Source organism: Carcharhinus amblyrhynchos, chromosome 9 (genome assembly GCF_965287045.1).
Source record: "Carcharhinus amblyrhynchos chromosome 9, sCarAmb.v2.hapA, whole genome shotgun sequence".
Lineage (NCBI taxonomy): Eukaryota > Metazoa > Chordata > Chondrichthyes > Carcharhiniformes > Carcharhinidae > Carcharhinus > Carcharhinus amblyrhynchos.
The window spans coordinates 19,257,773-19,401,951 of NC_137332.1; the positions used below are offsets into that span (position 1 = coordinate 19,257,773).

At 41.7% G+C, this 144,179-nt stretch overlaps 1 protein-coding gene across 6 annotated transcripts; it reads left to right on the top strand.

Annotated features, from left to right (window-relative positions):
• The first annotated feature begins 43,065 nt into the window (after positions 1–43,065).
• On the top strand, positions 43,066–106,920 carry LOC145347631 (polypyrimidine tract-binding protein 2). 6 transcript variants are annotated; one of them, XM_080195277.1, is made up of 16 exons: positions 43,075–43,165; positions 44,027–44,057; positions 55,172–55,225; positions 55,997–56,069; positions 61,164–61,336; positions 72,399–72,542; positions 74,196–74,360; positions 74,440–74,550; positions 85,196–85,391; positions 95,085–95,165; positions 96,318–96,457; positions 102,533–102,566; positions 102,978–103,070; positions 103,179–103,395; positions 103,510–103,587; positions 105,457–106,917. In XM_080195277.1, the coding sequence occupies exons 4-16, from the start codon at positions 56,048–56,050 to the stop codon at positions 105,587–105,589; spliced, it is 1,587 nt and encodes a 528-aa protein (XP_080051403.1). In that variant the 5' UTR covers positions 43,075–43,165; positions 44,027–44,057; positions 55,172–55,225; positions 55,997–56,047; the 3' UTR covers positions 105,590–106,917. The 6 variants fall into 6 exon arrangements, with proteins under 6 accessions (XP_080051399.1, XP_080051400.1, XP_080051401.1 ...); XM_080195273.1 differs by lacking the exon at positions 55,172–55,225 and having other exon boundaries at positions 43,066–43,165; XM_080195274.1 differs by lacking the exon at positions 55,172–55,225 and having other exon boundaries at positions 43,066–43,165; positions 105,460–106,914.
• Positions 106,921–144,179: the final 37,259 nt, after the last annotated feature.

The window sequence follows — 144,179 nt, forward strand, 5'->3', positions numbered from 1 at the left end:
GTCAATTACTAGGGGCATAGGTTTAAGGTGTGAGGGGAAAGGTTTAAAGGAGATGTAAGAGGCAGGTTTTTTACACAGAGGATAGTGGGTGCTTGGAACTCGCTGCCTGGGGAGGTAGTGGAAACAGATAAGATGGGGACTTGTAAGGGGCCTCTTGACAAATACATGAATAGGATGGGAATAGAGTGATGTGGTCCCCGGAATGATAGGGGGTTTTAGTTCAGTCGGGCAGCATGGTCAGTGCAGGCATGGTGGGCCAAAGGGCCTGTTCCTGTGCCATAACTTTCTTTGTTCTTTGTTGCTGGAGTTTTGCTGTCTGCTTTATTTTGATTTTTCAAGTCAGAAAGTGACTCAATCTGAGATATCTATTGCTGGCACAAAAGCAATTCAAGAAACAGAACTTGGTCCAGTTGCTGATCCTCATATGTAGGTCCAGCAGGTCCAAGAGACTGAATGGCTTACTCTTGTTCCTCACTTTCCTGTGACTTTCGAAGGAGCACCTCAGGTTAATCAAGCTGTGCTCTTAAAAATATTTACAAAATTAATATATACAAGATACAGATAAAATCAAGTGATAACGATGAACCTTGAAATTTCATCTGAATATTGTGTGCTGTATTGGAGTCTTTTTATTCACTGGGGGACACGGGCATCACTAGCTGGCCAGAGTTTATTGCCCTTGTTGCCGTTGTTCAGAGGGCAGTTGAGACAACCACATTGCTGTGGCTCTGGAGTCACATGTAAGCCAGACCAGTTAAGGATGGCAGATTTCCTTCCATAAAGGACATTAGGGAACCAGATGGGCTTTTCCAACAATTAACAATGGTTTCACGGTCATTGGTAGTTTCTTAATTCCAGATTTTTTTTATTGAATTCAAATTCCAGCGCCTGCTATGGTGAGATTCAAACCCTGGTCACAGAGGTTTGAATCTATAACCCTGGTTATAGAGGCTTTTGAGATGATACCATACGGATTCACAAAGACGTTGTTCGGTACAGAGAAAGGATTGAAAAGATTAGATTTTTTTCATTACAATTAAGAGAAACAGAATGTTCCCAATTGTTGAGGGTTCCAAGTGAACAGCTGTAGACACAAAACTGAAGTAAGAGGTTATAGAGCAGTACTTTAGTATCTTGCTTAATAACTTTCAAAATATTTATCTATGCTAATCCCTCAATAGTGCTAAAACAGTAATTTCTCTGCTGCAACCTTCCTTTGAACTTGCGTGCACGGTGACACAGTGATTAGCATTGTTGCCTCTCAGCGCCAGGGATCCGGGTTTAATTCGCAGCTTGGGTCACTGTCGGTGTCTGTACGTTCTCTCCATGTCTGCACAGATTTCCTCTGGGTGCTCCAGTTTCCTCCCACAGTCTGAAGGATGTGCAGGTTAAGTGCATTGGCCATGCTAAATTTTCCCCCAGGGTACCCGAATAGGCACCGGAGTTTGGCAACGAGGGGGTTTTCACAGTAGCTTCATTGCTGCATTAATGAGCCTACTTGTGACACTAATAACCAAATTTTAAACTTGAATTGAAAATTGCTGCAATAAATTGGAACTGTGATATTTAGGATTAAATTGTTAAGTGCTCCTTCCCGGAGCCTTAAGGAAGCCTTTGGCCTCCTTTCTGTTATTTACAGTCTCTCTCTCTCTCACCCCTCGTGATTGTCAACCCTCAGCAACACTGCCAACTCTGACCCGCTGACTGCCATCCTTCCCCCCAAACCTCAACCTCCAACCTATCATCTTCCGACTCCGGGGGCCCATCTCTGCTTGTGATTATCTCGCTCTGGCTTTTTTGGCTGCAGTCAGTATGGCTAGCTAATGAGTGGAAATTACAAATAATAGGGGTCATGCTGTTAGATTCAGCAGGATTTCTAACTTCTCCAGTTGCTTTGTACGTCTCCTGCTACCTCCTTGTATGATAAACGGTGTACACGATCAGCAAGGTGATATGACAATTCATTATGACTCTGTAAAAATCCTGATCTTCATTTCTCTGCAAAGTTGCAAAGCTCAGCCAGTTTCCGCCACTAAGCATTGCTCATATACATTATAATTCTAAGCACAGTAAGCTGTTCAAATGACTTTTAAGCCAGGGGTGCACGGAATGATGCATCATATTTCTAATTTGTACTGCCAGCGACTTGGTGTTATGCATTTTTGTTGCTTTTTGAGGGATATTGGGAGATTCCCGCAATAGGTGACTCTTGGGATTGGGTGAGTTTAGGTAAATTAAGGAGAGGGATGGTGTGGGGGAAGGAGTGGGCTTAAAGGAGGGTGCAGTAGGAAATATAGGTGGGGGGAATCCAACCTAAAAAGGAATGCCCCGTGATCAGCAAAGGAGAGCTCCCAAAGGCAAAGCCTCCTTACCCTACCTTCAACATTCAGCTAGTAAAATCAGCCTTCCAGCTTGTGACCAGCTGAACGGATTATGGTCTGGACAGCATATAATCAGGATTAATTGGCTTGCTAATAAACCCTTAATTATTTATTTAAATAAGATGGTGGGTTTCCAATTTCGGTGCTTGGTCATCCCCAACCAGTATTATGGGGATGAGCTCAGGGATGGTGGGAACTTAGTGGGGTGGATGACTATCTGGTTTATTCTTTTTGTCCTGACCATATCAAACACACCAGTTGAGGGTACATAAAATTTAGCTTTATGTTTTCAATGTCTTTGTCTATGCCTATTCACAGTTAAAAGTCTCACAATGCCAGGTTAAAGTCCAGCAAGTTTGTTTGGAACCACAAGCTTTCGGAGCACTGCTCCTTCATCAAATGATGTAGCAGCAGCACCCAGAAAGCTTGTGATTGCAAATAGACTTGTTGCACTTTAACCTGGAGTTTTGCAACTTCTTTCTGTGCTCACCCCAGTCCAATGCTGGCATCTCCACATTATGCCTCTGTAGTAGCCAGCAAACCTAGTGCTGAACTTCCACTTCTGCATTCCCATGTGACCTTCATGTGCCTTCTGGAGAAGTGCATCACTTTTGGCTATAATAATTCTGGATCCAGCCAGCAAAGCATTGTCTTTGAGTAAGGTAACCTCTGGCAGACCAATATTGCCATATTGTTGGCTGTGTTTGCTGTATCTTCAGTAAGAAGTCCCACAAGACCAGGTTAACTTCCAAGATGTTTATTTGGTAGCACAAGCTTTCAGAGTGCTGCTCCTTCATCAGGTGAGTGGGAGTTCTGCTCACAAACAGGGCATAAAAGGACACAAACTCAATTTACAAAATAATGGTTGGAATGAGAGTTTTTACAGGTAACTCATAGCCAAGTTCCGCATACATGAAGACGGCCTCAACCGGGATCTTGGATTCATAACACACCATCTGTAATGCCCTTGACTTGCCTGGGCTTGTAAAAGATACTAACTGTTCTGGCTGGAGACAATACACATCTCTTTAACCTGAGCTTAACCCTCTCTCCACTCACATTGTCTGTACCTTTAAGACTTGATTACCTGTAAGGACTCGCATTCCAACCATTATTTTGTAAACTGAGTTTGTGTCTTTATATGCCCTGTTTGTGAACAGAACTCCCACTCACCCGATGAAGGGGCAGCGCTCCGAAAGCTTGTGGCTTGTGCTACTAAATAAACCTGTTGGACTTTAACCTGGTGTTGTGAGTCTTCTTACTGTGTTTATCCCAGTCCAACACTGGCATCTCTACATTTTTGCTGTATCTTGTCAGGCCATCCCTGGGTTACTTACTAAAATAGCATCTCTATTTCCTCATCCTTTCTGGATTCCTCTTTAATTTCACTCAGTTTCAATGGTGTTACACTCATTTGCTGATGGATCTTTATACCTAGATCATCTATCTTGTGTTTTTCCTGCGGCAACAACCAAAATATTTGCTAGCACCATTCCTCTTCCTGACTTGTCTTTTAGCGTGAAATTGTAATTGACAACTATAAGCCTCGAGAGTAATCTTTGTAGTCTTGCTGCTGCTTTACACAGATTATTTTGTAGATATATGGAACTTTTCATGTCCATACCTGTCTGTCAAAACCTCACCTTCTATTAAAGTTTAAAGTTTATTTATTAGTGTCACAATTGTTTACATTAAAATTGCAATGAAGTTACTGCAAAAATCCCAAATTCTATGTTGGCACGTCTGATTCAGCTGAGGTTAGGGCTTTGGATGCAAAGACTATCGGCTTTCTGTTTTGTACCAGGGCAGCTCCGAGTCTACTTGCTGTCATAGCATAATATGGGGATTGTGGCGTAGTGGTATTTTCACTGGACTAGTAGTCCAGAGACCCAAGATAATACTCTGGGGACCCAGATTCAGTAAAAATCTAGCAAGGACAATTCAATGATGATCCATTAATGCTGTAAAAACCCAGCTGGTGTGCTACTGTCATTTATGGAAAGAAGTTTGCCACCCTTACCTGGTCTGGCCTACATGTAACTCCAGACACAGAAAATTCTTATATGGCCTAGCATGCATTTAGTTCAAGAGCAATTTTGGATGCACAATAAATGTGGCCCAACAGGCGACATGCATAAATAAAACAAACTTGTCTCCTGGCATATCACCATTCTGAGTTTGGGATAAAAACCTTATAAATGGCAGCCATGTTTATTCAAGATCAACCGTGGCTGTGGTTCACTGTTTGTGTTGCAACGTGGAATACACGCAGATCTAACCATCTTCCCTCATCACCTTTTTCTATTCATTCGTAGGATATAGGTGTTGCTGCCTGGCCAGCATTTATTGCCCATCCCTAGTTGCCCTTGGAGGGTAGTTGCTTTGAGTCTGAAGTCACCAGACCAACTGAGGATGGCAGATTTCCTTCCCTAAAGGGCATTAGTGAACCAGATGGGTTTTTCCCGACAATCAACAATGGTTTCATAGTCATCAGCAGATTCTTAATTCCAGATTTTATTTATTGAATTCAAATTCCACCATCTGCCATGGCAGGATTCGAACCCAGATCCCCAGAATATTAAACCAGAATTTATTAAACTAGGCCATTGCCTCCCTCAGATTTACTGTGTGCTCTGGCATATGTGGGTATGAAAGAACTTATATATTGGATTAAAGCAAACACCTCTTGCGGCTTCCAACTCAGAAATACCTATGATTCTTTCAGAGGTTGGCTTGATCCCATCATGTGCGTACACCATTCTGAAAGAACTGGCATTCTGTCACTTTCACAATGCATTTGCCTGCATTTAACTTAATTTTAATACCTTCCATGTTTGTACAAGAGAAAGACCAGTTTGAACTGATTCTGATACACATGACTCTCTTGTGCAGCATGAAAAGTGGTCCCTTGGAAAACTTACACATAATTAGTTCCTAGCTCTTTATAGATATTAACAGATAATATTCTGGTCACCACACTATCAGAAGGACATGGAGATAGTACGAAAGGGTTTACCGGATGTTGATTGGTATGGAAGGTATTAGCTATGAGGAGAGATTGAGTAAACTAGGATTGTTCTCCCTGGAAACACAGAGGCTGAGGTGCGACCTGATAGACGTTTATACGATTATGAGGGGTATGGATAGGGTGAGCAGTTGGAAGCTTTATCCTAGGGCAGTAAATGACAATTACAAGGGGGCACAAATTCAAGATAAGGAGGAAAAGTTTAGTGAAGTTGTGTGGAGCAAGTTTACACAGAGGGTGGTGGGGACCTGGAATGCATTGCCAACTGAGGTGGTTGAGGCAGATACATTAGCGACAGTTAACACTTATCTGGGTAGACACATGAACAGACAGGGAAGAGATTGATATAAGTGGTTGGTCTAGATAGGACAATGTGATCGGTGCAGGCTTGGAGGTCCTGTTCCTGCGCTGTATTGTTCTTTGTTCTTTTTTCTTTGTTTTCATGTAACAATATATAACATCTAATATATAGCTCAAACTTCCAACGCAGAGGTCGAAAACCTCCAACCACATTTGCGGCTGGGATTCTCTGGTGCTGCTAAAAGTGAATGGAATTTTGGCTGGAATGCAGTGGGGGTGCCACGGATACAATCGGAGAATCCCGTCCAAAGTAAATGACAAAGTTAGTATCTATCTAATCGGCCAAATTACGTAAAAGTGTTTCCTTGCTCACTTGTTCATCTGACTCAAAAGCCTGGTGCTGCTCCCAGATGTTTTGTTGCCACAACTCAGCCTGAGCTAAAATTTGTTTGAAAATGGATAAAATTTGTCACCTGTGCGACTGAAGAATTCAATTATCAGTTGGCGCCAGAATTCCGATTTGCAATCATGTAAGTGTGACATTAGAAATCTTATCCACCACACCACCCTGCATCAAACCCTTTAAATCAGATAGCGTTTTATCTCAGCTCCTCACAAAAGCACAATTTGAGGCTTTCAGGATCCCAAAGCACATTCCTCACACCATTCAGGCAAAAGTATAGTAATTGGTTGTCCTGAGTGCCTGTCTAAAAATTATTTACACACAGCCCTGAAACTCCCCTATCATTCCTTTAATTATTTATGTCATAATTTGATACATTGATGCCTTCAGAACAAATCCAAACTGTCTCGTAGTCATTTTAAAACACAACGGTGCTTCAGCAAGTTATTTGGAGACAGATTTCACAAGGATGGGGAAACAAAAGGCCAATCTGTCCTCCTCCAGATGCAATGAGTATTAAAGGTTACATATCTATTCCCACACCCCTCACCTTATAACCATATTTTAATTAATTTAAAAATGACAGGCTGCACATTCACATCATTCTGCCTCCTTGGCAGCTTCACCAGTTCAAAATCAACTAATCACACATCTTGCTTTCCTTGTAATTTTACACCAGATCATTTTTAAATGCCTTTCCTGTCACTGTATCTTTGCAGGACTGATTGCGTTTTCTGCTCCTTTTTTTTGCTGCTGGGATTTTCTGTCAATGTTTCTCTACATATGCCTCCTTTGTAAACATTGAAACTTTTAAGCTGTTTAAGATGAAAATAAGCCCTTGTCTTTGGCATAATCATGAGCTCCAAATTCAGTGGGGATTGTGAAATAAAAAGGTACATTTGACTGACCAGGGGCAATTTTTCACTCACTGCTTGGGGCAAATCTTGATTTTCTTCAATTTGTGACCGCAAGTCAGCAGCCCATTTTACTTCAATTTTGCAACAGGTTCAATTCCAGCCTTGGGTTACTGTCTGTGTGGAGTCTGCACATTCTCCCCGTGTCTGCATGGGTTTCCTCTGGGCGTTCTGGTTTCCTCCCACAGTCCTAAAATGCGCGTTTTAGGCTGATTGGCCATGCTAAATTGCCCCTTAGTGTTAGAGAGATTAGCAGGATAAATACATGACAATACTGGGCTAGGCCCTGGGTGGGATTGTTGTCAGCGCAGAGGCTGAATGGCCTCCTTCTGCTCCGTAGGGATTCTACGATTCTATGGATGATCTGATACTCCCTTTCCCAATTTGAATTAGTTGGAAATAAAAATTTGGAGAGATATAAAACACGATACTGACCCACTATCAATCACATGTTCGACTCCCTTGCACGGTAAACTATAGAGCAGATTTCATCCCATGAAAGGACCTGCCCAATCTTAATTTCCATTGGAAATTATAATGGTGTGCTCGAATAAATCATTGTGACAGCTTACTGGCTAATCAGTGAAAAGTTAAAATCGCACCCTTCAGTCGTCCTGACTTGATTTGATTTGATTTATTACTGCCACATATATTCACACACAGTGAAAAATAATGTTTTTTGCGCACTATATGGACAAAGCATACAGTTCATAGAGAAGGAAATGAGAGGGTGCAGAATATAGTGTTACAGTCATAGCTAGGGTGCAGAGAAAAATCAACTTAATGCAAGGTAAGTCCATTCAAAAGTCTGATAGTAGCAGAGAAGAAGCTGTTCTTGAGTCAGTTGGTATGTGACCTCAGACTTTTGCATCTTCTTTCCGACGAAAGATGGTGGAAGAGAGGATGTCCGGGGTGCATGGGATCCTTAATTATGTAGGCTGCTTTGCCGGGACAGCGGAAAGTGTAGTCAAGGGATGGGAAGCTGGTTTACATGATGAATGGGCTACATTCACGACCTTTTGTAGTTGCTTGCCGTCTTGGGCAGAGCAGAAGCTATATCGAGCTATGATACAACCAGAAAGAACGCTTTCTACGGTGCAGCTGTAAAAATTGGTGAGAGTCGTCACTGACATGCCAAATTTCCTTCGTCTTCTGACAAAGTAGAGGTGTTGGTGGGCTTTCTTAACTATAGTGTCGGCATGGGGGGTCCAGGACAGTTTGTTGGTGGTCTGGACACCTAAAAACTTGAAGCTCTCGACCCTTTCTATTTCATCCCCTTTGACGTAGGCAGGGCCATGTTCTCCTTTATTCTTCCTGAAGCTGATGATAATCCTATTCGTTTTTGTTGACATTGAGGGAGAAATTATTGTTACCACACCAGTTCTCCAGATTTTCTAACTCATTCCTGTAGTCATCATTGTTTGTGATTCAACCCATTATGGTGGTGTCGTCAGCAAACTTGAAAATCAAGTTGGAGGAGAATTTGGCCACATAGTCACAGCTGTATAAGGAGTATAGTAAGGGGCTGAGGACACGGCCTTGTGGGGCACAATGCAACAGGTCAAAAATAAAGATTAAAAAGAAAAGAGAAAAGGTTATTAGGAAAATACAGTTTGGAACATGAGATAGGTTCCTTCTCTGCTGTATATTTGCTATAAATGGAAATGTAGGCATTAGTTAAATTTCTGCTAATCCCAGATGCCTATCCAAGGAAGATCATGTCTTTTAGAACCATAGGATCCCCACAGTGCAAAAGGAGGCCATTCAGCCCATCGAGTCTGCACCGACTGTCCGAAAGAACATTTTTACTCTGGCGCACACATTCCCCACCCCCCTCCCTGCCCTATCCACGTAACCCCGCACACTTTTCATGCTTAATCCACCTACCCTACACATCTTTGGGCACTAGGGGGCAATTTGACCATGGATAATCCACCTAACCTGCACATCTTCAGACTGTGGGAGGAAACTGGAGCACCTGGAGGAAACCCACATGGAAACGGGGAAATCGTACAAACTCAACACAGACAGTCACTCGGTGGTTGGAATTGAACCTGTGTCCTTCGCGCTGTGAGGCAGCAGTGTTAATCACTGTGCCACCGTGCCACCGAGCCACCGATTTGTTGGTTACTTGCAATGACATTTTAAACAGAAGTGAAAATACATTTATGATTACATTAATTTACCCAATTGAGTAATCTGTTAATCCAAGTATTCACTGTAATTAAGATATTTCTGTAAATGTAAATTGTAAATAAGATGAAATTAAATCTGTAAAACACAATAAAGAAGTATTTGTTCTTAGAAATATGCTATTGTACTTATATTTTAATCCCTTACGTGTGCCTTGAGAATTAAGTGACATTGTCAATTCACAATTTATTATAACATAAATCATGCATTACTGCATTACATGGAGGAAATGTTATTTGTGAGAAATCTATAACGATGAATAATGTATATGTATTTGTGGATTTTTACGACTGTACCAAATAGTACATAAATAGATTAAATCAAGGCCCTCAGGATAGTGATAATACAAATGGGGGCAAACCTTCCTAATCAACTGTGAGTCCCAAATTTGAGTTCAAATTCAACTTTTGGATGGGAAGAATAAAGAATTTGGGTCAGCTGAAAAACTCAAAGAATTATCAACGCAGAACTTATATTGCAAACAACACTGTCTGTAACCTTCCTTGTGTGTGATGAAGAAAAAGTAAGACATACAATGCTTTATCACACATCGGTGCATATTCCAAGACGCAACACAAACTGTGAAGTGCAACAACTGTTGATCTATGGATAAACATGGCAGCCATTTTATAAGGTTTTTTTCCCCCCAAATGTCATAAAATAAACAACCAGTTAATTTATCCTTGATCCTGTGCTATAATTTTTTTTTGCTCTTTGTTCTTTCTTTGTTCTTTGGCAATAGTTTAGGGGTGGTTGTTGATAGACAGTCTTTTACATCACTTGATTAGCTTAAAATTCACTTCAGGATGAATATCTCTTCCTCTTTATTGGCTATATTGCATTTCCATTATTTCAATATATTTTAGTTTGAATTTCTAACAATCTTTTCAGGATTCTTTTTCTTTGCTTGAAAATTGATTAAGGCTGCTTATTTTTTTCGTTCATGGGATGTGGGCCTCGCTGGCTGGTCCAGTATTTACTGCTTATCCTTTTTTTATTCATTTATGGAACATGGGCGTGATTGGCTGGCCAGCATTTACTGTCCATCCCTTGTTGTCCGAGGGCAATGGAGAGTTAACCACATTGATGTGGCTCTCCTGTAGGACAGAAGGACAGCAGATTTCTTTCTCTAAAGCAACATCAACTGAGTTTCTGGATTAATAGTCCAGCGAAAATACCGCTAGGCCATCACCCCCCTAAATGCAATTAAGAGTCAACCACATTGCTGTGGTCACATATAGGCCAGACCAGGTAAGAATGGCAGATTTTCTTCGCTCAGGGACACTAGTGAATGAGTTAGATTTTTATGACAATCGACAATTGTTTCGTAGTCATCAGTAGACATCTAATTCCAGATTTTCATTGAATTCAAATTTCACCATCTGCTGTGGCCAAATTCAAACCTTGGTCCCCAGAGTATTGCCCTGGGTTTCTGGACTATTAGTCCAGTGACAATACCACAATGCCACTGCCTCCCTTATGGCCCCTGAACAGAAGGTGACCAATCCACCATAGACTGCACCTCTATGAAAAGACTCTCTGGATTAAATTAAGACGATTTCATCCCCTTACCCACATCATGCTCCTTTCTCTTCTGTCAGATTTGGAGGGCATAATGTGAATTGGAGAATCAATAGCCAAGACCTGAAAATACGTATTGAAAACTTTGTTCAGTGTGAGGCATTGTGTGAAGAATAAATTGCCAGCAGGATAGCACGCATCTTTTTTTAAATGAGGGTATTATTTGCTGGGATATATTCCTGAGTTAATATTGGTCTCTGTAATGGTGTCCTACATTTCATACAAGACTGAAGGAAGTGTTGTATTGAACACAAATATTCATGTAAGACACACTTATTTGGTCTTCTATTAGAGCAATATGATTTTGTCACTTATGTGGCACTTTTATAACCAATTTACTTGTTTTTCTGGATATACAACTGTGCACCCTTGTGACTTTCATTCTTTGTATTTCATTTAAAAGTATTCATTTTAATTAGGTAAGCAAGGAGATGTGTGAAGATATTTTTTAACAAGCCAGAGCATGAGACAGCTTGATTATTTAATTGTATAAACATATTTTTTAACAAATGACTCAGCAATCTCTTAGATTTTTTCTGACAAAAAAAAGTAAGAAAGATACATAAGAACACAAGAAATAGGAGCAGGAGTAGGCCATCTAGCCCTTCGAGCCTGCCCTGCCATTCAATAAGATCATGGCTGATCTGTCGTGGCTCAGTTCCACATTCCCGCCCTCTCCCCATAACCCTTAATCCCCTCACTTATCAAAAACCGATGAACCCACGTCTTAAAAATATTTAGCGAGGCAGCCTCCACCACCTCAACGGGCAGAGAATTCCAGAGATTCACCACCCTTTGAGTGAAGAAGTCCCTCCTCAACTCCGTTCTAAACTGCCCCCCCCCTTTATCTTGAGGCTGTGCCCCCTAGTCCAACTATCCTTTCTGAGCAGGAAGAGTCTCTCCACCTCTATCCTATCCATCCCATTCATCATCTTATATGTCTCAATGAGATCTCCCCTCATTCTTCTAAACTCTAATGAGTACAAGCCTAGTTTATTCAGCCTCTCCTCATAGCTCAACCCCCTCAACTCCGGTATCAGCCTAGTAAACCTCCTCTGCACTCCCTCCAAGGCCAAAATATCCTTGCGTAAGTACGGCGACCAAAACTGCACACAGTACTCCAACTGCGGCCTCACCAATGCCCTATACAGCCGCAGCAAGACCTCCCTACTTTTATATTCAATCTCCCTCGCTATGAAAAGATATGGGAAGATACCTTTGCCAGTGAGCTAATACTCAAAGAATTCACTGCTGGCAAGAAAGAAACCAAAATATATATAACTCACACAAGAAATAGCTGCAGAATTAGACCAAATGGCCTATCGAATCTGTTGTCACCCAATATAGTCATGGCTGATTCTGGACTTCAACTTCACTTTCCCACAATTCTTCCCATATCTTTTAATTCCCTGAGACCAAAAACCTGTCTATTCTAGCCTTAAGTGTATTCAAAGATGGAACATCCACAAATCCCTGGGGTAACAAATTCCAAAGATTCACAACCCTTTGTGTGAAGTAGTTTCTTCTCAGTTCAGTCCTAAATAATTGGCCCCTTATCCTGAGACTCTGTCCCCTGTGTGTTAGATTCCCCGACAAATAGAAATTACCTCTCAGCATCTACAAATCAAGTCTCCTGTGTAAGTTTCACTGAGACCGCCTCTTGTTCTTCTAAACTCCAGAACGTTTAAACCCAATTTACTCAGCCTCTCATTAAAGGCAAAACCCCTCATCCCTGTTTCTTCAGAAAGAAGCCTTCAAAATTCCACATATGAAAATACAACAACTTATAAATCAAAGAAAACATTTCATAAAGGAGCATCATTGCTCCAAACTTGAGGGCCACTCCAAGCTTGCCACAATTCTACACAGGTCCCTATTTATAGTGAATCAGCTGGTCAGCTGACTATTACATCACTCCGTAATTGGTTCCATAGTTTATTCAGTCAGCTGACCCTTATATTGTGTTCCCATTGGTCACATTACATCCAATACAAAGTTGTCACTGGTTACATACTAACAATCCCTGGGGCCAATTTAGTTAACATTCATTGTACTGCTTCCAATGCAAGTATATCCTTTCTTAAATATGGAGACCAAAACTGTACACAGTATTCCAGATGTGGTCTCACCTGTAAAACTGTAAAGATTTATTTACTCTTGTACTTGCTACAAAATAAATAAAAGAAAAATTTTAAAAATGCTGGAAAGGCTCAGCAGGTCTGACAGCATCTGTGTAGGAAGGAGCAGAGTTAACATTTTATGTCCAATATGACCCCTTTAGAACACCTCTTGCAATAAAGACCTACATTCCATTTTCCTTTTTACTTGCTTGCAGCAGCTGCATGCTCACATCCTGCTTTCCTTGCATAAGCACAGCCAAGTCTCTTTGAACATCATCACTTACAAGTTTCACACCTTTTAAATATTATTCAGCTTTTCTATTCTTATGACTAAAGTGAATAGCTTCACACTTCACCACATCTCTCTGCCATCTTGTTGCCCACTTATTTAACCTGGCTGTGTATATATATCATTGCAGCCCTTGTGTCCTCCCCATGGTTTATCTTTCAACCTAGCTTGGTAACATCAGCAAAATTTGGTACTGTCTCTTCACCTAATTCATTAATATAAATTGCAGAGGCTCCAGCCCTGATCCTTGCAGCACTCCACCATTCACTCCCTGCCAACTTGTAAAAAGCCCTGGTTATTCCCACTGTCCGCTTTCTATCCATTAACCAATTCTCTGTCCGTGCTAAAATGTTATCCCAATTCCACGAGCCCTTATCGTACCTGTTACCCTTTTGTGTGGCACCTTCTGGAATTTCCTTTGGAAAACTAGATGTAATGCATCGACTAATTTTCCTTTATCTACTCCATCAGTTGCATCCTCATAAACCTCTTAAGAAATTTGTCAAAAGGATTTCCCTTTAGTAGCACCTTTCCTTTTCTTTTTCTTAGACTTTTTCTAATCATTTTATACTTTTCTAAGTGGACTGTTAAGACTTCCTTAATAATAGAATTCAACATTTTCCCAACCACTAGTGTTAGGCTAAGAGATATATGTCTGGATTGATGCTAGGCATACCAGAGCCATTGATTCCATATATGGTAAAGCTATGTAATTCACATGCAGCTTGGTGTAAATATTTGGGAGTTGTTTATGAGTAACTCCATTAGCCATAATCGAACATTGTGATCAGTATCATTGGCTGAATACCAGAAGAATGAGCAATGTTTAGGATAAACAAAGTACTTCCACTCTTTTTTCTTAGCGAAAACTCAAGCCTCACATTCGTAACATGTGCCTTGAAGAACAAAGGAACCACAAGGAAGATTCATACCCAAAGCAAACCTGGCCAGTTCGCTCAAGTGGGTAGTATTTGTTTCAGTCAAAACTTAAAGTTTAAAGAGTTACGGTTAGAGTTAAAGTTAAATGGGTTAAAAAGGCTGAAGTTAAATGTATTAAAGTGAGTGAGTTGAAGCAACTGTTGCAATTAATGTGAGTTTATGTTGAGTATTGGTACCCAACATATTAAATAGAGAGAAAGGTTATGCTTAAGTAAAATCTGAGGCGACTCTCCGTTCTTTGGTTGGTCACACAAGGGGAAAATATTTAGGGAAAAAGTTTAAGTTTCCAGTTGGATAATAAATATTTTATTTTCACAATACTATCTGCGTGAACCACTTGAGTCTTTGTTTTTCAGTGGAATGTATTTTTGTTGAATATTTTGGATTGTTTCTTTCAATGTTTCCCATTGTTCATTTACCTCCATATCTTTTAGACAGCTTACCCAATTAAATGTAGCCAGTTCTCCCCTCATACTGATGTAATTGGCTTTCTTTAAGCTTAAGATCCTTGTTTGTTATTGGAGATGTCACTTTCAAATTTAACATTGAATTCAGTGGTATTCTGATCACTACGTCCAGTGGATCTTTTACTATGACATTAGTAATTAACCCTGCTTCATTACACTATCTTAGATCTGAGATAGCTTTATTCGCAGTCAATTCTACAATGGATTGTTCCAAGAAACTGTCACAAAGCTTTCTTCAAACTCATCTTCTAGACCATTGTTACCAAAGTGATTGTCCCAGTCTTTATGAAGATTAAGATCCCTCACAATTATGACATTTCCTTTGCTACAAGTGCCATTAATTTCTTATTGAATGTTCTGCCCAACATACAACTCCATTTTGGAAACCTATAAACTGCCACATTCTTTGTTATTCCTAACTTCCAGCCATGCTGATTTTACTTCATGATCTTCTGAGGAAAGATCCTTTCTCACTAATGTCCTAATGTTTTCCTTAATTAGGTCTACCCCTCCACCTTTGCCATTCTGACCATCTATCTGAAATATTGTGTGCACTGGCATATTTATTTCCGAACCCTGATTGCCTTGTAATCCCCTTCCTCTCTGCTGCCATCAGACTTTTGAATGGACCTACCTCACATTAAGTTGATCTTTCTCTACATCGTAGTTATGACTATAACACTGCATTCTGCGCTCTCTCCTTTCCTTATCTATGAACAGTATGCTTTGCCTGTATAGTGTGCAAGAAACAATACTTTTCATTTATATCAATACATGTGACAATAATAAATCAAAAATTAAATCAAATCAAATCCAAAGTGATTTCGTTCAGCCGGCAGGCATCACATGGTAGCTTGTCACTCGGAGTTACGCAAGGCCTGGTATTGGGGTAACTCTTCCTTCCTGTGTGTGAAATGTTTGCCTTCCAGTGATCTGATGAGATTGGAGAATCATGTGGCTTTTATAAATGACCTCTGCTTTATTCTATACAAACTCAAACCCCTAGTGTACTGTGCTACCGTGCTGCTCCTGCACTAGTTACAATTTCAGAACCAGAACTCATTCTGTTATCATGGATGTGTGTGAAAGATAGAACAATCGAGATACAGTTATCATGGGGAAAACTACAGGTTTCATTCAATTATATCACATATTTAAATGGACGTTGAGTGGAATATCTAATTAATTTTGTGATTAACTAAATTTTTGGGGAGCAGTTCAGTTAATTTTAAAGCTTATTCATTAGTGTCACAAGTAGGCTTACATTAACATGAAGTTGCTATGAAAATCCCCTAGTCGGCACACTCCGGCGCCAGTTCGGTTACACTGAGGGAGAATTTAGCATGGCCAATGCACCTAACCAGCACATCTTTGGACTGTGGGAGAAAACCGGAGCAGACAAGGGGAGAATGTGCAGACTCTGCACAGACAGTGACCCAAGCCATTGAATCCCTACAGTGCAGAAGGAGGCTATTCAGCCCATTGAGTCTGCACCAATCACAGTCTCATCCAGGCCTTATCCCCATAATGCCATGCATTTAACCTAGCTAGTCCGCCTGACACTAAGGGGCAATTTAGAGTGGCCAATCCAACTAACCTGCCCACCTTTGGAGAATGGGAGGAAACCGGAGCACCTGGAGGAAACCCACACAAACATGGGGAGAACGTGCAAACTCCGCACAGACAGTGATCCAAACAGGGCATCAAACCTGGGTCCCTGGCACTGTGAAGGAGCAGTGTTAACCATTGTGCCACAGTACCAATACTTTTTCTGCAGTAGAAACAGCCAGAAGTACGTCCACGGTTATAACTCCAAAAAATTGGTCTCATAAGAGATCTAACATAAAACATTTTCTGCATTAATAAAACTGGGTTATTCTTCCTTCAGTTATTCTGAGAGAAGGAAAAGCAGGCAATGTTCTTGAATGTCAGCTGAACAGCTGATCACCAGTTCAGGAGCCTCACACGCTTGGAGTGATTCACATTTTTTTTGAGTAAGTTGTTGAAGAGGCGGCACAGTGGCACAGTGGTTAGCACTGCTGCCTCACAGCGGCAGGAACCTGGATTCGATTCCCGGCTTGGGTCACTGCCTGTGTGGAGTTTGCATGTTCTCCCATGTCTGCGTAGGTTTCCTGCGGGTGCTCTGGTTTCCTCCCACAGTCCAAAGATGTACAGGTTAGATTGATTGGCTATGCTAAATTGATCCTAGTGTCAGGTAATTAGCAAGGTGAATATATGGGGTTCCAGGAATAGGGCCTGGGTGGGATTGTGATCAGTGCAGACTTGATGGGCTGAATGGCTTCCTTCTGCACTGTAGTGAATCATCTCAGTAGAACTGTTGGTGCTGGCGGGAAACACACCGGTTTCCTTGCTGGTGGCAGCACTTGGCATTGATCTGGGAGAATTGTGGCCAATGTGAATATCTTAACTAGTTCATCCTCATTGGGTAGTTTATAGTGTGATTGTTGAAAACACTGCTTTACTGATATCAGAAGTTTGCATAAACTGAATTGTCTTAATCAATGACACTTTAATTGTGAGTTGATGTTGATGAATTTGCAGTAAATGGAAGCAGCTGCTTGGACTGTAGGAATGTTGCCAGTTGACTAGACAAAAGGCTGTTTTGTACTAAGAATACCAGACTGTCAGAAACTTAGAAACATAAAATCCCCACAGTGCAGGAAGAGGCCATCCAGCCCATTGACTCTGTACCAACTCTCCAAGAGAGCACCCCGCCCCAGGCAAGGCCCGTTCATTTAGCATGGGTAATCCACCTAACCTGCACATCTTTGGTGGACTGTGGGAGAGCACCCGGAGGAAACCCAGACAGACGCAAGGAGAACATGCCAACTCCATGCAGACAGTCACCCAAGGCCAGAATCAAGTCTGGGTCTACGGCACTGTGAGGCAGCAGTGCAAACCATTGTGTCATTGTGCTGCCGAAATTTATTGTATATGATTTAAACAAACACTTCATCAGTGCTCCAAATTATTTAGATTGCTATTTTGGAAAAAGTAGGGAAATGATTTGCAACTTGTCAAAACTGAACTTTAAGACAAAGTTCTTTTATGTAATGGAAAATCTGCGCAGCAGTGAAGGTATTTTGCATCCATGCTCACTATAATTTTGCAGTGGCTGAAGTATGTAACATTTATTTGAGCAAAATATTTTGTTTATAGAATATCACATTGCCGTTGCCAACAACTGATACACACTATGTGACACAGTTCAGTGTTGCACGTACTCATGCCTTGGTTAAGATTTAACCATCTGGCCTCGCCATTTGTTAAACGAAATCAATAAACTGGCTCCAAGGAACACTCAGAATACAGGAATCATAGAGTCATAATGGTGCAGGTGAAGGTCATTTGGCCCACTGAGTCCACTCCTGCCCTTTTCAGAATAATCCAGTCAGTCTCATTCCCTCCCATTCTATCCTGTGACTCTGCAAGTTAATTTCCTACAAGTACCCATCCAATTTTCTTTTGAAATTAATGGTCACCTCTCCTTCCACTATCCTGACAGTAGTGTGATCCAGGTCTTCAGCACTTGCTGCATAAAGAAAGTTCTCCCATGTTCTCCCTGCATCCAAAACATTAAACCTGTGCCTCTGAGACCGTCAATTAAGGAAAACATCTTACTGTTCTACCTTAGCTAAATTGTCATACTCTTGCATACGTCAAACCTCTGCTTAATATAATTTGCTCTAGGGAGAAGAATCCAGCTTCTCCATCCCTGGAACTCTTCTGGTAAGTCTCTCCTGCACCCTCTCAAGGGTTCTAATACCCTATGGCAATCAATCTGAGCTTCACATAGGCTCAACGTAATGCCCCTACCTTTGTATTCAATACCTCAATCTATGAAGTCCAAGATTCCATTTACTTTGTTAATTACTCTCTTAATATGTCCTACCACCCTCAGACATCTGTGCACATGCACTCCCAGGTCCTTCTGTTCCTGCACATGTTTTGGATAAGTGCCATTGAGTGTCTATTGCCTCTCTCTATCTCTGCTGTCAAAAGGAATCACCACATACACCCCTGTATTAAATTGTATTCACCACTTAACTGCCTATTCTGATAGCGTATCTTTTGACCTATTGAAATCAATTAGTGTAATCTTCACTGTTTGCCACACCTTCAAATTTGATATAATCAGCAAATTTTGAAATCATTGCAGTAAATGTTCTGACCTAGCAGGTGGTAAGTGCAAGCCAAGTCTCAAGAAGGGAACCTTGACAAGCCATCACAACTGTTTTCTATTTGTATAGTGCCATGAGAAAATATGTATACTGAAATCAGGAGCCACAAATTCCAATAAATGTTTGGATATTTTGAACACTGAAATCCATGTATTTATTATGAAATAAAGATGAAAAGCTAAGCACACAAGATTACATTTCCACAGTTAAAATTAGTCCTGTAGAATATTCCCCCAAAACATTCTTACTGGTTCACTTCACAAATAAACACCCTTTAGGTAACAGTCCTTATAGATACTTAATTTATTAAATTCCTGTAATATTACCACAAGGTACAATCACTGTTGCTGTAGGGGAAATATTTCCCTGGACTTTAATCTGTCTCCCACTTAACTGTTGAAATTCAGGGCATTAAACTAAAACCTTGCTTTCTGGAACAATCAGACACATATCTCGGGTGGCTAAAGGCAGCTCACTTCACTTCTTCATGGTTCAATCTCAGCACAGAGTGCACTCTTCAGGATATCTTACTTAGCTATGCCTTAGCACAGCTTCCAATCTCTCTTTAAATATGTTGTTTCTCTTTTATCTTTTCCCATTGTCCTTACCCTTCTTTCCCAGGATATTGAATGTTTCATGTTCACTTTATGGCCATTACCTTTAGGTAAAATCAAATTTAATAGCTTTGCCTTATTTATTTATGATTGCCTCTACGTTGTAAATCTCTTCTTGCCTTGCTTTGAAATTCAACAGTTAAAAGCCTCAGTGCTTGCATATCTCCTTATGCAAATTTCTATCCATGTTGTGTTTACTTGAAGAACGTCAAACTTCGCTCTTTCACATTTAAAATTCCTGCCTTTCACATATAGTTCCTTTGATGCTCTCATATTTGTGGATACTCAACCCCCAGTTTAATTAGTCACACACATACGTACACACACACACGTACACCTAACAATCCTGCTTCACAGAATAACACTGTAGACCCCAGAAATATAAAAACGTAACTATTTCTTCACACAAGTAAGGATCCAATATTTAGCTTATCCATTAAAGAGGGAAAGTGTGGTTGACCAGTAAAAATCACGGAAAGAAAATTAATGAAGTGCTTTGAGGTTGTCAGTTAGAAATGAATGCATACCTAAAAATATCTGTGTAAAACCTTTAAATATGTTATGCATCTATAGTGAGACATTTCGAGGGCATTGTTGGAGTTTGAGCTTTTCGCCAACTTTTCTCATGTTCATCATTACACCATGGCTTTCATAATTAAACCATATTTCTTTTAAATCAAAAGATGCATCTTTGCACTCTGTGCGTAGGTTAGTGTATGCCAGTTCTGACAACAATGATAAATTGCAGTAAGTTACTTCATGGGGAAATTATATGAGATTTCCCACCACATTATTCCATTAACTCAATAGTTCAAAAAAAAAATCTAGGTTACAGAATACAAACCAAAATTGCTTGTTTGGATTTATTTATAAAATAATGTATAAGATCAAGCTACTAGCATAAGAAGTTTAGTGATTTGAAAGTAAAGATAGTGGAGATGATTCTCCCATCCTGCTGTGCTGATATTTTAATGCAGCAGGCCGGGATACTTAAGCAGGGCCAGATTAGTGTAATTCCCACTGGGTGTAGAGCCCCACACACATCTCCCAGCACAGGATTTCCAGTGCCATCAGCTCCACACTGGATGTAGGTGCAGAGCTGCACTATCTATGCAGGGCTTCATTGAAAAATATTTTAAATATAATCCACGAGCCCAGGACTTTAATCTCTGGGCTGACTAGCCTCTCCACTAACACCTCCACCACCTCCCCCCACCCCCCACCCCCCCCCCCCCCCCCACCAACACACACACACACACACACACACACACACACCAGGAGTATGTCACTCCAGTGAGTTTTACAGTAGCTCCCCATTAATGGGGAGCTAGCTGCCCAACCCCACTGAGGTGAGTTGGAGGCGATCACGGCCCCCTATAAAGAGTCGGGTGCCAGGGAAATGCCTCTGGGCATTGCCACCCTGGCAATTCAAGCCTGGGCCCCCTGGCACTGCTCAAAGGGCAAAGTGCCAATGCCCAGGTGATACCTTGGGGGCATAGGGCTGTGCCAAGTGGCAGGGCCTAATGGGGGCAGGGCCTGATGGGGTGAGACCATTTATTTTTATTCATTCATGGGTCATGGGCATCGCTGGCTGGCCAGCATTTATTGCCCATCCTTAATTGCCCTTAGAGAGCAGTTGAGAGTCAACCACATTGCTGTGGATCTGGAGTCACACATAGGCCAGACCAGGTAAGTGCGGCAGATTTTCTTCCCTAAAGGACGTTACTAAACCAGATGGGCTTTCCAACAAATGACAGTGGTTTCATGATCATCAGTAGATTCTTAACACCAGGTTCTTTTTATTGAATTTAAATTCCACCATCTGGTGATGTGGGATTCAAATTCGGGTCACCAGAACATTAGCTGAGTTTCTGGACTAATGATCTAATAAGAATACCAGTAGGCCTTTGCCACCACTATCCCTAAGGGCCTGAAGGGATGGGGACTTATTGGATGGGATGGGGGTGAGGTCCTGTTGCCATTCTGCAATCGGGATCGGTGGGGGACAGAGGGAGGCCAGTGATTGGGGCTGGCCATTGGGGTAACCTGTTGAGGGGGATGTGGGGGGAAGGGGTCAGCATTGCAGTGGGGTGTTGGAACCACTGGGGGAGGGAATTGGGGAGGGTGAGAGATCGGGGTTGTGGGGACAGAGGGGTCGAGGCTGGGCCTGGGCGTGCTTAGGGGGCCAGCGATCAGGCCGTGGGTGTGCCAGAGGGCTGGCATTGTGGAGTCACAGAGCTGGCCAGCAATCGGGAGGTTGGCAGACAGGGGCTACTGCGCTTGCACCAATCTCGGCGCTGACAGATTGGTGCATACGCAGTGCATACTCAGCGCTATGTTGCCATCCTCTCCAGAGGGAAAAGGCCTGGACCCTGATTTCTAGAGTGACTTACACTAATGCACTCAGCAGTGCACAGTGTGTGGGAAATGCTTTTCTGAATTCCCACTGAAAAAAACTAGCATGAATTACTCCAATTTTCACACAAATTTGACACTTAGAATTCTTTTGGGAGAATCGCCCCCACTATCTGTAATTCTAACAGCACTTCCTTACCTTCTGAGAAACATAAAAATGGATCATAACTATCACAAGGGCAACTGACCAGCAGAGAGGGCAGGAGGGCAAGACCCCAATAATGCCAATGACACCTTGAACATGCAGTTCACCACCACTGATGATCAGCTGGCAGCTAGTCCGGTTTGTGTAAGGAGTGGAACAATCACTCAGTGGGTGACAGTGAGCCACATTATTCTTGAGGACCAAGAAGAACAAGGGGTGTCAGCACTGCGGGGGGGAGGAGGTTGGGTGGGTGGGGCGGGATTGTGGGGGGGAAGAGAGGGACAAAACAAAATCATTTTAGACTTATATTCTCGGTGGACATGAGGAAGAGACTCCAACCTTCATTGAACAAATTATCTGCAGCACACACACTGCCCAGAAATCTCCCAAAGCTGTACATGAGAGGTCTTCAACTTTGCATAGCTTGCTGAGGCTGAAAAAACAAGGAAGTTGATTATTTTGATCAGGCGGCACCGTGGTGCAGTGCTTAGGATTAAAATGGAGATGAGAGTAAATTATTTTAACCAGAGAATTATAGGATCCCTACAGTGCAGATGGAGGCCATTTGGCCCATTGAGTTTGCATTCCATTTCCACTCTGTCAAGGCCCCCTTATTATTTTATGTCCCTCAATTAAATCTTCCCTCAGCCTCCTCTATCTCAAAGTTAAAAACCCCAGTGTATCGAATCTTGAAACTTGGCAGCATTTTTAAAAAATAGAGTAAGAGAATAAAGCAGTAATATGAAGCTTACAGGTTCCATGAGAATCTTTGCAGGCAAGAAGAAAAGCCAGTGGTAAAACAAGTGGTTTTAGAAAGCATTTCTACTTTCTAGGAAGGGTTAGAAACTTGGGGGAAAAAAAATCAGTGTCAGGAAGTGGGGCCAGACAGAACCGGTGTGGCAAAAGGAGGAGGCAGTTAACAGAGCATGAACTGATTGTAACAATGAGCTCTTTGATCTCGGAGCTGTCAGTAAAAAAAAAGTTTCTAGTACCTAATGGACAATTCATTCCTTATGTATACAAGCCTCAGCTAATCCCCTCTTTGATTTGCTCTATCCAAGCAGTACTAAAATGTGTCAGAGCTGCTGGGGCTCATTTAAGCCAGAAAGGGGGATCTCCCCAATGAAATTGAATACTCCTGTCAATCAAAAAAATTCAAAGATGTTTCAGAACAGCTGGGGATTATGAGAGAAATCAAATGGATCTCCTTAATGAAATTGACCGTTCCTGTCACTCAAGTATTTCAAAAAGTTTTCAGAACAGCTGGGATTTGTGAGAGTAAGTAAGGGGAGCTCCCTTTTGAAAGTGAATGATCCTGTAAATGAAAATACTTCAAAGAGGTCTGGTAACATCTGAGGATTCTGAAATCAACCAAGGGCAATCCCTACTGTAGAATAGAATGCTGCTGTGATGTTGAAGGCTTCCAGGTATTCAAGAGGCATTAATATATATGAGACTAGGCCACTTCAAAGGTTTTACAGAACACAGACAATCATAAAGAATTTTACCAGAATGGCGCCTGAAATCACCATCCTATGAGTGATTTCCATGTTTTTCAGGACAACAACATACATGCATGCGTGTATACATGCATGCGCGCGCACACACACACACACACACACACACACACACACACACACACACACACACACATACACTCAACACGACTATCTTGGTTCCCTGTCCTGCCAATCGTCACTCCTCCACATATCCATGGACTAGCAACAACACACAAAATGATAGAAAAAGCTTGCAATGGCCCCCACCTGTCATTTCATGCAAAGTGCGGCTCCCATCAAGAAGAACGATCTGAAAAAATCCTCCCACACAGGACTTCAATACAAATTCTATCTGGAGAAATGAATGGGAATCATTGGACATGACAAACAGTGATCAGGTCTTCAACCCAAACCAACAACTGCCTGCTTTCAATCTTCCAGGAAAAGAGTGGTCCACGCTCAACAGGTTTAGGACCTGCTTGACCAACCTCCACAGATAGAGCATGAATGCCAGCTCCTTACGTGCCCATGAGAGAGAGGGCAAACTATGCACCATATCATAGAAGAATGTCCAATCCACAGACACAGCAGCGGCCAAACAGCACTCAACACAGCAGACCAGAAAATAATGCTTGGCTTAGGGACTTTGCATTCACTAAATAAGTAAATAGATCAAAGACTCTAAGAGCATCTTTAGGTTATACATGTAGTTTTGCTTTCGTGGTTCAGGCAATCTTTTTGCAGTGTGGTAGTCTTAGGTTTGATTGACTGCTTCACACATTTCCTCTAACACAGTGGGCTTCAGAACTGATTCTGATTCTGTGGAGTTAGGTTCACGATCGTCTTCTAATTCCATTGCTTCAGCAATCAAAATAAATTAATCCTGCTTGCGTTCTTGTAGAAGTGGCATTTATCACTTTCCACTGACTGATTATTTTCTGCGTTCCATTTTGAAACATAATGAAAACAGAAAAGCCTCCATTTTGACTTGTTACGTAACATTATTTAAAGAGAAATGTTGATGTTGATCGCCTACATCACACCTCAAAATGTACCCAAAAAAAACAGGTGTAGGAAGTTCATGATTGATTGAAGTAGCTCATTAACTGAATGTAATCAAAAAAAACAACACCTATTCACTTGGCATGTAGGAAAGACTAACATTAATGAGCTTAAATCAAAAAACTAACCAATCAAATCTTTTTTTAAACTCAGCAATCTACACCAGCAACCATCATAAAAAGTATCAAAAGAAACACTCAAACTATTTTTTCAAATGGTTATTGAGTATTGTTTTCTAATTCAATTTACTAAATACAACTAGAAGTGAATGCCTACATGCAGAAAATGTACAAAAAAATGACTGCTTACTGAAATGAAAATTATTGAGCTTTACTCTGTGGCACAGTGGTTAGCATTGTGGCCTCACAGCACCAAGGTCTCGGGCTCAATTCCCAGCTTGGGTCCCTAGAATCCCTACAGTGCAGAAGGAGGCCATTCAGCCCATCGAGCCTGCACCAACAACAATTCTAACCAGGCCCCAGCCCTGCATTTACCCTTGCATTTACCCTGCTAATCCAACTGACAATAAGGGGAAATTTATCATGGCCAATCAACCTAATACGCACACCTTTGAATTGTGGGAGGAAGCCAGAGCACCCAGAGGAAACCCACACAGATACAGGGAAATGTGCAGACTCCACACAGACAGTCACCTGAGGCTGGAATCGAAATCGGGTCCCTGGAGCTGGAAGGCAGCAATGCTAATCAATGTGCCACCATGCTGCCTACACCTACCTACACGGAGTCTGCATGCTGTCCTTGTGCCTGCATGGGTTTCCTGCTCAGTTTCCCACAATCCTAAAGACTTGCTGGTTAGATGCATTGGCCATACTCTCTCAGTGTACACAAATAGGTGCTGGAGTGTGGTGATGGGGGGACTTTCACAGTAACTTCACTGCAGTATTAATGCAAGCCTACTTGTGACACTACTAAATAAATAAATTACAATACAGTTAGAAACCTTTTGCTCTCAAAGGCCTGCTCCTTCATCCAGTTCTTGGGGTTGAGTTTTGCTTCTGGCCTGCAGCATACACTTTTCCCTGGCTTTTGATGTTGGGTTGTCTAACAGCAATTTCTGTCACCGCAAAAGAGAAATGTCACGTAAGATTTGCAGCTCTTACACTGTTCCCACACAACTACAAACCCCACTCTGTAGCTTTATTGATTGCTGCCCCACTATACTTCAACATGCTAAAGGTTGTAAACACTTTCGTTGCAAGATGTCATTCAGTGTCTTTTCCCAAACTAATTGCCTTACTTGGCTAGCTATTTCAGCAATGTTCTTTGTGTAAGGGTTGGTGTGGCACAAAAGTTCTGTGGTGCCACCAGTTGATCTGGATAATGTGTTGAGTCGATATCTCAGTTGGTTACGTTTTCCTGTAAAATCAGCCCTCTGATGAACCAATTGCAGGGCAGCAATTCAAGACACAAAATGAAGATAATTTCTAAAACTCACTGCCAAAACAAATTCTGTCAACTACCAAGTTAAGGACATTGGTGCCTCCAGGACACAAGCATTTTAATCTTGTGACACAATTCAGCCTTATTTTACTCCTCATGTCACTGAAGCTTCTGCAAAGTTCTGATGAAGTTGAAGCATACTTGAAATAATTTAGGGGCGGCATGGTGGCACTGCTGCCTCACAGCACCAGGGACCCAGGTTTAATTCCAGCTTGGGTCACTGTCTGTGTGGAGTTTGCATATTCTCCCCGTATCTGCGTGGATTTCCTCCGGGTGCTCCGGTTTTTTCCCAGGCTCCAAAGATGTGCAGATCAGGTGCATTGGCAATGTTGAATTGCCCTTTAGTGTCAGGGGGACCAGCTAGGGTAAATGCATGGGGCAATGCAGTTAGGGCCTGGGTGAGATTGTGGTTGGTGCAGACTCGATAGACCAAATGGCCTGCTTCTGCACTGTATGATTCTATGGCATCTATGAACTGGATTCAGCAAGGCAATGTAACAAGTAACGGAGGAGATTTTACAAGTAATTTGCACAGTAGGAGCAAATGATAAACCTCTGTTTGCTGCTATGATACAGTTTTAGCAGCTGTACATGGACAGAAAGCTTAATATTCAGGATCAAACATAACCAACGCCTATCAGACAAAAGGAGCTAGGATTGCCTCAAAGGCGGACGGGTCTGAAATTCTCCTGTTTTCAGCATTTGAACATTTTTTGAACTACGATCCCCCCGTTAAGCTTTGAGAGCAGGATCACAAAGAATGGTCTGAGGATATTTGGAATACTTTCAAACCCGAAAGTTACGGATATGAATATTTACAAGAAAGTTAGCAAAATCTTCCAGACTGAAACAACTATTCATCTGACTGGATAACACATTCAGCATCAAATTCAAAAGTACACTATTTTAAAAACAAAATCATTTTCATTTTAAGCAGACTAACAATTTTGTTATAATAGCAGTTATAAGACACTAATTTTAATCCCCTTTTGTCAAGTGAGAAGGAGAGGTGATGGCCCAGTAGTTTTATCACTAGACTATTATTTCAGAAACTCAGCTAATTGTTCTGGGGACCCGTGTTCGAATTCCATCTTGGCAGATGACAGAATTTGAATTCAATAAAAAAATCTGGAATTAAGAAAGCCATTGTCAATTGTCAGGAAATCCCATCTGATTCACTGATGTCCTTTAGGGAAGCAAATCTGCCATCCTTACCTGGTCTGGTCTACATGTGACTCCAGAGCCACTTTCAACTTCCCTCGGGCAACTTGGGATGGGCAATAAATGTGGCCAGCCAGTGACGCCCATGTCCCGCGAATGAATAAAGAAAATTAGATCTCCCACAGGGCCTTCAAACAGTCGGAGGAAATGGCCGAGAATGATGATGGTTACTTTTCAGAGGCAGTCATTCACTCTGGGGGTGCATTTGTACAGGATCATTTGACCATGTACCAGCTCAAACTTCATTGGGACTGATAAGGAAGATAGTTTGGTTTTCACCTGATAATTTGCACATCATAAGTAAGCAAGGGCAGTTGGATGAGACAGGGACAGCAATGCACGATCGGTATGGGCTTCAAAATACAGATAATGTCACCCAAAAGCAGTCACAGCAGGGATCTCAGCAGCTTGCCTCTACCTCTGCTGAAACAACAGGGGTTGCATTCTGCTGAAGTATTAGGACAAGAAACAGTAAAAATTTGTAGTTGCGCAAGATGTTTTAATTTCATCTACTAGTGTCACAGGTACGCTTATGTTAACATTGCGATTAAATTACTGTGAGAATCCTCTAACTGCCACACTCTAACGCCTGTTCGGGTACACTGAGAGAGAATTTAGCATGGCCAATGCACCTAACCAGCAAGTCTTTTTGACTGTGAGAGGAAACCGGAGCACCCACAAGAAACCCACGCAGACACAGGGAGAATGTGCAGACTCCACACGGACAGTGACCTAAGATGTGAATTGAACCTGGCGCGGTGAGGCAACAGTGCTAACCATTGTGCTGCTGTATTGCATGTTGAACAATGTCAGATTGTTAAGTTTCTGTTTCATTTTAAAGCCACACCAGTAATTGTTTACACCGCTTTTCCTTCTTGTCCATTTTTGGCTGCTCCCTGACAAGTGGCCTTTATACTGGTGGTGACGGGTAAGACATGATTTAAAGCCAAGCAGTGCGTCACTGTGAAAGAGGTCCTTGTGTTAGGGGAAAGCTGGATTCAGCATGTTGCTGCCAGATGGATGCACTTAGGCAGGACTCTGCAACCTGTGGCTCTGGAGCTGCACACAGCTCTTTAACACCTTGTGGCCCCACAGTTGGATTGCAATATCATGAAGACAGACCAAGAAAATCAAGACAAGAGCCGTGTTTTTATTAAGGGAATAAAAGGCCTATTATTGCGCTGCGGGTTTACAGTTCCAAATGATTATTTAAGCAATAAAACATAATTATGTTCAAAATCAACCTGTTTGAGTGGCTGAGCTACACCATAGTAATAAATAATACCTTTGGTTCCAGAAACAGATATTATGGTTGCTACCATTATTATTTCTAATATAGCTGAGATAATAAATTATTTGGAATTTGCTACTGGAAGCATTTTTTTTAATCAAGAAAATCAATAGCCACAAAGATTTTCCTGATTCTATGCATTTTAAGTTAAAGTTTGTTTTAAAGGTGGCTCTGCTGGCAATATTATAGAAAAAGATGTCAAAAAATGATAATTCAGAGTTGGATCCATTTAGAAACATAGAAAATAGGAGCAGGAGTCGGCCATTCAGCCCTTCGAGACGCTTCGTCATTCATCTTCATGACTGATCATCGAAACCAATAACTTGATTCCTCTCCCTTTCCCCTATATCCCTTGATCCTTTTATGCCCCAAGAGCTACATCTAATTTCTTCCTTGAATCAGACAATGTTTTGGCCTCAACTACTTTCTGTGGTAGAGATTTGGGCGGCATGGGGACACAGTGATTAGCACAGCTGCGTTAGGGGCCGGGGTTCAATTTCAGCCTCGGGTCACTGTCTGTGTGGAATTTGCAAATTCTCCCCATGTTTGTGTGGCTTTCCTCCCACAATCCAACAATGTGCAGGTCAAATTGATTGATCTTAGTGTCAGGGGATTAGCAGGGTTAATATGTGGAGTTATGGGAACAGGGCCTAGGAGGGATTGTGGTTGGGGCAGATTCAATGGGCCGAATAACTCCCTTCTGCACTGTAGGAATCCTATGATTCTCTGAATTCCACAGATTCATCATTTCACCTCACTTCAGTCCTCAAACTATGACCCCCCCCACCCCCCACCTCAGTTCTGGACTCTCCCACCATTGGGAACATTCTTTCTCAATCTACCTTGTCTAACCCTGTTAGAATTTTATAAGTTTCTGTGAAATCCCGTCTCACTCTTCTAAACTGCAATGAATGCCATGCCAGGGCTTAGCCTGGTTAATCTTCACTGTACCCTCTCAGTGAGTACATGTATTTAATTTATCATGTGTGCAATTTCTGCATCCAGATAAAATTGGCAAGTTGCCACACACTTGGTTTAGAAATACCAAATTTTCATCTTGTAGTTTTATCTCAGGCGTCGCCTTTAAAAGGTTTATCAGTTTTAAAAAAAGGTCGCCTCTGCTTTGGTGAAGGCTAACTGAACCTTGCTATTTTATGAAGGCATCCAAGGCCTGGTTACTTCCGTAGAATATCTGTTGATAGATATTGATAGGTTAAGTAAGTCGGCAAGAAGTTGGCAAATGAAGTATAATGTGGAAAGTTGTTCATTTTAGAAAGGAGGACAGAGAATGGAGAACTGGAGAAAAACTGTAGAAAGTTGCAATACAAAGGTATTTGAGAGTACTTGCGCACGGAACACAGAAAGTGAGCACAGAGGTGTGGCAGGTAATCAGGAAGGTTAACGGAATGCTGGCCCTTATTTCAAGGGGGTTGGAATATAAGAGGAAGGAAATCTTGCTGCAACTATACAAGATACTCATGAGACCACAACTGGAGTACTGTGAACAGTTTTGGTCCATTTATTTAAGGAAAGATATTAGGGGCGATTTTCCTAAAAAAAATCCCAAAAAAATTTCCCAGAAAATTTTTTCCACCGTGAGCTTCAAAATGAATCTCCCACACTCTGTGCACTGTGTAAATTTCACAAAAATTCAGGGAGCAGGGTCTAGGGAGCGTAGATTATTTCCTAAATGGGGAACAGCTTTGGAAATCTGATGCACAAAGGGATTTGGGAGTCCTGGTTCAGGACTAACTTAAGGTTAACATGCAAGTTCAGTTGGTAGTTAGGAAGGCAAATTCAATGTTAGTGTTCATTTCTAAAAGGCTAGGATGTAACAGCTGAGGCTGAATAAGACTCTGGTCAGACCCCATTTGGAACATTGCGAGCAGTTTTAGGCCCCATAACTAAGGAAGGATGTGCTGGCCTTGGAGGTGGTCCAGAGGAGGTTCACAAGAATGATCCCAGGAACGATGGGTTTGACATATGAGGAGCAGTTGAGGAGTCTGAACTGACACTCAATGGAACTTAGAAGGGTGAAAAGGAGGATCTAAGTGAAACGTACAGAATACTGAGAGGCCTAGATAGAGTGGATGTGGAAAGGATGTTTCCACTAGTGGGAGAGACTAGAACTCGAGGGCACAATCTCACAGTGAAGTACGCTCCTTTAAAACTGAGATGACGAAGAATTTCTTCAGCCAGAGGGTGGTGAATCTATGGAATTCATTGCCACAGAAGGTTGTGGAGGCCAGGTAACTGAGTGTCTTTAAGACAGATAGATAGCTTCTTGATCAATAAGGGGATCAAGGGTTATGGGGAGAAGGCATGAAAATGGGGATAAGAATCATATCAGCCATGATTGAAGGCAGGGCAGACTCAATGGGCCAAATGGCCTAATTCAGCTCCTTTAGCTTATGATCTTCTCATCTATGATCTTATGATCTATTCTTGCTGGAGAGGCCGACAGCAGAGCACTGTCAATGCCGAGATCAGTGTATGAGCACTTGCCCAGCACTGTTGGCCTCCTTGGGGGCCCTGCACCCCCCCCTCATCACTGGCCCTCTGTCTCTCCATGACCCAATTACTGACTCCCCATACATGCCTGGGCAAGCCTCAACCCCCTCCCCCCACCCCTCCACCCCCCTCAGCACCCTCAAGACTGCCTTCACCCTCCCCCCACCTCTGCAGCCCCAATCTCCTGATCCCCCCTCCACTCCCCACCCCTCACCAGGAGCCCCGACTTCCCCGCTTCACTCAGCCTCAACCCCCTGACAGGCTGAGCAACACCCCCACACCCCGCCCAACCCAATGCCCAGCCCCGATTGCTGGCCTCCTTTCCTCTGCCCTCTGCTCATGATCCCAATGCAGAGTAGCAGTGGAATCTCTCACTCCCACCCATCTCCCCCCAGAGGACGCCCCTCCCCCATCAGACTCCGACCCATTAGGAAGCTTCCTATTGACATTGCCCCATAGGCAATGCCAAGGTGTCCCCTGAGCATTGGTACTTTGCCCCTTGGGCAGTGCCAGGGGACCAGGCTGGCAATGCCCAGGGGACACCTCCCTCGACCCCCTGGTGTCTCGATGGTCTCCCTTCACTGCAGTACAGTTGGGCCGCCAGCTCGCCCTAACCGGGGAGCTGCTGTAAACCCTGCTGCAGTGAAACACTCCTGGCTGGGGGGTGTACTAGTGGACCCAGAGACTTCAGTCCCTGGCCCGCTAATTCAAGGTAAATAGCATTTAAATTAGGATTTGAATAACTTATTCCTCTCTGTGCCAATTTCTGGTGTGGAACTGACGGTGCTGGAAATCCGTCTGTCAGAGACTCGTGGAGGCCATGGCACCCAGCGGAGAGCCCGGTAAATGGCCTCTGCTTGATTCTCCCAACCTTCTGCACCACAAAAGCAGTGCAGCAGGCTGGGAAAATCACCCCTATTATTTATCTGGAAGCAGTTTATAGAATGTTCATTGGGATGATCCTGGTATGGACAGATTGTTATGATGAAAAGTTAAGCAGGTTGGGATTCTCCTCATTGGAATTTAGAAGGATGAGAGGTGATTTCATTGAAACATTAAAGGTTCTTAAGGGGCTTGACATGGTAAATGCAGAGAGGTTGTTTCCTCCTCGTGGGAGAGTCTCGGACCAGACGGCACAATCTCAGAATAAGGGGACACCAATTTAAGGATGAGATGAGGAAAAATTTCGTTTCTCAGAGGGGTGTGAGTCTTTGGAATGCCTTACCACAGCGAACTGTGGGGGCAAAGCCATTGTGCAAATTTAAGGCTGAGATAGATGGATTTTTGATCAGTAAGGGAAACTAGGGTTACAGGGAAAGGCAGGAAAGCGGATGTGAGGAATATTGAATCAGCCATGATCCTGTTGAACGACCTACTCCTGTTGCTATTTCTTCTGGTCTTACAATCTAACTCATGTTGTGCATCCTTGCACGAGTATAATCCCAATTGAGACTATTATAGGATTGGCTTCCAAAGACCTTTTGCCCAGGGCTCCACTGAAGATTTCTGTGGGATTTCTCAAGCAGCTTCCCACAAATGCATTTGAGAGGCTGCAGACATTCTGTTTAGCAAGGTGCACAATTACAGCCAGTCCTCTCCAAACATGTAGCAGCCAGGCTGCCAGAGCAGTGGAATTTGCAGCAATCTCTAGATCCCCACAGGTGCAGGATATCAGTGCCTGCACTCATGTGTCCTTAAGAGCTCCCTGGGAATAGCTAGTACAATTTGACAACATGAAGAGTTTCTACTCTCCCAATTTGCAGCTGGAAGGCAAGCACTTGATTCACATAATGCAGGGATAAATGCAAAATACTGCAGATGCTAGAATAATGCAGGTATGCGCAACATACTCTGGAAGCTCTGACCCATACATCTTGAGCCGCTTGCAAGTGCCACACGTCTTCAAAGGCCAGGGTTGGCTTATGGTGATAAAGACTATCCACCAGGTGAGGCTCGTAGACTGACTTCTGCCATAACAGGGGTAAAGGATGTCCTGACGTGGCCTCACAGCATCCAAAGATGCCCCTAGTGCATTGTTGCTGAACCAGGGGTAATAGGTTTCTTTCCATCCTGGGCCATACCTCACCACGACCAGTCTCAGGCTGCAGAGAGTGAATGATGTGCGCAGGTGCGGTTTATATATAGCACCCAGAAAGATGATCCAATAAGGTCGCGGTGGGGCAGATAAGTCCCAGCCTACCCCTCTGCAAGAATTGAGATCCCTAATGTTCATGCATATATAATGAGCTGAAAAGCAGACAATCTGGTCCAGAAACACATCACACCAGCCTGCTGCCACTGCACTTAGTCTCCAGAATGGAAACAAAAATCTTCCCCAAGATTCTATAAAGCAGTCTGATGAAACAGAGGCAGTGGAGAGTTTGAGAGAGGTTCTAAAGTAAGGTTTTTTTTGCTGGTCACAAGTAAGGCTTACATTAACACTGCAATGAAACTGTTGTCAAATTCTCCTAGATGCCACAGTCCGGCACCTGTTCTGGTCAATGCACCTAACCAGCACACCTTTCAGAATGTGACAGGAAACCAGAGCACCCGGAGGAAACCCACGCAGACACAGGGAGAATGTGCAAACTCCACACAGACAGTGACACAAGCCGGGAATCAAACCTGGGTCCCTGGCACTGTGAGGCAGCAGCACTAACCACTGAGCCACCGTGCTGCTCCCATGAAGTAGAGGAGGGTTTCATCACTGCACATATCGAACTTAATATCACATATTTGGAATACGTTTTCCAGGAACATTTTTTGCTTCAAACAAATAACCTACTTTCCTGTGGCAACTTTTAAACAACATAGTCTTTGAAGCATGAAGAGGTCTCCTTTCTTGAAAGTGAGTAGGTGCTGATTGTTCTGTTCAGCTTGTTTGGTTTCAGTTTGAGCGAGTGCCGCCAGTACAGAATGCAGAGCTTTAGGATTAGTGAAGTCCTCAGCTCCTTCTGAATAATGAATAGTCACAGCATTTCGATCAGCGTGCCATGCTGTAGGTGTCGGGATTATTAGATCAAAGAGATAGATATCAATCATGCCTCAAAACCCGCGTGCTAGATTTTGGAAGTTCAGTCTGTAGTTTGGCAAATATGGAGATCAGAACTTCTGAGCTGTAAACACTGTTGTAAACTACATGTTCATAAAGGAGTTGTTGAACAGCCCACATAATGTTGTGAATGCGGCATTCACAATCTGCATAGAAATGTCTTTCGGCTTATCTATATTGTTGAATCCTTCAGAGAATTCATGATAGAAAGCACCCACCGATGTTGATATATTGATGCTTTGTCATGCTGAAGATATCCAGTGATTGAGCTTTGTGTAGAATGTGTTGACAACCAGGCAGTAAACCAGGTCACCGTATTCAGCAGGCCAGAAGAGGAAAAAGTTGATCAGATGACAGTCACATGGGTCTGTGCTGCCACTGGATCTGTGCTAATCCAAGTATTACAGCAGAAACCCAGAGGGGTGATTTTAAATTTGCTCGCTCAGCAGATATAAGGGCGGACAGTTAAAATGTCTGGAAGACATAATTGCCTGTACTTCCTTCCCATAATTTTCAATCTTTACCTGCTCTCATACAAAGAGGATTAATGGGAAGCCAGAGGATTGGGAAGCCTTAAAGAGTGGACAGAGGTTAACTAAAGAAGCAATAAAAGGGGAGAAGATGAAATATGAGTGTAAGCTAGCTAGTAATATAAAAGAAGATAGGAAGAGTTTTGTTTTAATATATAAAAGATAAGAGAGACGCAAAAATAGCCATTAGACCACTGGAAGATGAGGCTGGAGAAGTAATAATAGGAAACAAAGCAATGGCAGAGGAACTGAATAGTTACTTTGCATCAGTCTTCATGTTGGAAGACACCAGTGGGATGCCAGAGCTCCAGGAGAATCAGGGGGCACAGATGAGTGCCATCACTAAGGAGAAGGTTCTGGGGAAACTGAAAGGTCTGAAGATGGATAAGTCACCTGGACCAGATGGAATACACTCTGAAAGTGATAGCTGAGGAAATTGTGGCAGTATTAGTGGTGTTCTTTCAGCAATCACTGGAGGCAGGGAAGGTCCCAGAAGACTGGAAAGTAGCTAATGTAACACTGCTGTTGAAGAAGGGAGGGAGGCAGCAGACGGGAAATTATAGGCTGGTTAGCCTAACTTCAGTCATTGGCAAGATTTTAGAGTCCATTAATAAAGATGAGATCGTGGAGTATTTGGAAGTGCATGATAAAGTAGGATGGAATCGGCATGGCTTTGTCAAGGGAAGGTCATGTTTGACAAATCTATTAGAGTTCTTTGAGGAGGTAACAAGGAAGTTAGATAAAGGAGAACAAGTGGATGTGATTTATTTAGGTTTCCAAAAGGTCTTCGACAAGGTGCCGCATAGGAGACTGTTAAATAGGTTAAGAGGGGGCAGGAGGAGGAGGACTTCCTTGTGAACTTACTCCTGGCACTGGCAAAGCTTGCTACAAACAGGTCCAGGCAGTGGGCGATGAGGGGGTGATCCAACCTGACTGTCTGCCCCTCTACCATGGTTAAATATGATCCTGGAGAGGGAGCATGCAGTGTCTGGGGGCACCGTTAATGCCTCCATGACTGCTGGGTATCTGCAGGGACTTGGGTGCATTATTTTTTATCTTTTAGGACAAACCAAATAAACCAACTCAAATAAACTCAGGGACAAAGTAAAAGGGCAGCTCACCAAAAGGAGGGGGAACAGCCCCAACAGAAACAAAATGTAAAAGAAACTTAAAACATCAAATCAAAATGTGATTATCAGGGTCGATAATGCACCCCAGCCCCTGCGGTGCCCAACAGGCAGAGAAGGCATCAGCTGTGCATGTGGACACAGCATGTTCACTCTGGGGTGCATTATTGACCCCTTTAGTCACATTTTAATTTGATGTTTTAAGTTTCCTTTCTATTTTGTCTTCTGTTTCAGGCGGTTCCCCTCCTTTTGTGGAGCTACCCCTTTTTCTTTGTCCTAATGTGATCTGAGTTTGTTTACTTGGTTTGACCCGAAAGACTGACCTGAAAGACGCCCCCACACCCCCCCCCCCCTCCTTTTGAGAGCTGCCCCTTTTAATGTGTCCCTCAGTTAATTTGATTTAGTTTATTTGGTTGACCAAAAAGATTGGTTACAATTGCCTGCCCAATCAGGGAGCCTCACCTGTATATAAATATGGGAGCGTCAGGTTTAATGGTACACCTGATTCTGTACTTGTACTTGAGAGGAGTGGAATTGAGCTTCCCAAATAAAGGGACTTTGCTGAAGTGACACTGGCCTCTGAGGAGTTATTTCAGAAGCCACTCTGGCTTGCCCTCCTGATGAAGCTAGCCCTAAGAAGAGTTGGGGCCAAAGTAGGCCCAAAGATCTTGATTTTTGAGACTCTCCTGAAATTCACTTGCCACAAGTTCCCTGGTGGCAAGGAACAATTTTATTTGCTCTTGCTTCCCTGTAGATTCAGCCAGTCAAATGGCCAGGGAGGCTATGCTGATGAGGCCTGGGGGTTAAAATCTTCAAGATTTGATGCTCACCTTGGTCCCATCCATTCAACTCTCATGCCAATTTAAAATTAGATTTTAAATATTGTTGGACCAAAGACACTGGCAATAATAAGACTTCTACAACTAACTAAGATAAACAACACAATTTGTTGTCACAAATTGTGGATATTTTAGGAGGAAGAATGAAGAACTTCACTACGTTATGCAGGCTTTGCTATTGGTTTCAGTCTGTTTCACGTATTTATCCATCTAACTAATGCGATACTGCTGAGTAATGGGGACTCAAGATGGTTCCTCAAAGATCAACTAGGTAATTTAAATCTAACCTAGCTGGTGGAAATTGGGCAGGTTTGGGTTGACCACCCATTTTACATCCTGCTTGATTTTATACTCCGCTGAAAAGAATGAAAAGTAAAACTGGACAGTGTGTAAAATAGCTGTCCAATTGATATAACCACCTCCTACCAGGTTATGTTAGATTTAGCCCCAAGGCTCTTCAACCTAATACCATGATAACAGCCAAGAATATTAATACAGCTTAGACTGTGAGGCACTTACAGTAAAGGCAATTACTCAACTTATACTAAAGACATTTTGAAGAAATCCTTCAAATGCTTGGCTAAATGATGGGACAGACTACAGAAGAGCCTGATCAGCTTTTCTAAGATAATCATTGTCCATTGTTCAAGTTTGCTATCTAAAAAGTTGAACCACAAAATAGGCTCAGAAGGAAAAGGGCCAGGTACACAGCAGGATTCAGACAATGATCCAGAAGATATCTGAACTGAAACACCTAGTCAGCAAAGGCATGCATTGCCATTCATAGGTAAGAACTTTATTTAAGTTTCAGAGCTGACTAATGAAATAAGTCTAGGGACCAATTACATTATGCAGCAGCCTAAGGCAGCTGTCCTGACATTTAATTGTATACTAACTCACAATGGATGATCATGATCAGATCTAATGTTCCTTAACACTGCATCATTAGAAATAAATTTCCTGGACACCACTAAAAGAAATTGTAGCCAAATTTAATACCTCAGAAGTAATGAGCACATGTATTGCGTTTAATCCCATACTTAACCTGATGTCTCTTTAAGTGGGAAGCGTAAGTAAACTGAATGCTGAGTCACAGAGGTCTTTGCATTGAGGTGTGAGAGTTCCAATGACTAATGGCCCTCAGATCAAAAATATCCTCATCGGTCTTAAATGGTCTTATTTTTAAACAGTTTCCTCTCGTTTTAGTCTCTCCCATGAAGGGAAACACCCTTTCAGTATCCACCTAATCAAGTCCCATCAGGATCCTATATGTCTCAATAAGATCACCTGACATTCTTCTAAATTCCTGTATACAGACCCAGGATAGCTCTCCACAACTGAGCTGTCAGTCCAACGAACCTTCCCTGAATGACTTCAAAAGTCTTTATATTCTTTTTTAAATAAGGAGGTCAAAGCTGTGCAGAGTGCTCTGGTGTGGTCTCACCACAGCCCTGTACTATTCTGACAAAATATGGCAACATCTTGGGAAATGGCAGTCTCAATCATTGCCACTAGATTTTACTTCAGTAATGTGCATAGGAAGCAGAGCTTTTGAAACCCTACAAAATAGCTCTCTACATGCAAAACCCCTTGATGGTTGAAGTCCCAGACCCCTTCAGCAGTAATATCAGCATTCATAAGAGGTACTGCTAGAATGCAAAGCATCGTTAGAGTTTAGAAGAATGAGGGGAGATCTCATTGAGACGTATAAGATGATGAATGGGATGGATAGGATAGAGGTGGAAAGACTCTTCCCGCTCAAAAAAGACAGTAGGACTAGGGGGCACAGCCTCAAGATAAAGGGGGGGCAGTTCAGAACGGAGTTGAGGAGGAACTTCTTCACTCAAAGGGTGGTGAATCTCTGGAATTCTCTGCCCGTTGAAGTGGTGGAGGCTGCCTCGCTAAATATTTTTAAGAAGCGGGTTGATGGGTTTTTGATAAGAGAGGGGATTAAGGGTTATGGGGAGAGGGCGGGAAAGTGGAACTGAGCCACGACAGATCAGCCATGATCTTATTGAATGGCGGGGCAGGCTCGAAGGGCCAGATGGCCTACTCCTGCTCCTATTTCTTATGTTCTTATGTTCTTATCAGTGTATCTTTGGAAGATACACAATTTGCCATGCATTCCACCAGTTCAATTAAATGTTCCAAGATGACTGCACATATGTGGAGCCAATGTGGTACTTTGCACAACCTCAAGTAGAAACATAGAACCTTTATGCACAGATGTCTTTTTAAATGAAGGTCCTATGAGGTGCAAATCACAACATTCTACAGCTGAGAAAAGAACACCAAGTAGAAAAAAGCAGAATGAGGTTAACTTATCAAGAATATAAAAAGAGATTCTAAGACCCTTTATAGGTACATAAAGAAAGTAGTTAAAGTAAAGATTGATTTCTTTAGAAGCAGAGACAAGAGATATTATAAGAACATAAGGACATAAGAAATAGGAGCAGGAGTAGGCCATCTAGCCCTTCGAGCCTGCCCCGCCATTCAATAAGATCATGGCTGATCTGAAGTGGCTCAGTTCCACTTTCCCGCTTTCTCCCCTTAACCCTTAATTCCCTTGCCTACCAAAAACCTATCTACCCGTGTATCACCAGAAATAGGGAAATGATAGAAACATTGTCCAGATATTTTGTACAGTTCTTCACAGAAGACACAAGTTACATACCAGAAATAGAGGGCAAACTTGGGCAGCACAATATATCAGCAGCTGAAAAAGTACTGGAGAAACTTAAGGAATTAAATTCTGACAAATTCCTCCGATCTGGTGGGTTATATCTTAGGACTCCAAAAGGGTTAGCTGCAGAGATAGTTAGTGCACTGGTTATGATTGTTTCAAAATTCTCTAGATTGTGGAACAGACCTAGCAGATTGGAAGGTAGCAAATGTGAAACTACTATTGAAGAAAGGAGAGAGAAAGCAAACATGAGACTTCAGGCCTGTTGGCCACACATCAGTCATTGGGAAAGTGCTGGAATCTATTACTAAGGAAGTCTTAACAATGCATTTATAAAATCATTGCATGATCGAAGTCTGATCATACACTAATACGGGAGGAGTGTTTCCTCTTGTGACAGAGACCAGAACTAGGGGACACTGTTTAAAAATAAGATCATTTAAGACCGAGATTATGATATTTTTGTTCTCTGAGAGTCAGAGAGGTGACACAGTGGCACAGTAGTTAGCACTGCTGTCTCATAGCTCCAGGGACCCAGGTTCAATTTTGGCTTTGGGTGACTGTCTATGTGGAGTTTGTATATTCTCCCCATGTTTGTGTGGGTTTCCTTGAGGTGCTCTGATTTCCTCTGTCCAAAGAAGTATAAATTAGATGGATTAGTCATGTTAAATTGCCCCTTGGTGGTTAGGGGGATTGGTGTGTTAACTACATGGGATTACAGGCCTGATTGGAATGCCCAAGGGTCATGGCATTCTGAAGATACTTAACAGATTATGGGGTAGCCACAGGATCTCAATTACAATGAAAAATTGGCTTCTGCAAGTCTTTATGTGGTTAGTGACAATGTATGGCTTTCAAAGCTGGATCATCAAGAGTGACGAGGCTCAATAGGCACATTTGAAATGAAAGGACTCAAATGGATATTAATGCTACTTGTGAGACATCCTCTCACCAGTGTGCAGTGAAGGATAATAAATAAAGATGCTGCTCGGTCAGACCTTGGGGTGATTACTGACTTTGTCCTTCCACTTTTCTTCTATATTCTTAGGCCCCAGGTTACGAGGCTTCTTCAATAACATTTTGAGCGTTCAGAGTTCGAGGATCACCAGTAGTACGACTGCCTTGTTCTACAAGCAAAGAATCAATGATGAAATGCAGAAATCTGAAAATCATATCACATAAATGCCCACTCCACATCTTAGCAAATGTGTGCGAGTAAATGAATATACACAGCTAAGTATTTTTGGAAACTTGCTTTATCAATTCATCTTGACAATAGTTCCAGCTTTCAGTTAAAAGATTGTCCTGCTGGAATATTGGCAGGCACATGAAATTCAGAGAGTTTGTAAAGTTCAGAATTTAATACGGAGTTTCAATCAGTGTAATAAGTTGTGGAGTGTTTCTTTGTAGGGTGTCCACATACCTTGGATGGATAGGCTGGCACATTTTTGAAAGCTGGCAAACTTCATCCCCTTCTATTGGGGCTTTTCAGGTACTTGGACATTAGATAAGCTTGTGCCTTCATTGCCTGACATTATCGTAGAAGACTTTGCATTTGACCACTGCCAAATAAGTGTACAAGGAGTGCATGTACATTTGGTGGTATAAGGGCAGGTGTGGACCTCTGGTCGTGATCTAAAACTAGATAAGGAAGCTCGTGGAGAAAAACACTGAAGGAGACTTGATGGATAACCATTTGAAAAGGATGATGAGAATTTTGAAATTGTTCCACTGTGGAAAGGAAGACAAAAGCAAAGCTAAGTTGATAGGAGTTCAAGAGAGTTTCAAATAAGCTGGAAAAACAAAGTTGAAGAGAAGAGTTTTGTAGAAATTTTTGGAAGACAACTGTTTCTGTAGTCAGAAGATACAGGTAGACAAAAATGTGCAGAAAAAGGAAGTTGTATAATTTTGCTGCAAAGACAGGGAAACTACTCAAACGTAGCTCTCCATTGACTCCTACAATGAAGAAAGCTGACAGATCCCTCACTCTGCTGACTGAGTGATGTTTTGCCTGTGTTAAAGGCACCATATGCAAAAACAGTGAACACTGAAAGGTTATGGCACCCAATTTGGGCATCAGAGTTATGGAGCCAGACAAATCTTTCCTGTATAAAAGCAAAATACTGCGGATGCTGGAATCTGAAACAAAAACAAAAAATGCTGGAAAATCTCAGCAGGTCTGACAGCATCTACGGAGAGAGAATAGAGCCAACGTTTTGAGTGTAGATGACCCTTCAGAGCTGACAATGGATCATCCAGATCGAAGAGTTGGCTCTATTCTCTCCCCACAAATGCTATCAGACCTGTTGAGATTTTCCAGCATTTTCTGCAAATCTTTCTTGTGCTGTACTTCCTCCCACTTAATGGGTGCTTTAATACCTGTTGACAGAAATAACATATTGTATTTTTATGATGCCTTCTTTCACCTCAGGATGTCCCAAAACACTTTACAGCCAATTAAATATGATTGGCAGTGCAAAATTGCAGACATTGGAAATTTGAAATAAATACGCAGCATGTTTGATGTCAGCGATAGCTAAAGAAACAGAGTTAAAGTTTCACATCCATGACCCTCCCCCAGAATTGTTCGGAGTGGCTTGGAGCTGAAAGGTTAAGTACTTTTTGAGAAGCTTGACCACCATTGCATTTAAGGAACATAGCAGCCAATTTGCCCTCAACAAATTCCTACACAAGCAGTAAAGAAAATAAAATAGAAACAGAAAATGCTGGATAAATTCAGCAGGTCTGGCAGCATCCGTGGAGAGAAACAGAGTTAACACTTCAGATCTAAATAAACTTTCTGCAGAATATTGGCAAAGTGGTTAGCACTGCTGCCTCACAGCGCCAGGGACTCGGGGCTGATTCCCGGCATGGATCACTGTTTGTGTGGAATCTGCACGTTCTCCCTGTGTCTGTGTGGGTTTCCTCCAGGTGCTCTCGTTTCCTCCCACTGTCTGAAAGATGTGTTGGTTAGGCGGATTGGCCAAGCTAAATTTTCCCTCAGTTGTACCTGGAGTGTGGCCACCAGGGGATTTTTGCAGTAACTTCACTGCAGTGTTAATGTAAGCCTACTTGTGATGATAATAAATAAACTTAGAATAACATCTTTGTTTTATTTGTTGGTTTGGGGATGAATATTGGTTAAGACAAAGAGTGGGGAAGGGTTTTCTCCATCCTTCTTCAGAAGAAATAGCAGCATGAACTGGGGTGGCACAGTAGCACAGTGGATAGCACTGCTGCTTCACAGCTCCAGGGACCTGGGTTCGATTCCTGGCTTGGCTCATTGTCTGTGTGGAGTTTGTGCGTTCTCCTTGTGTCTGTGTGGGTTTTCTCTGGCTGTTCCAGTTTACTCGCATAGTCCAAAAATGTGTGGGTTAGGTTGATTGGCTACACTCAAAAAAAATTGCCGCTTAAGAGTCCTGAGATGCGTGGGTTACAGGGGTTAGTGGGTAAAATAGGGGGGGTTGGGATTGTGGTCAGTACAGACGCGTTGGGCCAAATGGCCTTTTTCTGTACTGTAGGGATTCTATAGTTTCTGTAAGATCTTCCAATGGCACAAACTTCACCTGCTCTCCGCCCTGTGGAAGATTGGCAACTGGCGCTTCGGCCGCACTCGGCCATTTCCGGAGGTCGCTGGAAGTGGAGCCGATGGTGGCGCTCGGCTGTTTCCGGATACCGATGGAAGCACTCGGGTGTTTCCGGACACCGATGGTGGCGCTCGGTTGTTCCCTGACACCGATGGTAGCGCTCGGCTGTTTCCGGACACCGATGGCGGCGCTCGGCTGTTTCCGGAGCCGAGGTGGGGGGAGGGAAGGAAAGCAAACGACACGAGGCGCCATTTTGTGTGTTCAGTGTCGACGGCAGTTGGCTCCTAAACCTCTGGTAATCCGGCAATGGACGGGTAAGTATCGTTAAGCATTGGAGGAGAAGGAGAGAGAGGGGGAGAAAAAAAATGCACGTGTATTCAGGAGAAAAACTCGGATAGGTGATGCAGTAGAGTTAATTCGCTGCTCGGGGCGATCTGTTGAGAGGGATGGCTGTAAATAGCGAGCACGATGTTTTTAACGTTGATGTGAACGTCTGGCCTGAGCTTGAATGGCGGGAATTGTTTACCGGGAAAGGCTTTGTTCTTCCCCACTCCTCAGGGAAGGAGGGAAAGCAGTAAAAGGCCGGGGAGGAAGTCAAGCGGCAGTGACTGTCCGGCTCGTTTTCTCCCCGGACAGGGCAGGGCCAGGCACCCTCGGACACTGACCATCGCCTCCCTCCCTTTCCTCGCTCGGCTCAGACACTGAGTCAGGGCCAAGGCCAGACGCTGGGGGAGATCCGGCGATGGATGGTTCCCTCTGTGTGTGTGTGTGTGCGCGCGCGCTGTTTGTTCAGTAAACAAACATTAAATTACCTTCCATCAATTAAAAGGACCCACAGCTTGCATATAAACTGGCACCCCAGTCCCCTTACCTCGTTTTTAATAACAAAATACAGTCAGCACAGACCATGGGATGAAGAGTTAATGGGGGAGTGGAGTGGAGTGATATTGAGAGGGCGCCAGCAGGCATATGGAGACGGCTCTTTTCAGCAGTGGCAGAGCGCCAGGTTGTGCAGTCAGCAAATTCTGCCTTTTTAAAAAAAATATATAAAAGCCGCCGTCCACGCTTAACTTGACGTGGCATCATTTTGTGTTAAACTAAAGAGATGGACGAATCAAGCCGTGCGGGGCCAAATTCTGACTCTGCAATAACATCTCTTTTTCTTGCTCTTGCAGCATTCTCACTGATGTTACAGTTGGCATAAAGGTACGTATCAAAAAATATTTGTTTAGTTATATTTATAATTTCCTCCTTCCCCCCCCCCCCCCCGTCAATATGCTGGACACATGCACCTCCAAGGGAGCCAAAATCAAGGGGAAAAAATTGAAGTGGACTTGCGAATTGAGACCTCTCTGGTGCTGAGTACCCCTGTGATGCACATACATCTCTTACCTTTGCCCATTAAACCAGGTCACTGATTATTGCCCCTGAATTTCATTGGCAGTTCATAAGATCCTGGGGAATTTTGCATCTGTTGAACGGAAGGGCTTGGGTTATTTGCTGTCATCAGCGATTGGGATACAGTCCTTTGTAAAATCAGCATTTGGGAGTCAAGCTGAGAGAATACCCATAGACTCAGTTAAATTTGTTTGGTGATTAAGCTGAATTTGGATAACTGGTATTAAAACAGTTGAGGAGAAACTGCTTCTTCCAGAGGGTTGTGAATCTGTGTAATTCTGTACCTCAATGCGTTCAAGTGTTATGGGGAGAAGAGAGTTGAATGGGAATAAGGTACATATCATAAAATCCTTGCAGTGCAGAAGGATGCCATTTGGCCCATCAAGTCTATACTGACCACAATCCCACTCAGGCCCTACTGTCATAACCCCACACATTTACCCAGCTAATACCCCTGACACTAGGGTCAATTTACCATGGCCAATCAATCTAACCTGTGCATCTTTGGACTGTGGGAGGAAACTGGAGCACCCAGAGGAAATCCATGCAGACATGGAGAATGTGCAAACTCTACACAGACAGTGATTTGAACCGGAATTAATATCGAGCCGTGAGCGAATGATGGAACAGACTCTGGGATGAATGGCCTAATCCTGCTCCTGTATCTTATGAACATGATGTGAGAGTTTCATCCAGCTTGGCACTTTGGCGATCTTATTCTGGTTCCAGCACATGTTCTGGTTCTAATGGTTAGAATTAAAAGTACATAATAATAAAACAGCACATTTAGTCCATTGCACTCAGATGGGGAATGGGCTGGGGTGGGCTTGCTGTCAGTGTGGACTGGATGGGCCAAATGGCCTCTTCCTGCACTGTAGGGATTCTGATTGTGTTTGAAAGATTTCTGATTAATCCCACTCACTCCCCATCTTTTTGTCCCAAGTTCTAAATCTTTTCCCTTCAAACATTTATTCAGTTGTCTTTTGAATGTTACTATTCAATCTGATTTCATCACTCTTGGCAGCCAGTGTCTCCTAGATCACTACAACTTGATTGTTTTCCAAAAAAAAAGAGTTTTGCTACGTTGGTTCTGATTACCTTATCAAACCTGCACTCTCAGGTTCCTGATCCTTTTGCCACTGCAACATTTTTCCTTATTTAGTCAAAGTAATTCAATTTTGACCAGCTTAATGTTCTCCACTCTCAAAGCAACCCCAGCTTCTCCAAACCCTCTACATAGCTGAAATCCCTTACTCCTTGTACTGTCCTAGCAAGTTGCCTCTGTAACCTCTCTCAAGACCTGGACATCCTTCCTCAGTGTAATAGTACAACTGAGTCCTAACTGGTATTAATAGTACAACTGAGTCCTAACTGGTAATTTGGGTTTAACATAGCTTCTACGTTTCTGCACTCGATTCCTCCATTAATAAAGCCAAAGGCCCCAAGTGCTTTTTTAAGTCTTCTCACTTGTCCTACTATCTTAAAGAATTTGTGTATTAGCATCCCTGGTGTTTCTGTCCTTCATACTTGATAAAATTGTAACAATTTTATTCACATTATTAAATTCAAGTTGAAATGAAAGCAAAATACTGAGAATGCTGGAATTGGAAGCAAAAACCGAGAAAGCTGGAAAAAACTCAGCAGGTCCTGCAGCATCTGTGGAGAGAAAGCAGAGTTAATGTTTTGATTCTGCATGACCCTTCTCCAGAACTGAAGTTAATCCAAAACATTCTTCCCTCTCTGTAGTTCTGAAGAAGGGTTTGCAGATTCAAAATCTGTTGAGTTTTCCAGCTTTCTCTGTTTTTATATTAAATTCAAGATGGCCTGAACAGATACTTCTGATAATGTGCAGTAAGCATACACAGCTGCAAAATCATGGTTTTATCTGATTCCAATACTGTTAGCCTGGTGAAGCCAATACTAATAAAGTGCATGTTTTATTCTATTTTGCACTCCCTTTTTTTCAAATTACAAATATTGTTCCTTTGAGATATGATATTGGGGATCAAAGAGTAACTTCCCATGGACTGAGGCAAAAGCAGTAGAAGGCTGGTGCTTAAGTCATTGTGTATAAGGCCAGAATCATAATGAATGATATGGAGAACTGTGAGTCACCACACTCTTATTTTGTGTGATATATTCAACAGTTTAATAATTGGTGTAGGGATAAATTATTCTAGATGGGAATAATTTGGGTTTATTAAATGGGCTATTGTGCAGAATTACATGACACCTTGCTAGTTATGTGTTTACATAAATCTTGCATAACAAAGGAAATAAACTACTGTGTATATTCATTTAGTGTTTTACAGATTTTTTTTGTTCATTTTGCGGTGGTCTTTTGGGCTGAATGACCTGTTTTCCTGATGTAAACACTATGTAAAGTAATACGAAAATGAAAACAAAATAATTGCTAGAAAATTTCTGGCATTTTAAATTATTTTGAGCTTTCATTTGCAGTGAAGGCATCAAGCTCTCGTTGAAAGTTGGAATTCCAAGAAAGTAATTCATGCCTGATGTAATTCCTTATTTATCTCCTGCCGTTGCTTCATATCGTGGTGCTTTGGCGATTAAAGACCAATTGCCACCTTGCAAAACACACTTGCATAAACCACCTGTCTTATGTGCAACCTCTAGAGCTGATAGGCACCTCATTTGCCGGATGGTGTTGTTGCTGTAGTTGTAATTGCAATTGACAACAGTATCCTACTAAAATGTTTCGTAATAATCATCTCTTCCTTCAATAACTTTATAGAACTGGAAGAACAAACCTAGATTCATAAGAAGAGACTACAGTTAAATAATGTTAGTTTGTACACATTAGTAGCCTGAACAGCTGCTTTTGGAAAGATGTATTTAGTATTTTTTTCCGTCTGTTCCTGTACGAGCAAAAATAAGAGAAAAACATGTTTTGCTAGTTAGTGGGTTGACAAGTGGACAAGCCCCACAATTACAGGGGTAACTTCTGTGATTCAGCAAACAAATGAAAACATCCCATGATAAGGATGTTATCCTATTTATTTGACTGACCAATCTTAGCATTGCTTTTGAGAGCTTTGATGTTTATATTTAGTAGACCTAAAACATGAGTATTCCATATTCCTTTACATCAACCTTTCACATGAAATAAATTCTTATAGATTCTTAGTACTTCCTATTTCTTATGTTATGTATGGTGTAACCTTTGTGACTTTGTTTGGACTATTATACACTTGCCTTTTAACCAAATAGTTCACATCACTACTGAGAATTGCATTCAATGTAGCCTACCATGTTGGCACAATACTGAAAGAATGCAGCAGTGTTGGAGCTGTCTTTTGGATGAGTCATGAAAAGTGTCCAAATCTATCTCAATTGGATGTGAAAGATCCTATGGCTTCATTTGAGGAAAACAAAGAGAGCTCTGTAGTGTCCTGGCTAATACTTATTGTATTTTGTGCAAATTAGCCATGGCATTTTACTACAGCAGAAGTGATTATACGTCAAAAGTACTTTGGCGGGGAAATTTTTTGATATATTTCGGTGTCATGAAAGGCACTATATAAACATAAGTTTTTTTTTAAGTGGGAGTTTCATTGTTTCCTATGCTAAATCAAGCGCCAGTTTTAGTTGGAATTTGCTGTTCGCTGCGCTGATTTCCTTATTTATGTATAATGTGTTGCGTAATCTAATACTGAGAATTCTCGGAAGACTAGTTGTTTTCCATTGGTGCTGTTGTTTGTTGAATTATGTAAGTTTTAAATTGGTGTCAAACCAGTATTTTCTCAGGATTTTTTAATATGGTAATTGGAAGTTTTGCCTTAAAATTCTCTTCATTTGGACAGCTACACTTGATTTTTAAAATATCTAATCTTAATTGTATTGACGTTCTCATAACTTGATCAAGCTGTTTGTCACATTGACTAGGTATATACTTGATCTCCTATTTCTATTAGAATTGATTAAAACAGTAATTTTGCCTAGGTTGTAGGCTGTTCCCTTGCTGCAGAATGCTTACATTTTGGCAGAGTTTTTTTTAGATTCCCTGGTCTCATGTACCATTATGGGGATGGGCACTTCTCCATGCACAGTATGAATAGTATTTAAATTGTTTACGCGAGGGAATTAAATTGCAGAAACATCACAGCTGCATTTGAATTTAGAAGTATGACCTGATCAGCATTTTTCGTCACTTTATACACTTAAAATGATATTAAGATCATTATGATGTTGCAGTCCCTGAAAGATTTTGTTATTTGATTTTACTATTTATTTAATCAGTCAAATCTTTGAAATAATTAAAAAGAGCTGGTATGATCTGATAGGCATAAAAGAACACTCCAAGGTGGCTTAATGCTTAAATATATTGTTGTAAAGGGATGTTCCCTGAACTTCGGTGTGATGATTTTGGTGCTGCCGTTATTCCCCTTGATCTAATGACAAGATCTGGCAGAACTCTTGCCTAATCCTAATCAACGCCCATTACATCTACTGGCAGGCAGGTCTACATACAAGTCCTTTAGACAGAAGGATTGACTCAGTTTCAATGCTTTCTATGGCCAAATAGCACACAAACTCACTATCTAATCTTGTACCCTTGAGCAAGGTAATGTAGGGCTGCCAGCACACATTGAAGATACAAAAGCAAAGAAGAAAATGTCTTTAAAATAAAGATATTTGAGGAATAAAAGTAAAAATTGTGATATCACAAAAACACAATGCTGCTTTCATGTTTTATTAAATCAGCAAAGTAATAGAAATATTGAATGCCCGAAGCTAATAGTCTAACCCTAATGATTACAGAAGTTACTGCTTAAAATCAAAACTAAAAGATGAAGATTGACACAGACTTAAAGCCTTACTAAGTTTATAGAAATAATTCATTTACAAGTAAAGCAGTGCACCAATTTTTATTGTAGCCTTGAGCTTTGCTAGTACTGTTAAATTGTGTGAGAATCCTGTAACAACTTCAAACACTGTAGAAAATTGCCAGAATAGGAAATGAACAACCTAAAAGTGCACAAGAAAGATAAAACAATATCTGCTCTTAGTTTGTGAAAGCTTTGTCATGAATAGAAATTAATTAATTTTTGGTACTGTGATATTAATATCAGTGACACAACTTAGCCATATGAACCAAATTATTTAGCATGTATTTAAGGGTTGGAATCTTGCTGAAGTTTTACTGCATGGCGTCCTGAATCTTGTATTTTTTTAAACATACATCTCCAGTCCTGGTTCTTATGCTTTTGGATAACTGAATTGGTGAGGTAGAGTGGTAATTTTAATCTTCCATTTGCAGGCTACAGTACTAAGAAGCCTAATTAAGCTATGTTGCACTAGCTTCACAATTCATCATTTAATGCAATTCTCTAATAAAGCTTTACTTTATTAATTCCCCTCAGTTTTTTCTTCTGATACTTTTGGCAATAAAATAACTAAAATTATAAATTAGTGCAAATAAGGGAGAGGCTGTAAGTTTAAAGCTGAACAACTGCAATATTGTTTCAGATGACAGCTTAAGATACTGCTTCAGGGGAGTAATATTCACCATGTCGTCTTTGAAATTAATGCATTTTTAATTGCTTTGTTCGTTTTGGATGCTTCTAGATATTTGTACTATGCGCTGTCACCCAAAACAGTTCGTAGGCCCATTGATTTGATGCTCAAGTAGGAAAGGCTGATTTGCCTATTTTTTCTTCTCTGCCAAGTTTAGATTAGAAAGTAATTTTTTCAGTGTTGTGACTAGCCGATTATCTGTAATATTCAAATGCTGATTTCCTATTTCCTGGCAATTGAAAAGCCAGAATTGAAGGTTTGTTGTATAATGATTAGCCTGCATTTTAAAAGCCGTATCTCCCTCGTAAGTTTATTTCAGGATTAAATGAAAAGAATCACATTTTAGTGTATCTTCAGTATAGGTGCCAAAATCTTGCTGCTGTTTATGCTTGCGGGATCTTACGGTCACACTGATCGTGCACTCCCGCTGTGGGCTTCCTGTTGGGAGGCATGCGTCTATTGGGAAACCCTGTTGACGATGGCGAGACCTGATCAGCATTTTTCGTCACTTTATACACTTAAAATGATATTAAGATCATTATGATGTTGCAGTCCCTGAAAGATTTTGTTATTTGATTTTACTATTTATTTAATCAGTCAAATCTGTTGACGATGGCGAGACCATTAGATCTTACCGCTGTGAAACCCTACCCAGGATTTTCAAATAGGCTGAAGCTCCTGAAACATTTGCACTGCATTGGTTGGTAAACAATATGTGTTGTGCTTATTGGTCAATTTGCAACTTCAGTGAAAACTTCCTGTTTGGATTTTACTTGTGCATCACACATCAAATTAGTTTGTTTCTGAAGAACTTGGCAATGTTTCATTTGATTTTGGTTGCTATACTTTTTGTTTTCAAAAATGACTTTTGGCTGAAAATTCATCTTCCTAGCTTAATCCATATGTTCTTATTTGTGTTCCAATTTTGTAGTATTGTTTTATTTGACTCGGCTTAAGAGGCCTTTGCGCCAAAAATTTGTACGCCAATCTAATGGTAATTTTTAAAATACAGCCCTGGCTCTCCTATTTGTATAACCTGAATTGGGACCCCAGGTTGAGCAATCTTTTTTAAATATGTTTTGTAAATTCAGTTTTAACCATTAATACCAAACTACATGAAATAGCATTTTTAATGGTATTTTGACAAAATTTAGTTTGTGTTTTAGTGCTACTATAAGTATAACTTAAACCAAGTCCAACAGTTAGCTGAGGTTAATGAATGTCCTCCAAGCAGATATTGATGTGCTTTTATCTGGAGGTTGTGTTGGAACTTTTTAATATGTGTCTCTTCGTTATTTATTTTCCCGTCTAAGGTTATTGGTTGCACGTGCATTTAGGGCAGGAATAAGTTATGAAAAGGGCAGCAGAAATTAAATCTGAACAATTCACGCTATATGGAAACCTTTTAAATACAGATTTTTCGAACTTAAGTGACACATACTATTGCTTACAAAGAGATATCTGTGGTTCTCTAATTTTGGCCTCTTGTACATTCCCAGTTTTAATTGCTGGCCCTGGCCTTTAGTTGACTAGGCCCAACCTTCGGAATTCCCACTCACCACCTACTTATTTACTTTGATTTCCTCCTTTAAGGCACTTAAGACCCACCTCTTTGAGGAAGCTTTGGTCATTTCAACTCGTACCTCCTTATGTGACTCTGTGCCATACTTGTTTCGTAATGCTCCTGTTGCAGTCTCATTTATGTTGAGTCCAGAGTAATATTTGTACATGTACATTATCCAAAATCTGGTTGTTTAAAAGTGTCTGTTTTGCAGATGTCTAACAGCAGATAGTGCACACATTGAGGCAGGTGTCAGCTTTAAAAGAAACACTTCGGGTCACACCTCAAACAGGCATTAGTGTTTTTGCATGTACCAATAAGAAGCCTGATGTCTATTTTGTTATCTGCCCACCTTTTATGTAATTGATTTGCCCTGCATGCAGCCACCAAGAATGACACTGTTATGCGCTGAACATAGAGCCCTACAGTGCAGAAAGAGGCCCTTCGGCCCATCAAGTGCACTGACCACAATCCCACCCAGGCCCTATCCCAATATCCTTACACATTTACCCGCTAATCCCTCTAATTTACACATCCCAGGACACTAAGGGGCAATTTTAGCATGGCCAGTCAACCTAACCCACACATCTTTGGACTGTGGGAGGAAACCGGAGCTTCCGGAGGAAACCCATGTAGACATGAGGAGAAAGTGCAGACTCCACACAGACAGTGACCTGAGCCGGAAATCAAACCCAGGACCCTGGAGCTGTGAAGCAGCCGTGCTAACCACTGTGCTACCGTGTCGCCCAGTATTATTTTCCCATCTAAGGTTATTGGTTGCACGTGCATTTAGGGCAGGCATAAGTTATGAAATGCAGAGGAGGCCGTGCTTTCAAACTTATCTAACAACTCCAGACTGGGAGACCGTAGGATGCTGTGTACACTATGGTGCTCTACCACAATCCGTACCCTCACAGCGGAGCATATCCCTCATTCTGTCTTAACCTACCCAGGGGATCAACCTTGGTTCAATGAAGAGTTTAGGAGACCATACCGGGAGCAGCACCAGACATATCTAAAGATGAGGTATCAATCTGGTGAAGCTACTATATTGGACTCCATCCGTGCCAAACAGCATAAGCAGCAAGTGATAAACAAAGCTAAGTGAATCTGCAACCAAACGATCAGATTTAAGCTATGCAGTCCTGCCATGTCCAGTGTCAATTGGTGGTGGACAATTAAGTAACTCACTGGAGGAGGAGGAGGCTTCACAAATACCCCATCTTCAATGATGTGCCCAAAAGATGAGGCCGAAGCATTTCTACAAATTCAGTCAGAAGTATCAAGTGGATGATCCATCACAGCCCCCTCTGCATGTCATAAGAACTAGAAGCAGGAGTAGACCTCGAGCCTGCTCCACCATTCAATAAGATCGTGGCTGATTTTTTTTGTGGACTCACTTCCATTTACCCATCCGCTCACCGTAAACCCTTAATTCCTTTGCTGTTCAGAAATTTATCCTTGTGTTAAAAACATTCAATGAGGTAGCCTCAGCTGTTTCACTGGGCAGGGAATTCCACAGATTCACAACCTTTCGATGATGAAGTTCCTCCTCAACTCAGTCCTAAATCTGCTCCCCCTTATTTTGAGGCCATGCTCTCTAGTTTCACCTGCCAGTGGATGCCAGTCTTCAGTAAATGCAATTTGTTCCACGTATATCAAGAAATGGCTGATGGCACTGGATGCTGCCAAGGCTTTGGATCCTGAAAATATCCTTGTGACAGTAGTGATGACTTGCGCTTCATAACTTGCCACAGCCCTAACTAAACTGTTCTAATACAGTTACAAAGGACACACCCAAGCCTACCAATTACCACTCCTTCTGCCTACTCGCACCACCAGTGAAGTGATGGACAGTGTCGTCATCAGTGCTTTCCAGTGGCACTTGCTTAGCATAGACCTGCTTGTTGATGCTCAGTTTGGATTACACTAAGGCACTCAGTTCCTGACTTCATTGCAGCCTCGGTTCAAACATGGACAGAAGAGCTGAACTCCAAAAGCAATAGTGACTGCACTTGATATCAAGGCTGCATTTGACCAAGTGTGGCATCGAGGAGCTGTAGCAGAGCTGGAGTCAATGGGACTTGGGTGAAATTTTTTAGAACATAAGAACATAAGAAATAGGAGCAGGAGTAGGCCATCTAGCCCTTCGAGCCTGCCCCGCCATTCAATAAGATCATGGCTGATCTGTCGTGGCTCAGTTCCACATTCCCGCCCTCTCCCCATAACCCTTAATCCCCTCTCTTATCAAAAACCCATCAACCCGCGTCTTAAAAATATTTAGCGAGGTAGCCTCCATCACTTCAACGGGCAGAGAATTCCAGAGATTCACCACCCTTTGAGTGAAGAAGTTCCTCCTCAACTCCGTTCTAAACCGCCCCCCCTTTATCTTGAGGCTGTGCCCCCTAGTCCTACTATCCTTTCTGAGCGGGAAGAGTCTCTCCACCTCTATCCTATCCATCCCATTCATCATCTTATATGTCTCAATGAGATCTCCCCTCATTCTTCTAAACTCTAACGAGCACAAGCCTAGTTTATTCAGCCTCTCCTCATAGCTCAACCCCCTCAACTCCGGCATCAGCCTAGTAAACCTCCTCTGCACTCCCTCCAAGGCCAAAATATCCTTGCGTAAGTATGGCGCCCAAAACTGCACACAGTACTCCAGCTGCGGCCTCACCAATGCCCTATACAGCCGCAGCAAGACCTCCCTACTTTTATATTCAATCCCCCTCGCTATGAAGGTCAGCATCCCATTCGCCTTCCTGACCACCTGCAAGCTGGGTTTTTGCGACTCATGCACAAGGACCCCAAGATCCCTCTGCACCGTCGCCTGCTGCAGTTTTTCGCCACGTAAGTAATAATCCTTCCTACCATTATTCCTACCGAAGTGGACCACCTCGCACTTGCCAACATTAAATTCCATTTGCCATTTCCTGGCCCATTCGCCCAGCCTATCTAGATCCTTCTGTAGACGCCACACCCTCAGCAAAATTTGCCGTTCCACCACCAATTTTGCTGCTTGAAGTCATAACTAGCACGAAGATGGTTGTGGTATCATGATTGTTGGAGAGTCAATCATCTCAGTTCCAGGACATCACTGCAAGGATTCCTAAAGTTGGTGTCCTAGGCTCAACCATCTTAAGCTGCTTAAGCAATGACCATGTTTCCATCGTAAGGGGACTTCATGACCATGTTCAGCACCATTTGTGACTCCTCAGAGACTGAGACAGTCCATTTCCAAATGCAGCAAGGCTTGGCCTGATCACTAATGTTTGTGCCAAGCAAGTGCCATGCAATATGGGTATGCCTACATCACATGGACTGCAGTGGTTCAAAGCCACTTTGTCAGTGCAGTTGGGGATGAGCAATAAATGCTGGCCTTGCCCACATCCCATGAGTTTTTTTTTAAAGCCGCAGGCTTTTGCCAGCTGTACCAGAAAGGTAGAACAATTACAAAACCAGGAGGTGAAGGAATGCAGAGATCACTGTTGGTCACTGGTTTCCCCCTCTGACTGTTACACTGAGTTTTTGCTTGATGTCACTATTTTTTGTTTGCACAACTGAACTTTATATCATTTATATCTCAATTGCATTTATGCTATGGATGAATGATATGTAGGAAAATTGAAATTTATTCAGATTTATGGCTTAGAAATTATTGGCGGCTGTACTTGAGCAAAGTATTTTCAGTCAGTTTGTACTTCTAGTTGGGGAAAAGGAAGTAAATATAGCTTTTCAAAATGTTAACTATATTGTGTTTACAAAATACTTTGTGTTTAAGAACACGCAAAGCCTAACAATATTTCCATTCACATTTCTCTAGTTGTCGATACTAATGGCTTTTGGGTTTTCTACTTTAGAGTTTATCGACCAATAGGTAAGTGTTAGGAATGACACTTCAAAAATCTCGAAGCACAAGATCTAAATATGTACGAGCAGCGAATAAAAACACTAGCTGAATTCTGGAGCATTGAAGCTTGAATTGCCATGGATTGTGCGTCGTTGCTTAGAGAAGTTGATTTCACATCTTTTTGAACTGAAACACTAAAGCAACAAGACCTCACAGAGTGATGTTTTTGAATATTAGCTGTGGCTTTATTGTAATATGCTAAGCTAGAAAATTAACACTGCTAAGGACACATGATAACCTAGTTAGGTTTGCATATCAGATGGAAATATTGCTACTGGATAAACAAATTTCTTTATAGGGCTCTTAAGAATTAAAGTGACCAGCAACATTTTATCTTAGATGTTCATTCTATGTAGTGCCAAAATGGTAGCACAATTATTTTTATTAAGATGCACCTTCATCTCTAGTGGTAATAGTTAGCAATTCTGAGTAGGGGACATTAGACTTCCTTAAATAAGGCTTAGGTTAAAGTAACCTTTTATATCGTAACTCTTGTGGAGTTTTAAAGAACTGGTACGGTTGAATTCATTTTGTCACTGATTCTTGCCTGTTTGCTTAAGTTGTCCCACAGGTTTCACGTTTCCATAAATTTGTGATCGTTGTAACTTTGCTGGACAGTAATATGATGTATTTTAATCACATTGATTTCTGGAAGCCATTTTGAAAAAACAGTTTTAAGCATTAATCTGAATATATCTGAATAGTTTTAATAAAATTATGACTCTTTTGTTCTTGCAGCGGGGATCTGACGAACTTTCCGGCACCATTCTCAGTAGCTCAAACTCTACCATGAGCAGTGTGGTTGTAACTGGTAGGTTATCCACAGTTTAGAACGTAGTTCTTTGTTGTAACTCTTGTGTACTTAATATGCTTATAATTTAATACATTACTGAATGATGGTCTGACGCTTCCCTATGGGGTGGGATGGTTGTGTAAAGGTGATGTATTTTCATTTTCTAGTTTCACTGATATCATCAGATATGGCTTTCATTTGGGTTTCTTTAAAGTCAGTGTATAGCCATCTTAGTTGATGAATGACATTAGGGAGAAAAATTGCAGAATTTACCCTCCAGGATCAATCCAGAAACCCCACTTCATAACTGAAACGCAATGTTTTTGTTTTCTAAAGCACGTCAGTTTGAAATGGAATATTTCCCGGATTTTCTGCCTGGAATTTCAAGCATGGGCAATTTCTGAGATAATGGTTGACCATCTTGCATTTAACTGAGCCTTTTAAAGGTGTGTAAAACAGACAAGACCCCCACCGTGTTCTCTGCCATTTCACACGACGTCAAATCAGATAGCCATTGGCATTGAAATACCCAGTGTAGTAGGCCTACACCACAGTCGAAAGAGCCATGATAAACTTAATTATTGAAAATAACTGATCCTTAATATTTAACACAGCTATTTAATTGTAACTGGTTCAATCTTAACAATCAGTGTTGAAAATTATTACCGTTGAATCATTTAGCTACTGAGACTAGTTGAATTTGGGTTCAAATCTCTAGAGGTTTTCCAACTTTCCACTTGGTCATAACCACTGAAATCTTGAAATAATCTAGCAGATAATTTATGGGAATCTGCAGTATGACAGCATTGTGCATGGGAGATCAATAAATTCATTATTTGGTGTGTAGTTGAAAGAGGAAAGAGTAAATAGCAACTAAGGATATTTTATATTGAGGGTTGTTCCAAATTTCTTGGCAAGGCAGTACAGCTCTGAGATGATCACCTCAGGCAGTCATGGCAGTTATTAATAAATGTGCTCTTTATTGATTGAAATAATATTTATTATTCATAATTTATAAATTAGCTGAGCTAGCTGATGCCCTATGGAGGTTCCTTCAATTTCTGTTGATGAGGATCAAGCAAATTCAGAATTATGCATGCGGGGATGTCCCTAGTGTAATAGGTGATCACCTGTAAAGAGCTTGGATACATGGAGAAGGAGACAGACTGCATCACATGATCTTAAAATGAAGGCAGCGGTGCATACATCCTTTGCTCCAAGAGCAGAGGACTCAAGTGCCAGAATTTCATAGTCTTTGCCCAACACACTTGGGTGAGAGAAAGCAGTATCCAGATGGACTCAGTCACCTCATGATTCACCACTTCCAGGAGGAAAATCTACTCACAGATGTTCAGTGAATTTTCAGCCATTGTGGGTGGAAGATGATCTTTCCATGCAACAGCTCCTATATTTCATCGAAATGTGTACACACTATTTAATGACTCAGTCTGATCGCAGCTGTTCCTTCCCCCCCAAAAAAAACTATCATTAACCTTCCAAAAAACTTTTTTTGGAGGGTCCATCTGAACATGGAAATGTTCTGATTTACAACCTAGTTATTGGAAAGCAACAGCTATCAGAACAGGATTTCCCATGATTGTTGGTAGTAAAATCTTTGATCAGTTCCTGTAGGGTGCACACAAGTTTGCCTTGCAGCACAAAGTGAAAAAGTGTTCTTGTCAGGACCTACAATGTTGCTTAGCCTATATTGGTTGATGTAATCCAGGTTTTAAAATTCACAAATGCCATCCTTCTGGTTCAGATATTTTATCCTTTTTGATGAGTTTATTTATTTCAAATGTGGTTAAATCATTCCTGCTTTCATCTTCCAATATCAAGGCTTCCTGATTTGTCATAATGAATTCTGAAGCAAAATAATTACTTAATATGTGATTTTTGCAATTACTGTCTAATTTCTATCCTCTCTATTCATTAGTGGCCATATTCCCTTCCTTATTTTGCTGTGTTTAGAATGTTTCTTCATCCACTTCCCTCCAGATATTAGATTGCCATAGTTTATCTCTATTAGTGTGATTTATTCTTTTATCTCGATCCACATGCATTCTGTTTTATTGTTGGTCGTTCCACATTTTTCTGCTACCACAAGCTATCTCAAATGAGTACAGCTATTCTACATCCTTTTTTGTCTCATTCCATCTTATCGTGTTGTATACTGCAATGTTTAATTTCAAGTTCGGTTTTTCTGTAGCCATGTCTTAGTAATTCCCACTATACCTTGCAAAATTATGGACACTGCATAGCTGTTCAAACACTTTTGAATAATTTTAATATTACTTTCTCAATGTTTTAAGCATATTTTTACACTGCTATTTTATAACTAATTATTCTCTGACCATTTAAGTCTTCTCTTAATTTGGCTTGACAGATGCTTAATTCCATTTTTTTGTTAACATATTTAGGCATATAATTTTTTGTAGATGCTCCTCCTGACTTAACTGTTTTAAAACCTCACTGTCACCCTGTTCATCTTTTTTGCTAGTACGCTGATTCCATTCTGGTTTAGATAGAAACCTTCCCACCGGTACAGCTTCTCCTTATCCCAGTACTGGTGTCAGTGTTCCATAACTCTTCTTTCCCATTGGAGCCCTTTAGCCACATGGTAATTCTTCCGATTTGTCTTCTGTCTTCGTTTGCATGTGGCTCGTTTAAATAATCCAAAAATGATTGACCTCAAAGTTCCTCTTTTTAATTTAACCCCTGGCTTCTGACATCTTCTCAACAGCAGCCGCAGCCCCCCCACCCCGTCCCCTCCCAATTCGCCGTCATGTCACATCCGCTATCACTTCTATTATGCATTCTCCATCAGGCAACCTTTTAAAGTGCGTTATGGTTGTTGCTGTTAGCTTCATGTCAAAATCGACTGATGGAATGTTTACAACTAGTACCCTAGCAAATAGTATGCAGTCAATCTTGCATGTTTAATCCAAAGCACAAGGATATACTAATTTTGTTGTCAAAAGTATGATCTGTGAAGGGATTTATTTAAATAAAGGCTTTGAAATATTGATCATGTTCTAAAGCTGGACTTTTATTTTCATACGGTTCTGCAGTCTAATGAGAAATTTAAGACTTGATTGTTATAGATTTTGTTAGTTTGGTTAGGCCATCTTAGGATCCTGGCAGTGCCAGCCTGGCATCATGGACTGTCCACCGGGTAGTGTTAAAGGGATGAGGTGGGGGCTGCACACTCAGCAGTTGGGGATTGTGAACAGTTAGCGCGCTGGGAGTTTGGCACATCCACAGTGGTGCCCTCTGGCAGTCAGCAACTGGCTTCCCATGTGAATAGACTCCACTCATTTCCTCGACTAATGGGAATCACATTTTGCCTAATTTTTTTCTCTGTGATGTAAGGTCATACAGAAGAGCTCGCCCAACAAAATGGGCACGATTCTCTTGGTAAGATTGTCCCATAATCTTTGGGTATTAAGTTGCATCTCCGTGTCGAGTCCAATTTTCCCCTGCCTTCTCAATTCACTTCACCTGAACATTGCAATTGGTCTTGACTCTTCTGCCCTTGGTGATTACTTAAGAACAAAAAAGATTCAGGCTATTCAACCCCTGGAGCCTAATTTGCTACTTGTAAATTTCTAGCTGAATTTGTAGATCAATTCCAATAATCCCTGCTGATTCTGTAATCTTTACTTCTGGTTCAATGAAAATCTTGCCCATCTTATTTTTGAAATTTTCAATTGATTTGCCATCAGCTGTTTTTTGGAGTGGAAGAGATCCAGATTTCCACTACTTTGTGTGAAGAAGTGCATCCTGACATCACTTCTGAAAAACCTCGTTCCAATTTCAGCATTATGTTCCCTTGAACATAGAATCCCAATAGTGCAGAAGGGATATTAGAATTTTGAACTAATGGGGAAACAGTAACAATTGTCTTTATCTCCAGAAAACATGACAAAATATCAGATTATACAGTGGTGTGATATGTTCCAGTATAAACATGACCAAAAAACTTGAATAGAAAATTAAATTAAAAAAAAATTAAATAAGATAAATTAAATCAATTTTAAAAATTAAATAAACTTAAATAAAACATTAAATGAACCTAACCTACATATCTTTTTGACATGAAGGGGCAGTTTACTGTGGCCGGTTCACCTAGCTGGCCATCTTTCCTGCTGTTCCAGACTTCCACCAGAGGAAATAATTTATCTCCACCAACTAATGATTATTTTGTGTTTCCTGATCTCTTAAGTAGCTACTGATTTCTTCTTGATTCATCTCCATTTTTCTGTCTGTCCCGCACACCACCTTCACCAGAAGTTAAATTTTCATACTTAACTCAGTGTTTGTAGAAAGATTTGCTCATTGCATGCTTAATGTGAACTTGCGTGCAACCCTTGATGTAATTGGGAAAAAGAGAGTTAACTGAAGATTGCTCAGTGGTGTGGTTATTTAGTTGTTTTGAATTAAAATCAATTCTTTCAGATAGCAAAGAACCAGTTTTGGTTGCGGGGTTAATGTTGGTGTTGGATATAGATTCCCATGTTGTGGCTTTAGTTTGAAAGAGTCATAAAGTAAGGAAATAATTTTTTAAATACTTAATATTCTATGTACTGAATTCTATAAATGATCTGCACTTCCTGTCTGTACCAGTTGACATATAGCTTTTTTTTTGTTAAGCTTTTTATGAGCTCTTTCTATTTAAGTTTTTTGGTCATGTTTATACTGGAACATATCACACCACTGTATAATCTGACTAATATTTTGTCATGTTTTCTGGAGATAAAGACAATTGTTGCTGTTTTCCCATCAGTAGTTCAAAATTTTAATATTCAAAATTAGGATATAACTAAAATATAAGCTAGTTCTTTAAGACCTCTTCCATTTTCCTATGCCTTGAATTGCAGAAAATATTTGCTCAGTGCTATGAACTGATTTTTGAATGCCCAATCTGACAATGTACAATGCAACTAATTTGCCTGCATTCAACATTCCATTAGTTAGACTATGCTTTTTAGATTCTAGCAATTTCTATTTTTCAAAATCACTTCAGAAAATCCAGACCTTTTTCATGTGATAACAGATTTTCGCTGCTATTTTTAAACTTGAGCAAATGTTGCATTTTATTACGTTCTTCAGCTAATGGCAATGACAGTAAGAAATTCAAAGGTGACGATAAGATGATCGGTGCACCATCCCGTGTTCTGCATATTAGGAAACTGCCCAGTGAAGTCATGGAAACTGAGGTCATAGCTTTGGGCTTGCCATTTGGAAAGGTTACCAACATTCTGATGCTGAAAGGGAAAAACCAGGTATGTACAATCTGGAATAGATTCCTGGTGGGTGTAATTGTTTGAAGCTAATGTATCTAGCGCTGCAGTTGATACTTTAATTAGGATGCTAAATGTGAGTACTGTTCACCATGTTCTGAACTTTTATTTTTAATATATAAATATTTTAAAGTACTCCCTGTTATTTGCAAAATAACTTTTAACAGTTGAAATGTAAAGCACATTAAATATTTCCTTTTCTATCTCTGGAAAAATTGGTATGAGCACAAAGTGTTTGAGGTTACCTTTAATGGTGTAGTGACATTTAACCAGATTCAAAAACTTTCTACTATTGTCTAATCATTTATCTGTTCAAATATTTCCATTCCCTTTCCTAGTACATGTTAGAGGATTACAGAATTTGCACTTGCTCATTAGTGAGAAGAGTTTGATAACCTCAGCGTTATCTCTATAATAAGGAGAAAAATGTGCTAACGATTGGATGACTGCTATTTAACACTGAATGATGGATTTGGAAATAAAATACAATGCTGACGGTAATAAAAGAGATTGGTCAGAGCCTTTATCATAAGAAATAAGTCAGTGTTCTGGTTTTATACTTTATTTACGCTCAAGTTGGGAATTTGAGTAAGTTGTGGGTGGAAAATGTTACTTAACAAGAGTCTTAATGCTTAGCTTGCCAATGTATGCGGAAATGGTTGGAAATATGTGGGCTGTACATTTTCATTAGCCTCCAGACCCATAGTTGAGTATCCTTATAACTTTTCACACTGAGTTAAATGGAATACTACTTGGGTTGTTCTGATGATCAAATTTTCAATATAATTGTTAAAATTGCATAATTAAGCATGCTTTTTAAGTGGTATGTTGTGTTTTAGACATGTTGCTACTTGTCAGTATATACTCAAATTTAAATGCATCAGAAAATTGAGTTCATCTAGTTCCATACAAGCAGTATGAACCAATACATTTTTTTAGTTTGTTTTTCCATCTCAAGAATTAATACTTTGATGAATACCTGGTCATCTTTTTTTAAATTTTTTTTGTGTGTGCTCTCTCTAGTCACTGAAGCTGAATTCTGAAGCCTTCAATGAGCTTAATTATCTCTCGTTTAGCAGGCAGTTTCTGAAGATTAATCCTTGTCATATTTTGAAGGAGAATTTATGATGGGCATTGTTTGATTGCCAATAATTCCCTAATATTTTCACCGGTTTTTAATGTGTAAAATATTCAGGAGAGAAGACAGTTTTAAGCAGAAGGCTGTGAAACAATGTAATACCTACTGAAATTAGTAATGAAAGCAGAAACCATGTTGATGTTTAAAAATAGTTTGGAAACTAGTTGAAGGGCAGTGTGATCAAGGAATATGGGAATAAAGCAGGCCCGTGGGTTTAGGATGACTGCTTATGTGGAGAATAAACACTAACATGGACTAGTTGGGCTGTATAGTCTCTCTTTGTCTTGTATTTCCATATGATTCTATGAAAATGGCACACAAAATTAAACTTCTGCAATTTAAGACAGGTAGCAAATTCAGTGATATGCAGTATTTCAATCAATGTATCTACATTGTGATACTTTCTTTATGGTACATATTGCAACTCTTTATATTAAAATATTCTGTTTGTTCTGTTGTTCAGTGGTCCACAATCTATATATAGCGCCTTTTAACGTAAAACATCCAAAGGCATTTCAGAAGAGTACTGTAAAGCAAAATTTGACACTGAGCCCCATAAGAGATAACTAGGGCAAATAGCTAAAGTTAAGATCAGAGTGAACTACAGTATAGTTTCAAATCAGGATGGTGTGTGACTTGCAAGTTTAGAAGGAACTGTCGAAGCAGCCTTGGTGATTTGCTGCAATAAATCTAGTAAATGGTACTCACTGATGATGGAAGGAATGAATGTTTCAGATAGAACATAGAACATTACAGCGCAGTACAGGCCCTTTGGCCCTCGATGGTTCCACTGGTCGGCGCAACAATCTAATGACCCTCTAACCTAAACTATTCCAATGTTATCCATATGCCTATCCACTGACCATTTGAACGCCCTTAAAGTTGGCGAGTCCACAACTGCTGCAGGCAGGGCATTCCATGCCCATACTACCCTCTGAGTAAAGAACCTACCTCTGACATCCATCCTATAATTACCACCCCTTAATTTAAAGCTATGTCCCCTTGTGTTAACCATCACCATCCAAGGAAAAAGGCTATCACTATCCACCCTATCTAACCCTCTGATCATCTTATATGCCTCAATTAGGTCACCTCTTAACCTCCTTCTCTCTAACGAAAATAACCTCAAGTCCCTCAGCCTTTCCTCATAAGACCTTCCCACCACACCAGTCAACATCCTGGTAAACCTCCTGTGCACCCTTTCCAATGCCTCCACGTCCTCCTTATAATGCGGCGACCAGATCTGTACGCAATACTCCAAGTGCAGCCGCACCAGAGTTTTGTACAGTTGCAGCGTGACCTCACGGCTCCGAAATTCAATCCCTCTATCAATAAAAGCTAACACACCGTATGCCTTCTTAACAACCTTATCAACATGGATGCCAACTTTCAGGGATCTATGCACACGTACACAGATCTCTCTGTTTGTCGATACTACCAAGAGTCCTTCCATTAGCCCTATATTCTGTATTCCTGTTACCCTTGCCAAAGTGAATCACCTCACTTTTCCGCATTAAACTCCATTTGCCACCTCTCAGCTCAGCTCTGCAGCTTATCTGTGTCCCTCTGCAAACTGTGACACGCATCCTCACTGTCTACAACTCCTCCGACTTTGGTGTCATCAGCAAATTTACTAACCCATCCTTCTACACCGTCATCTATGTCATTTATAAAAAATGACAAACAGCAGTGGCCCCAAAACAGATCCTTGAGGTACACCACTTGTAACTGAACTCCAGGTTGAATATTTCCCATCAACCACCACCCTCTGTCTTCTATCAGCTAGCCAATGCCTGATCCAAACTGCTAAATCACCCTCAATCCCATGCATATGCATTTTCTGCAGTAGCCTACCATGGGGAATCTTATCAAACGCTTTGCTAAAATCCATATATGCCACGTCAACTGCCTTACCCTTATCCACCTCTTTGGTCACCTTTTCAAAAAACTCGATAAGGTTTGTGAGGCACGACCTACCCTTCGCAAAACCGTGTTGACTATCCCTAATCAATTTATTTCTCTCTAGATGATTATAAATCCTATCCCTTATAATTCTTTCCAAAACTTTGCCCACAACAGAAGTAAGGCTCACTGGTGTATAATTCCCAGGATGGTCTCTACTCCCCTTCTTGAACAAGGGGACAACATTTGCTATCCTCCAGTCTTCTGGCAGTATACCTGTAGCCAATGATGACATGAAGATCAAAGCCAAAGGCTCTGCAATCTCCTCCCTAGCCTCCCAGAGAATCCTAGGGTAAATCCCATCCGGCCCAGGGAACTTATCTATTTTCATACTCTCAAGAACTGCTAACACCTCCTTATGTACCTCAATCCTGTATAGTCTAAAAGCCTGTATCTCAGTATTCTCCTCGACTACGTTGACCTTTTCCTGCGTGAATACTGACGAAAAATATTCAGTGCCTCTCCTGTCTCTTCAGGCTCCACGCACAACTTCCCACCACTGAATCTGACTGGCCCTAATCTTGCCCTAACCAATCTTTTAAGATGGCGGTTGGGGTGTGATTAAGTGTGCTGCTTTGTCGTGGATGGAACCATTGTACTACACTCATTCATTCAAGCAAATAGGCAGTATTCTGTCACATTCTTGACTTGTCTCTTGTGGTTGATGGATGGACTTTGGGGATTTGGAGCTGAATTACTGCAGCCTTTGACTGGTTCTTGCATCCAGAGTATATATATGGCTGGTTCAATTTCTCGTCAGTGGTAACTCCCAGCGTGTTGACGGTGGGGGATCAGCAATATTAAGACTAATGAATGTTCAGGGGAAAAAGTTATATTTTCTACTGTTGGAGATGGTTATTTACTGACATTTGGGTGATGTGAATGTAACTTGTCAGCCCAAGCTTGAATATTATCTTGGTCTTGCTAGATGTGGACAGGGACAGCTTCAGTATCTGAGGAGTCATAATTGATGTAATCAGTGAAAATCTGTACTTTACAAAATTGTAGCAGAAGGCAGACATTCGGCCCACCATGTCTATTGTTTTCCGAATGAGTAATTCACTTTTTGCCATTTACCTGTCTCCTCCCCATAACCCTGCACATCCTTCCATTTAAGGTAACAGTCTAATTGCCTTTTGAATGCTCTGATTGAACCTGCCTCTACCACATTGAGACAATTCCTTCCAGACTTTAACAATTGAAGTTGTGTGGGAAAGTACTTTTTCTTATATTGCTTTTGTTTCTTTTGCCAATTACTTGTAATCTGTGCCCTCTCATTCCCGATCCTTTCACAAGTGAGAACAGTTTCCTCCTATCTAATCGGTCCATACCCCTCCAATGAGTTTGAATACTTCTATGAAATTTCAAATCTTTTCCTCAAAGACAAAGATCCCCACTTCTCCTGTCAGCTTTTAATAACTGAAGTTCCTCATCCCTGGAATCATTCATTTCTGATTCTCTCACACCCTTGAAGTGCAGTGCCCAGAGTGGGCAAAATACTGCAGCTGAGTACAAAATAGTGTCTTGTACAAGTTCAACATAATCGCCTTTCTTTTATAATCTGCCCATTTATCACCTCGGATATTATGTGCTTTATTAACTGCATTTCCCTATCATCAAAGTTAAACTGACTGGCTTGTTGTTGCTGGGCTTATTTTTACATTTTCAGCAAAGGAATGGCGTTGGTTATTCTCCGTTCTCTGTCACTACCCTTAGTCGACAAAACTGAGAAATTATGGCCAGTGCCTCTGCAATTTCCATTCTCACTTTTCAGTATCTTTGGATGCATTTTATCTGGTCTTATCGATTCATCCAATCTATTTTAAGTAAGTCAGCCTATCCAAACCCACTTCCTGATCAAATGTAAACTCTTCTATTGTTTAAATTGTCTCCTGGAAATCTGAATTAAAAAGAAAATCCTGGAAATGCTCAGTCAAAGCTATCATTTCGGTTGATGACCTTTCGTCAGAACTGTAAAAAGTTAGATGTTGCAGGTTTTGAGCAATGAGTGAGTGGAATAAGGACAAAAGGGAGATCTACGATAGGGTGGGAGAGAGGACACATTGAATGGCAGGAGAATTGCAGATGAAAAGAAAAGAGGTGCTGAGAGCAGGTTTGCTATTCTTTGAAAGTAAAAATAAGAGAAAAGTTGAAATATGCAAAGCAAGGGAGTTCAGGGTCTGAAATTGTTCGACTCATCCTTGAGTCCGGAAGTCTGTGATGTGCCTAATCGGTGTTCTTCAAGCTTGCATTGAGCTTTCCAAGAACAGTATAGCAGGTCTGTCACAGAAATGTCAGTATGGGAGCAAGGTGCAGAATTAAATGACATGGCACTGGAAGCTCAGGTTCATGCTTGTGAACTGATCAGAGATGTTCTGTAAATCAGTTGCCCCGTCTGTATTTGGTTTTCCCAGTGTGAAGGAGACTGCATTGTGAACAGCTAATACAGTAAACCAAATTGGAAGAAATAAGTGTAAATCTCTTTCTCTAGGTTTGAGAGATGATGGTGAGTTCAAGGACTATGAAGGGAAAAAGGAAGTTGAAGTTGCAGTTGTTGTTTGCAAGGATCTTGGCATTATGGGTTCATAATTTGAGAAGAGGAATAATAATGATTTTAAAGAGAGGGGGACAGTAACTACCTGAAAAAGAAAACTGTTAACAGTATCAGCCAACAACGGGAACACACAGTCAAGTTGAATGTTTAGCAGTTCAGTCAGAACAAGATCAGATAAACAGGAGGTTCTTTAACATGTGCTCTGAGGAGACATCGGGGCAAAGAGAGAAACTAGAGGACAATGCAAGTCCAAGCCTAAAGCAGGAGAATCTTCAGAAGCATTTTGACTTAATAGGCTCTAGGGGATGGGAGGAAGAGCAGAGGCAGCTGATGTACAGGAAAGGGATAGAGAAACTGGTGAACTGCTATGATGGCAGTAAGCTCTCCCTCGCTGTCAGCAAAACAAAGGAGATAATCATTGACTTCAGGAAGCATAGTGGAGGTCATGCTCCTGTCTACATCAATGGGGATGAAGTGGAAATGATTGAGTGCTTCAAGTTTCTGAGAGTCCAAATCAACATCCTGGTCTCCTTCACACTGGGAAAACCAAATACAGACTGGGCAACTGATTTGCAGAACATCTCTGATCAGTTCACAGGCATGAACCTGAGCTTCCAGTGCCAAGTCATTTAATTCTGCACCTTCCTCCCATACTGACATTTCTGTGATAGACCTGCTATTCTGTTCTTGGGAAGCTCCACGCTGACAGTATAGTTAAGATAGCCCACCAACACTTCTACTTTCTCAGGAAACTAAGGAAATTTGGCATGTCTGCTAAGACTCACTCCAAATTTTACATATGCACTATAGAAAGCATTCTTTCTGGTTGCACCACAGCTTGATATGGCTCCTGCCCTGTCCAAGACTGCAAGAAATTACAAAGGGCCATGAACGAAGCCCAGTCCATCACTCAAACCAGCCTCCTATCCCTTGACCATTGACTACACTTCCCGCTACCTTGGAAAAGCAACCAGCATAATCAAGTACCCCATGCACCCCGGACCTCCTTCCATCTGCTTCTGCTGGGAAAAAGATACAAAAATATGAAATCATACTTCTAAATCTTCTGTCCCTGGTTATTGGCTCCTTTACTAAGGGGAGAAGTTTCTTCCTACCTATCCTATCTATGCCCCTCATCATTTTGTGCACCTCAATCATGTCTCTGCTTAATTGTCTCTCCTCTCCAGTCTCTCTTAGCTGAAAAGCTCTAGCGCCGGCAACACCCTGACGAATCTCCTCTGCACCCTTTCTGACGCAATCACACCCTTCCTATACTGTGGTAACCAGAACTGCAGACAGTACTGTAGTTGTGGCCTATCAAACATTTTATACAGTTTTATCATATCTCCCTGCTCCTATATTCTATGCCTCAGCTAAGTATCCCACATGCCTTTTTGACCATCTTATCTATCAGTTCTGTTACCTTTAGGGTCCTTTGGACATGCACTCCAAGGTCCCTCAGGTCCTCTACTTCCCACTATCCTGCTGTTCATTGTGTTATTCCCTTGCCTTGTTTGTCCTTCCTTCCCAAGTATCAGACAATGAACCTTCTCAGAATTACTTCTAAAGCATTTAAATTCTTTCTTAAATAAGACCAAAATTGCGGTTCTGCCAATGCCTTGTATCAAAAAATATTCATTCCGTTCCCCCAACAGCATTCTTTCTGCCTTCAATTACTTGCTGTACCTGCATTCCAGCCTTTTGTTATTCTTGTACTGGGACATAGGTTCCTCTGAACTTCGAGTTCTACAATCGCTCTTAATTTAAATAATATGCTGCTTTTCTATTTTTGCCTAAGTGGATAAATTCACGTTTTCCCACATTAAACTGTACATGTCAATATTTTGCCCAGTTATTTACCTATCCATATCCTGTTGCAGAATCCCCTTCACAACTTGGTTTCCTACCTTTGTGTCATCAGTAAATTTGTATATCATAAATTCAGTCCCTTCATCCAAATCAGTAATATAAATTGTAAATAATTGCCATCCCAGCACTGATCCTTGTAGTACTTCATTTTATCTTGTCGACTGAAAAATGACCCATTAGCCTTTGCATGATACCAGTTGGCTCTCAGTCTCGTTGTTGCGAGAGTGCGTCAGTGCTCGGATCCAGTTGTTCTCAGTGGCATCCCTCTTCCTGATTCTGGACCCCTCAATTGGACCTGAAGTGCCTTTGAGAAAAGGGTGCCCCATAAGGCCACTGGCAGTTCAGGCTGGGTTTGCTGGGTGTCCTTCAAGAGGCATAGGAAACCCATGAATTTGGAAGGATCTCTGAGCCACCACTAAATTTTTGCTGAACTTGGATGATAAGCTGTAAGTGGTTCATTAATGAGCCTAATTAGCCCGTGGCAAAATCCGTGCTTCAGCTCATTCCCACCGCTGACATAATGTGGGTAGTTTTGCTGTTGGCCGGAATGGGATGCGCAACTTCCCCGGTGATTAACCAGCCAGTGGTGCAAACATTTGGAAACCTTTTCTGTGTGACTAATGTCAATAGACGTATTTGGTAAATACGCCACATGAACTTCCTTTGAATATGTTCTAAGGCATTAATTTGTGACTAAGAGTAAACAGGCCGGTAGGATGCCCAAAGATCTGGATTCTAATATGTTGTAGTGAGAAAATGTGAATTTCTGTTATTTTACTGTTCAGATATTGCAAACATACTTCCCCTGTGTAGCTTTGCGAGATGGTAAGTAAAAGATGAGCACTTGTCAAATGCAGAGTAACACGGGACATGATCACCAATGTTTCGATACACTATTGTTTGGAACTGAATGGTCCAAAGGACTAGTTTAAAGTATAATTTTTAACATTTAGGTAGCTTTGTGCAAAAGTATAATATATCTGTGTTGGAACTGAAGATGACAACCAGCAATCCTCATTGAGAATTAGAGCATAAGAAATAGTGGCCAGGTGAGCTGGCAAGGTGAATACAAAACAGCTCAGTCAAAGAAGACAGAGGGTAGCAGTGGAAGGATGCGTTTTTGAATGGAGGGCTCTGACAAATGGTATTCCTCAGGATCAGTGCTGGGATCTTTGCTGTTTGTAATATGTATAAATGATTTGGAGGAAAATGTAACTGGATTGATTAGTAAGTTTGTGAGTGACACAAATGAGGACCGTCAGTGGATACAGCAGATATAGATCAGTTGGAGAGACGAGCTGAGAAATGGCAGATGGAGTTTAATCCGGACAAATGAGGTAATGCATTTTGGAAGGTCTAATACTGATACAAAATATACAGTAAAAGGCAGAGCCCTTAGGAGTATTGATAGGCAAAGGGATCTGCGTGTACAGGTACACAAGTCGCTGAAAGTGGCAGTGCAGCTGGAGAAGATAGTCAGGAAGGCAAATGGCATGCTTGCCTTCATCGGCCAGGCTATTAAGTCTAAAAATTGGCAAATCATGTTGCAGCTTTATAGAACTTTAGTTAGGCCGCACTTGGAATATAGTGTTCAATTCTGGTTGCCACACTACCAGAAGGATGTGGAGGCTTCGGAAAGATTTATCAGGATGTTGCCTTGTATGGAGAGCATTAGCTGTGAGGAGAGGTTGGAGAAATTTGGTTTGTTCTCACTGGAATGATGGAGGTTATGGGGAGATCTGACAGAAGTCTATAAGATTGAGAGGCATGGACAGAGTGGATAGTCAGAAGCTTTTTCCCAGGGTGAAAGAGTTAATTATTAGGGGGCGTAGGTTTAAGGTGCGAGAGGCAAGCTTTAAAGGAGATGTATGGGGCAGATTTTTTGCACAGATTGGTGGGTGCCTGGAACTCATTGCCAGGAGAGGAGGTGGAAGCTGATACGGTAATGTCTTTTAAGGGGTGTCTTGACAAGTACGTGAATAAGATGGGAATAGAGGATATGGTCCCTGGAAGGGTGGGGGGTTTTAGTTAAGTTGGGCAGCATAGTCAGTGCAAGTTTGGAGGGCTGAAGGGCCTGTTCCTGTGCTGTAATTTTCTTTGTTCTTTGTATAGGAACAGAATTAGGCTATTCGGCCCAGCAACTGTGCTCCATCATCCCCCCTTTCCCCATAACCCCTGACCCCCTTATTGATCAAAAACCTATCTATCTCTGTCTTAAAGACACTCAGTGACCTGGCCTCCTCAGCCTTCTGCGGCAAAGAGTTTCACAGATTCCCCACTCTGACTGAAGAAATTCCTCCTCAGCTCTGTTTTAAAGAATCGTCCCTTTAGCCTGAGGTTGTGCCCTCTGATTCTAGTTTTTCCTACTAGTGGAAACATCCCTCTGGAGGCTGCCTCGCTAAATATTTTTAAGATGCGGGTTGTTGGGTTTTTGATGAGAGAGGGGATTAAGGGTTATGGGGAGAGGGCGGGAATGTGGAACTGAGCCACGACAGATCAGCCATGATCTTATTGAATGGCGGGGCAGGCTCGAAGGGCCAGTTGGCCTACTCCTGCTCCTATTTCTTATGTTCTTATGTTCACTCTATTGGGCCTCTCAGTATCTCGTAAGTTTCAATAAGATTCCCCCCCTCCCCCATCTTCCTAAACTCCAGTGAGTACAGACCCAGAGTCCTCGACCATTCCTCATACGACAAGCTTTTAGTTGTAGGAATCTTTCTTGTGAACCTACTCTGGATTCTTTCCAAGGCCAGCACATCCTTCCTTAGATATGGGGCCAAATGGGGTATGACCAGAGCTTTATACAACCTCAGAAATACATCCCTGCCCTTTTATTCTAGCCCTCTTGATATGAATGCTAACGTTGCATTTGCCTTCCTAACTGCTGACGGAACCTACATGTTAACCTTAAGAGAATCTTGAACAATGACTCCCAAGTCCCTTTGTGTTTCTGATTTCCTAAGCAATTTCCCATTTAGAAATTAGTCTGTACTTTCATTTGTCCTTCTGAAGTGTATGACCTCACACTTTTCAACATTGTGTTCCATCTGCCACTTTGCCCACTCTCCTAATCTGTCCAAATCCTTCTGCAGCCTCCCTGCTTCCTCCATACTACCTGTCCCTGTGCATATCTTTGTATCATTTGCAAACTTAGTAACAGTGCCTTCAGTTCCTTTCTCTAAATCATTAGTATGTTTGTGAAAAGTTGTCCCAGCACTGACCCTGAGGCACACCACTCGTCACTAGCTGCTAAGCTGAAAAAGGCTCCTTTATCCTCACTCTCTGCCTTCTGCCAATCAGCCAACCCTCTATCCATGGGCACTTATTTTAACAGTCTCCTATGCGGCACCTGGTCCTTGTTGTAAGAATTAAATTCTTACGGCATTGGAAGTTAATAATTATAAAGAGTTCTTCACTCTGAAACAGGTGTTATTAAAGTATTAGTTTGATGACATTGTCTAAAAGTTTGAATTGCCATGTTTTAACTCACTATTTAATGTGTTTTCTGTGTGCTCCTCCAGGCTTTTTTGGAAATGGCTTCTGAAGAGGCAGCTATCACCATGGTGAATTACTATACTGCCGTAACGCCTCATCTTCGGAACCAGCCGATCTATATCCAGTACTCAAACCATAAAGAATTAAAGACAGACAATGCTTTAAACCAGGTTGTTATTTCATTCATTGATTGTAAAAATGCTGCATGTTCATACCTTTTCACTCGTCTGATCCCTTTTATTGGAATTACGTGTTTGAAACTTGGGGCTTGAATGGATGTCTGATGATTTTTAAAAAATCATATGCTTCCATTCCTAAATTTGAATACTAAAGTATTTTAACTTCAAACATTACTGACTGGTGACTATAGTGTTGCAAAGGAAATCAATAATATGGTCGTTTCGAATACATGCAGTGTATAATTTTTTTTGAAATTTCAGCCGAGACCAGTATCCATTAATCATAGATTAGATCATCTCTCATTCTGAACTCCTAGAGGGCATAGGACTAATTTACTTGGCCTCTTGTGGTAGGTTAAAACCCTTATTTCAGAACCAATCTAAGCCTTTGCCGTATACCTTCTAATGCAAATATATCATTCCTTAGAGTTGGAGGCCAAAGCCTTTTACAATCGTAACAAGAGTTCCTGTTCTTCTACTCCAATCTCCTTGCAATAAAGGCCAACATGCCATTTACCTTCCTTTATGCCTCCTGCACCTATACTCTAATGTCATCCTTGTAAAAGCCTCTCTGAACATCAACATTTCTTTGTTTTACATCTTATTCAAAAATATCCTGCTTTTCTCCTCTTATTACCAAAATGAACAACACTCCAACTTCCCCATGCTATGCTTCACTTGGCATCCTGTTGCCTACTTGCTTAATGTTTTTTTTAGCATTTTTGTGTTCTTGGTGCTTACCTTCCCATTTAGCTTTGCACAGTAAGCAAGCTTGGATATTTTACTCGCAGTCCCTGTTCAAGTTGTTAATTTGGATTATTAATAGTTGATCCTTGTGACACTTCGCTAGCCTGTCAACTTGAAAATGCCGTTTATCCCTACTGTCTGCTTAGTAACTGTCTCTATCCATGCTAATATTCTACACCATGAACCTTTACCTTGTATTTTAACCTTTTCTGAGGTGCCTTATCAATAATTTATTATGCACATTTAAATTTCCAATTCTGCTCAATTGAATTAATAATGTAAATAGCATCCTAGTTGGAATTTAATGCTTAAAAGACTTGGCAAACTGTTTGACTTCTAATTAGATTGCATTTTTTAAACTGGCAAAGACAGTGGACCAGTAGTTAGCATTGCTGACTCAAAGCGCTGGAGACCCAGGTTCATTTCTGGCCTTGGGTGATTGTGTGGAGTTTGCATGTTCTCACTGTGTTTGGGCAAAATAAAAATGATTTCATAGAATCCCTACAGTGTAGAAGGAGGTCATTTGGCCCATTGAGTCTGTACTGACAACAGTCGAACCCAGGTCTGTCCCTGTACCGCTATATATTTATCCTGTTAATCCCCTGACACTATTGGACAATTTAGCATGGCCAGTCCACCTAACGCGCACATTTTTGGTGTGAAGGAGGAAATGGGAGCACCTGAAGGAAACCCATGCAGACATGGTAGGGGGACAACTTGCAGGCTGTACACAGACAGTAACCCAAGCCGGGTCCCTGATGCTGTGAGGCAGCAGTGCTAACCACTGTACCACCATGCTGGATTTCATGGTCAGTTTAGAAAATATATTCTTAAATAATAATTTAAAGCAAAATTGGGGTGAAATAGGAAAACTAATTTGTCTGTTACTGCTTTCAGCGTGCCCAGGCAGTTCTTCAAGCCGTAACTGCTGTGCAGACAGCAAGTACCCCACTTACCGGAACTACAGTTAGCGAGAGTGCAGTGACGCCAGCACAGAGCCCAGTACTCAGAGTAATTATTGACAACATGTACTATCCGGTCACTCTGGATGTACTTTATCAGGTATGTTTATGGTCCACATAGTTTTGTGTAGATTGTAACTTATTTTGATGGACAATAATTGCATTTCTTTTTTTTAAAGATTTTTTCCAAGTTTGGGCCAGTATTGAAAATCATTACTTTTACAAAGAATAATCAATTTCAAGCTCTACTGCAATATTCTGATCCCATGAATGCGCAACAAGCAAAACTGGTAAGTGGGCACAGCTGAAACTTTGTTATATCTGCATTTCTGCTTAAAATTTATTAGTGTCACAAATAGGCTTACATTAATTCTGCAATGACGTTACTGTGAAAAACCCCTAGTCACCACACTCCCAAGCCTGTTTGGGTACACTAAGGGAGAATTTGGCATGGCCAGGGCATCGAACCAGCATGTCTTTCGGACTGTTGGGGGAAATCCACGCAAACACGGGGAGAACGTGCAGACAATGACCCAAGCCGGGAATGTAACCCGGGTCACTGGTGCTGTGAGGCAGCAGTGCTAACTGCTGTGCCACCATGCTGCCCTTGTCCCTTGCAAAGATGGGCAAATGGGTTTCAGTGGAACAAGATTATGGCTGTAGGTTTCAGGTGATGGTTTTTACACTTAAAGGGGATTTTTGGCTAGTTGGTCTGGTTAAGGCCAGTGCTGGATTTAGTTGTTTACATGGCTGCTTATTTTTGAAGGTAAAATGTTACAACCAGTGGAATACCATGCATTTAATGTCCAGAAATCAAAATTAACATTCTTGTTTTACTTGGCTACAAGCAATGTGAAAATAAATTTTGACGTGAACTGTTAGGATAGGGATTAGAGGAGTACGTATTTTATCTAGCCCGCTGCTCCACCGCACTATTAGTTTAAATGTCAGTAATTTACTCACCAAAATGTCCCATTATCTACCTTTGCTAGACGCAGCATTAAAAAGACTTTAGCCAGGCTTCTTTCAATAAACTCAGTGGTTGATTTATTTTTAAACAAAACTTATTTTTTAAATCAAGTTGCAAGAACCAGTTAACACAATTATAATTTGCAAGTATAACCATCTATCCCTTTTTTAAAATTTTCCAACACAAGGCAATTTCACACTTTCTCTGTTCAGTTCCAACTTTTAACTAGCTTTTGTTTATTTATCAGTTAAAATAATTACTGTGCAAACAAAAACTCCAAATGTCCAAATTATGTAACGTACTTCTAAATTTTAAAAGAAAAATAGCCGTGGAGCTGTTGTGCTCCTAAGAGAACATAGTGTGTCAAATCGTTATCAACAAGTATAAAAATGTACAACTGAGATTACTTCAGCATCTTAATTTCTTAAGCAAACTCAAAAAGCTGGCCGTGAAGCTTCCCAAATCATGCCTGTATTTTGCATGTACTTTCTTACAACTCAGTTTGCCACGGAACTATAAAGTTTTGCGTCAAATACTCGACAGGTCAGGCAGTTTCTTTAGAGATAAATTGAGTTCAGTCAAGTCAGTGACCTTCATCAGAACTGTAAAAAGTTAGAAATATACTTCGTGCAAGAGGCAGGATATAAGCGTGTCCAGAGGCAAGGAAAGAGGCTGGAAGGAGGAAAAGGGAGGAGGCCTGTGTTAGGGTGGAAGACACAAGAGTAATGATGTGATGGGACAAAGCATAGAGAGATACTATTGGAACAAGTAAAGAAATAAAAGATGGGTTTAGTGTTCTATTCCCTCGCCATGCAGCAGTTCAGTTACTGTTACAGCCACACACATACTGATGGTTAAGGGAGGTCTGCTGCCTCTAGCCCACGAGCAAATAACTGGTAGATTCTCCCAGGATACGGGGAATTAACAGATGAGAGCCAAGTCTGACGTGATTAATCAGGTGGCATTAACAGCTGGAATTCACAGATCAGTTCCTGGAGCCTGAAGTTATCACTCAGCGTTGCGGTCCACTCGTCAATCCTTTCATTTGATGCGTCTGTCCCACTCTTGTCGTCTGCCATGATCCTCTTGCTTGCAGCCCCTCGTACTGTGGAATTTTTGTCTGAGAAAATTTGATAGTAGACAATTGTAAAATTAGTTTTCCAGGACCAGATAATTTATCCATTTACATGATGTCATGTGTCATTGGTGCAGTCAGCATTTATTGTGTAATTGCTCTTGAGAGGGTGGTAGTGAGTTGACCTCTTGATTTGCTAATAGCTACCAGCCTCCCATCTGTTGACTGTCTACACTCCCCGCTGCCTCAGCAAAGCATCATTTTAGGACCCCGCACACACTGGACATACTCTCTTCTGACTTCTTTGGGAAGAAGATACAAAAGTCTGCGGTCACGTGCCAACGACTTGAACAGCTTCTTCCCTGCTATTGGCAGACTTTTGAATGGACTTGCCTTGCATTAAGTTGATCTTTCTCTACATCTTAGCTATGACTGTAACACTACATTCTGCACTCTCTCGTTTCCTTCTCTATGAACGGCATGTTTTGCCTGCATAGCATGCAAGAAACAATACTTTTCACTATGTTAATACTTGTGACAATAATAAATCAAAAAATTGTTTAGTTCAGAGGGCAAATAAAAGTCAACTGTGTTGCTGTGGATATGATGTCATATGCAGGTCAGACTTGGTAACAGTGGCAAGTTTTCTTTCCTTGAGGACATTGGGGAACTAGATGGATTTCTGTGACAATCTGATAGTGTCATGGTCGTCCTGACTGATGCCAGCTTTATATTCCAGATTTATATTTCAGTTGAATTTAAATTCACGAGGAGCCAACATGGAATTTGAACTCCTGCCCCCTGGTCATTAGTCCTGGCTTCTGGATTACCAATCCAGTTTCATACCCATCATATCCCTCTAAATTATGAACTGGAGTACTATCAGTAACAAGTGGTAAGCTATTCTGAGGTTTTTAAGTGATTTTAACAACTGCAGAATGCAGTGTTGGTTCTCATAAGTTCACTGATTCCTAAAGATTGCCATCTGCAGAAAATTCATGTTTACGTGCTTAATTACGAGGAGTAGACCATTCAGCTCCTCAAGCTTGCTCCAACATTCAATAAGATCATGGATGATCTGATTGTGGCCTCATCTCCACTTTCCTTCCTACCATTTGACTCCCTTATTAATCAAGAATATCTAATGTAGCCGTAAAAATGTTCAATGGCCCTTCCTCCATCGTTCTGGGACAGAGATATTTCCAAAGATGGCCCTTAGAGAGAAAAACAATCTTGCCGTCTTAAATGGGAGAACCCCTTATTTTAAAATTGTTTCCCTTAATTCTAGTCTCTCTCACAGGATAAATACCCTTCCAGCACCCACCTTGCCAAGTCCTCTCAGGATCTTGTATGTTTCAGTAAGATCACCTTTCATTCTCCTAATTCCTAACCCTTTTCTCTTAGGATAGGAAAACCCCCTTCTCCAGAGTCCACTGATTGAACCTTCTCTGAATTGCTTCTAATGCAATTATGTCCTTTCTTAAATAAGGTGACCAAAACTTGAGATATGACTCATCAATATCCTATACAACGTGTTATTGTTGTATACCTTCTAGCAAAACATTCCTATTTTTATATTCTGTTTCCCTTCCAATAAATGACAACATACTATTTGCCTTCCTAATTACTTGCTGAACCTGCATGCTAACTTTTTTATGACTCATATGCCAGGATACACACATCCCTCTCTACCTTGAGTTCTGCAATCTCTCCCTATTTAAGTAATATGCTACTTTTTTCTCCTTCCTGCCAAATTGGACAAGTTCACTTCCCCTCATTTTTTCCATTCACTTAACCTATTTATGTTTTTTACAAAATTCTTATCTCCTCTTCACAACTTACTTTCCAACTTGTCTGTGTGTTGTCAGCAAATTTAGCAACCATACGTTCAATTCCTTCATGAATATAGATTGTAGATGATTGAGGCCCCAGCACTAATTTCTGTGGCACATCAATCATTTTATCTCACCAATCAAAAATGCCCCATTTATGCCTACTGTTGACTAATCGATCCTCTATCCATGCTAATATGTTATCCCCTACACCATAAGCTCTTATTTTGTGTTGTAACCTTGCAAGTGGCACCATATCAGATACCTTCTGGGAATCTTAGGTATGCCACATCCATGAGTTCCCCTTTATCCACATTGCTTGTCACCTAAAAAAAAACTCTTAATAAATTTGTCAGATATGGTTTCTATTAGGGGCTGAAGTGCAGATTGAATAGAAATCAAAAGTAGAAAGAGTTATATCATGAAGACAGATTGCATAGATTAAGCTTGTATTCCTTTGAGTAAAGATTCATGGGTGATCTAATTGAGATGTTTAAGAAAAATATTGTGTTCGAATTGGGTAGGTAGAGAGCAACTGTTTGCTCTGTTGGGGGAATCCTGAAAGGTTGGCATAAGCTCAACGAGAGCTGGACCTTGAGGCATCATGTCGCTAAGGACTTCTTCAGACAAGGGGTAATGGGAATCTGAACCTGTTTCTCTCATTCTTCTTCCTGTATGTCCTGTGCCCCCTCCATCCACCATACATGCATGCACAGGTGCCGTGTGTGCACACACCAAAGAACTCTTTCAGAACTGAGTTGTGTTTGGGTACAAAGGGACCTGTGCATGCATGTGTGGTGGGTGGAGGGGCATGGGACATAAGGGAAGAAGAATGGGTAATGCAGGAGGAACAAGTTCAGATTCCCATTACCCCTTGTCTGAAGAAGTCCTTACTGACATGATGCCTCAAGATCCAGCTCTAGTTTTGAGTTTATGCTTTTGGTGTCCAAGCCTCATCTTGTGCGTAGATGTGTTTCATTCCTGAACAGCACCAGTGAAGAGTGGCTTCTCCAAATGTCAACAAGTAAAGAATTGGGATATAGGCATTTTTTTTGTATGTTGATCTGTAAGGTTTGGCCATGAATCTCATCTGGTGAACGGAATTGTAACCCTATGAATAAATTAGATATATGTGGATTAATGAAAATGTACAAATGAAATTTCTGCATGGACAAAGGCTTTATGGTATTCTTGTTGTGTGATATATGAAGGCTACAGTTTAGGCATTCTGGGGTGCCCTACTTTGCAACTAAAGTTATTCCAAAATTTTTTTTATCCACTTCTGTAGCAAATGGAAATATGGACTGTTATTACTTACAACATGTATTATTAAAGAAAATGGAAGAAATCAAATGAATCACTCCCTTAACAACTACTTTGGTAATTTAAAAGCTGTTTTATAGTTCAAGTGTGATTGGCTTTTGAGTGTGATTTGTTTTGCCATTAATGGATGTGAAAAGGCATTTGAAAAAGTTGTGATGATCTCTACAATTTGCCAGAGGAATTGGAAGTTCTGCTGGATGAATATAACATTGGAGCATCAAGCAAAGGAGGAAGAAATAATGTCAGTTGGAGAGGCTTTAAAATAACTTGAACTAGAGCTGAAAAAGTGTGAACAAGATGTGGCAAAGCAGAGCGCAACAATGTTCAAAGCCAATGATGCAAAATTGAAGGAAGCAGCTTTAAAATAAATTTAGAAAGCTGGTCCACTGTTCTTACTGCAGAACTACAAGAAGAAAATAACTTTTTCATGAATGCAAATTGGAATGTCAGGAAGAAGCAGCAACAGTTGCTAAAGCTGAATTGGGTAAGTGTATAACTCCTTGGACTAAAGGAAAAACAAAAAAAAAAAAATTTTTGAGCTGAATGAAAAGAATTATCAAGTTGCCTCAGCTGAAATTTGAAATAAATTCAGTAATTTCTTAAAGCAGCTAAAGAGGGCTTGACACAGCAGAAAAATTAGTTGCTTGCCCTGAAGAACAGTCAGCTCATGAAGAATTTTCAGTTGAACATGCTCCAAATCTGAAAAGAGATCAGTTCCAGATGCACGTCTAGCTAAAGGTCTTGGGCGTTGAAAACCATACTCGTGGAAACAAAATGGGGATCAAGAACTAGAATCTGAACAGAATGGTTCAGAGTCTGGCTTTGAAAGGGGATAGCACGGAGATCAGCAACAAAGTCTCTATGATTGCTTAGTTGTCTGACTTCAAAGAGCAGTGTAAATTGCTGAATCCAGAGGGCAAGAAGCCATCTGGCTAGAATTTTCTCCTTGGGTTCTGGTTCATACCAAATGGCACTCAGGAGTCAAATGGACCATCAGCAAACAATGATGTTGTTGTTAATAAGATTAACCAGACCAAACAAATTTCAAGTCATTTGGATCCCAAACATTGTACCAATGCTACCGGGCCGTACTTCAAAGCTCTGCTTTGCCACGTCTTGTTCATGCTTTTTAGTTCCAGTTTTGGAAGGCACCCCTAAGGGAATGAGGAAGAACATACGAATAGTGCACCAAGAGGTCCACATCGTGGAAAAGGAGGAAACCAAAGATGATTGTTACAAACATAACTAAATAATGAATTCAGCTGATGGAATCTGAGAATGCTTTCAACAAGAATGTCAGCATTTCGAGGTAGAGCTAGACAAAACATTCAGGCGGTTTCAGTGTGTAGTTCATGAACGCAGAATAGATATATGACAGCTTAATGAAGAACATTCAAGAACTGTAAAGATAATGCAACATAAGAGAATTTTTGTGAAAAGAATGAAATAAACCAAATCAACTTGCAGTAAAACAATCTCTTGTTCGCAGAAAAATGAACTGCAAGAATTCATGGAAGTTGAATTGTGAATCCTAATCTTTGCATTCATTCAGTTTTTCGTTTTTGGTTAAACCCCTCTGGTTTCGTAAATATATGTCTAACAGTGAAATATGAAAAATAAAGCCACTGATTTAGTATACAAACTACTTTGTTAAAATGTTTATGATAAGAACTTGCTGTATTTAAATGTTGTAAAGAATGTGGTAGAATTCAGCATTCAGTCTGAGAAATATAGGTCCAAAATTAGTGTCTCGAAGGCAATTGCAGAGACATGAAGACAGAATTGGCTAAAATGGACAGGGAAAATAGGTTAAAACGTAAGATGGTAGAAAAATGGTTGCAGAGATTTAAGGTGCATTTCATAAATCCAAAGAAAGATTGAGATGGATGTACCAGCTTGGGCTAACTAAGGAAGTTAAGGACGGTATCAGATTGAAGGAAAAGGTTCACAATGTTATGAAAGATTAGTAGTAAGTCGGAAGATTGGGAACATTTTAGAAACCAGCACCAAGTGAGAAAATGAGGGAGTTTGAGGGAAGACAAAAAACGAGAACAAGAAATATCAAACATACAGTAAAAGCTTTTAAAGCATTTAAAAAGAAACAGGTAAAATAAGCATTGGCCCCTAAGGATGAGACTGGAATTAATGAACAACAAGAAAGTAATAGAACTTGAACAGATATTTACTTGAGCAAGTGTTTTATATCTGTTTCTAGAGAAGGTGCATACATCATCCCAAGAATAGCAGAAAGAAGCAAAAGGGAGAGGGGCATTTAAAACAATCAAAATCTCTAGCGAGCAAGTACTAGAAAAACTATTGGAATTGAAGGCTACCGAGTCTCCTGGATCTGATGTCTTGCATTCTGGGGTCTTCAGATGAGCAAAGATGGTCAATGCAATGTTGTAATCTACAAAATCTCCTAGATTCTGGATTGGGAAACCACAAATGTAATCACTCTACTCAGGAAAGGAGAGTTGGAAGTAACAGGAAACTGAAGGCCAGTTTCTCTAATATCAGTCATTGGAAAAATGCTAGAATCCGTAATTCAGTAAGTAGTAGCAGAAAAATCATAATGTGTCAGGCAGCGACAGCATGGTTTCGTGAAAGAAAAATATTTGACAAATTTGTTAGAGTTCTTAGAGAATACCAAAAGGAGGGTGATAAAGGGCAAAGTTTTATTTATTAGTCACAAGTAGGCTTACATTCACATTGCAATGAAGTTACTGTGAAAACTCTCCTAGTCGCCACATTCCGGCACCTGTTTGGAGCTGTTAGGTGTGGTCTATTTGGATTGTCAGAAGACACAGAATAAGGTGACACAAAATTCTTTGGATTGCTCTTCCCAAGAGAGCATTGGAGGCTGGGCCGTCGATATGGGACGAAATTGTGGCATAGTGCTAATGTCATTGGCCGAATAATCGAGAGGCCCAAGTTGATGTTTTTAGGAAATGGAAAATGATACAAAAATGGGTAGGAGAGCTAGTTAGAAGGATAAGTTTTAAGTTTATTTATTAGTGTCACAAGAAAGCTTACATTAAGACTGCAATGATGTTACTGTGAAAATCCCCTCTGGCACCTATTTGGATACATTGGCCATGCTAAACTCTCCCTCAGTGTACTTAACCAGCTTGTCTTTGTATTATGGGAGAAAACCAGATCACCTGGAGGAAAGCCACATTGACACAGACAGAACATGCAGACTCCGCACAGACAGTAACCTAAGCCAGGAATTGAGCACTAGTCCCTGGTGCTGTGAGGCAGCAGTGCTAACCACTGCACCACTGATACCAAGAGTCTGCAAAGGGATGCAAACAAGTTAAGTGAGTGGACAAAGATTTGGTGCATTGGGTATAAAAAGGGGAAAATGATGTGTTGTCTACTGTGGCAGGAAAAATAGAAAAGCAGAAAATTATTTAAATGGACAGAGGCTGCAGAATGCTGCAGGTCAAGAGGGATTTGGGTGTGCTTTTGTATGAATCGCAAAAACTTAGAATTATAGAATTCCTACAGTACAGAAGGAGGCCATTCAGCCATCGAGTCTGTACCGACCACAATCCCACCCAGGTCTGTTCTTGTAGGCCCACACATTTGCCCTGCTAATCCCCATGACACTAGAGTCAATTTAGCATGGCCAATCCACGTGACCCATACATTTTTGGACTGTGGGAGGAAACCGGAGCACTTGGAGGAAACCCACGCAGACATGGGGAGAACGTGCAAACTCCACACAGACAGTGACCCAAGGCCAGAATTGATCCTGGGACCCTGGCACTGTGAGGCAGCAGTGCTAGCCACTTTGCCACCGTGTCACCCAAGCAATTAGTCAAATAGGATTTTGGCCTTCATTGCAAGGGGATTGAGTTTCAAAGTAGGAAAGTTTTGTACAACTATACAGGACATTGGCAAGATAGCATCTAGAATGCTGTGTAAGTTTGGTTACTTCAGGAGGGGTATACTTCCTTTGGAAAGAGTTCTGAGGTTAATAGGCTGGTTCCTGAGATGAAGGATTGTCATGAAGATAGGTGGAGTATGTTGTGACTGTGCTTGTTGGAATTTATAGAATGAGAGGTGATCTAATGGAAATATATAGGAATCTGGTGGTGCCTGACAGAGTAGCTAATTAAAGGTATTTCCCCTCATGGGGAATCTAGAATTAGGGGGCATAGTTTCAAGACCAGAGGCCTCCTATTTAAGACTTGAGATGAGGAATTTTTATCATAAGGATGTTAGTTTTTAGAATTCTTTTCCCCAGTGAGCACTGGAAGCTGGATTGCTCAATATATTGGAGGCTCAGTTAGACAGGCATTTGATCAAAAGGAGGATCGGGGTTTTAGGGGAGGCGAGAGGATGAGGTGCAGGCAAGAAAGTGGAGTTAAGGCCACAATCAGATCAGCTCACTGAATAGTGGAGCAGCCTCAAGCAGCCAGATATTGCTATTTGTTTTGATGCCGACTAACTTTAGAATTAGAAATGTAATAGGGCTTAAGGAAATGAAATGGAGGAGGATAGAAAAGAAACAAGGGAAGGTGGGAAGACAGATTAAATGACTGACAGAGGACAGACAAGTAGTAAACAGGTGTTGTAATCGGATTAATAAACAAAAGATGTGGATGGCCATGATAAATAGTTGCCTTGCAAAAGCAAGACCGAAGAATGCAAAGAGAAATGAAGCAAAATGGAGACAGAGGTTACAATCTGAAATTATTGAACTCAAGTGTTTTTGAGTCCAGAAGGCTGTAAAGTGTCCAAATGGAAAATGAGGTACTTCATTGAAACACTTGAGTAAGCCAAGGACTGAGTTGGTCACCTTGAGAGCATGGTGGAGAATTCGAAAGATTGGCGATCTAGAGCCCAGAGTCAAGCGTGTTCCACAAAGTGACCATCCAATTTGTGATTGATCTCTGCAGTGTAGAGCAGATTGCATTGTGAACAGTGAATACAGTATACTAAATTGAAAGAACTACGCATAAATGTTTTCACCAGAAGGAGTGTTTGGAACCATGGATAGTGAGCAGCGAGGAGGTAAAGATGTTGCATCTCTTCTACTTGCATTGATCTACACCATGCTTGGAATGATTAAGGCTTGAACCAGGCTTAAAGCAGGATGATGAGGAGGTAATGGCCCTTCACAAATGTTGTAACAGGTGCAGTAGATGTGTTTGGTGGTGACACCACACTGGAGACAGGAAATGGTAAACGATGATCTATTGAATGTTGAGATTAGTGGGTGGAAGGTGAGTGAGGGTTGGGAATTCATAACATGGAACTGAGAGGGAGGGGAAAACATTTTGGAATAGAAACATAAATTTTCATGAGATATTTATTTGGAAATGAATGATCTGGCCTCCCTGATCAATATATTGATCACAATGTAACAAAACTGATGGAAAATGACCCGTGATAGCATCTTTAGCAAAGCACCATTTTCTTGCCCATTTCTAATCATTTGCTTGTATAATATCATTCTACTGTAAAAAAAAATTAATGGAGGAGCATTAACATGTCAGAACATATTATTTCAATAGGAGTAATTCATTCTAATTTTTCCCCAAATTTAACTGTCAAAATGGAACACATGACCAGTTTTTTAAAAAGACGTCTTGTTTTTTATAGTTGTATTGAAGGCTACAAAAGAATTGTTAAAGATATGATAGATTATTGTGTCCCTCTGTCAAATGACTTGTACACTTCTGATTCTTCATCTACTGATTAGCTATTTTAATTAATTTTTACAGGCCCTGGATGGTCAGAACATTTATAATGCTTGCTGTACCCTTCGGATTGATTTTTCGAAATTGGTGAATTTAAATGTGAAATACAATAATGATAAAAGCCGTGACTATACTCGTCCAGATCTTCCGTCAGGAGATGGACAATCATCTATGGATCCTGCCATTGCTGCAGCATTTGCTAAGGAAAGCTCCCTTCTTGGTAGGAAAAAAATTAGTTGAATAATTTAACTGTCGTTTTTCAGATATTTTTCACAAACTGAGTTGTACTTATGAGCTGTAATTTCCTCAGAGTGGCATTCGGCAGCGGATTGCCACGACTTAATTATGCTAAAATTCTTAAGTCCGGACTCAGGCCAAGTGATATTCAAGCAGTGCAGCAGGTCCCAGATTCCAGCACCAAAAACAAAAAGTATGCAGCAAATAAGGTACATCTCCTTTTTACGGCAAAGCAGGTGATTTTAAACATCCTGTTAAAAATAACAGGCCGGGTAACAGGGAAGTGTCTCAGGTAAGTGAATGGAATTTGGGAGGACATGGGTTCATGGGAGAGTTTTGCCAGGGGAGTGGTTGGGGAGAATTGCACATTGGGGGGTTGAGCAGGGGTGTCCCACAGATGGTTGGGGGTGCCCTGTGTAGAATTCGGTCCAAGTCTTCAAAATAAAAGTGTGTTGTCAGGTGAAAGATGGATAAATATAAATAACATAACATAAGAAATAGGAGCAGGAGTAGGCCATCTAGCCCCTCGAGCCTGCCCCGCCATTCAATAAGATCATGGCTGATCTGTTATGGCTCAGTTCCACATTCCCGCCCTCTTCCCATAACCCTTAATCCCCTTGCCTATCAAAAACCTATCAACCCGCGTCTTAAAAATATTGAGCAAGGCAGCCTCCACCACTTCAGTGGGCAGAGAATTCCAGAGATTCACCACCCTTTGAGTGAAGAAGCTCCTCCTCAACTCCATTCTAAACCGCCCCCCCTTTATCTTGAGGCTGTGCCCTCTAGTCCTACTGTCCTTTCTGAGCAGGAAGAGCCTCTCCACCTCTATCCTAACCATCCCATTCAACATCTTATACGTCTCAATGAGACCTCCCCTCATTCTTCTAAACTCTAACGAGTACAAGCCTAGTTTATTCAGCCTCTCCTCATAGCTCAACCCCCTCAACTCCGGAATCAGCCTAGTAAACCTCCTCTGCACTCCCTCCAAGGCCAAAATATCCTTGCGTAAGTGCGGCGACCAAAACTGCACACAGTACTCCAGCTGCGGCCTCACCAGCGCCCTATGCAGCTGCAGCAAGACCTCCCTACTTTTATATTCAATCCCCTTCGCTATGAAGGCCAGCATCTCATTCGCCTTCCTGACCACCTGCTGCACCTGCAGGCTGGGTTTTTGCGACTCATGCACAAGGACCCTGAGGTCCCTCTGTACTGTCGCATGATGCAGTTTTTCGCCATGTAAGTAATAATCCTTCCTACCATTATTCCTACCAAAGTGGACAACCTCACATTTGCCAACATTAAATTCCATTTGCCAGCTCCTGGCCCATTCGCCCAGCCTATCTAGATCCTTCTGCAGACTCTCCACACCCTCCGCACAATTTGCCGTTCCACCAATCTTGGTGTCATCAGCAAATTTCGACACCATACACTCGGTTCCCTCCTCCAGATCATCTATATAAATGGTGAATAGCTGAGGCCCCAGCACCGACCCCTGGGGCACTCCACTAGTCACCAACCTCCAATCCGAATAGCACCCATTGACCCCCACTCTCTGCCTCCTATCTGACAGCCAATCCTCTATCCACGCTAACACCCTACCCCCCAACTCCATGCCCCCGACCTTCTGTAATAACCTCTTGTGAGGCACCTTGTCAATCGCCTTCTGAAAATCAAGAAAGACCACATCCACCGGCTCTCCTCTATCCACCGCCCTAGACACATCCTCATAGAACTCCAATAAATTTGTCAGACACGACTCCCCCTTAACGAAACCGTGCTGTGTCTGCTGTACCAAACAATTCTCCTCAAGATGCCTCACTATTTTCTCCTTGATCACGGATTCTAACATTTTTCCTACAACAGACGTTAAACAAACCGGCCTATAATTCCCCGCCTTTTGCCTGCCACCCCATTATCCGTTTTCCAATCTCTGGCACTTCCCCGAAATCCAGCGACGTTTGGAAAATAATCACCAAGGCATCCACTATCACCTCCGCCATTTCCTTTAGAACCCTTGGATGCATTCTATCCGGTCCTGGGGACTTGTCCACAATCAGTCCCTCCAGTCTGTCGAGCACCGCTTCTCTAGTAACAATAACAATAATGTCATTCAGGCAATGTCAATCTGACTAACCAGTTTGCAGTAACTCAGGTATGTTACACTGAGATAGACAAAGGTGAGAAGAATCAGGTGAAGGTCCAATATTATTGAACATTATCAAGGAAAAGCAATATCAGACTTTACTGTTGTACTTTAATTAAGCCCTTTCAATCTCTTCACAGGATTCTTCAGTAAACAGTCTTAAATCTCTAAGTAAACAGTTTCAAATTTACATTAGCAATCTACTTCTGACATGCTTCCGATTTGCTACACCCTATCCACAGGTCCCTGTCACTGTATTTGAACTCTTAGAATGGATATTACCAATCTTTTCAGGCACTAAGGCTGGGCAGGTTGTTCCTCAGTCTTTGAGGGTTAGCTGATGTTTCAGGATCTGTTGTTGTAAATTTAGGCTCCACCTCTAGTCCAAAGCTAGTTCTGGTCTTTGGGTCACCTCCCTGGGGTGGTCTTCTGAGTCTGGCTACTGATGATGCTTGCCATGTGATACAAGGAGCTGGAGATTCTGTGCTGCTCAGCTGCCAGTTGAAGATGCTCTCTGGAAATAGCGTTGAAGAAGTTGCAGAAGCAGAGAGTTGGACTTCTAACTCTTTTATTCCCCTGTTTGCATCCTCTGAAGATTTGTGCCTGTGTCCAATACTAGCATTGGGCAGAAGTTTGAAGATCCCATGAGGTGACTATTTTCCATATTTGGAGGTCACAGAATATGGTTTTAAACCTTCAACTATCAAACTGTTCTTGTCATGCTATGCCTCTGGCCTCCGGCTGAACTGGGTGGCACCAAATCTGTCTAAAATTGTTTACTCTCCAGTGTTAGAAGAATGTGGCCATTACCGTGCGCAGGGCAGCATGGTGGCACAGTGGTTAGCACTGCTGTCTCACAGCACCATGGACCCAGGTTCAATTCCTGGCTTGGGTTGCTGTGGAGTTTGCGCATTTTCTCTGTGTCCGTGTGGGTTTCCTCCGGATGTTCCGATTTCCCCCCACACTCCAAAGATGTGCAGGTTAGGTGGGTCGGCCATGCTAAATTGCCCCTTAGTGCGATGGGAGTTAGTAGTGTAACTATCGGGGTTACAGGGGATAGGACCTGAGTGCGATTGTGATCGGTATAGTCTCAGTGGGCTGAATGACTGCCTCCTGTACTATTGGGATTCTGATTAGTACCTGGCCAGCACTTCCAGGCCTGTCTGGTTTCGATGAGAAGTTGATTGTCCAAGGCTTGGCTGCATGAATACTGTCTGTTCTAGCTCTGAAGTTTGAAAATTACAGAGCCCAGCTAGATTTGTGAATGGAATGTTGGCCTTTATAGCGAAGGGGATAGAATATAAAAGCAGGGAGGTCTTGCTGCAACTGTACAGGGTACTGGTGAGGCCGCAACTGGAGTACTGTGTGCAGTTTTGGTCGCCGCATTTGCGAAAGGATGCATTGGCCTTGGAGGGAGTGCAGAGAAGGTTCACTAGGCTGATAGCAGAGATGAGGGGGTTAGCCTATGAAGAAAGATTGAATAGACTGGGCCTGTACTCGTTAGAGTTTAGAAGGCTGAGGGGGCATCTTAGAGACATATAAGATAATGAAGGGGGTAGATAGGGTAGGGGTAGAGAGATTCTTCCCGCTTAGAAAGAATAGCAGAACTAGAGGGCACAGCCTCAAAATAAGAGGGGGGGGTGCAGTTGAGATCAGAGTTGAGGAGGAACTTCTTCACTGAAAGGGTGGTGAGTTTCTGGAATTCTCTGCCCATTGAAGTGGTGGAGGCTACCTCACTGAATATATTTAAATCACGGGTAGATAGGTTTTTGATAGACAAGGGAATTAAGGGTTATGGGGAGAAAGCGGGAAAGTGGAACTGTTCCACTTCCGATCAACCATGATCTTGGGGCAGGCTCGAAGGGCTAGGTGGCCTACTCCTGCTCCTATTTCTTATGTTCTTAGTTAAATTTGGCTTCCACGTTTCAAGTTTTTATGTATGCTCATGAAAAGTATCTATTTCTGCAACAATCCTGGAAGTCATTGGTCACCTGACCGCAAGTGTTTTTGTCTTCCAACTCTTTCAGAGTAACTATTAGTGTATCACTGGCAGAACCATCGAAATTTCGTGAGTTAAGTTGCTTTGTTGGATGGTTCCCAATGTAGTGTAATCGTCCAGGGGAAGTTGTGCTTCTGGCTGGGTAGACCCTTTCCTAGGAGCATCCGAAAGAGATTCCCAAGCGCATCGTTAGGGTAACACCATTCTTCTCTCCCCCCCCCCCCCGCCGCCAAAAAAACAAGACCTGGGAAGCCAGTAATAATGACAGTGTGTCTTTGACAAAAAACTTTTGACTACTTTTTAGACCTACATTTCTGTAATTTAACTCCTTACCTTTTTTCCAAATTAGTCTCCGCTTCACCATCATGAATATTAGTATTAACTAATTATTTGTCCAAGGTGATAACTTCTATTGGCAGCAAATATCCAAAAAGTTGCGCACGTACTAGGACTGGAATCGGCTAGCTTGTGGATGACTTCATTAAATTGATGTTAACATAAGAACATAAGAAATAGGAGCAGGAGTAGGCCATCTAGCCCTTCGAGCCTGCCCCGCCATTCAGTAAGATCATGGCTGATCTGTCGTGGCTCAGTTCCACTTTCCCGCCCTCTCCCCATAACCCTTAATCCCCTCTCTTATCAAGAACCCATCAACCCGCTTCTTAAAAATATTTAGCGAGGCAGCCTCCACCACTTCAACGGGCAGAGAATTCCAGAGATTCACCACCCTTTGAGTGAAGAAGTTCCTCCTCAACTCCGTTCTAAACCGCCTCCCCTTTATCTTGAGGCTGTGCCCCCTAGTCCTACTGTCTTTTTTGAGCGGGAAGAGTCTCTCCACCTCTATCCTATCCATCCCATTCATCATCTTATATGTCTCAATGAGATCTCCCCTCATTCTTCTAAACTCTAACGAGTACAAGCCTAGTTTATTCAGCCTCTCCTCATAGCTCAATCCCCTCAACTCCAGTATCAGCCTAGTAAACCTCCTCTGCACTCCCTCCAGGGCCAAAATATCCTTGCGCAGATGCGGCGCCCAAAACTGCACACAGTACTCCAGCTGCGGCCTCACCAATGCCCTATACAGCTGCAGCAAGACCTCCCTACTTTTATATTCAATCCCCCTCGCTATGAAGGCCAGCATCTCATTCGCCTTCCTGACCACCTGCTGCACCTGCAAGCTGGGTTTTTGCGACTCATGCACAAGGACCCCGAGGTCCCTCTGCACCGTCGCCTGCTGCAGTTTTTCGCCACGTAAGTAATAGTCCTTCCTACCATTCTTCCTACCAAAGTGGACCACCTCACACTTGCCAACATTAAATTCCATTTGCCAGCTCCTGGCCCATTCGCCCAGCCTATCTAGATCCTTCTGCAGACTCTCCACACCCTCCACACAATTTGCCTTTCCCCCAATCTTGGTGTCATCAGCAAATTTCAACACCCTGCACTCGGTTCCCTCCTCCAGATCATCTACATAAATGGTAAATAGCTGAGGCCCCAGCACCGACCCCTGGGGCACCCCACTAGTCACCAACTGCCAATCCGAATAGCACCCATTGACCCCCACTCTCTGCCTCCTATTTGACAACCAATCGTCTATCCACGCTAACACCCTACCCCCAACTCCATGTCCCCTGACCTTCTGCAATAACCTCTTGTGAGGTACCTTGTCAAACGCCTTCTGAAAATCCAGAAAGACCACATCCACCGGCTCTCCTCTATCCACTGCCCTAGACACATCCTCATAGAACTCCAGTAAATTTGTCAGACAAATTTGTAAATTTGTTAAAGAGCAAAGTACGACATAGAAACAGGCCCTTCGGCCCTCCAAGCCTGTGCCGATCATAATGCCCTAACTAACCTAAAAATAAACTTTCTGCCTTTACTTGGTCCGAATCCCTGTATTTTTTCCTTATTTATGTACCCAGCCAGATGCTGCTTAAATGTTGCTAATGTGCCTGCTTCCACCATCATCTCTGGCAGCGTTTTGCAGGTACCCACCACTCTTTGTGAAAAACCTCCCCTGCACAACTCTCAAAGAAGAACCTGTGCCCCCTTGTAATTGACGCTTCCATCCTGGGAAAAAGCCTCTGACTATCCACTCTGTGTATGCCTGTCATAATTTTGTAGACTTCTATCAGGTCTACCTTCAGCCTCTGTCTTTTCAGTGAAAACAATCCTATTTTATTCAACCTTTCCACAAAGTAAACACCCTCAAGGTCAGTCAGTACCCTGGTGCACCTCCTTTGCATGCTGTCCAAAGCTTCCACATTCTTCTGGTAGTGTGGTGACCAAAACTGCATTCAATGTAGCATTTCTTTTTGGGATATTAGGCTTCTATAGGATATTGTCATACGTTCTCTACTGCTTGTACAAATTCACAGAGTGGATAAACAAGGGATGTTTGCTTCACATTTTATTTAATCAAAACAAATGATAAAACGTAACCGTTTGTATACATGAGATGTAGATACCTATGATGCCTGCATCGGGGGTATCTTTCCTGCGTATGCATATGCTAGCCTATCCTTTTGAAAACAAAATATTTGTATTTCTATAGCACTTTTTTTGACAGTCTTTATATATTTCAAAGCACTCAAAGTCAGTGAAGTACTGCGACCGTTAGTTTTGTTCCCTGTCAGCTTCAGGTTCTCTGGCCATGACAGGATACCTTTAACCCTGGCACTGGGCAAGAAAAACAATCTGTGGAACTCTTGGTTGTGGCTGCAGAGAACAGTATCTCTTCCCCTGACTATACTGTTCCTTTTCACTATCACATTCCTTCTCGTTCCACTCATTTGAATGGCCTCTATAACATGGTGCTATGATGAGTTTACCCAACCATCCGCTGCATAAAAGAAAACGATTCAGCCCATTACACATATGCTGGCTCTCCTGCACCTTCCATATAACAAAAAAATAACATTTCAGGTCAGAGACCTTTTATCAGATCCATACAGATAGAAGTGATCTTTTTCAGTTGGTCAAAGTCAGGACTTGGGCTCCTATATCAGTACACCCTAGATCTCAATATTTGCTTGGCTTTCAATCATACCCTCCTGCCTCTGCCCATAAGGGCCTAATGGCTTTCCAGTGTCTGAAGCCTGGACTCCAGTTAAACAAGCCTTTTGAGTCAATGTTCCTCCACAAATCTTGTCTGGGATTGCAGTTCTGTCCCCAAACGCTCACCTGCTGCAGTTGGAGCACAGTGTTGGTACTGCCATGTCTAGCTCACCTTTTTATTTATTTGATTTTGTGAATACATTTTTGGAAATCATTTGAGGAAATGTATGACTAGAAAAGATAATGAGCAAGTATTTTTTGCACTCCATTTGAAGGGTATAAAACATGCCCAAAGATATGAATCAGAATTGTTAAAGTTCTTGAGTTCTATTACATTCTTGACTAATTTTTAAAAGAAGATTTACAGTGAATCAAAGCATGTTGACTAGTATACATTGATGATATATGGGTGTTGATACTGTATCTTTGCAGGTTTTATGACTAATAGATTAGTTTATCATTACAGATCTCCATTGTTTGGAGCTCTTTATTCAGCATATGTTTTCCTCAGAATTCACTATTTAGGTAAAAATAATTAAAGCCAGCTTGCAGAAATCTTTTTGGCCATGATTGTCAGATCAAGCTGAAAATAGGGTGCAGTGCCGCACCTTGTCAGCTTAGATCTTGTTTCTCTTTCTTGTGGCGATCTTAAATTGGATTCGATTGGAATTTGAATTTGAGTTTTGGAGCAAGCAACGGATGGATTCATGTCTGCCCAGCTCAGTCTGAGCATTGGCTTTGTAACTTTAAGAATGGAGTAAAAAAAATCTAAAGGGTGCAATGTTGGTCTGATTCTTTATAAATTACCTTAGGTGCAGCCCTTCTAGAAGCACATTTTTTAGTAACTTAGAAGGGAAGTTAACTCAGGTCAGATCATATTTGTTAAGGACAAGTAAGAATAGATAGCAAGCTGGCCAAAAAAAAAGCGTTTTGGGTTAAAAGATCAATCGTATTCAGGCTGGCGAAGTAAAGGAAGTGGTATTTGAGGATAGTTAATGCAACTCCGCTACTTTAAAAAGGGAGGTAGAGAGAAAACAGGCAGTTGTAGACCAGTAAGCCTGATGCCGGTAATGGGAAAAATTCTAGAGTCCATTATCTTAAAGTTTTTAAACCACATCATTTGGAAAACATTGGTGGGATCGGACAGAGTCAGAAAGGAAAATCGTGCTTGACATTGCTATTGGAATTTTTTGAAGATGTAACTAGTAGAGTTGATGAGGTGGAGCCAGTGGATGTAGTTTATTTGGACTTTCACAAGACTTTCACAAGGCTTTCAACAAGGTCCCACATAGCAATTCGCATGTAAAATTAAAGCGCATGGGATTGGGGCTGGTTTATGGAGATGGAATGAAAAGTGGTGGGGAAACGGAGTAGGAGTAAACAGGTTTTTGTGGCAGGCAGTGACTAGTGCATACCACAAGGATCAGTGCTAGAATCCCAGCTATTTGGAATGTATTTTAATGATTTAGATGAGGTAACTGAAATGTAATATCTCCAAATTTGCAGATGAGACAAAGCTGGGTGGGCAGGTGAACTGTGAGGAGGAAGGATGCAAAGAAGCTTCGGTGTGATTGTGACATTCTGAGTGGGTGGGCAAATGCATGAAAGAACTGATGTGGATAAATGCTATAGATTGAGAGGGGGAAATTTACAACAAGACCTGGATGTCCTTGTACATCAGTTGGTGAAAGTAAGCATGTGGGTGCAGCAGGCAGTGAAGAAGGCAAATGGTATTTTTGCCTTCGTAGTGAGAGGATTTGAGTACAGGAATAGGAATGACTTGCTGTTATAGAGGGCCTTGGTGAGTCCGCTCTTGGAAAACTGGGTGCAATTTTGGTCTCCTTGTACGAGGAAAGATGTTCTTCCTGTGGGAGGAAGTGCAGCAAAGGTTTACCAGACTGATTCTTGGGATGGTAGGACTGGTGTATGAGGAGAGATGGAGTCATTTGGGATATATTGGCTGGTATTTAGAAAAATGAGGGAGGATCTCATAGAAACCTATAAAATTCTAACAAGACTGGACAGGGTAGATGCAGGAAGGATGTTCCCAGTGGCAGGTGAGTCTAGAACCAGGGGTCACAGTCTGAGGGTGCGGGGTAAACCATTTAGGACTGAGATGAGAAATTTCTTCACCCAGAGTAGTAAGCCTACAGAATGTTCTACCACAGAAAGCAGTTGAGGCCAAACACTCTTTTCATGAAGGAGTTGGATATAGCTCTTGAGGCTAAAGAGATCAAAGGTTTATGGTGGAATGTATGTTTACGGTATGCCCTTATGGGGTCAAGTTGGCCTCGTTGAGAAGTTTCACTTCAATGTGAAATCTATCGTTCTGTATCATATATTTATAAGGACTTAGTTTTTTTAAAATAACAGGGGCCATGTTAATTTATAATAGCATGCTTGCGGTATTGTATACTATTATGTAGAGTGCACAAACACATGGAGTTAATTTTTGGTTGCCTTCTATTTGTTAGGTACTCCTGGAGGAATGATGTCTGGCCCATACAGTGGAGGATCTGGGTTTCCAAGTTCATTAAGCTTTGCACAGACTGCAGGTTAGAGTTGCAATAGTAACATTAATAAACCTGCATTTAAAATTTAGGGGTTTTTTTGCTGCAACATAGTCTTGTTGGTAAGGCTGACATATTGATTAGATAAACGAAAAGGACAGTTAGCTTGGTAAACTTTCATAATGTAGTATTGGTAAAATTCTGCATGTGGTTGAGCATTGTTTTTAACTTCAGCTGTTAATACAGGTCACTTATCTAAAGAAATTGCAATACGCTACGTGTCTAGCATCTTCATTGTTAGGAGCAACAGTATCTTGAATCTAGATGTTGAGCAGTAGGGGGACTGCTGATAGCAATAATAGCCATCTTGTTTGTAATAAATTGGGCCTCTTTTTCAGTTGGTTTTTTTCTTTCTCACCTGATTCTACTTCTAGCTGCTCTTGTTAATGTCGACCATACTGTCTTTACCAGTAAAGAACTTGGAGTGTTATTAAGGCAATTTATGTGCAGTCCCACTGTCACCAATCAATTGAATTTTGATAAATATCCACTCTGATGTATCTTCTTGCCATTGGTTTTACTTATCCCACACGACTGGAACAGGAACTCATTCATGAGCTGAAGTTTCACAGGTATCACCTATCTCATCCGAGTGGCCTTACTCATGCATGAGCTTCAGTAGCAAATAATAGCAGTCTATCCATTGGAGCTTTAGGGACAAACCAAACCAGTTTGCACCCAACATACATAAACCATGTTCAGTAACAGTTCCTGCCAATTTTCTATCACCTTTCTTGAGGTCACTGAGACCAACTGTAGCATCTCAGTCGTTGCTTCAATCGGTACATTTGGAGATCAAAAAGTGGAATTTTATTGTTAGGTGAATAAACTTGCTCCAAACCTCTGATCGAAACAGTTATAACAGTTCCTTTGTTATATGGTGGAAAATCTCAGCTGGTCTGACAGCGCCTGTGGGGAGAGAATAGAGCCTGTGTTTCGGGTCTAGATGACCCTTCATCTGGCTCTATTCTCTCCCCACAGATGCTGTCAGACCTGCTAAGATTTTCCAGCATTTTCTGTTTTTGTTTCAGATTCCAGCATCCACAATAATTTGCTTTTGCCTTTGTTATGTGGAGTGTTTTCTTTCAAGTGGAATTAGTATTAGTTTATTATAAAATATTTGATCTTCTGTTACAGCTGTTCCAGGATCCTTGAGCCCATTGGCTATGCCCGGCGCTGCTGCTGCAGCAGCTGCAGCAGCTGCAGGACGCGTGGCAATGTCTGGAGTTGCTTCTGCCAACCACAGTGTTCTTTTGGTTAGCAATCTAAATGATGAGGTAATTGTTTGTTTTTTTAATAAAACTTCTATTTGCAGAGCAAGTTGGTTTCATTCATTGTTCTAACATTTGTTTGTCTTCCTCATCCATTGTCTTGTTGTTTTCTGTATTCACTGCTGTACATCATGGTCCACTGACTAAATTTCCTGTAAGTTTATGAACAAAATTTGTATGATTAAGTGAATGCATGATGTTCACAGAACTTATTAACAATAGCAAAAATGCACGTTAAAGATAATGGACGGGATTTTAAAGTACTTCCTGCCAGTGGGAGCTTTTGTCTCTCTGAAGTCGACCCCCACCACGAGTTCTGTAATGGCAGCATGGGTGGGGAATGTAAATCATCAACAACTTCAGCAGGACCGGAAAATTCAGCTAATGGATGAAGGCAAGCCACTGTGCCTAGGAAAACCCAGTACAGGATACAGTTTTGGGAATTAATCTTAGCAAATATGGAAGGAGTGCCTCACCCATGTCCTTTTAAACAAATATTGGGGAATTCAGAGTGCCTCCAGTCTACCTTGTGCTGTATAGATAATTGGTCATTCTAAAGTTAATGAGTTAGTCATACGTTCTAAGGTCTGGGTTGAGTGTATCTGTTGTTCATTGTCTTTTTCACAAGAGAATTGAGCAAACTTACCAGACTCATTAATAATCATGAAACTACAAATTGTTGTAGAATCCCATCTAATTCATTAACACTCTTCTGGGAGGGAATCTGTCCTCCTGCCCATTTTGGCCTGCATTATGACTAGATCCACCAGAATATGATTGACTCTGAATTGCCGTCTGAAATGGCCTAGTAGACCACGCAATTGTGTCAAACAACTGAAAAATAGAATGAGAAAATCAGACTGAGTACTCAGCTTCAACTCTCAGCATCAGAAATGACGGTGCTGCATGGAAGTGGAAGTTCATTATGATCATCTCACTCTGTAGAAGACACACCCTACCCACTTGCTCTTGCATTAACATCTGAGGGTGTGTGCTTAAAATTGGGAGCGCTGTCCCACAGTCCACTGGTACAGTTATATTCACTAAATCAGACTTCTTAGCTAATGTCCCAGACCATAGATCACCATTCGTACTTGCTGCTAGAGCAGTGGCAAAACATTGATATAGTAATAAAGGGAGTCCTAAGGTTGACACCACATCTAATGATGTCTCATGACATTGGGTCAAACACAGGCAAGAAAATATTCTGCTGATTGCCACTTACTGCCCATCCTCACCTGATGAATCCGTACACTTTCAAGTTAAACATCATTTGGAAAAAGCACCAAGGGTAACAAAGGCACAAATGTATTCTGATGGACACTAAAATCCCCAACCCTCTAGAGGGGCTCAGTAGTGCGACTGCTGACCAAGCCTTGAAAATTATTTCTGTCAGATTGGGCATAAGATGGTGAGAGAACCAATCTTTAACAATTTACCTGTAACCAATACATCTGTCCATGACAGTATTAGTAGGGGCAAAAATGGAAATGAAAGTGCATTTTTAAATTGACACCCTCCATTGTGTTGTGTGATGTTACCATTGTGTAAAATAAAAGAGTCTCAATAGATCCAGCAGCTCAAACTTAGGCGTACATATCCTCACATATCCCTCACTACCATTACCATCAAGCCAGTGGACCAACGCTGATTCAATGAATATAGATGAGCATGCCAGGAACAGTACCATGCATCGTTAAAATGAAGTTGTGATGTATAACATAGGACCATGTGGACATTATGCAGAAGTACTACAGTCAGGAGTGAGTAGCAGAAATAGCGTGGTCTTGAAAGAGATAAATGATTCCATAGCCAATGGATCAAAAGAAAACTTTGCAGTCCTTTTACATTCAGTCATGAATGGTGGTGAGCAATTAAACAGCTAATGGAATGAGAAAGTTCCTCAGTGATTGCAAAACTGTCAGTTCAGAAGACAGACACACTTGCAACCATCATCAACCAGAATTGCTGAGTGAATGATCCATCTGGTTTCCTGAGGACCCCATTGTCACATGCCAGTTTTCAACTAATTTGATTAATTACATGGTGATATCAAGAAATGGCTAAAGGCCGTGGGACCTGAAAATATTCCAGATGTACTATACAGCTGCAACACCGGCATCTACCCAACAGTGTGGAAAAATGCCTAGCCATCTCCTGTCCACACGAGTATAAGCCTAGCACAAAGGAAAATGATTATGGTTGATGGAGGCCAATCATCTTAGTACAAAGATATTGCTGCAGGAACTCCAGGATAGTATGCTAAAGACCTACCATCATCTTCACCTGCTTCAGCTGTGAGCTTCCCTGTAATATAATGTCGGAAGTAGAAATGTTTGCTGATGGTTGCACTGTTCATTATCACTGGCCCCTCATACTGAAAAGTACTGTGCCTGCATGAATCAAGATCTATACGACATTCAAGTTTAACTGGAATTTGCCACACAAATGCCAGGCAGTGATTAACTTGTAACAAGAATAAACGTAACCATTAGCATTTCAGTGGTATTACCACTAAGTTGCTGTTGATAGGAAACCTGACTGAACCAGCCATTGTTATTGTGGGCTGCAAGAGCGGGTCAGAGGCTGGAAATTCGATTTCCCAAAGCCTGTCCACCATCAACCAGGCACAAGTCAGCAGTGTAATGGAATACACTCCGCTTGTTGAGTGCAGCTCAACAGCACTGAAAAAACTTGACACATGATAAAACAGACTGCTTGTTTTGCACCTCATCCATAGCCTTAGACCTTCACTCCCCCCTCACCACCACCGGCACACAGTGACAGCAACGTAGCATTTACAAGATGCACTGTAGGAAGTCTTCAACCCTCCTTTGACAGCACAGTGGTTAGCACTGCTGCCTCGCAGCGTCAGGGACCTGGGTTCAGTTCCGGCCTCGGGTTATTGTGGGGAGTTTGCACATTCTCCATGTGTCTGCATGGGTTTCCTCCGGGCATCCAGATTCCTACCATAGTCCAAAGATGTGCAGGTTAGGTTGATTGGCCATGCTAAATTGACCCTAGTGTTAGGGGATTAGCAGGGTAAATGTGTGGGGATACAGGAATAGGGCTGGGTGGGATTGTGGTCAGTGCAGACTTGGTGGGTTGAATGGCCTCTTTCTGCACTGTAGGGGTTCTATGATTCCAAACGTGCAATCCCCATCACCTCAATCATGGGTAGCAGACACATGGGAGCACTGCCATCTGCAGGTTTCATCCCAAGCCGCGCATTATCCTGACTCAAAATTATATTACTGCGGCTTCATTGTCACTGGGTCAATATCCTGGAACTTCTGACAGCACTGGGGGTATCTCTACACCAGATGGACTGTAGTGATTGAAGACGACGATTCATCATTACCTTGAGACCAGTTAGGGATTGGCAATAAATGCTGGTCCAGTCAGCAATGAGCACAACCCAAGAGCAAATAAAAAGGGCATGGAAATGGCAAATTCTTTTAAATATTGGTGATATCAGCCATGATCATATTGAATGGCAAAACAGGCACAAGGGGCTGTCTGCTGCTGCTTGTAGTTACTTTCTTATGTAATGAGGTGGTGTATTTTGATAACTGGAATAAGGAGTCTGTCTGTATTCGGTAAACTGAAGATCTAAATGGTGTGCAGGGGACAATTTCAAAGTTTGTAGATGTCACAAAATTGTAAACTGTGAGGAAGACTGGTGAATTTCAGCAGGATACAGACAATTTGGTAGAATGAACAAATAGGTGACAGATGAAGTTCAGTGTGGGAAGTGTAAGGTGCTGCATTTTGATAGGAAGAACATAGAAAAACAATGTAAAATAGGGGGTGCAGGAGCAGAAGGATCCGAGTGTATTTGTGCATTGATCATAAAAGATAGCTGGACAGGTGAAGAGCAGTTAATAAAACATACAGTATCCTGGGCTTTACGTATAGGGGCATAGAGTACAAGAGCAAGGAGGTAAGGCACTAGTTGGACCTCAGAAAGAAACAAGAAATGCTGAATAAACTCAGGTCTGTGGAGTAAAGATCTCGTTTGACTCTTTAAAGCTTCTAGTTGGCCCTCAGCAGGAGTATTATGTACAGTTTTGGGTGCCATACTATTGAAAAGATCAGAACACATTGGAGAGAGTGCACAAGAAGTTCACAAGAATGGCAACAGGGATGAGAAATTTCAGCTATGAAGATTAGAGAGGTTAGAACTGTTCTCTTTGAAAGAAGGCGGCTGAGAAGGTTTGATAGGGTGTTCAAAATTATTAGAGAGCTGGACAGTAGGGAGGAAGTATTTCTGCATGTAAAATGATTGAGAAGAGAGAGCACAGAATTAAAGTGATTTGCAAAAGAAGCAAATGTGTGAGAAAAAGCCTTTTCACAGAGCAAGTGATTCAGATCTGGAGTGCACTGGTTGGAAATGTGGTGGAAGGAACTGAGGCGAAGGTGGCATTAGATGATCATTTTAATAGAGACAATGTGCACGGTTATAGGGAAAAGGCAAAAGAGTGGCACTTGCGTCATAAATAGTGCTCATTTTGGGACAGTGGACCGAAAGGTTGCCTTCTACACCATAACAATTCTGATTTAAAGGCTTCTAGGGGTACATTTCCACAAATCCATAAGAAGTGCAGTTGATTTCCAGAGGAGTATTGATGTTAGACTCTGCCTGGAGTACCATACTTGAAATATAGTTCTTCTCTCCATGTTACAAAAAGGTTGCAGAGGCAATTGAGAGAGCACGAGAACAATTGCAAGGATTATACTAGAACTGAGAGGTACAGTTAACAGGACTGAACAATCTGGGGCTCTTTCCTGAGAGAGACTGTGGAATCCTTGTCATATGGAGTAGTTGAGGTGTTTGCCATATATTGCTTCCACTTGTATGCATCAAGGTACATGATGTACAATTGAATAGAAGGATATGTTGATGGATGAAATGAAAATTTGAGAGGATGCCAACGCTGATGTAGATCAGATAACAATAAGCTGTTTCTTTGCTGTAAAATTCTATGCAATTCTGTGTAATCTTACTGCTTAGCAATCGTGCTTGCATATGTTACGTTTACCATGAAATTTTGCTTCATGTAAACTTTGCTTTGATGCCTTTCCCTTAAAGGTCCTCTCCAAAGCAAAACTTTACCTATTCTTCGTAATATTTTTTCCCCTTGCAAACCTTGGTTATGTTATAGCTAAACATACATTTTCTTGTACTGTGCAAATCTTTGTATTATATAAAACGCTGGTTCTTGAGCTTTGTCCTCAAATGATCTACTTATATTCTATTTTCATTTTGGCTTCAGCAAAAGCTGGTATGAAATGTGGCTTGTATTTGAGCACTTCACAGGAGAAGTTGCCCATGGTTCTGTTTTCATTTATAAAATTCAATTTAACTTCTGTATAGATTTCAATCTTGGAAAGCCATTTGGTAACATTTGATAATTTTCTTCATGCTGTGCATCTGCATGCTGTTAAATGTAATTTTTAAAATAGTGTGCCTCTCTGACATTTATTTGCCTACATTTCATACCTCACCATGACTATGCAGTTAACTTCCAAGTTCAAGGTTTATTTGTGCATGATTTGTGTTTTTTACTTTCTCATTTAATATGAAGTATTGTAATTCTTTGATATAAATGTATTTTGCCCATGTTTTTTTTTGTCTTGGGTGACAACATTCAACACTATTTTCTTGTAAAGTACATGAACCAGCCATTTTCTGACCAAATTCCTGCATTTCCTGTGTACTGACCTATATATTTATTTTTGTTTTGTTTCCCTCTCCTTGTTTTCTTCTGCATTGCTCCACCCCTACCCATCCCATCCCTCTTTCTTACCCTGTGTGTTTATTTCACATCTCCCAACCCTCCCCAATACCAATCCTCTTTCTGTCCCATTCCCTACCTCTTTCCTGTGTTCATGCTTTTGTGCTTGAACAAATGTTCCTCGGACCAACTTGCCCCAATTAACTGCCTTGAACCATGATCCATGACCACTTCACCATTCTACGGGAACCACCCTTCGTTATGGATGATCTGTTCATCTCCGCTCTTCCTCGATTCTTCTCTCTTCCTGTCTTACGCTGCTTGCTCTTCTCTCCTTCTAAAGATGGTTACGCCCCAAAGTCTGTTTACCCTCTTCGGTATGTTATCGTTAGCACTATACTTTTTATTATTGATTTAAAAGTTTTCACCTGAATTCTTATTTGTAGCTAGCAATTCGGCTTATAGATAAGTAGATAATCTTCTGCTACTTTTTCTTTTGCTGTAATTCTCTCCATAGATGCTATTTTATTTATAGTAATGCATGCTAAAAATTATTTTGCATGTTCTTTAGTATCACTTCACATTAGCTTTGAGGGATTTTACCAGGATTTTTCTCTTCAGATAATCACTATGCTAAATCTTGATTTGTGCTCATTTTGGATGTCAAAACTTTGTTCACATTGATGTCTGATCTGAATGTTTCATTGATCTGTCAGTAATTTTGTTAGTTTGTCAAATTTACTACATGCATAACTTCTACTTTTCTTCACTATTCCACTCTGCAAAAGGTGTTTATGGTGATGTGCAGCGTGTGAAGATTTTGTACAATAAAAAAGACAGTGCTCTTGTGCAAATGACTGACGTCAACCAGGCACAACTTGGTAAGATTCTATATGCATTTGTCCACAGTCTTCTAAGTTTTTGTCCTTAGAAAATGCATTGTCCTTTTTAAAAAAAAAACTTCTTAAAGTTGAGCCTTTATTTGTTAGCCATGAGCCACTTGAATGGGCAGAAAATGTATGGAAAGATTATCCGTGTCACACTGTCCAAACACCAGACAGTACAGCTACCTCGAGAGGGCCTAGATGACCAGGGATTGACAAAAGACTTCACCAATTCTCCACTCCATCGTTTCAAAAAACCTGGATCAAAGAATTTCCAGAATATATTTCCTCCCTCTGCTACTCTTCATCTTTCAAATATTCCGTAAGTAACCCATTCAAGGGTAATGCATGAGGTCTGTTTTATCAATAAATTAACTTAAGCTGGTTTTTGTGATGGAAACATTTTAATAATCTCCTAATTAATATGTTTTCACAGACCTTTGACGACAGAAGAAAATCTAAAGATACTTTTTACAAATACTGGTGGCAAAGTGAAAGGTTTTAAGTTTTTCCAGTAAGTATTTTTCTGTGAATGTAATTGGTACGTTTGTACTTCTTCAGCAGTACTTTTTCTGATTAATATTGACATTTCTTCCACCATAAACAGTTGCCATTCTGTGCTGAGCAACTAACTGTCTCTGTTCACCATGGACATCCTCCAAATAAAAGGCGATGTTATGGGTAGATACATGGGTCGTAGCAGTGTCTGGACTTTTTAACGGGATATTGTAGAACATTTCTTATTCCAGTCCTACTCAGTGGCGTCGCCTGCTCTGATCCTTGATAGAAAAATTCACCCACCTTTGCTTCTAATTTCCATCCTGCTGTCAGTTTTACTTGTTCATCCTTTGACCCTTCCCTTCGTTGACTTTGTCCATTTACAACAATAGGCTATCAACTGATATGCATTATAAGCCCACTGGTTTTTGCAGCTACCTTGGATACACCTCTTCCCATTTATGGAGTAAGGACTCCAGTCTATCCTCCCTGTTCCTCTGTCCTCATCACATCTGTTCCGATGATATAACCTTCCACACCAGTGTCTGTTCTTTCTAGAACTGAGGAGATCCCCAACTGTGGTTGAGATAGTCCTTGACCATGTGTGCCACCTTTTCTGCTGTTGTCCATTGCCCTCCCTCCATGAACGGGTTCTTCTTCCTCTCCTTACAATCCAATAGCCTCCATATTCAACAGATCTTTTTCTGCTATTTCCACCACCTCCAGCATGATAGTACCATCAAACACATCTTTCCCTCCCTTTCCCTTTCAGCAATCTGAAGGGACTGTTCCCTATAATACCTTGGTCCATTCCACAATCATCCCTAACATCCCATCCCTTTCCTATGGTAGCTTTTTGTGCAAGCACATTTTTATTGTCCAAGTCCCAAAACAGTCCTTCCAAGTGAAGCAGCAATTTGCCTGTACTTTGGTGCACACAATACATTCTTCCCTGCTTTGGAGCAACTGAATGCAGATTGGGTGACTGCTAGACCGTCCAGGCCCCTCCATTTGGTCCACAGATGTGACCCTGGGCTTTTGATGGCCTGTCATTTTAATTCTTCATCTGGATGAGTGCAGCTCTAACAACACTCAAGAAGCACAACACCATTCAAGACAAAGCAGCAACCTTGATCAGCATCACAACCACCATGCTGTTCCTCCACCACCGATGCACAGTGATAGTAATGTATATCATTTATAAGGTGCACTCATCAAATTGCCAAGCAGCAGCTTCCAAACCGCGACCATTACCATCTAGAAGGATAAGGGCAGCATATATTTGGAGACACTTGCAAGTTCCCCTCCAAGTCACATGCCATTGCTCTTCTTTCAATGTTCCTGGGTTAAACGTGGAGCTTCCTTCCTGAGCGCTGAGTACATTTTCAACGATATCAATGCTGGGGATGTTTCCACTTGGCAGAGACAAGTAAGAAATTTTACAGGAATTTGCATTTCTGAAAGGTTTAGGTAGAGAATAGGGGTGAAACAATTTCCTCTAGCTCAGGGACCAATTACAAGGTGGTCATAAAATCCTCAGCAAGGAGCTTGAGAGAAATCTTTTTGCATGGAGCAATGTAGGAGAATGGAATGTTTTGTATGGTTAAAACATGAAAAGCTTTATTTTTTAGGTAAAAGACTATCCATTTTAAAGTTAGCACACGATTTAGAATCCACCTTAAAATTAAGTGGAACAGTCAGACTTCAAAATATTTTACATATTTAGCTGTGCCATATATGTATGAGATTCAAATAAACTATTCCTGTGAGAGTTTAAGATCATGATTTGTAATGCACTGAATAAAGTGGTATTACTCAAACAAGCAAATGTAGCTGTAATTTTTCCCATTTTAGTGCGCTGCCTAATTCCATACTTTTGTTCCAGAAGAGATCACAAAATGGCGCTGCTGCAAATGTGTTCTGTGGAGGAAGCTATCCAGGCACTGATCGATCTTCACAACTATGATCTTGGAGAAAACCATCATCTGAGAGTCTCCTTCTCCAAATCAACTATCTGAAAATGCCCAGAGAGAGCTTACAGTTTAATTATTTGATTTTGATTTTGTGGTTATTTGTAGACTTGTTTCAGGAAGGTGGGACCAGAGTTTAGCAATTCCAGCTATTGTCATTCCTTCATATATACATTTGTGATACTAAAATTTGGAGGATGAGCAATCACTAGAAGGGGGCAGAAGAAAGTTATTCAGCTGCTGATTGGGGTGAAAGTTCGGAACATTCTTACGTTGAAGTTTTTTTCCAGAGAATTCATTCAGTTTTAGTTTTGGGGGATTTGAATAATCTCTGAGTCTTTTTATTTAGTAGAAAAATCTGAAGAGCAATGTGCCTTAAAAGTTGAAAAACTTATATTAATACAAGTGAATATACTATGAACGCGAAGCTGGGGCCTTCTTTTGGGCACATGGTTGGAGAATTTAAGTAATAGTTGGAAGTATTGTGTAAATGTTAGCACTAAGTTACAGTCTTGCTTGTTGCTGAATATACATTTTGTAGATGTTTGGAGTTGACATTGCAAATTGCTTATGTGCATTTCTATTACCATCTTTAGTTTGTAATTAAGGACTGAAATGGCTGTGGATTTTTGAGCATGTGCAGTCAAGTCTAGTTAGTTAATGAAATTGGTGCATGTGTCATAGAAAGGCAAAAGAAAAATGCTTCAAAATAAGGAGCAAAAGGAATAGTTCTGTGGCAGTTTTCTAGAATGGACAACCAGGTGGGACCAAAGTTTATGTGCCTTTAGTCTTAATTTACCTTGCATTGTAATATTCAGTTTTAATAAACCTCTTCAAGATATTTTGTATTTGAACAGAAACAGACTTTAATATAACAGTCCTGTATCTTCAAATAAGAGGAATTGTTTGAGTAGAGTTCATCACTTGAAGAAAGTCCAACGATTACAAGTGTTGTCAAATTTAACTAGTTTAATGGCCAGGAACTTTTCAGATCTATGTATTAGCATAAATCATATACATAGAATCTCTGGACTATGTAGCAAAAAAGGTCATATATATTTTCTATATTAGTTACGTTTTTACATCTTGATCTCTAGCAATGTAAATCTCAGTATAGTTTGAAAAAGGCACAATTAAAGTTAATTTTCTAACAAAATTGGGATGTTTGATGGTTGTGTTGACTTTGATTTTTTTTCCTGTGTACTCTGTTTGCTTGCTGTAGCATGCCTAATAAATACTTCTGTAGCTCTATCCACCTCTTCTGTCTTTCTGTACTGCTTTTCCTCACTTCCCTTGTTTGTCTTCACCTCATTAAGCTTCTGACTTCATGGTTAATACTCTTTAGGCTGGGAAAATTATTTACATCCTTCTTGCTGTAACTTGACCATTATGCAGTTGGGGTGCAAGTACTCTAAGTTTCTTTACCTTACTTCCACTTTGCACGCACACATTTAAAACTTGGAGTAATGCAGTATTGATAATTAACCTTGTAATTGAGTACTTACTATAATCTTTTGCAAAAACATAAATTTTATCTGAAACAGATCTATTTTTGAAGTTTCTTTGGAAAAAAACTTGGTTTAAATAACTTCTGGTTCATCTCAATCACACTAGTCCATTTTAGTAATTGCCAGTACCTCATGTATCTTAAAAGTAGTTTTAAAAACAGTTTGATAGATTTATGCTGCATTACCAATTTCTATATTAATTTTTCAAAATTAGGCAAAAAAGCATCTGTGATAGTGCAAAAGCAGACTGGTTGTATGCACGTAAAAATCAAGTTAATATTAGTATTTTTAATGGCATCAAGCTGCAACTTGAAAGACTTGAGAGTTGGAGCTTGAATGTAATGCAACTATTCTGGAGTCTATTTTTAAGAACCTTTTGAACATTTTAAAACATGCATTCGTTTACAGTCTGAAAAATTTAAATCCAGATTAGTGACATTGAGAATGAATTGGGAAATGTTCTGAATTCCATGACAAATTCTATTGTTTTCGAAGATGGCAAAAAATAAAAAGTTTTTGCAGGTGAGTAGTTTTTTAAGTGGTCGTCTTAAATTGCACATTTTAGCAATTAGCAAAAAGCAGCATTTCTTTATACAAAGTTAACATTTCAAGGAGCCCTTTGGACTTTGGAAGTATATTCAAACAATCATTGCAGTAATTTAGTGCAAGTTTGTTAATGCAGAAAATCTATGATGGACAGAAAGAAATCCGGTGACCTCATGAGTTACCCATTAATATTAGCATTTTAAAAGCAAGCTATGTGTATGCCCATTCAGTAGACTGTAAAAATGTTTGCAGCCATCCTCAAGGTTCTTGTTGTCATCCTGAAACTGAGCTTGTTACTGACAGGATGACATTCTGTGCATCATAGTATCAGTGCTTATTGAACATCAGGCAGTTAAATAGTGTAGCTACACTTATGAAAAAAGACCTGATTTTGTATGTAATTTAAATCAGTTACCTGCCCTGAAAATTTGGTAATTTAGAATTTTCAAAGTATAATTTTTTTGAAATTTTTCATATTGTTTAAATAGAAAGGAGTACGCTAAAACTGTTTTACATAGATAGTGAGGGAATACTAAATAGTTTGTATTACTATGATAACATTCTGAAATTGATTTTACCAAAGATGTTACAGGCACACAGTTTTAGATGACAAAACTTCAGAACCCTCATGTTGCCACTATGTTTATTAGTGATAACCTTGTATTCTGAAGAATCAACTAAAATGTTTTCATTCAATTTTCTTTCGTGCCAAAAATGAGTGACATCAGCCTGCAAAATTGGACACTTTTTTAAGATACTTTATTTTTGCATCCCTCCCGTGTTGTGACCCACAGCTAGAAGTAGCATTGCTGGTGTTCAAAAATCACACTGAACCATTTTTCATCTCACCATGCCAGTTGCAGTAAATTGCCAAGAGATGTCTGGTTTATGGTAGTGCTTAATCAGGAGCAGCTTGGGATATTAATCAATGTCCGGTAAAAACTAATGCTGAGATTTCTCCAATTTGCAGTTTTACACCTTTCACTTTGGGCTAACATTTGAGCAAATATTCAGTTCATAATCTACTGTAGCTCTACATTGTTCAGTCTATGCGCCAAGATTAAAAATATCTTTCATTTCAATAACTTGAAAAAAATAGTTGTGCTATTTGTGCACATAATGCAAAAAAACTTGTCATCATGTTCCTAATTGCCATAATTTACAAAACATTTTTGGTTTTAAAAGCTGCACTCAAACACAAGGTTAGCACATCAAGAAACCTTTTAGGAAATAGACTTATACTTGAACTGACATAACAGTACAAATGATTGTGAAATTCAATTTTGTCATCACATTTAATGGCTCATTTGTAAGTAATCTTCTAATCTCATCTACTCTCGCTGTTTCCATTTCATCTAAATGCAGCCCTTCAGGATCATGCCTATTTCTCATTTCCAATTCTGCATTTTGCTACTAATTCTCTACTTAATTGTGTTATGCCCCGGCACGTGCATTTGTGAGCAAAACTTGTTCAGACATGCAAAAATCGTCCAAAAGAAGAATGTTCGTGGTAAGTGAGAAATGCATCTGTAAGCAGGCAATGACTGGACAAGAAAATCTATGGTATTAGCTTTACAATGGATGCAAAGGAACCTACCGTAGCAGCTAAACAGTTGTGGCAGTAGTTTTTAATGGGTAAATTTCTGTTGACGTTGGTCCAAAAAGTTAAATTAAGATATTTTATATTTGAAGTAAAGGCTTTTTAGAAAGTTTGTGTGCCAAGATGCAATGCTTGTCATGTGGAAAAGAAAAGGTGCATTGGGAAAGATTGGTTGAAAGGTGTTTTCATCAATAAATCTTATTTGGGCCCACCTTTCAAAAGGAAACCATACTAGGTGTTTTAAAACGAGATGAAAAATGTCCAAGTGTTAAGTTACCTTCTCTTGATTGGGTCAGGCAATTAAATAGTTCAATTTTTTGTCACTTTTTAAATAATTTTTATGATGTTCTGTACTACTGTTGCTGTATACTTACCCAATCCAAAGAAACCAATAATAATGACTTGCGTGACAATGCGTGAGCAATTTGTCGTCTGTAAAACTGAGTCATGTGGCCACTTGCATGCATTCCCTGGACTCGAAGTAACCCATCTTTTCCCTTTGAAGCTGTTCCATGAAGTTTTTTTGTAGTCACTACATTTAACAACATTGAAGAACAAAGCAAAAGCTGAAAACTTGCAATAACGTTGCAGACATTTTGATTCTATTAGAAATGCAAACAAATAGTCCTGGTGTAAGGTAGGATACAGGCAGTAGAGGAGTGCAACTTTACAAAGGTGTTATCGAGGTGGAAATAATGATTTTGGTGGTGAGATGAAGTACAAATAGATGTAAGTATATACAGGGCTAACTACCATATGTAAAACTGAATTCTTAGAGCTGAACTTGTACCCAAAAAATGAACCAAAACTCCATAACAAAATCACGTTGACAATTTTGGTTTGCCACTCAATATTGCTGATTTAACACCAAAAGTTGAGCAAGCTGCTGAAGCTGGAAGATTGCAATCAATTCAGGAAAATATGGCACCATCCCTATAATGAGTCGGAATGGAAGATGCATCTTTCCAGAATATTTTAGAAGAACAAAGAACAACACAGCACGGGAAACAGGCCCTTCGGCCCAACGAGCCCGCGCCGCCATTTTAACAATGTGCTTTTCCTCTTCCACCCTTGACCCGTGTCTATGCTTATGGCAACCTTGGTAACAAGTTGTTACAAGACCTGGAACTGTACTTCGATGTATTGCCAGAACAAGAGTATATGCGCTCAGAAATTTGTTTTTATTGCTATGGTGATACCCTATTAAAGCAACAGGAGCAAATGAATGGATTCAAACATCACCCTTATGCTCACTTATTTACATTGATCCCCAGTCTGGCAATACCTCAATATTAAAATCCTTATCTTTGTTTTCAAGTCCTTCCGGACAGTCAGTGCAGACTCGATGGGCCGAATGGCCTCCTGCACTGTAAGGGATTCTATGCTGTTGGAGGCAGATTCGATTAAGGTGTTCATGAGGGAATTGGATTGCTATCTGAAAAGAATGCAAAGTTAAGGGGATAAGACAGGGGAGTGGAAGCAGGCAGTGCAGACTCAATGGGTTAAATGATTGCCTCCTGCACTGTAAAATGCTATGACTGTGTCAATACCCAGCTTGAGACAAGTTGAGGTAGATCTATGAATAAAAAGAACCACAATTTAAAAATTAAAATTTTAAACGTAAACACACATTCCTGTGTAGTTAAGGAATGTATAAATTGTCACTGGTACTAGTTTTTGATAAGCACAGTAAGTTGTGATATGCAGAGAAATCATGCTGTTATTTTAAATCATAAATAACTGGCAGGAAATGTTGAAACAATTGATTGAGACCTCAGACAAGGTAACGTGCTGTAAATAAAGGGGAGCCTGTAAACTTGCTGTTTGGATTTCCAAAAGGCATTTGATAAAGTGCCAACTACAAAGAGTATTGCAGAAAATAGAAGTTCGTTGTTAAGTGGGTAACATGATAGCATGTATAGAAGATGGACTGGCTGACAGAAAGCAGAGAATAATGCGTGTATGGGTCTTTTTCAGGTAGGATGAGTAAAGTTTCGCAGGGGTCTGTTTTGAGGCCTCGACCTTTTACAATTTATGTCGATGATTTAGATGAGGAGAGCGAGGACATGGTAGCAAAATTTGCAGATTTCACAAAGATAGGTAGGAAAGTATTATGAAGAGGACATAAGGAGGTTGAAGACATCAGTTGAGTAAGTGGGCAAAAATTTGACAGTATGATGGGGAAACGTGAAGTTGTTCGCTTAGGTAGGAATTAAAGAAAGCATTACTTAAGCAGAGAATAATTGCAGAATCCTGAGGTGCAGAGGGAACTAATTTGTCACTCAGTATGCAGGTACAGCAATTAATTACAAAGGCTAATGGAATGCTCTTTATTGCAGAAGGAATTGAACCTAAAAGGATCCTATGCTTCAGCGCCAGAGGGTAATGGTGAGGCCACATCCCAAATATTGTGTGAAGTTTTGATTTTATTTAAGGAAGGAGATAAGTATATCAGAGGAGGTTTACTAGATTGATAACTACAATGTAGGTTGTCTCATGAAGCAAGATTTGACAGACATGTTTCCTCTGGAGGTTAGAAAAATGAGGAGTGAATTGATTGAGGTATATAAATGTTCCTGACAAGGTAGATGTGGAACGGATATTTCTTGTGCACGATTCCAAAACTAGCAGGCACTGTTTTAAAACTGGGGGTCCCCCTTTTAGGACAGAGATGAGAGCAACTCGGTGGCAACATGGTTAGCACTGCTGCCTCACAGAACCAGGGATCTGGATTTGATTCTGGCCTTGAGTGACCATAGAATTTAAACGTTCTCCCCATGTTTGCGTGGTGAGAAATCCTATGTATGCTTAGCTCTGTTTGCTTCAATCTATGCAAAGACTTCATTGTAAGGTATTTCTGCCTTTGCAATTGTTTTTAAATACTAGAATGTAGGGGTTAACTAACATTGCTAACTTAACTGCATTTTAAAACTCAGAAGGCATACTGGGTTAACTAAAAATTGACTCCACTCCTGAAGTGTACAGAGCACAGTAAGAAGTGTCACAACACCAGGTTAAGGTCCAACAAGTTCATTTGGTAGCATGAGCTTTCGGAGTGCTGCCCCTTCATAATAAGAACATAAAAACATAAGAAATAGGAGCAGGAGTAGGCCATCTAGCCCCTCGAGCCCGCCCTGCCATTCAATAAGATTATGGCTGATCTGTCGTGGCTCAGTTCCACATTCCCGCCCTCTCCCCATAACCCTTAATCCCCTCGCTTATCAAAAACCCATCAACCCGCGTCTTAAAAATATTTAGCGAGGCAGCCTCCACCACCTCAACGGGCAGAGAATTCCAGAGATTCACCACCCTTTGAGTGAAGAAGTTCCTCCTCAACTCCGTTCTAAACCACCCCCCCTTTATCTTGAGGCTGTGCCCCCTAGTCCTACTGTCCTTTCTGAGCAGGAAGAGTCTCTCCACCTCTATCCTATCCATCCCATTTATCATCTTATATGTCTCAATGAGATCTCCCCTCATTCTTCTAAACTCTAACGAGTACAAGCCCAGTTTATCCAGCCTCTCCTCATAGCTCAACCCCCTCAACTCCGGTATCAGCCTAGTGAGCCTCCTCTGCACTCCCTCCAAGGCCAAAATATCCTTGCGCAGGTGCGGCGCCCAAAACTGCACACAGTACTCCAGCTGCGGCCTCACCAATGCCCTATACAGCCGCAGCAAGACCTCCCTACTTTTATATTCAATCCCCCTCGCTATGAAGGCCAGCATCCCATTCGCCTTCCTGACCACCTGCTGCACCTGCAAGCTGGGTTTTTGCGACTCATGCACAAGGACCCCGAGGTCCCTCTGCACCGTCGCCTGCTGCAGTTTTTCGCCACGTAAGTAATAATCCTTCCTACCATTATTCCTACCAAAGTGGACCACCTCGCACTTGCCAACATTAAATTCCATTTGCCAGTTCCTGGCCCATTCAGGTGATGAAGGCTCATCTGATGAAGGGGCAGCACTCTGAAAGCTCGTGCTACCAAATAAACCTGTTGGACCTTAACCTGGTGTTGTGAGACTTCTTACCGTGCCTATCCCAATCCAACGCTGGCATCTCCACATCATGGGTACATAGCAGGCAAACAAATTTTAGATCAAAGGAAATTACAGCACAGGAATAGGCCCTTTGGCCCTCCAAGCCTGCACCGAGCATGCTGCCTGACTGAACTATAAAAAACTGAAGACGTGTTTTTCTAGACAGCTTGTGAAGGACACATGCAATAACAAGATAAGGGTTTGAGATAAATTGTGGATTTTGGTGTGTTTTCAGTTCAGGGTGATCAGAACAGGGACTGGCTTGCTTAGAAGCCAGTCTCCGAGTTTGTTTTTTCTGCTTCTGTCATGTTAATTTTAAATTCATTTAAAAATCCGTACTAGTGCTGCCCCCTCATCTGTTCAAAGGAATGAATGGAACCAACATGTAGGTTCCCTCCAAGTGCTATGGTTTCCTCCCACTGTCCAAAAATGTACAAGTTAGGTGGATTGGCTATGGTAAATTGTCCATCTGTGTCCAAAGATGTGTAGGTTAGGTGGATTAGCAATGGTAAATGCACTGGGTTATGGGGATGGGGCAGGTGGGGGGAGGGCCTGGGTGGGATACTCTTTCATAGTCGGTGCAGACTTGATGAGTCAAATGGCCTTATTCTGCATTGTAGGGAATCTATGGTTGCGCGACTTTTGACCCTGGGGGTCATTGAATTTTTTAAGGCAGCGGTAGATACATTCTTGTTAGGCAAGGGTATCAGAAAGGTAGATGGGAATATGGAATTCAAAACACAAACAGATCAGCCTAGATCACATTGAGTAACATGGCAGGCTCAAGGGTATAAGGTCTACTTCTCTTTTATATGTTTATAATGAAATGAAGTTATGCTGAGCACAATTTATCAACAGAAATATGCCATTTGCGTTGGCTTTTCCCACATTTTTTCCAATGGTTCTGCTCTAGACTTGGCAGTTATAATCAACTCTGGCACTAAAGTCCCCCAGAAGAATGATTTTTGGGGTGTCAATGAGGACTCTATTAAGGTAAGAATCATCTTCATGGTCTCAACGGACAGGCCACAAGTACTGATGGTGGCAGATTTGTAACTATTGACTCGTAAGGTTTGCAGCCCTGTTCGTGTCGCCAATCCTCTGTCACCACAGGACTTGTTGATAGACCTGGCAGAAGGCAGCAAATGACATCATTTAACATGGTAGCCTTGGGATGCCATCATTGTCCACACGATTTTGAGGGGGCAGTGGTCAGATTTCAGTGACATGGCAAACCATAATGTCTGGGGAACTGTGTCACTACAGCTGTCTTCCTCTTCCACAGTAAGAAGTCTCACAACACCAGGTTAAAGTCCAACAAGTTTATTTGGTAGCAAATCGACAGATTGACCCATCAAGTTTCTACATACCAAATAAACCTGTTGGACTTTAACCTGGTGCTGTGAGACTTCTTACTGTGTCCACCCCAGTCCAACGCTGGCATCTCCACATCCTTTCCACAGCCAGTGAGACATCATCTTCCTTCACCAATTCTGCCATTTTGGATGTTTTGGAATATTATGGTACGGTAGTTTTAACAATAAAGCCTTATATTCGAAAGTTACCCGTTAGAGAAATTTGGGTGAAAAATAAATAGGTGAAACCAGAGAGACCAGAAAGTTGATCTTTCTCTACACCGTAGCAGAGACTATAACACTACATTCTGCACTCTCTCATTTCCTTCTAAGAATGATATGCTCAGTCTGTATAGAGCGCAAGAAATTATTTTTTCACTGTATACTAATACTTGTGACAATAAATCAAAAATAAAAATGTTCTGGAATTGGAACAAAATTCAGTCAACAAAACAATTCAGAAAATACTTCTATAAACTTTGTGTCCTCACAAAGTACACCTTTAACTGTAGGTGCACCTTTAACTGAATTCTAGTCCTTTCCCATGTACGTGATCCACTCAACTAAAAATAATTTCTGTGTTGATGCTGCTGTTTGGTGAGAAAATTAACTGCTTTCAGACAGGGAGATTGGATGCCTGACTCATACCAGAGCAGCAGTATGATGACACGTCCCTAGAATTTATCAAGTGCAACCTTAATTTTAGAATTGATTTTGGAGGTAATTATCAGATTTAACAACCTTAAAATCAGAAGACTTAATTATTAAACAGGCTTTTCTGAGCTCTTTAAATTGATCTGTTGTTACAGTGACCTTTTTTAAACTAGTAGAAGTTTGCTGCACCATAAATGACTGCGCAGCGTTGGTTGTGAGGCACTTTGGGAACAACATAATGGGTTGTATATATACAAGATCTTTAATACAAGTTCGTAAATATATGAAAAATGATTGGAGGTAGCATTAGCTTTCTAAATCTCAGCAAACAGGTGCCATGTAATCTAGTTAAGAAATGGTTCTTGGACAGTACACTGTATTGTAGTTAATTTACTGTATAAATTACAAAAAAGAATTGCCTATCAAATGCAAACCATGTTTCTGTCTCCATTTCTAGGTGACCAATTCCTTAGGCTTTGGGGATGCAAGTGCATATATGAAGTGCTTTCTCTTAGTTTGAGAGTAAAACCCTCAACCAGTGATTTTGCCAATTAGACCCCCAACCTTTCATCCGAAGACTATCTCTTTGAAAAATCTTGAAGAATCAACAAGTATCCCTTTCCACTGAGTATGATTGGACATTATTTTGGACTGCATTTATTGAGGAAACCATTAAGAGATTTTATAGGGCATTTGAAAGCCAGTATCAATTGTCTTGACATCTGTAATGTTATTTTAAAAGGGCATTTGCACAGATAGTGCTTGGATCAATATAATGTAGAAGAGGATTAGAATTTTTGCTTTGTGTTTTTCAATGTAGGTGTCCCTCATTACCTTAGAAGAGGTCCTGTTGGATAAGTACTCGGGGAGAAGTTTGATATAATGTGAAAGATGCTGAAGTCAGAAAGGAAACTTTAACTGTGACCTTGTTGGTAGAGAATACAATTGCAATTTGTGCTATTTTTCATTGATGAATAGTAATTAGCAAATTTGTATTTTTAAAAACAAAAAGATAAAATTGATATATTTCTTTCAAAACTTCAAGTGGTACTTTAAGTGTCCTCCTTTGTGATGCTCCTTATAACCTTTCATTTTGGTCAAGCTTTTGATCATCTGTCCTTGTTTTCCTTAGGCAGCTTGAGTCCAATTTCTTTAATAACGCAAACAAAAACAGAAAATTCTGAAAAACCTCAGCAGACCTGACATCATCTGTGGAGAGACAACAGAGCTGATATTTCAAGACAGGATTTGACTCAAAACACTAGCTCTATTCTTTCTCCACAAATGTTGTCAAACCTGCTGAAATTTTCCAGCCTTTCCTGCTTTTGCTTCAGATTCCAACATCCGCAGTAATTTGTTTTTATTTCTTTAATAGCACTCCTGGGATGTTTTATTACATTAAAGGTAACATATAAATGGAGATGTTAGCTTAAAAAAAATTTGGAAGTGAGAATTACTTCAGGACTAAAATAACACAGGTTCACATAAGGGTGAATCTTATATTGGGCATGATGTGGGTTTGTTTGCAGAGGTCTGAATTATTAAGAACACCAGAAACTTGGCCCTGGACATGGCAGCCTTGATGAAGAAGACATAGACAAAATGAATGACAGTAGAGTGGGGAGTGTAGTTACTCTCAACAACAAGGCAACATAAGACTTGTGCTAAGAAGCTCCAACAGAATACAGAGGTGGCACAGTGATTAGCTCTGCTGCCTCAAAGCACCAGGGACCCGGGTTTGATTCCCAGCTTGAGTCACTGTCTGTGCAGAGCCTGCACTTTCTCCATGTGTCTGCATGGGTTTCTTCTAGGTGCTTCGGTTTCCTCCCACAGACTGAAAGATGTGTCGGTTTGGTGCACTGGCCGTGCTAAAGTCTCCCTCAGCGTATGTGAACAGGTTCCAGAGTGTGGGGGATTTTTCACAGTAACTTCATTGCAGTGTTAATGTAAGCCTTGTGACACTAATAAATAAACTTGAGGTCACTGGCAGTCAGAAAACGATTCAGTGGCTGCATTCACTCTGATGCATGGAAGATTATGGGTTGTTAGTCGTCTGTCATTGCAACCTAGAGTGTCACAAGCATTCTGTCTGGCCCAAACCACATCAGTTGCTTCATCAATGACCTTCCTTCCATTACAAGATCAGGCTCTCCCCTAATGGTTCAAAAGTGTTCAATCCAGTCGCAATCTCACAGATACTGAAGTTATCCATTCTAGTTCCTGTGGAATCTGGATAATATGCAGGTTTTGGCTGACAAGTGGCCTGTGACTCTTGTGACACAAAGGTGTCAGCTAATGATTATCTAGCAGATTCAGCCATTTATAATTTTTTTATTCATTCTTGGGACATGGGCCTTGCTGGCTAGCTCACATTTATTGCCCATCACTAGTAACCCTTGTTCAAGGGGCAGTTGAGAGTCAACTATATTGCTGTGACTCTGGAGTCACATGTAAGCCAGACCAGCTAAGGACAGCAGATTCCCTTCCCTAAAAGACATCAGTGAACTAGATGGGTTTTTCTCGGCAATCAGCAATGGCTTCATGGTCAGTAGAAGATTCTTAATTACAGGCTTCTTTTAATATTAAATTGAAATTCCACCATCTGCCATGGTGGGATTAGAATTTGCGTTTGCAGAATATGAGCACAGTTTCTGGATTAACAGTCTAATGATAATACCACTAAGTCATTACCTTTCCTTGCCGTTTCAAGCTGAGATAAATCCAGGACTTTCATTCACACCATCATTGCTGAATCGACATCATGGGAGCAACTTCTGAGCAGAACTTAATCACACTTCACATCAATGCTGGTGACATTAGCAGGCCTGAAGCTGTGTTCTATGTCACAAGTAGCTCAGCTTGCAGCCTCATTACCATCTACAAGACTAGACTGGGGAGTCAAATGGAATATTCTATGAAAACCTGTATGGATGCACATCCTGAATTCTCCTGTAATGAGTATTTGTCACTGTACATTCATTGTCACTGGATTATTATCTTAAACTCCCAATCAAGAATGGTGTAATAATCCATCACTTTAAAGACTGCAGCAATCTAAAGAGCTGGTTCACTCCTCATGACAGCTTCTCCTTGCCTAGTTTCACCCAAGAGGTAAGAAGTCATTTCAAAAATCTCATTAAATCATGAGCTGCAGGCGTACAAGCTAATGGCAAAAAGAAATTGATGAGAATACCCAACACGTTTCCCCCCCCCCGTGACTCGTGAACGATTGGTGTTTCACTGCACTCACCCCAATATTATCCCTCCCATCACCATCTGAAGTAAAATGAGTACATAATTAAGACTTACTTTGGGATAGTCCCTCTAACTTTACTGCAATCTCCCCCTCAATCAACAGGAATAATGGTAAAAACGTACAGAAACTTATGCCACAAACAAACTAATGGACACTCTGTCAAGGTGGTCCTGCATGTTATCAGGAGTTGGCTTTGTGACCAGTGGACTGTGAGAATGTTTCTGGTGGATAATCCGAAAGAGATATGGACTACACTGCTATTCTCAAGATTGCACTTGAAGCTTACTTACCATACAATATATTGCAGATATGATATGGGGCGGCACGGTAGCACAGTGGTTAGCACTGCTGCTTCACAGCTCCGGGGTCCTGTGTTCAATTCCTGGCTCGGGTCACTGTCTGTGTGGAGTTTGCACATTCTCCTCATGCCTGTGTGGGTTTCCTCCGGGTACTCCAGTTTCCTCCCACAGTCCAAAGATGTGCGGGTTGGGTTGATTGGCCATGCTAAGAAATTGCCTCTTAGTGTCCAGGGATGTGTAGATTAGTGGGTATAATATATGGGGATAGGGCCTGGGTGGGATTGTGTTTGGTGCAGACTCGATGGGCTGAAGGGTCTCTTTCTGCACTGTAGAGTTCTATGATTTGGAGCAGGGTGAAAAAGAAGAGTTTCAGAAGAAAAGCACAAACTTTGACCTTGGGAACCTTTGGCTTCTCAATATATGTTCCCTCAGCCTGAAATTTTAGATAGCCTTGTTGTTTGTTGTGGTTTGATTGGTATGTATTGAAATACATAGTGGAGTGCCAATGCATTGGGCTAGCAAAGAATACTCTGGAACACTTAATCAGCATGTCTACCACAGAAATCCTGAGTAGCTGAGGCAGCTCCTTTGGCAGTTGAAAAATGCATTAGGTATCATTGGAGCAGGAGTGGCACAATGGTTAGCATTGCTGCCTCACAGTGCCAGGGACCCAGGTTCAATCCCGGGCTTGGATCATGGTCTGTGTGGAGTTTGCGTGGGTTTCCTCCAGGTGCTCCGGTTTCCTCCTGCACTCTGAAGATCCGCAGGTGAGTGGATTGGCCATGCTGAATTGCCCCTTGGTGTCCCAAGATGTTAGGTTAGACAGATTAGCCATGGTAAATATGTGGGGCTGCAAAGATAGGGTGAGGGAGACGACCTGGGTAAAAGGCTTTATCTAAGAGTTGGTGCAGACTCGATGAGCCAGATGGCCTCTTCTGCATTGTAAGGATCCTATAATTAAACAATAACCTCCTGAAATATAGTATCAACTTGAAGGTCTTGCTGCAGGGATCTTGATCTCCCAACATGATCAAACAATAAGGGGCATTATTCAAAATAGGAGCTCACTCCAATTACCCTTTGAACCAATGGTTCCCAATCAGTGTGCCATGCTGTACTCTGAAGAACCTCCAAGTGTGCCACAAAAACAGATTCAAAATTCATGCAATTAAACTAAAGTATCTTCACCTCTGTGCTTGGCATCTCCAAGACCCGGTGAATCTTGGGCCTCCCGTGCATGTGTTGGCTGGGAAGGAGTCACACGTGTGTGGTTGAGGGTTTTTATGTTGGTCAGACCCATAAGCATGACCAGTGGGACTTGGAACTGAAGTCAGAAGTCCCATTCACCTGCAATAAAGATAAAGCTCAAAAAGATTGCATGGGAACTTGAGATGGCATGGTGGCACAGTGGTTATCAGTGCTGCTTCTCAATGCCAGGGACCCAGGTTCAATTCTGGCTTTGGGTCACTGCCTGTTTGGAGTTTGCATGTTCTCCCTATGTTCTGCGTGAGTTTAACGTCTGTGGTAGGTAAAATGTTAGAATCTGTCATTAAGGAGGAAATTGCGAGGCATCTTGAAGGGAATTGCTTGATAGAGCAGACGCAGCACGGTTTCATTAAAGGGAAGTCGTGTCTGACAAATTTACTGGAGTTCTATGAGGATGTGTCTAGGGCGGTGGATAGAGGAGAGCCGGTGGATGTGGTCTTTCTAGATTTTCAGAAGGCGTTTGACAAAGTGCCTCACAAGAGGTTATTGCAGAAGGTCGAGGGACATGGAGTTGGGGGTAGGGTGTTAGCGTGGATAGAGGATTGGTTGTCAAATAGGAGGCAGAGAATGGGGGTCAACGGGTGCTATTCGGATTGGCGGTTGGTGACTAGTGGAGTGCCCCAGGGGTCGGTGCTGGGGCCTCAGCTATTTACCATTTATATAGATGATCTGGAGGAGGGAACCGAGTGTGGGGTGTTGAAATTTGCGGATGACACCAAGATTGGGGGAACGGCAAATTGTGCGGAGGGTGTGGAGAGTCTGCAGAAGGATCTAGATAGGCTGGGCGAATGGGCCAGGAAATGGCAAATGGAATTTAATGTTGGCAAGTGTGAGGTGGTCCACTTTGGTAGGAAGAATGGTAGGAAGGACTATTTCTTACGGGGCGAAAAACCGCAGCAGGCGACGGTGCAGAGGGACCTCAGGGTCCTTGTGCATGAGTCGCAAAAACCCAGCTTGCAGGTGCAACAGGTGGTCAGAAAGGCGAATGGGATGCTGGCCTTCATAGCGAGGGGGATTGAATATAAAAGTAGGGAGGTCTTGCTGCAGCCGTATAGGGCATTGGTGAGGCCGCAACTGGAGTACTGTGTGCATTTTTGGGCGCCGCACCTGCGCAAAGATATTTTGGCCTTGGAAGGAGTGCAGAGGAGGTTTACTAGGCTGATACCGGAGTTGAGGGGGTTGAGCTATGAGGAGAGGCTGAATAAACTGGGCTTGTACTGGTTAGAGTTTAGAAGAATGAGGGGAGATCTCATTCAGACGTATAAGATGATGAATGGGATGGATAGGATAGAGGTGGAGAGACTCTTCCTGCTCAGAAAGGACAGTAGGACTAGGGGGCACAGCCTCAAGATAAAAGGGGGGCGGTTTAGAACGGAGTTGAGGAGGAACTTCTTCACTCAAAGGGTGGTGAATCTCTGGAATTCTCTGCCCGTTGAAGTGGTGGAGGCTGCCTCGCTAAATATTTTTAAGACGCGGGTTGATGGGTTTTTGATAGGAGAGGGGATTAAGGGTTATGGGGAGAGGGCGGGAAAGTGGAACTGAGCAGCGACAGATCAGCCATGATCTTATTGAATGGCGGGGCAGGCTCGAAAGGCTGGATGGCCTACTCCTGCTCCTATTTCTTATGTTCTTATGTTCCAAAGACATGCGGGTTAGGTTGATTGGCCATGCTAAATCCCCTTTGTATCAGGGGATTAGCAGGATAAATACGTGGGGTTAAGGGAATAGGGCCTAGGTGAGACTGTTGTCGGTGCAGGCTTAATGGGCTGAATGGCCTCATTCTGCACTGTAGGGATTCTATGATTCTAAAAACCCTGGGAGAAGTGAGAGAGACAGAAAGAGGTGAAAGAAAAAGCAGTTGAGAGAACAAGGAGAACTTAAAAATGAAGTTCCCAGGAAGGGAAGAAAACAGAGAAGACAGGAGGTATGCCTCAATTTGTTTTTTATAGTATAGAGGTGTGCCATAAAAGGTTGGGGGCCACTGCTTTAAAGCCTAGTAAAGTCAGGACTCAGCACAGAGAATCATAGAATCCCTACAATGATGAATGAGACCATTCAGCCCATCAAGTCTGCACCAACCACAATCCCATTCAGGCCCTATCCCTATAACTCCATGCGTTTACTCTAGCTAGGCTCCCTGACACTAAGGGGAAATTTAGCATAACCAATCCACCTAACCCACACATCTTTGGACTGTTGGGGGAAACCAGAGCACCCGGAGGAAACCACACAGACACGGGGAGAACATGCAATCTCCACACAGACAGTGACCTGAAGCCAGAATTGAACCTGGGTCCCTGGCACTGTGAAGCAACAGTGCTAACCATTGTGCCACCCCGAGATTGGAGATTTTTTTTGCATCATATTCATTTCATGTTAAAACTGTGTGAAGATCCAAAACTTGTCCCATTCTACTCATTGCATAATGTAGGAAGCATTTTGTTTCAAATGTTACATTTTCAGGAATGAGAATTACTTTCCTGATGGAAAAGTTTATGAATTCCATGTAGTCCTTGCTGTGTTGCAAATTCTGCGAGAATGGGTTCTCAACTAAGAATTTAACCTTGTGGAAAATTTCCACAAGCTTCCAGATGAAGGTGCAAAACCCCAGCTGCTCATTGTCCTCTGTTCCTCTGGGCATGGGACCATCAAGGTGAAAGTCATTAAAGGCAATTAACAGATCAATCCAATCTATCGAAAAGAGCATAGCTTGTTTAGTTCAGCATTGAAACGTTGCAGCGCAAGGGTTTTTTATTTTTGTAAAGTGATTGAGTGAAGTGGGTACGTGAAGTAGAAATAAAATTTTAAACAGGGTCAATGTAAGGCGGGATGAAGACAGAGAAATCAGCACATAGAAACAAGAAGTAGGAGGAGGCCATTTGGCCCTTCAAGCCTGCTCCACCATTTAGTTTGATAATGGCTGATCGTCAAATTCAATATCCTGATCCCGCCTTCCCCCAGATATTCCTTGATCCCATAAGCCACTGGAGCAATATCTAATTTCTTCCTGAAATCTCACAACATTTTGACCTTGTGGTAGTGAATTCTACACATTCACCACCTTCTGGGTGAAGAAACTCCTCCGCCCCTCAGTCCTAAAAGGTTTACCCCTTATCCTCAAACTATAGCCCCTAGTTCAGGGCTCCCCCACCACTGAGAACATTATTTCTGAATCTATTGTGCCTAATCCTTTAGGATTTTATAAGTTTCTGTGAGATTCCCTCTCACTCTTCTGAACTCGAGTGAATATAATCCTAACGAAATGAAAGACTTGCCATCCGAGGAATCAGCCTGGTAACCCTTTGCTGTACTCCCTCTATAGCGAGGATGTCCTTCTTCAGAAAAGGACCCAAAACTGCACATAATACTCCAGGTGTGACCTGACCATTGCCCTGTACATTTGCAGTAAAACATCCCTACCCCAATACTCAAATCCTCTCACTATGAAGGCCAACATACCAACTGTCTTCTTTACTGCCTGCTGCACCTGAGCACTTATTTTCAGTGACTGATGCATGAGGACACCAAATTCTTGCTGAGTATCCACCTCTCTCAATTTGCACCCATTCAAATAATAATCAGTCTTCCTATTATTGCTACCAAAGTGGATAACCTGACATTTATCCACACTATACTGCATCTGCCATGCATGTGCCCACTCACTCAATCTGTCCAAATCACGCTGAAGCACTCTGCATCCTCCTCACAGCTTACAAAGCACATATTTGGTAGTATAGCTAGCTGGAGAAACCATTTAACTCTATGTTCTGACCTATGGAGTATTGAAACATAGTGTATTCCTCCCATCTTGACATAACATTGTTTAGTAGTCAACTAAATGTTGGTGGGTTCTCTTAATGTGAAATGTAACTTCTAATCTTTTTAAAGTTTTTTTTGTTTATTTTGGTGAACAGATTTGGAAAAATCTATGTTTGTATCTTCAAAAATTTCAGATGTTAAGATTCTCCCTTTCCCTTTGACAGATGAGAGAATAAAATAGTTTACAGTCAAGGTTGACGTCACCTTGTGTGACTTTAGGCCAAGTTGTAATTTGCGTAACTGATTGCAAGTTCTGCCCATGAAGTCAGGGTTGGAAGGATGAATGGAGGCATTGATTTTGACCAGAAGTTAACCTGTCCCTGGCACTTATAACTAGCAAATTGAGATTCAGTGATGAAAGGAAGGAGTTTATCAGTCCTTCACTGTTGTTTGTTGTTGAGGCAGTTTGTTAAACGATGGTTCTCGTTGTTCCTGGAAATGCTGTCTAGGAATTTTTGAAGTCACCTTCAGAACTTCTCAGTCTGTTGACCCCAGAATGATATGGGCTGCTGAGCAGACTGAAGAACCTTATCTACTCTTGATGTCACTGTCCAGATTCTTGGCACTATTTGTGATCTTCCACACCATCGGCTTATTTTTAATTTGCCAGTTAAACCATAGCTGGGGGATTTGAAATCAGAGTTACCTTCTCCTAGGTAACATAATGGTTAGCACTACTTGTCTCACAGTACCCGGGACTCAGGTTCAATTGTGGTCTTGGGTGACTATCTGTATAGAATTTGCATGTTTTCCCCATGTTTGCCTGGGTTTGCACCAGGTGCTCTGTTTTCCTTCCACAGTCCAAAGGTATACAGGTTATGGGGATTGGCCATGCTAAATTGCTCCTTATTGTCCAAAGATGTAGGTCAGGGGTAATAGCCATGGTGACTACATGGGCTTGTGGAAACAGGGCAGAGGGGAGGGCATGGGTAGGATGCTCTTCTGGAGAGTTGGTACAGACTGGCTGCATCTTTTGACCTCTTTCTGCACTGTAGGTAGTCTATGGTTCTATAGAAGGCTTACAACACAAGAAGAGGCTACTTGGCCTATCATGCCTGCGCTGGCCAATAAATGACCCACTCAATCTAATCCTTTAAAATGAGTTGAGGCTTTCTGCCTCTACTACCGTTCACACAGTCAGTTCCAGATGCCCCACAACCCACTGAGTGAAAACATTTTTCCTCATCTCCCCTCCAAACTTTCTACCAATTACTTTAAGTCTTAGGCACTGACCTCCCTGCCAAGTTAAACAGGATCTTCCCATCCACTCTACCCAGGCCCCTTACACAATATTGTGTACATCTCTATCAAAGCCTCCTCTGTTCCAATGAGAACAACCCCAGTCTTTCCGATCTTTCCTCATTGCTGCAATTTTCCAGTCATGGCAATATCCTCCTAAGTCTCCTCTGTACTGTCTCTCGATGAACTGAACACAGTCCTCAAGTTGTAGCCTAACTAATGATTCATACAGTTCCAGTAAAATCTCCCCACTCTTATATTCTATACCTCGGCTAACAAATGAGAGGATTCCAGATGTTTTTTTCATCATGTTATTCACCTGTCCAGCTATTTGCAGGGGTATGTGGAACTTCGTTCCAAAGTTCGTCATTTCCTCTGTACCTTGCAGTATTCTCACATTTATTGAGTATTCCTTTGCCTTGTTTGACCGACCCAAATGTATCACTTCACATTTCTCTGGGTTGAATCCATTTGTCAATTTTCTGCCCCCTGACCAGTCCATTGATATCTTCCCACAGTCCTTGCTATCTACTGCGTTGCCAATTTTTGTGTCATCTGCAAACCTCTTAATCATAACCCCGACATTTATGCCCAAGTGGTTCATTTAGACCACAAAAAGCAAGGGAACTGAGTACTGAGCTCTGCAGACTCCCCACTGCAAACAACCTTCCAGTCACAACAACTCACCAACAATTACCCTTTGTTTTCTGTCGCTCAGTTAATTTTGTATCCAGCTTTCTGCATTTCCCTGGATCTCATGGGCTTTTATTTTTGTAATTGGTCTTCCATGAGGAATCTTGTCGGAAGCCTTGCTTACGTCCATGTAGATCTCATCAACTGCAGAACCATCATCAATCCTTCTTGAACCTCAAAAATTTCAATCAAGTTAGTCGGACATGATCTTTCCTCAACATCCATGCAGACTACCAGAATTAATCTGTGCCTTTTTAAGTGACAGGTTATCCTATCTCTCAGAATTGACTCCAATAATTTACCTACTTCTGCGGTTAGACTGACTGGGCATTTTTCCCAGTCTATCTCTTTTTAAACAAAGGTATGACACTAACAGTCCTCCAATCCTCCAGCACCACACCTGTATCCGGTGAGAATTGGAAAATGATGGTCAGACTTTTTGCTATTTAGACCCTGACTCCTTTTAACAGCCTGGAGTATATTTCACCCAGTGTGGTGATTTATCCACTTTCAAAGATACTAATCTCATTAATACTTCCCGTCTTTTTATGTTTATCACATCCAATATGTCACTCCTTAACTATATCTGTACCACCCTGTCTTTTGTGAAGACAGACACGAAGTATTCATTAAGAACCATACCAGCATCTTCTGCCTCTGCACACGGATTATCATTTTAGTTTTTTCTGGGCATTCTCTTTCCTTAGTTATCCTCTGAGTCTTAATGTAATGATAAAATATCTTTGGGTTTGCCTTGATTTTGCTTGCCAATGTTCTTTCATGCCCTCCCTATGCTGCCCTAATTTTCTTTTTAATGTACTTTCTATATTCCTATTGGCTTTGGATGGTCAGAGTCTTTTTCCCAGGGTAGAAATGTCAATTACAATGGGGCATAGGTTTAGGGTAATAAGGGGAAAGTTTAAAGGAGATGTGAGAGGCAAGTATTTTGCACAGAGGGTTGAATGCACTGCCAGAGCAGATGGTAGAAGCAGATATAATAGCAACGTTTAAGAGGCACCTTGACAGATACATGAAAAGGCAAGGAATAGAGGGTTACAGATCGCGTAGAGGCAAAAGTTCTTTAGTGTGGGAAGGCATCATGTGACAGCACAGGCCTGGTGCGCTGAAGGGCCTGTTCCTGTGCTGTACTGCTCTATGCTCTTTGTTCTGTAGTATTGAGTTCTTGGTTGACGGATGAGCCCCAGCAACTTTGAACTGTCTGGTTTAAAGGTGTCAAACACCTGTCTCCACACTTCTTTCCAGAGTTCTATACAAGGATCAACACGTGAGTCGAGCAGTAAGAACTTGTCTCAGAAAGATTATTTGTGACACTGACCGTATGGGACTTTATGTGAATGAAATGTATCTCAACTCACTTCGCCATCCCAGTCTTTCCTAATCCTTTGGTCTCCACAAATCTCAGAATAAGTGTTAGAGAGGGATAACAAACTCTAACTGGGAGAAGGGGTTGGATGGGGGAGTGGATGGAGGTGGGGATTGCATTGCAGAAATTTGTCTTTGGAAAATGTGTACAATGGACAAAGTAGGAACAGGAGTTTTAGTCCCTCACACATGTTCCACCTCTAACAGAATCCCTACAGTGCAGATGGAGGCCATTGAGTCTGCACTGACAACAATCCCACCCAGACCCTATCCCCATAACCCCACGTATTTACCTGGCTCATCTCCCTGACACTAAGGGGCAATTCAGCATAGCCAATCCACCTAACCCACACAGCTTTGGAGTGTTTGAGGAAACTGGGGCACATGGAGGAAACCCATGCAGACACGGGGAGAACATGCAGACTCCACACAGACAGCAACTCAAGCTTGAAATGAACCTGAGTCCCTGGCGCTGTGAGGCAACAGTGCTAACCATTGTGCCATCATAGAACATAGAACATAGAACATTACAGCGCAGAACAGGCCCTTCGGCCCACGATGTTGCGCCGACCAGTTAAAAAGCAATGACCCTCTAACCTAAACCAAACCCTTTCCATCCATAAACCTATCCACGGATCTCTTAAACGCCCCCAAACTAGGCGCATTTACAACTGCAGCAGGCAGGGCATTCCAATCCCTCACCACACTCTGGGTAAAGAACTTACCCCTGACATCCGTCCTATAACTATCACCCCTTAATTTAAAGCTATGCCCCCTCGTGCTAGCTTTCTCCATCCGAGGAAAAAGGCTATCACTGTCCACCCTATCTAAACCTCTAATCATCTTATATGTTTCAATAAGGTCCCCTCTTAGCCGCCTTCTTTCTAACGAAAACAACCTCAAATTCCTCAGTCTCTCCTCATAGGACCTCCCCTCCATACCAGGCAACATCCTGGTAAACCTCCTCTGCACCCTCTCCAAAGCCTCCACATCCTTCCTATAATGTGGGGACCAGAACTGCACACAATACTCCAAGTGTGGCCACACCAGAGTCTTGTACAGTCTTCCCTTTCAATGAGATCGTGTCTAATCTGTGGGCATAGCCTTTCACACACCCCATTCTGTCTCTCACAATAGGAAAAAAGGAATCTCACAACACCAGGTTAAAGTCCAACAGGTTTATATGGGCTGCATGGTGGCACAGTGGTTATCACTGCTGCCTCACAGCGCCAGAGATCCGGGTTCGATTCCTGGTTTGGGCCACTGTCTGCGTAGAGTCTGCACATTCTCCCTGTGTCTGCGTGGGTTTCCTCCGGGTGCTCCAGTTTCCTCCCTCAGTCCAAAGATTTGCGGGTTAGGTGGATTGGCTTTGTTAAATTGTCCCTTAGCATCGGGGGACAAGTTGAGCAAATGTATGGGGTTATGGGGATAGGAACTGGGAGGGATTGTGGTTGGTGCAGACTTGATGGGCCAAATGGCTTCCTTCTGCATTGTAAGATTCTATTCTATGATTTGGAATCACGAGCTTTCGGAGAGCTGCTCGTTCATCAGGTGAGAGATCTTACCGCGATGTTACTGTGCCCGCCCCAATCCAACGCCGGCATTTCCACATCAAGGGAAATAAGATCAGGCTGTAGGCTAGCTCTTCCTGTTTCATTGAAGATCAACTTCACTCCATAAAAATTAAATATGAGGCATTAAAATCAGTGATCACCTGGAGGTTCTTCTGAAAGCAATTTCCTATTTCGTCAAATCAGTTGGAAATATCATTGAGTGACATTTTTTCCTCCGCCTATGCTGTGCATGTCAGAACATCTTACCACCTCTCTTTATTTTAAAAAAAAATTCTCCTCTCAAACAGAATCTGACAAAGTGTCAGGAAGTTAATTGCTAAAAGCTTATTTCTCCAAGGTTTCTCAATTCAAGTATTTGCGTCTTGCTACATGGACAGTTCGAAGCTACTATCCATTATTAAGGCCATAAATACTGGCAGTGTCTTATGGAATGATTAAACTGGGATTTATCATGCTTTGTGTGAAACATTTCCAGCACCTTGGATTGCTGTTCCAGAAACTTCTCCGATTATTACATCACCGCAATGAGATTATCTTACTGTGTTCCACTTCTGACATTGTCGACTGATTTTATCATAGTTATTGGTAAAGTCATACTTGGTGTTCTCCTTGTTAACCTCCATTGCTTTGGAGAGACGGTGACTCAGAACATTGAAAATATCTTGAGAAAAACAGTGATTCATACAGTTCCCCTAGTTGATCTCATAGGTTTAAAATAGACTGAAAGAAACTCTAAACCTCATTCAACAGTTGAAAATATTTTGTTTCAGAAGTGCGTTGCAACTAATGTTTGTTTTTCCATGCATTCTTCTCATCCATCTTAAATCTGGCTGATACATTGCTTCTTGCCTGCAGATTCATAGAGTCCTGACAATCCAGAATGAGGCCGTTCAGCCCATTGAATCTGCACCAACAACAATCCCACTCAGACCCTATTCCCTTAACCCACGTACTTACGCTGCTAATCCCCCAGGCACTTAAGGGGCAATTTTGCGTGACCAATCAATCTAACCTGCACATCTTTGGGAGGAGAATGGAGCACCCAGAGGAAACCCACGTAGACACAGGGAGAACGTGCAGACTCTGCACAGACAGTGACCCAAGGCTAGAATTGAAGCCAGGTCCCTGGCGCTGTGAGGCAGCAGTGCTAACTAGTGTGCCACTGTGAACATAAGAACATAAGAAATAGGAGCAGGAGTAGGCCATCTAGCCCTTCGAGCCTGCCCTGCCATTCAATAAGATCATAGCTGATCTGAAGTGGCTCAGTTCCACTTTCCTGCCTTCTCCCAAGAACCCTTAATCCCCTTGCCTATCAAAAACCTATCTACCCGCGTCTCAAATATATTTAGCGAGGCAGCCTCCACCACTTCAACGGGCAGAGAATTCCAGAGATTCACCACCCTTTGAATGAAGAAGTTCCTCCTCAACTCCATTCTAAACCGCCCCCCCCCTTTATCTTGAGGCTGTGCCCTCTAGTCCTACTGTCCTTTCTGAGTGGGAAGAGCCTTTCCACCTCTATCCTATCCATCCCATTCATCATCTTGTACGTCTCAATGAGATCTCCCCTCATCCTTCTAAACTCTAATGAGTACAAGCCTAGTTTATTCAGCCTCTCCTCATAGCTCAACCCCCTCAACTCTGGCATCAGCCTAGTGAACCTCCTCTGCACTCCCTCCAAGGCCAAAATATCCTTGCGTAAGTGCGGCGACCAAAACTGCACACAGTACTCCAGCTGCGGCCTCACCAGTGCCCTGTACAGTTGCAGCAAGACCTCCCTACTTTTATATTCAATCCCCCTCGCTATAACGTGCTACCCCATGTTAACTCTTTTGTTCAATTGCGCATTCAAAATGAATATATTAATTTGTATTTGGAATTCAATATAGAAATATTCTTTCTTACCAATCTGAAAACAACTTTTCTAATTTGAATTGGTATTCTTGAAGTGTTGGTGCTCGGGCCAATGCACAGTAACAGTACTGATATTGGAAATAAACCTGCCTTGTTTTTTAATTGCACAACTTTATGGTAAAATTTAAACACCGGGAATACTGGAAAACTGAAATGAAAACCGAAAATGTTAGAAATACTCTGAAGATCAGATGAGGGGTGCCATGGTTATACAGTGGTTGGCAGTGCTGTCTCACAGTGCCAGAGACCCGTGTTCAATTCCGGTCACTTGGGTTTCTTCTGGGTGCTCCAATTTCCTTCCACAGTCCAAAAGATGCGCTGGTTAGGTGCATTGGCCATACCAAACTCTCCCTCGGTGTCACAGAGTCATAGAGGTTTACAGTATGGAAATAGGCCCTATGGCCCAACTTGTCCATGCCGCCTCTTTTCTTTTAACCACTAAGCTAGTCCCAATTTCCTACATTTGGCCCATATCCCTCTATAGCCATCTTACCCACGTAACTGTCTTAATGCTTTTTAAAAGACAAAATTATACCCGCCTCTACTACTACCTCTGGCAGTTCCAGGCACCCACTACCCTCTGTGTGAAAAAATTGCCCTTCTGGACACTTTTGTATCTCTCCCCACCCACCCTAAAAACTTTGTCCTCTAGTTTTAGACTCCCGTGTCTTTGGGAAAAGATATTGACTATCCAGCTGATCTATGCCCCTCATTATTTTATAGACTTTTATAAGATCACCCCTCAGCCTTCTACGCTCCAGAGAAAAAGGTCCCAGTCTATCCAGCCTCTTCTCATAATGCAAACCATCAATTCCTGGTAGTATCCTAGTAAATCTTTTCTGACTCTTTCTAGTTTAATATCCTTTTTATAATAGGATGACCAGAACTGTACACAATATTCCAAGTGTAGCCTTACCAATATCTTGTACAACTTCAACAAGACGTCTCAACTCCTGTATTCAATGTTTTGACCGATGAAACCAAGCATGTTGAAGGCCTTCTTCACCATTCTATCCACTTGTGACTCCACTTTTAAGGAGCTATGAGCCTGCACCTTTAGATCTCTTTGTTCTTTAACTCTCTCCAATGTCCTACCATTAACTGAGTAAGTTGTGCCCTGGTTCAATCTACCAAAATGCATCACCTTGCATTTATCTAAATTAAACTCCATCTGCCATTCCTCAGCACACTAGCCCAATTGATCAAGATCCCATTGCAATTGGAGATAACTTCCTTCACTGTCTACTATGCCGCTAATCTTGGTATCATCTGCAAACCTACTAACCATGTGTCTACATTCTCATCAAAATCATTAATATAAATGACAAATAACAGTGGACCCAGCACTGATTTCTGAGGCACACCACTGGTCATAGGCCTCCAGTTTGAAAAACAACCCTCTATAACCACCCTCAAGAAGCCAATTTTGTATCAACTTCAATACCTCACCTGGATCCCATGAGATTTAACCTTGTGCAACAACCTACCATGCGGTACCTTGTCAAAGGCCTTGCCAAAGACCATGTAGACAACATTAACTACACTGCCCTCATCTACCTTCTTGGTTACCCCTTCAAACAACTTAATCAAATTTGTGAGACATGATTTTCCACTCACAAAGCCATGCTGACTGTCCCTAATCAATCCTTGTGTCTCTAAGTGCTTGTAGATCCTGTCTCTCAAAATACCTTTTAACAAACTTACCCACAACAGATGTGAGGCTCACTGGCCTATAGTTCCCAGGCTTTTCCTTGCAGCCCTTTTTAAACAAAGGCACAACATTTGCCACTTTTGAATCTTCAGACACCTCACCCGTGACTATAGATGATTCAATATCTTGGCTAGGGGACCCGCAATTTCCTCCCTAGCCTTCCAGAATGTCTTGGGATACGCTTCATCAGGTCCCGGGGATTTATCTACCTTGATCCGCTTTAAGACTTCCAGCACCTCCTTCTCTGTAATATATACACTCCTCAAGACATCACTATTCATTTCTCCAAGTTCGCTAACATCCATGCTTTTCTCAACAGTAAATACTGATGAGAAATATTCATTTAGGATCTCTCCTATCTCTTGTGGATCCAGACGTAGATGGTCTTGTTGATCCTTAAGGGACTCTTTTCTCTACCTTGTTACTATTTTGCCCTTTATGTATTTGTAGAAGCTCTTTGGATTCTCCTTTGCCTTATCTGCCAAAGCAATCTCGTGTCCCTTTTTTGCCTTCCTGATTTCTCTCTTAACTCTACTCCTACACTTCCATACTTTGCAAGGGATCCATTTGATCCCAGCTGCCTATGCATGTCATGTGCCTCTTTCTTCTTTTTGACCAGGGCCTCAATATCCCGAATCATCCAGGGTTTCCAACTTCTGCCAGCCTTGCCCTTCATTCTAAGAGGAATGTGCTAACCCTGGATTCTGGTTGAAAGTCTCCCATTTACCAGACATCCCTTTGCCTTCTCATAGACTCCTCCAATTAACTTTTGAAAGTTCCTGCCTGATACCCTCAAAATCGGCTTTGCTCCAATTTAGAATTTTAACTTTTGGGCCAAACCTATCATTCTCCGTAGCTATCTTAAAACTAATAGAAAACTAAAAGGCAAAAGAGTAACAAGGGGGAGGAAAGGGTCTCTTAAGGATCAACAAGGTTATCTACGTCTGGATCCACAAGAGATGGATGAGATCCTAAATAAATATTTCTCATCAGTATTTACTGTTGAACAAATCATGGATGTTAGGGAACTTGGGGAAATAAATAACGATGTCTTGAACAGTGTACATATTATAGAGAAGGAGGTGCTGGAAGCCTTAAAGCGCATTAAGGTAGATAAATCCCCGGGACCTGATGAAGTGTATCCCAAGAATTATACTCACTGTTCCCAAAATGATCCCTCACTAAGACTTCTGTCACCTGCCCTTCCTTATTTCCCAAGAGGAGGTCAAGTTTAGCCCCCTCTCTGGTTGGGCCATCCACATACCAAATGAGAAATTCCTCCTGAATACCCTCAACAAATGTTTTTCCATCTAACTCTCTAATACTATGACTGTCCCAGTCAGTCTACCCGAACAGGTGCCAGAATGTGGCGACTAGGGGATTTTCACAGTAATTTCATTGCAATGTTGATGTAAGCCTACTTGTGACACAAATAAAATAAATTTAAAACTTCAACTTAGCTTAAAGCTGTGGACAACATAAGAACCCCTGAGTGATATTGAGTGTTTTTCATAGATTGATCAGGCTCCCACTTATACCCCATTCTTAAATCTAATTGGTCTTATTAATGTGTCATAAATTCAAAAGCTGAGTGAGCATTTGAATGAAATTGTTGTTAAACATTATTATAGCGGAATGTAAATTATGTGACAGTTTCGTACTATTTTGCTGTCCCATTTATTTTGCTTAATCTGAATTATTGACATATTTGATTGTTTTCATGCAAGAATTTTAAATGATCCATAAAAAAGCTCTATATTAGAGATTTTCTATGCTTATGGTAAAATCTAAGTGATAATGATAAGACTTTGGAGAGTCAGTGAAAGCAATAGGGAAGGGCTCGTCTATTCGCTTTTAAATTCTGGAACAGTGATGAGCATGATTGCCTGTGCTGTGCTTCACTTGCACTGAATAAAAGGAGCTCTCGGAAACAAGGTATGAACAATGTGTTGGGCACGTCCTCCCTTTGAGTGCTCGGGTTTCCTCCGGGTGCTCCGGTTTCCTCCCAGTTCCTCCACTGTTGTGTGGGTTAGGTGAATTGGCCATGCAAAATTGACCCTTAAGTGTCAGGCGGGATTAGCAGGGTAAATATATGGGGTTACGGGGATAGGGCCCGGGTGGGATTGTTGTTGGTGCAGGCTTGATAAGTTGAATGGGCTCCTTTTGCACTGTAGGGATTCTGTGATTCTATGAATGTGTCCAAGATGTGAGATCAACAAAGAATAATTGAGTGTGGAGGTGACAAAGGCACGCATATGGGTTTGAACAGAGAAGGCAGCCAGGTAAAAGTAGAGATGGAAATAGTCCCCACTTGTTATGGATAGAATATGGGATTTAAAGTACTGTTGAGGGTTGAATAGGGTGGCAAAGTTGCAAACTGCCTTGTTCTGCTTGAGTGAGTGGCCAGGGAATGGGAAGAGTCTGTGGCACATGGATTGTGTTTGTTGGAGATGATGACTATGGCTTTTCTCATATTGAGTTGTTGCAACTTATTCAAGACTGAGAGCAGGACAAAAGCAGTCATATGCAGTGTGCAATTTTGGAGTCCTTATTTGAGAAAGGATATCCTTGCTACTATAGAAGGAGTGCAGCGAAAATTTACCAGTCTGATTCCTGGATTGGCAGGTCTGTCATATGAGGAGATACTAAGTCGGTTAGGATTATACTAATTGGAATTTAGAAGAGTAAGAGGGGATCTCGTAGAAACTTATAAAATTCTAACAGGGTTAGACAGGGTAGATTCAGAAAGAATATTCCCAGTGGTGGGGGAGTCCAGAACTGGGGATCATAGTTTGAGGATAAGGGGCATATCTTTAAGGACTGAGGTGAGAGTGGTGAATGTGTGGAATTCACTACCATAGAAAATAGCTAAGGCCAAAACGTTGTGTGATTTCAAGAAGAAATTAGAAATAGCTCTTGGGGCTAAAGGGATCAAGGGATATGGTGGAGAAGGTGGGATCAGGATATTGAATTTGATGATGAACCATGATCAAAATCAATGGTGGAGCAGGCTCAAAGGGCTAAGTGGCCTACTCCTGCTTCTAATTTCTATGTTTCAATGAGAATTCATGAGCAATTAGAGCTAAGTATTATCGTTTTACCTCATTAGAGATGTGCTGGCAGTGAACCAGATGTAAGGACAGTTTTATAAAACTCAGTGAGGAAGAAGAGACATTTAAAGAGAATGACTCGTATCATGAGAGACTGGACAAGAGTCACACTGGATAAGAATAAATGGACAGTGTCAGAGGACAGAAGTTGTGACATTAACATTGAAGGAACAAACTTTGGCACTTATGCAAGAGAGAAGCTTGAAAAGGTACATGGTGATCCAGGACAGGCACTGCAAATATTCAAGGCTGGAGTGATCATTCTGCAGGTCAATGACAGTGCTGAACTCCATCACTACCAGAAACGACTGTGTCCTTGAAATCTTCCACTCTATCCTTGCGTAATTCCAAAGCACACATGGATTTCCAGGAGGTCTTGTGATGCAGTGGCTGGTGTCCCTATCTCTGAGTCCAATATCCTAGTTTGCTTTCCATCCCAGGACTTGATGGTCAAGGAAAGTGTATTAATAACATGCCAGATTACAAACTTGCAAATTCTTCCTACACAGTAAGAGTGGGAGAGATTCCTGGTCAGCCATATGCTGGAAAGAGAACTGACCCACGACCATCACTACCTCCGGACTGCATGAATGTGAATGTAAGTTTTAAGTTTATTTATTAGGTAGGCTTATAATAACACTGCAATGAAGTTATTGTGAAAACCCCTAGTTGCCACGCTCCAGTGCCTGTTCAGGTACACGGAGGGAGAATTTAGCATGGCCAAAGCACCTAACCAACACGTCTTTCGGACTGTGGGAGGAAACTGGAGCACCCGGAGGAAACCCACGCAGACACAGGAGAATGTGCAGACTCCACAGTCACCCAAGGTTGGGACTGAACCCAGGTCCCTGGGGTTATGAGGCAGCAGTGAACTACTGTGCCACCAAGCTGCTCACATTGCCACTTACCACAAGTTACCACGGCAACTCAGCCTTCTGCGGTAATCTTCATCACGAAGATTAGGACCAAGTGGCCACCTCTTGTTTCTTTTCCCTTTGGAACCAATCGATGAAAGAGCTTTTGAGGAGTCAATCAGCAGTTCACATCAGGCATTACTCTGTTAAGAGAAGATGCCCGAATAGTTTTCTTGCTGAGCACACTCATGCAACCAACCGAGATTGAGCTCAAGAATGATGACTTCAGACACATTGGTTCTCAGCTCAAGCTTGCTTGTTTGTAAGTACAGAAATTTGAGTAAATTACTTGCTTGAGAGCAGATTGTCTTGTTGTTCTTAATCAATCTCACAAAACTAAGTTGACCAGTTAATTTACCGTCTTAGACATTTCCAAAATATGTTGTAAGTTACTGCACTGAATAAAGGCCTACTTATTCTCATTTCCACATCCATGGTATCATCCTAGTGAATCTACGTAGCACCTAGTCCATGGATCCTGATCTTTTATGATGAAAATTCTCACGTTTCTGCAGCTGGGCTACAACCAATGTCTTGTACAAAGTGATCATTGTTCGCTTCTCTTTGTATTCAGTGCTGTTTTGTAAGACTTAATTTTCTCCAAGGAGGTGGGAAACAGGCGCCCAGTTTTGTTTTCGGGTCAAAAACCTGTCCCTGGTGGGAAATGAAAGTCCTGATTTTCACAGGTGTAAGCCCTGAATTATTGATACTGATCTGGGTCTAACGTTGGGAGCCATGAGAGAGAGAAGGGAGGTCCTTTTCCTCTAAGGTAGTCGAAGGAAGCCATCGGGACACTGAGTGGGTCACTAGGGTACCTTCTCTGTGTGCTATATACTACTTTTCTCTCATTATATTGCAAAAATGATAATTTTTAAGTCAGATGTTTGTGACTTCATTCATTGCCACTGAAAGTGCTGAAAGAGATAACAGGACCCACTGCAGTAAGGGCAAATCGTCTGGGCAGATGTGGTTCCATAGACCAGCAGACCATAAGAAATACAAATAGGAGTAGGCCATTCAGCCTCTTGAGCCTGTTCCACCATTCAACAAGATCATATCTGATCTGACCGACATTCCTCACGTCCACTTTCCTATCCTTTCCCTGTAACCTTAGTTTCCCTCACTGATAAAAATCTATCTAGCTCAGCCTTAAATATACTCAAGGACTCTGCCCCCCGCCACAGCTCCCTGTGGTAAGGAGTTCCAAAGACTCTCAACCCTCAGAGAGAAGAAATTTCTCCTCATCTCAGTCTTAACTTGGTATCCCTTTATTCTGATACCGCGCTTCTGGTCCTACGCTCTCTCATGAGGGGAAGCATCCTTTCAGCATTTACCCAAAAATATGCATATTTATCAACATATTCCAGGCTACATCCGCTATGCCTGTGTTAACAAAGATATCTCAGACTTCATTTCATGTCAATGTAGATCAGAGGGGCTCAGTTGAAATGTTTCTGAATCAGCAGATTCCTGATATTAACAGCACCCTCAGGAGACCTTGAAGCCCTGAGGCCTGCCTGCCCATCTTGTCAGACAACACGGACAATTCTCTGTTCGTTGCTATCTTCCTCTGCCTCTTCTTTCTCTTCCATTCTCTTCTCAACCATGTCGGCGCAACATCGAGGGCCGGAGGGCCTGTGCTGCACAGTAATGTTCTATATGTTCTCTCATCTCCTGCTCCTCCCTGGATGAGCTGTCTCCTTCCTAGATCTCAGCACCCTTGAGAACCACAGCTCTCTGGTCCTTGTTATGGGGAGCACAGGTGACCATCACAGTGATAGAGACCCTTACGAGAGCGATATGGGCGGCACGGTGGCACAGTGGTTAGCACTGCTGCCTCACAGCGCCAGGGACCTGGGTTCAATTCCCAGATTGGGTCACTGCCTGTGCCGAGTCTGTACATTCTCCCTGTGTCTGCGTGGGTTTCCTCTGGGTGCTCCGGTTTCCTCCCGCTGCCTGAAAGACAGGTTAGGTGTATTGACCCAAACAGTTGCTAGAGTGTGGCAACCAATGGAATTTCACAGCAGCTTCATGGCAGTGTTAATGTAAGACTTACTTGTGAGTAATAAGTAAATAAATTTTCACTTTAAGAGGGTCATTGAGTTTGCCACCCAACTGATCAAGGCACTGGAATCTCAGCTTCAGGTTTGATTGTCTACTCATTGGTTGATCACAAAGGCTGTACGGCCTTTGTGTCTCTGTCTGGACCTCCCGTGGTGGGTGAGTTGCCATGTCTTTCCCTTCTAAGATCCATCTGCACACTTTGGGGGTTGGAGAGTAAACCTGAGGCATCATGGGCTGGCAGAGGAGGAAGGAGTTTGGAAGCTGCCAGTAAAATGAGTGCACATTTTGAGGAAAACCAAGTTATTGTTGAGGAATTGGAAGGCCTTCCTGTTAATGAATGTGATTGGCCAGTTGCTAGGTGCCCTTCATGGCCTTCCACCTAAAGGAATCCAGTGGTTGTGAAGAAACCCCCTGCCCTCTCTTCCTGAGAGACCTCATTTGTCAGGAAATGATTGCATTGAGAGATTTCTGGAGAATAGGGCACAAATGCCCTGTGAGATACCATGGTGTGCTGCTATCTGTCAACTTTTCTTTAATATTAATTTGTGGGACATGGGCATCACTGGCTGGCCAGCATTTATTGCCCATCCCCAGCTGCCCAAGGGCAGTTGAGACTCAACCATGTTGCTGTGGCTCTGGACTCACATATAAGCCGGATCAGGTAATGACGGCAGATTTCCTTTCCTAAAGTTAACTTACCAGTCACAGGTAGGCTTACATTAATACTGCAATGAAGTTACTATGAAAATCCCCTAGTCATCACAGTCTGGCGCCCATTCGGGTACACCAAGAGAGAATTTAGCATGGCCAATTCACCTAACCTGCACATCTTTTAACTGTGGGAGGAAACCAGAGCCCCCGGAGGAAACCCACGCAGGCACAGCGAGAACGTGCAAACTCCACACAGACAACAACCCAAACTGGGAATCGAACCCAGGTCCCTGGCACTATGAGGCAGCAATGTTAGCCATTGTGCCATCATGCTGCCCCTAAAGGACATTAGTGAACTAGATGGGTTTTTCCAACAATCAACAGTGGTTTCATGATCATCGGTAGATTCATAATTCCAGATTTTTTTAAAAAATTGAATTCGGATTCCATCATCAGCCGTGGTGGGATTTGAACCCAGGTCCCCAGAACATTAGCTGAGTTTCTGGATTAATATTTGAGCGATGATACCACTAGGTCATCGCTACCAAGGTTTGCAATGTTGCATCCGTGAAGCCAAAATTGGAGGAGTTCAATGTCGCAGTAACTTTGATGTCCAGCAGCAGGCATGGCCAGCTGTTTGACGAGGTGAGGGCACTCAAGTCTGAGGCCATCTGCCTACTCAGCCCCAGTTTGTTGCGGCCCTAGCGTTCGATCATCTCCAGATCCCTGCGCCTTTACTGGTAGATTCTCTGATGAGTGTTTGACCTCCTTTGTCTCCCTGTCACTCTCTCTCCTGCTATGTCTTCCTACCATTTGATATTCTACCCTTCCTTTGGCGAGTATTGTCCTTTATCTCCATTTGGCCCATAATCTAGTGGTTGTGCCACTATTGCCAAGGCAGGTAGGTGATGGCCCGATTGTGATTGGAAGACCAGGGAGGGGTGGTGAGGATCCTATTCAAAGCCCAGGTGCTGTGCCCAGTCTCATGTGCAATAGCAAAAGCACCAACTCACCCAATGTTGATTCCCCCCAGCCTGCTTTGTCCTCCTTCTGAAGCCAGGATAATTCCCTGTGCCAGTGAGTACTGGCTCGCCACTCTGCACACCTGGTCAGCAAAGGCCACTACCTGAAGCCTGTAGGTGGCCTTCAAAATCCAAACTTCCCCTTCTGGAAACCTTGAAGCACACAAATCAAGTACTTTAATTGGCCTCGATGGGGAGAGCAGGGGGATCGCTGTCCCGGGATCCCCTAGCTCTGGTGAAAATTGCTGGCAGCAGGGACAAAATCTTGAAACTAACATGCCAGCTGGCTCCAGTATTTTTGGGCACACCCTCAATTCTGTATACGACCTCGGGGAGGGGGATTCTGAAAACTTAGCCTATTTTCTTACTTTTAAATATCAGTGATGTGGAGTTGCCAGCGTTGGACTGGGGTGGGCACTGTAAGTAGTCTCACAACACCAGGATAAAGCCCAACAGGTATATTTAGTAACACAAGCTTTCGAAGCATTGCCCCTTCATCAGATGAGCTCAGAAAGCTCGTGCTACCAAATAAACCTGTTGGATTTTAAAGATCAGAGTATTCGATTGCTTTCTATTCCTCTATTCCTATCATTCCTTGAGAATTTTACTCTTTTGGGGTTGGTCTTACTGGAATTGTCACTTTTCATAATAGAGAAAGGAAAAGGAGCATAATAAGTGTTTTACAGGATAAAACCTTTTTTGAATGCACTTTTATGGTTATAATGCCCCCATTGCCAAATTATCCTATTGCAAATCCTGCCCAATCCAGCAGTGACTGGTGGTGGACAACTAAACAGGAGGAGGAAGCTCCACAAATCTTTCCATCTGCCCTAGTGGTGGAGACCAGCACTTCAGTGAATTTGTAACAATCTTCAACTAAAAGTGGACGATCTATCCGCTACCTCCAGCATCACAGAGGGCAGTCTTCAGAAAATTGATTCACTTCACGTGACATCAAGAAATGGCAGGAGACACTGGACTCTGCAAAGGTTATGGGCACTGACAATATTCCGGCAACAGCATTGAAATATCTGTGCTCCAGAACTTTCCATGCCCCGCAGCCAAGCTGTTCTAGTATAGCTACAACACTGGCATCTACCCAGCAATGTGGAAAACCACCCGGGTATGTCCTATGCAGGACAAAGCTAACCCAGCAATAACCTGCTCATTCAGTTTGGGTTCTGCCAGGAACACTCAACTCCTGACCTCATTGCAGCTTTCGTTCAAATATGAAGGCTGCCCATCAGTAAGAGCTGAACTCAAGAGCTCAAGTGAGAAAGAGTAACTGTTCTTGACATCAAGGCAGCATTTGACTGCGCACGGCATCAAGGAGCCCTGGCAAAACTGGATTCAATGGCAATCGGGGGGAAATCCCTGTGCTAGTTGATGCCATACCTGGCACTAATGGAGATGGTTCTGCTTGTTGGAGGCCAATCATCTTAGTCCCAGGACATTATGGCTAGAGTTCCTCAGGTAGTGTCCTAGGCCCAACCATCTTTTGTTGCTTCATCAATGACTTTCCAATCATCTTAAGATCAGAAGTGGGGATGTTCACAAATGACTGCATAATGTTCAGCACCATTCATGGCTCCTTAGATACTGAAGCAATCCGTGCCTGTACACAACAAGAACTGGACAACATTTAGATTTGGACTGATAATTGGTAAGTAACATTTTCCCCACACAAGTGTCAAGCAGTGACCATCTCTAACAAGAGAAGGGCCAACTATCTCCCTTAAACAATGGCATTACCATCACTGAGTCCCCCATTGTCAACATTCTTGGGGTTACCAATAGCTAGAAACTGTACTGGATGAGCTGTGGCTACAAGAGCAAGTTAGAGGCTGTCAATCCTTTGGAAAGAAATCTCTCTCCAAAGCCTATCCACCATCCAGGACAAAGCAGCCCATACCCTCACCATCAACATTGTCTCCCTTCACCATTGACACACAGCTGGCAGCAGTGGCTACCATCTGACATGTATTGCAGGAACTCACCAAGGTTCCTAGGACTGCACCTTTCAAACCCCCAATCTTTACTATCTGAAAGAGCAAGAACAGCAGACATCCTGGGAACACCACCAGTTTCCCTCTAAGACACATACCATCCTGATAAAAGCAAAATGCTGCGGATGCTGGAATCTGTAACAAAAACGTAAAATGCTGCAAAATCTCAGCAGGTCTGATGGCATTTGTGGAGAGAGAATAGAGCCAACGTTTCGAGTCTGGATGGCCCTTTGTCAGAGCTGATACACCATCCTGACTTGGAAATATGTACATATATAAAATATATAAAGTTTCAAAGTTTATTTATTAGTGTAACAAGTAGGCTTCCATTAACATTACAATGAAGTTACTGTGAAAGTCCCTGAGTCTCCACACTTTGGTGCCTGTTTGGGTACACTGAGGAAGAATTTAGCATAGCCAATGCACCTAACCAGCACGTCTTTCAGGCTGTAGGAGGAGACTGGAGCACCTGGAGGAAACCCACGCAGACATGGGGAGAACGTGCAGACTCAGCACAGACGCAAAACAGGAATCAAATCCAAGTCCCTGGCACTGTGAGGCAGCAGTGCTAACCATATATCTTCACCGTTGTTGACTGAAAATCGTGGAAATCCCTCCCTAACAGCACTGTGGGTATACCTACACCACGTAGACTGCAAGAATTCAAGAAGGCAGCTCACCACTACTTTCTCAAGGGCAATTAGGGATTGGCAATAAACGCTGGCCTTGCATGATGCCCACATCCCATGAATGAATAAAAATAAACTGGCAGCGATGTGGATTTGAACAGTGGCTCTACTCTGTTCCAAGTGCTTTAGTTATAAATGTTTATAAGCTTTGATATACCATTTTGTTCTCTAACTAAATATTTTGTCAATGATTCTCTGAAATCTCATAATGTAACTTATTCATATTGTGCTATACCATTATTTGTCAGTAAACATTTAGTCCTGCAGTTTAATACTGCTGGCAGATCTTACAGTATGACATTTGCACAAGATATTAGAAGTTGCGAAAATAAAAATGGGTCAATATTAATCTGCTATTTAAGCAACTGGAGTGTGAATTTATACATTTATTGATTCTTATTATCCAATTGACGGCCTGTACTTCCATAAATGTACTGACATTTTGATTTAAACTGTAAAAATACACTTGCCGGCAGTCCAGTGAAGCATTAAATAATTGGTTCAATTCCTGCACTCTGTGCAGTTGACTGATCTCAGGCAGGCTGTCTGTGAGGGTGATAAAAATTGGCCTCCACGCTCCTGGGCTACTCAGAGGGAAAATAAACCAACTCCAGGTGAATACTTAGCCATTCCAATTGGGACAGGGTGTCAGAGACGCAGGGCTGAATTTTGCCAGCTGCCTGGCATGGGCTGAGAGTTGTCAGGGTCCGTCAAATGGCAAGGGGAAAGATGGCATGGTAGAGGGGGTGTGTGGATGAAATACCATCTTCCCACTGCTACCTTGCCAACAGTGGGGAAGGTGGTGAGTTACCCTCCTGCTCAAAGGCCAAATGAGCTACTGAAGTGGCCTTTTCCCAACACTCCTCACATTTTACCAGTGGTGGAAAGTCCCCTGTCATGTGGGGAAACCTCCTAGGAGGGGGTGGGATAATCCTCCTATTTAAGCATTCTTCCCCCCCCCGCCTCCGCTCTTCCCACAGTAATGGCTGCCCAGTCAGCAGTGGCAACATCTGATTCCTCCCCTCACACTCCTGTTACCTCATTGGTGTTGGCTTGCTCCCATGGTGCAGTTCTGGCAGGGTCTACGGTTCCCCATAGTGCTGCTGGCCCTCTGATTGGTCGACAACTCTCGGGGGGTGGAGTCTGACCTTGATAGGGACGTCTGAACCAGCAGCTCCCAATTAAAAATAAAAAAATTATTTTGTCAGGTGAGGCATCACTGCCATCACTAGTATTTGTATTCAGTATTGTATTATCAATCTTTCTGTGGCAGGTTAATATAATTGGGTGGCTTGCTATGGCCATTTCAAAGACTAGATAAGAGTTAACCATA

Excerpts from the sequence above, each read along its gene's own strand:
- LOC145347631 (XM_080195273.1), top strand. Across the intron at positions 74,361-74,439 it reads CTCTGGATGTACTTTATCAG|ATTTTTTCCAAGTTTGGGCC; the intron begins GTATGTTTATGG and ends TTTTTTTTAAAG. Across the intron at positions 96,458-102,532 it reads TTAGCAATCTAAATGATGAG|ATGGTTACGCCCCAAAGTCT; the intron begins GTAATTGTTTGT and ends CTCCTTCTAAAG.